Source organism: Pristiophorus japonicus, chromosome 2 (genome assembly GCF_044704955.1).
Source record: "Pristiophorus japonicus isolate sPriJap1 chromosome 2, sPriJap1.hap1, whole genome shotgun sequence".
NCBI classification, from domain to species: Eukaryota; Metazoa; Chordata; class Chondrichthyes; family Pristiophoridae; genus Pristiophorus; species Pristiophorus japonicus.
This window is the reverse complement of record NC_091978.1, coordinates 242,897,996-243,042,174: the sequence shown is the minus strand read 5'-3', so window position 1 is coordinate 243,042,174 and position 144,179 is coordinate 242,897,996. Positions and strand designations below refer to the sequence as shown.

General features: G+C 46.7%; 1 long non-coding RNA gene across 1 annotated transcript; it reads right to left on the bottom strand.

Moving 5' to 3' along the window:
• Positions 1-58,911: 58,911 nt before the first annotated feature.
• On the bottom strand, positions 58,912-143,950 carry LOC139233613 (uncharacterized). Its single transcript, XR_011588186.1, has 4 exons — positions 143,878-143,950; positions 134,172-134,237; positions 69,201-69,299; positions 58,912-59,287 (listed from the first exon to the last, which is right to left on the bottom strand). It is a non-coding gene; the product is annotated as an uncharacterized lncRNA (long non-coding RNA).
• Between the last annotated feature and the right edge of the window lie 229 nt (positions 143,951-144,179).

Genomic DNA, 144,179 nt, shown 5'->3' with positions numbered 1-144,179 from the left:
TTAACAATCAGCCATAAGGTCAATGCTGGATGCTTGGTGACAAAGGATATGGCCTCACCACCTGGCTGATGACCCCCCTGCGTGACACCCACACCGAAGCCGAGAGGCGCTACAACGAGAGCCACAGAGCCACTCGCAATATCGTGGAGAAAACTATTGGAGTGCTGAAGCAGCGCTTTAGATGCCTGGACCACTCAGGAGGTGAGCTCCAATACCACCTTGAGCAGGTAGTTAAATTCGTGGTGGTGTGCTCCATGCTGCACAACTTGGCTATCAGGAGGGGACAAGAATTGCCTGCTGAGTCTGACAGTCCACCTCACCAGAGAGAGGAAGAGGAGGACGAGGAGGCAGATGCTGACATCGGCCCAGACAATCAAGCTGACGTTGAAGCCATGCCCCCGCCCCTCCTGTAGACTGCATGAAAGGGCCCGTGGTGGCATGATAGCTGCAAGAGCCTTACGTCAGGAGCTCATCAATGATCGCCTTGCCTGAAAGAACTTTGGTGTTATTTACAAGGCTGACACACTGCTGGGTGCGCAGGTGATACATCAATGGTGGGCATCACCTTGGTGACAGTTAAAGTTTAAGTTGATTGAAGTTAAGTGTGATTATACCCTTTGATGTTAAGGAATCACCAGCGTGTAATGGTGCAGCTATCTGAGCCAATGCACTACAAGGTTTTGTTAAATAAAAAACATTTAAACCAAACATTAGTCTGAAATCATCAGTATTTCTGTACAAACCAACCCTCCCCTCCTTCCTCCCCCTCCCCCCCGCTACTCCTCCCCACCTCTACTCCTTCCCCTCCTGACTCCAAGCCGCATGGCCGAGGAGCTCCTCAGGTGAAGCTTCATTGGCAGGGGTCGGGGGGGCGAGGTGAGGGGTGAGGGAGGTGGGGGGCGGGGGGTGGGTGGGGGGCTGACGGCTGAAATGCTGTTTGGATGGATACGGGAGAGGACGGTCCTGAGGTGAGAACGTGCTCTGAGCCAGAAGCAAGATGTTGCTGCTGGCTCTCATGTGTGGTTGGCAATGGGGGTGCGGCACCTTGGGGTGCAGTGCCGTGCTCCGGGACCATTGGGAGCCGTCTGCCACCAGTGTTCCTGGCTACCAGATCCAGGGCCTCCTCCATCCCTTCCATGTTATATCTTATTTGTTGGACAAAAACTTGGTGCCAACTATGTTCTTGTTGCTTAGTCGGCTTTTTGCTACTTGTGAGTCTCCCTCGTGCCTCCCATAACAGCCAGACAAGCACACACCACAGCCACACACGCTTTCAGTGCCTCTGAGCATCCTCTCTCTCTGTCTCCTCTTCTGCGCATGTCATGATGCCCCTTGACCTTCTGAATCGCAGGAATCGAGTGTTGTCATGCCATTGCTAAGGACGGCCACACTTTACGGCAGAAGGTCAAAAAAATTTAACACTACCACCCATTTCATATCGTTCGCGGTAATGCCCATTTTCAAAAATGGAAACTAGGTGTTTTGAGAATGGGCGAGAAGCCGGTGACCTGAAAACCCTTTTTTAACACTCACGCCGGAAATAACACCCATTTTTGGATGATAAGCCCAAAAGTGGAGGACCTAGCCCCATGTGGTTAAGAAGGCATATGGAATGCTTGCCTTTATTAGCCGAGGCATGGAATACAAGAGCAGGCGGGGTTATGCTTGAACTGTATAAAACATTGGTTAGGCCACAGCTGGAGTACTGCGTGCAGTTCTGGTCACTGCATTACAGGAAGGACGTCAATGCACTGGAGAGGGTACGAGGAGATTTACGAGAATGTTGCTGGGAGTGGAGAATCTAAGCTATGAGGACAGATTAGATAGGCTGGGTTTGTTTTCATTGGAACAGAGGAGGCTGAGGTGGGGACCTCATTGAGGTGTATAAAATTATGAGAGACTAGATATAATGGATAGAAAGGGCCTATTTCCCTTAACAGAGGGGTCAACAACCAGGGATCATAAATTTAAAGTAATTGGTAGAAGGTTTAAATTTGAGGGGAAATATCTTCACGCAGTGGGTTGTGGGGTTCTGGAACTCATTGCCTGAAAGGGTGATAGAGGGAGAAACCCTCACCACATTTAAAAAGTACTTGTATGTGCATCTGAAATGCCATAACCTGCAGGGTTACGGACCTAGAGCTGGAAAGTGGAATGAGCCTGGATAGCTTCTTGTTGGCCAGCATTGACACGATGGGCCGAAATGGCTTCCTTCCGTGTTGTAAACTTCTATGATTCTATGATTTGATGAAAAGTTATGGTGGGAGATCGGTGCAACCCCAGTGAAAATTCTACGTAAAATACATTACTTAGTCATTATTTTTGTTGTTACGGATAGTTTTTGATTCCACACTAAGTTGTAAAGTTCTTGAAGCTGGCCGTGTATATATGTGTTTTGGTGTTAATGCTTGGTTGTTCTATGTGTCATTTTAAACTGAGGCATTTCCCACTGAATAACAACATTGGGGTTTAAAATAACATTTTGGTGCAAAGCACATCTACTGTGCATTTCCTATGAGCCTCTTGTTAAGTTTGAAAACCAAAATTAAGCAAACTTTTCTATAGTTTGGAAATCAATTGAACATCGTGGTTTTTGAGCTTGTTATCCCTTCAAACCAGCCAACTGCTTTCATCATAACTATCTGCTGAAAAATTATTGATATTATAAAAGATACTGAAGAACAATTTATTGAAATCAATTAGTAATGTAGTATTCCTGCAGCTAAAATGAAAAAAACAAATCAACTGTGACAAAAATGAAGCAGTTCTGCTTGTTGTGGCCCAGTAGCTGCACCTTTAATTCAGTTGCAATACATAACGAGCATCAATATAGGCTGCACTGTGCTCACCTTTATCAATACCAATGTTGCGAGGTATGTGGGGTTGTTTTCAAGCCTGCATGCTTGAGAGAGGAATCAAAGCCATATCTACATATATATGTGTATTAACAATTTTGCAAATGATGTGCACATCCTATCTAAATACATTATTTTCTGAAATGATTTTCATGACAGCATTTGGAATAGAAACTGCATGCCGGGCGATTTTCTGCTGCTGGCCACCCATTATGTGCTGAAAAATGGATGGCTGGCAGCTGAAGATCTGTGGGTGGTGGGAGGGGAGTGCACCTTGATCACTCCATTGATGCCCAATGGTGAGACAACCTTCAGGCAGGCATAAAAGGGTGAGCAGCAGTTTCCGCAGGGAGACTGCTTACGTTTACAATTATCAGGCGCACACTCAAACTATTTGTACCAGACATTGAGCGGCCTAACCAATGCTACTGGATGGGATTGCTGAAGGCTGTTCAAAAAATGAACAAAGAGATTTTTCATTTTTATTTTTGTGCGGCCAGGAAGAGCAGAAGTGGGTTCTGTCCCCATGCTCTCCCACCCAGATTGTATTGTTTCTGTGGAATGTCTAGGCTGCTCCCTTTATGTATAGCTGGCAACCCCATTTGCATGATTGGCAGCCAACCAGCTTGCACGCCTGATTTCCTGGACTAATTTTCCATGGGCTGAGAGCATAGATAAAATAGGAAGCAAAGCCTACATTACAAAATTCAGTGCAGCTTGCCTCTGCACTATGTCCATAGGTGCATCTGCCCCCCAGATGTGCTTAATCCTAATTTTGCCAGGATTGCCATAGTGTATATATTTTATCAATCGACAACAACAACTTGCACTTATATATCCCCTTTAACATAGTAAAATGTCCCAAGGTGCTTCAAAGTAAGGTGATATTAGGGTATTGACCAAAAGCTTGGTCAAAGAGGTAGGTTTTAAGGAGGGTCTTAAAGGAGGAAAGAGAGGTAGAGAGATTTAGGGAAGGAATTCCAAAGCTTAATGCCTTGGCAGTTGAAGGTGTGGCTACCAATGGTTGAGAGATTATAATCAGGGATGCTCAAAAATCCAGAATTATAGGAGCGCAGATATCTTGGGGGGTTGTGGAGCTGGAGGAGGTTACAGAGATAGGAAGGGGTGAGGCCATTGAGGGATTTGAAAACAGGATGAGAATTTTGAAATTGAGGGGTTGCTTAACAGGGAGCCAATGTAGGTCAGCAAGCACATGGTGAGCGGGACTGAGTGCAAGTTAGGACATGGGCAGCAGAGTTTTGGATAGCGTCAAGTTTACAGAAGGTAGAACATGGGGGGCCAGCCTGGAGTGCACTGGAATAGTCCAGCCTGGAGGTAACAAAGGCATGGATGAGGGCTTAAGCAGCAGATGAGCTGAGGCAAGGGCAGAGTCAGGCAATGATCCAGAGCTGTAAACAGGCAGTTTTTGTGATTGTGCGGATATGTGGTCGGAAGCTAACTTCAGCTTCAAATATGACACTAAGGTTGCGAACAATCTGGTTCAGCCTCAGACAGTTGCCAATGAGAAGGATGGAGTTAGTGGCTCGAGAACAGAGTTTGTGGTGGGGACTGAAGACAATGGCTTCAGTCTTCCCAATATTTAATTGGAGGAAATTTCTGGTCATCCAGTACTGGATGTCAGACAAGCAGTCTGACAATTTAGTGAAGGGGTCGAGAGAGGTGGTGGTGAGTTAGAGCTGGATCCCGGCAGCAGACATTTGCAGGATCTCGCAGTCGGCCGCTCACAGATGGATCACCCAGGTGACCAATGCCATGTTTCACAAGTTAGCCAATTATGTCTACTTTGCCACTGGTGAGGCCGGTGTTACTGAGCGGGCGCTCGGCTTTGCAGATCTGGCTGACTTCCCACAGGATCAGGGTGTCATTGACTGTACACATATATCCATGAAGGCACCCCCTCATCACCCAGGAGTGTTTGCGAACTGCAAGGGCTTCCACTCCCTTAATGTGCAGCTTGTCTGTAACCATAAAAGGATTATTATGCATGTGTGCGCCAGATTCCCTGGCTATCATGACTCTTTCGTCCACCCTCACTCAGAACTGTGCACCTCCAAACAAACTTATTGGCTGGCTGCTTGGAGACAAGGGCTATCTGTCGTGTCCTTACACCTTACTATAGAATTACACAAGGCATGTGCTGCAGACAAGGTCACTACGTGACCGGAACCTTTATTTCCAGGACCAAGAAGTGATGATCCTGCGTGGGACCTCCCTTTATATACCTGGATGCACAGGTGAGAAGTGTCTCCCACAAGTTCACCCCCAATGGTCAAGGTGTGCATTTCTTGGGTGTATAAAGTATGTAGTGTTGTTACATGAAGGTTACAGTTACATGAAGGTTACAGTTGCATGAAGGTTACATACATGACATCACCTCCCCCCTCATGTCTTATTGGGTCAAAGATGAAGCCTTTCAGGCAGTTGACGCTCTCTCGTGGAGCGCCGCAGTTGGGGCTCTTGTGGTTGAGCCTTGGCATGCGTCTCTGTCACCTGAGGTGATTCCGGCCTGTCCGGGCTGGCCGCAGGGACATGTGCATGTTGGTGAATGTCCTTGTTGCTCGTTCACTGGCAGTGGTGTGGGTAACATCTCATGATCTTCCTCAGGTTCCTCAGTGTCCATGCTGAACCTTTTCTTTACTTGGTCCAGATGTTTGCGGCATATCTGCCCATTGTTAAGTCTGACCACTATGACCCTATTCCCCTCTTTGCCAATTACCGTCCCAAAGCATGATTGAGAACAAATACAGGGTCATCGATTTCTATGCATCTGCCCACTGAGTTGCGATCATGGCACTCGATTTGGGACTGGCTCTTGCCCTCAACAATGTCTGACAGGGCTGGATGAATGAGGGACAGCCGAGTTTTAAACGTGTGTTTCATGAGTAGTTCCGCAGGCGGGACTCCCGTGAGCAAATGCGGGTGGGACCTATAGGCCAGCAGGAGGCGCGATAGGCGGTACTGAAGGGAGGGTCCTTAAATCCGGACCATGCCCTGTTTTATGATTTGAACCGCACGTTCCACCTGGCCATTGGAAGCCGGCTTGAACGGTGCTGTCTTGACATGTTTGATACCATTACCCGACATAAACTCCTGGAATTCATAGCTAGTGAAACATGGGCCATTGTCACTAACCAGGATGTCCAGCAAGCCGTAGGTCGCAAAGACCGTATGCAGACGGTGGTGGATGTCATGCACGAATTCAATATGATGCACTCGATCCATTTTGTGTATGCATCGACAACAATCAGGAACATTTTTCCCATGAACGGGCCCGGGTAGTCTACGTGAACATGTGACCATGGCCTGGTGGGCCAGGGCCACGGGCTAAGTGGCGCCTCCCTGGGGGCATTGCCCAGCTGGGCACACGTCGTGCACCTGCGAACCCAGTGTTCCAGGTCAGAGTCAATTCCCGGCCACCATGCATGTGACCAGGCAATGGCCTTCATTAGCACGATGCCTGGGTGCTCACTGTGGAGTTCCCTGATGAATGCTTCCCTTCCTTTCTGGGGCATGATTGCCCCATAGCAGGCATGCGGCTTGGATAGAGAGCTCGTCCATCCGTCTGTGAAACGGCCTGACCTCCTCAGGGTATGCTCCGTGTGCGGGCGCCCAATCCCCAGTCAGGACACATTTCTTTATCAGGGATAGGAGGGGATCTCTGCTGGTCCAGATTTTGATCTGGCGAGCTGTGATGGGGAAGCCTGCGGTGTCAAAAGCCCAACGGCCATGACCATCTCCGCGCTTTGCTCCGATGCCCCCTCAGTGGTCACCAGTGGGAGCCTGCTGAGCGCGTCAGCGCAATTTTCGGTGCCTAGCCGGTGCCGTATGGTGTAGTCATACGCAGCTAGCGTGAGGGCCCATCGCTGTATGCGAGCTGACGCATTGGCATTGACAGTCTTGCTGACGGACAACAGGGATGTTAATGGCTTGTGTCCATTTCTAACTCGAACCTTCTGCCGAAAAGGTACTGGTGCATCTTTTTCACCCCGTAGTCACATGCGAGTGCTTCCTTTTCAACCATCCCATATCCCCGTTCTGCTTGGGAGAGCGACCTGGAGGTGTAAGCCACAGGTTGGAGTTGGCCCTCATCATTACTCTGCTGTAACACGTACCCAACCCCATAGGATGATGTATCACACGTTAAAACCAGTCTCTTACAGGGGTTGTACAAGGTCAACAGCTTGTTAGAACAAAGCAGATTCCGCGCCTGATTGAAAGCCCGTTCTTGACAGTCCCCCCAAAACCATTCGCAACCCTTACACAGGAGCACATGTAACGGCTCCAACAATGTGCTTAACTTTGGCAGAAAGTTCCCGAAGTAGTTCAAAAGTCCCAGAAATGACCACAACTCCAATGTGTTGCCGGGCCTGGGCGCACGACGGATCGCCTCCGTTTTAGATTCAGTAGGCCGGATCCCATCTGCGGCAACCCTCCTGCCCAAAAACTCGACCTCTGGGGCCAAAAACACACACTTGGACTTCTTTAGTCTCAGGCCTACCCTGTCCAGTCGGCGTAGCACCTCCTCCAGGTTGTGGAGGTGTTCCTCGGTATCTTGACCCGTGATTAGGATGTCATCTTGGAATACGATTGTTCTTGGAATGGATTTAAGCAAGCTTTCCATGTTCCTCTGGAAGATAGTGGCCGCTGAACGAATGCCAAACGGACACCTGTTGTAAACAAATCGCCCCTTGTGCGTAGTGATGGTGGTCAGAAGCTTGGATTCTTCAGCCAGTTCCTGAGTCATGTCGTCTGAAGTGAAGTCCAACTTGGTGAACAACTTGCCACCTGCCAGCGTGGCATAAAGATCCTCCGCTCTCGGAAGCGGGTATTGGTCCTGTAGTGACACTCGGTTGATGGTGGCCTTGTAGTCGCCACAAATCCTGACCGAGCCATCCACTTTAAGGACAGGAACGATGGGGCCTGAATTCAACAGGCGAAATTATGCCCTCTCTTAGCAGCCTGTCCAACTCGCTCTCAATTCTCTCCCGCATCACATATGGCACCGTTCTGGTTTTGTGGTGCACTGGTCTGGCGTCCGGGGTGATGCGTATCACTACTTTGGTGCCCTTGAAAGTCCAGACACCTGGTTGAAAAAGTGACTCGAGTTTCTGTAGGACCTATTAGCATGAGCTTCGCTTCACAGATGAAATGGCGTGCACATCCCCCCATTTCCAGTTCATCTCGACTAACCAGCTCCTCCCCAAGAGTGCGGGACCACTCCCCGGGACAATCCAGAGTGGCTGTCGGTTCCCCGATCCATTGTGTGTGACCACCAAGTTTGCACTGCCCAGCACTGGGATAATCTCTCTGGTGTACGTCCGTAACTGCATGTCAATGCGTTCCAGTTTGGGCCTGCTAGCTTTGAGTGGCCATAGTTTTTCAAATTGTTGGGCACTCATAAGTGACTGGCTGGCTCCTGTGTCCAGCTCCATGCATACTGGGATGCCATTTAATAGGACTTTCATCATCATAGATGGCGTTTTGGTATATGAGCTGTGGATGTCTGCCACATGAACCTGCTCGACTTCAGCGTCCATAGCTTTGCCCCAAGCATCAACCTGCCTTGCAGACCCCTCGTCTGGTTCCTCTGCCTTGTAAATTAGCCCCGCTACAGGCTTTCTGCACATTCTGGCCAAATGTCCACTGAAGTTACAGTTTCTGCAGATAAATTGTTGAAACCTACAGGTTTTCGCAGCATGTCTGCCACTGCACCTCCAGCATGAGCTGAGATTGTTGTGAACAAAGGAACTGTTACCAGGCATTCCTCTCTGATTGTCTCTTTGATTACTCCTGAGCACTCTGTTGGTGAGTGTCAATGGTCCCATCCCAGGACGCATTGTCCCTTGTGATGGCGTGAATTGCCGATCCCCCTGCCATTGTCTCTGTTGCTGGCCCACCCTAGAGTCTGTTGCTGCCTGGGCGGTGTCAAATTGCCCTTGCCTGCCTGCGGGGTTCTGAGTCGCATTTACAATGTTAACTCCCTGGTCCATCGCCACGTTGGAACCAGGGCTGCGTGTGTAAATGATCTTGGTCTCTCCTACCCTGCCATGAAGGTCTGAGCTATCAACGCTGCCCTTTCCAAAGTCAAGTTCTTGATCTCAATTAGCTTCCTGAAAATTCCGGCATGACCAATGCCCTCAATGAAGAAATTCCTTAACATGCCCTGCAGGCATCTGTGAACTTACAGAGGCTGGCCAAGCGCCGAAGGTCCGCAACGAAGTCCGATATGCTTTGTCCCTCCCGACGCCGGTGTGTATAGAACTGGCGCCGGGCCATGTGTATACTGCTCGCCAGTTTGAGGTGCTCACCGATAAGTGTGCTGAGCTCTTCAAAGGACTTGTCCGCCGACTTCTCGGGTGCGAACAGGTCTTTCATCAGCGCATACGTCTTGGATCCACAGCTGGTCAGTAGATGCGCCCTCCGCTTGTCAGCCGCTTCCTCTCCCAGTCAGTCCTTCGTGACAAAGCTCTGCTGGAGCCTGTCCACAAAATCGTCCCAGTCCTCACCAACACAGTACCATTCCTCTGTGCTACCGGTGGCCACCCTCGTGGGTCGTTGATTCCCGTTTCTCGTCGCCAAATGTAGTGTCCTTACACCTTACTATAGAATCACATGAGGCATGTATTGCAGACACGGTCTCTACATGACCTGAACCTTTATTCCCAGGACCAAGAAGTGATGACTCTGCGTGGGACCTCCCTTTATATACCTGGATGCACAGGTGAGGAGTGTCTCCCACAAGTTCACCCCCTGTGGTCAAGGTGTGCATTTCTTGGGTGTATACAGTATGCAGTGTTGTTACATGAAGGTTACAGTTGCATGAAGGTTACATACATGACACTATCCACTAAAAATGTGGCTCATGACATCCTTAAGGACGCCAAGAACTGAGGCAAGGAGACGTTATAATGAGAGCCACATGACCAGCTGTGTCATAGAGCAAACAATGGTCATGCTGAAGATGCACTTCAGATGCCTTGACAGATTTGGAAGAGCCCTTTAATATGCACAACCAGGTGCACAGTGCAGCAGCGAGGATTGGATGTGCTGGAGGAGCAAGGCACGGAGTGCAGGCCCCTTCAGAGGAGCAAGAGTAGGAGGAGGAGCAGGTGGAAGATAAGGAGGAGATGGAACCTGAGGTGGAAATGGCACCAGCAGCAGCGCACATTGTTGCCCGGGATGGCCTCATCATGGCCAGATTTATGTACCTTGCTCCAGTGCACCCATATGGCTGCCACATGTTGTACTAAGTCCCCCCGCCCCCCCGCCCCCACCTCCCCACAACACCATAAAGCATCCATACAAGTAATAAGCTATTCCTCTCACCCAAACCCCATTTCTCGAGGTTAAGTAATATCTCACCATTCACTCCAAGTGACAAAGCCACTTCCCAGGTAGCAGGCCAAAATGGACAAGACCAGAAATTGGTGCAAAGAAATACATTTATCTGTGTCGTCAAAAGAACTGAAACTTAACACTAACATTTTTTCATATACCAATATGCATACCCATGTGCTTCCACGAGGTGCAACTCATAGTCTTCGATGATATCATCAGACCCACTGCATTTAATTGGGCTGGGAAACGCACATGACTGCTTTAAGTGGGCCATTAAGTTAAAGTCATCCTAAGGAACGCGCTGAGCAAAATATCATGTTCCCAACCTGCTGCACGGTGCGCATGGACCTGACCTGACTCTACAATGTGACGCCAAAGGGCAGCATGAAGATGAAAAATAGGAGGGGGCCAAGGAAACCAGAGGTAATGATGCAGGAGTGGGAAGGGAAGCCAATGCAGGTGATTTTCTGGCTACGATTAGATAGATGAGAATGGAACCAGGTGAGTGCAGACCCACACAGCTGGACGACAGTGGAGAGGCGTTGGAGAAGGATGGAGTACTCAACTGTGTCAAAGACTGCAGACAGGTTGAGAAGGGCGAGGAGGGATACTTTTGTCACAGTCACATAGGATGACATTAGTGACTTTGATGAGATCCGTTTCGGTACTGTGGCGGGGTAGAAACCTGAGTGGAGGGATTCAAACAGTCAGTTGCGGGAAAGATGGGCACGGATTCAGGAGGTGACATCACATTAAGGACTTTGGAGAGGAAAAAGAGGTTGGAGATAGGATAGTAATTTGCAAGGACGGAGGGGTCAGGTGTTGTTTGTTGAGAGGGGTGATGACGGCAGATTTGAGAGAGAGGGGGACAGTGCCTGAGGAGAGAGAACCATTGTGGGAAAGGCTTAAACTCCCCAAACTTTCCTTGTCCTTTAAATATTTTGCCAATGAAGAAACACATACAGCCCAGTAGGGCCGCTTTTGTGAGTGCACACCTTTGGAATTTTATTTCAATTCTTGTTATCTCACCACTATTTTAGTGGGAGCATTCGGGCTGCAGGACTACCATTATGGGGGTAATTTTAATGTTGTGCGATAATGTAAAGAGGGTGATAGGGAATCGGCAGCCCGTTTTACATCTCTCCCAATTTTCATTGACTTCAATGGAAATGAAAATAGGGAGAGATGTAAAACTGGCAGCCGATTCACTGTCACACATTTCACATGAATGCACAAAGTCAAAATTACCCCCATAATGTTAGTACCAACTTTTGAGTCAGTTCACAGATGGCCTATTGCTCGAGCTTCTTCCTTTTGTAAGCTTGGATACATTTTTGGAAACTCAGAAAATGAGGAGCACCGGGAATCAGGCATGCTGACCTCTGCACCCGATTCTCCGACCCGCTCATGTTAGTGAGACTCCACATGAGAGCAAACCCCTGAAGGTTTATCCCAAAGGCAAGCAAATCTTTATAAATAAACATACAGCCAGGAAGGAGAGCAGCTGGAGTTTGAAACAATGCTTGATAAAGGAACTCCATCCCTAAAGGAGAAACTAAACCAGGGCTCTGAGTTTCTGGGGGAAAGTTCTGAATTCCTTGAAGCTCAGGGCACATTCATCAGGAAAGCTAATTTAGCTGCAAAATTGCTAAGGTAACGGAAGCAATTATCAAAAGCCATCAAATTAGAAAGAAAGTAATCTACATTCCAAAAGTGTACAGCACAAAACAAGAAAGAGTCCCTCAAACCTTTAACTGCCTAAATGAACCAAACTCGAGAAGGGACTCAGCATTATAAACTGAGAGTGTTGTAAATAGACTTCTCTTGTGAAGCTTCTTCAGATTTTTCAAGATGTGTAGATTTAAAGTTGTCTTTATATTTTAGAAAGAATCTAGTTACCAGGAGCTGTGGGAAGGAATACCAATGACATTAGAGTCCATGTTTCATTCTTAGACCAAAGCTAGCTACTGAGAAATTAAGAATGAAACAGAATCCCCCTATAGATATAAAATTTGGGTATTATAGCTCGATAATCAACTTATCTTTTGAATCAAATTTATAGGTTACAAAGGCAAATGTTTGATGGGTGATGCCATTCAAGGGTAATAGAGCCCATTGTTGAACTTATCTAATGGACTGGTTTCTGGAGCGAGATCAGCTCACCAGGTAATATTTACTGTCCACCTGGTATTCTTGTAATTCATTGGGAGTAGAGATTATCCACTCAATCCAGTCTATCAGGCCCACAGCAGTTTAATGGCATTAATAGGAGCAAAGAGTAGTTCAACAGCAGCAGTGGAGCAGAAGCAAAACTGCGGATGCTGGAATCTGAAATAAAAACAGAAAATGCTGGAAGTACTCAGCAGGTCATGCAGCATCAGTGGAGTGGGAAACAGAGTTAACGTTTCAGGTCAATGACCCTTGGTCAGAACACAGATTCTGACGAAGGGTCACAGACCTGAAATGTTATCTCTCTTTCTTTCTCCACAGACACTGCCTGACCTGCTGAGTATTTCCAGCATTTTCTGTTTTCATTATAGTAGAGCAGACAGCTTTGCCTTCAGATGTATACTAGCAGGAGCTTGAAGAGCTGGCATGGGTGAGAGTGGAAGGGTGTGTATTGTGAAGGGGCACAATAACAATGTTGAAATGTAATAACATTCATCATCCTTCCTTGCATCATCAACATATCAAAGAAGCTTCCATTCCCATTCAATATAAATACCTACGTGTTAAATCCAAGGAAGAGGCATATAAATTGGCCAGAAAAAGCAGCAAACCTGAGGACTGGGAGAAATTTAGAATTCAGCAGAGGAGGACTAAGGGTTTAATTAGGAGGGGGGAAATAGAGTATGAGAGTAAGCTTGCAGGGAACATAAAAACCGACTGCAAAAACTTTAATAGAGATGTGAAGAGAAAATGATTAGTGAAGACTAATGTAGGTCCCTTACAATCAGAATCAGGTGAATTCATAATGGGGAACAAGGAAATGGCAGCAAATTGAACAAATACTTTGGTTCTGTCTTCACTAAGGAAGACACGAATAACCTCTCAAAAATACCAGGGGACTGAGGGTTTAGCGAGAAGGGGGAACTGAGAGAAATCCTTATCAGTCAGGAAAGGGTGTTAGGGAAATTGAAGGGACTGAAGGCTGATAAATCACCAGGGCCTAATAGTCTGCATCCCAGAGTACTTAAGGGAGTCACCCTAGAAATAGTAGATGCATTGGTGGTCATTTTCCAACATTCCATGGACTCTGGATCAGTTCCTATGGATTGGAGGGTAGCTAATGTAACACCACTTTTTAAAAAAGGAGGGAGAGCGAAAACAGGGAATTATGGACCGGTTAGCCTGACATCGGCAGTGGGGGAAATGCTGGAATCAATTATTAAAGATGTAATAGCAGCGCATCTGGAAAGCAGTGACAGGATCGGTCCAAGTCAGCATGGATTTATGAAAGGGAAATCATGCTTGATAAATCTTCTAGAGTTTTTTGAGGATGTAACTAATAGAGTGGACAAGGGAGAATCAGTGGATGTGGTATATTTGGACTTTCAAAAGGCTTTTGACAAGGTCCCACACAAGAGATTAGTGTGAAAAATTAAGGCACATGGTATTGGGGGTAACACATTGACGTGGATAGAGAACTGGTTGGCAGACAGGAAGCAAAGATGGGAATAAACAAATCATTTTCAGAATAGCAGGCAGTGACTAGTGGGGAGCCGCAGCGTTCAGTGCTGGGACTCCAGCTATTTAAAATATACATTAATGATTTAGACGAAGGAATTGAAGGTAATATCTCCAAGTTTGCAGATGACACTAAGCTGGGTGGCAGTGCGAGCTGTGATGAGGATGCCAAGAGGCTGCAGGGGGACTTGGACAGGTTAGGTGAAAGGGTAAATGCATGGCAGATGCAGTATAATGTAGATAAATGTGAGGTGTAAGGGGTGGTTTTCAGGGGCTCAGCTTTCCCTTCTGACCTTATATGAGCGGTTCCGAATCGCTCCCACATCCTTGATTCTAGACACTGGAATTATGAAGGGACTGTGACAGACTTGGACAGACAATCGGTTTCAAGGTAGGAAGCAGATATGGCTTTATTGTGTTTAAAAAGAAGTAAAAGGCACCTTTAATAACACACAAAGACCAATACACACTGAAGGGTACAACACATTGAATAAAATGTCAAATTACAGCCTGTGGGGAAAAGAATACAGCTTAAACTCTAAATAGGGTAAAGAGGAGAATGGAGATACATTTACACAAGTTATCCCAGCCTCCCCCCTCCCAATTCCCCTAACTAACTAAGTTATAGCTCTGAGGGTCCAGGGGCTATGCTTACCAATCCCTTTAGACAGTTGCCGGTGAATCACGTTTTCGGGGTTCGCTGCACTTGGCCTTCTAGGCGAGCCGCACCCTGGATGGAGGAGAGGACTTTGGACTGCGTAGTCTTCGGTTGGGGTGCGTCCGTTGATGCGCTAAGTTGCGTTTTGGATGTATGGGGTAAGTACCCACTTTCTTTGGTTAGGAATAGTTATAGTTAGTCGCTTTTGATAATTTCTCCCCCGTTGGGTCGTTCAGAAGTAGATTGTAGAGTGGTTGTCAATTTTGTTGCTGACAACCTTCCGTTTCGTGGGCCTCGTGCTCGGTCAGTTCTTGATGAGTTCTGGTAGTTTCCTTCACTATTCCATTTCTTCACTGTAGAGGAAGCAGGCTGCTTGTGTCTATGTCTGTGTTCCCATCTGTGTCCTTGTTCGAGTCTGTGTTCTGCTAGTCTTTCCTTGTAAAATGGGGGATAGATATATCCCAAAAAACGGCTCCATTATCTCCCATCAAATCTCTTGGGCTCTATTTAAACTGTTCTGTCCATTGATTTTCAAATGTCTCCTTTGTCAGCAGTAACTCGATTAGGGTGTGAGAATGTGCTATCACTGGTTTTGCATTGTTTTAGGATTGTCCAGTTTCTTGACCATGATTTCCATTGTGCTTGATTGGGTAATTCGATTATCTCTTAGAGGGTGAATAGCCTGGGATCCTTAATGCACGAATTTGCTTCAGAGGTTGGCCCCACCTCCTGTATTTGGTAACTCTTTTTCGCAGCCAAAATGTTGTAGAATCTTAAAATTGATATGCTCCTTCCCACAGATGTTTAGGGGATCTCAAGCTTCTGTAATTTAGGTCCATTTTGAATTCCCTTTCCTATGAGTCCAAACACTGGGGGTGGGGAGTCTCCATGAATGCATCCCCTTTTATCCCCCGCAGGCTTCGTCTGCCCCTTTAAACTCATTTTAAAAGACCAGAAAGGGATTCTTCTCCTCTGCAGGGGAAAGGTACCTGGAATCTTTGCGAGATATTGGTAAGTTCTACAGAGGTTATCCACTATGGTGGCAAAAACAGGAAGGCAGATTAATATCTGAATGGTGACAGATTAGTAAAAGAGGAGGTGCAAAGAGACCTGGGTGTCATGGTACAGCAGTCATTGAAGGTAGGCATGCAGGTACAGCAGGCAGTAAAGAAAGCAAATAGCATGCTGGCCTTCATAGAGAGGGGATTTGAGTATAAGAACAGGGAGGTCTTATTGCAGTTGTACAGGGCCTTGGTGAGACCACACCTTGAGTATTGCGGCAGTTTTGGTCTCCTAATCTGAGGAAGGACGTGCTTGCTATTGAGGGAGTGCAGCGAAGGTTCACCAGACTGATTCCCGGGATGGCAGGACTGACATATGAGGAAAGAGTGGATTGGCTAGGCTTATACTCACTGGAATTTAGAAGAATGAGAGGGGATCTCATAGAAACATATAAAATTCTGACGGAACTGGACAGGTTAAATGCAGGTAGAATGTTCCCAATGTTGGGGAAGTCCAGAACCAGGGATCACAGTCTAAAGATAAGGGGTAAGCCACATAGGACCGAAATAAGGAGAAACTTTATCACCCAGAGAGTTGTGAACCTGTGGAATTCTCTGCCAGTTCATTGGACATATTCAAAAGGGAGTTAGATATGGCCCTTACAGCTAAAGGGATCAGGGGGTATGGAGAGAAGGCAGGGTTGGGGTACTGAGGTTGCATGATCAGTCATGATCATATTGAATGACGATGCAGGCTCGAAGGGCTGAATGGCCTACTCCTGCACCTATTTTCTATGTTTCTATGCCATACAAGTCTTATTCTACATACACAGCATCCACAATAACTGACTATTATTCACAGTATCTTTTAGGCTATAATAAAGATACAGCCACTATCTGGCCAAGAACACCATTCCCTATGTTCCCCTGGTTGTTCTGAAGCCAATGGAGATTTTGACAGCCTGCTCTCAGACCTGGGGTTTTCAGGAAATGCTTCTGATGGCAAGGTTGAGAATTTGGTATTTAAAAAGAGATTTCAAAGAATTTGAAGGTATTGATCTGACACTAGAGTACTGAAGTATTCAAAGTATAGTTCACTTCTTTTTGTAATACAGTATAGAATCCCGTGCTCTCAATGTGCGGTGAAGAAAGGGGAGCTATCCTGATGTTGGTATTGTGTTTTGACAAAATAATACTTTTTATGTATCAGAGAAAATCCTATGAGGCTACTTATCAGTCTGTCAAGCACACTAACAGAAATCAAATTGATATTTTACTACCATTAGGTCAGCTATTTCCTTAGCAGTAGACTACCATGAATCAGATAGATGACGCTCTTATTAGATTACCAGAAATCACATTCCCCCATTAGACCATCAAATGGAGACATTTCAATTGACTGATATTCTTTAATTTTTACTGTGATTTTAGATGTAGTTAATAGCCATGTGTCCATCACTCACCATGATGACAGGAATACAGCATAATAATTGAAATGTCTGCACAGATGTATGTTTTGTCGCTCCAGAAGTGGGAGCTGCATTTAAGAAGGAAGAAAACAAGCTGGTTCAGAATCTGTTTGATGCTCATCCCTGTTGTTGAGTCAAACATGATTGCATGCACAGACCTACTTATTAAAAACAGATCAGTTCTTACAGCACTGTAGCTTGCTGTTACACATCATTTATCCTATTGCATAATGGGGTCCTTTCTATACTCTGACTTATTTAAAAGTAGAAATGCTACTGTGCAGTGTGTAATGGGTCGCTGGAGAAATACCACCAACGATGTCTCCGCAAAATCCTACAAATCCCTGGGAGGACAGACACACCAACATTAACATCCTCGACCAGGCCAACATCCCCAGCATTGAAGCACTGATCACACTTGATCAGCTCCACTGGGTAGGCTACATTGTGCATGCCAAACACAAGACCCCCAAAGCAAGCGCTCTACTCGGAACTCCTTCACGGCAAACGAGCTAAAGGTGGGCATAGGAAATGTTACAGGGACACCCCCAAAGCCTCCCTGATAAAGTGCAACATCCCCACCGACACCTGGGTGTCCCTAGCCAAAGACCTCCCTAAGCTGAGCACCTCGAGTCTCATCACCGAGAGCATGCAGAAATCAAGCGCAGGCAGCGGAAAGAGCATGCGGCAAATCTGTCCCATCCTCCCTTACCTGTGACAGGGTCTGTGGCTCTCGTATTGGACTGTTCAGCCACCTAAGGACTCATTTTAACAGTCGAAGCAAATCTTCCTCGATTCCATGGGACTGCCTATGGTGATGATGAATGGGTTAACAGCAATATGAATCAGAATGCAGAATTAATGACCAATTCATTGACCAGGCCAACACTAAATTCTATCTAGAGATTGGATTAGATCTACCCTGGACTCTGTTGTTATTAAAATATAATAAAATTGTAGCTAAAAAGTATATTCAAGTATGTGTAGAATATACTTCCACTTGTGGTATTATTTTATATGTAAAGTTCAGTAAATATAAAGATTTTCTTGTCAGCATGCTGTTTTTAAGATTCAGTCTATCATTTTAGATCTCAATAAATCAGAAGTGATAAAAGACATATTTCATCTCTCCATGTCAGTTATTAAATATTGTATGCCCATCTGGTGACAAAAAATGAATCAATCATGTTTATGAAATGACAACCATCACTGCTATAAAACAGACCGCTCACTGCACCACAAACTAAGATTTGGGGCATAAGTGAGAGGCACACTAATGAACATAAGATTTGATATGCTTCAATGTAATTTTTATCAGCATAATTACTTATTGTCTTAAAGAATTGAAAATAATCTACAAACCTGAGGAATATGGCTTTTTAAATGTAATATTTCCAATTAATATGAGATAAATGCAGACTATGTTAGTTATCAAGCCTACACATGAAAAGACAAGTACCATACCTGTCTTTTACTTGCCACCCCAATCCAACACCAGAATGCCGAGAATTCACAATGCTTATTTAGAAGTAGATATGCTACTGACGTGACTACCCTTTAGGCACACAGTGACTGCAGAACGCTACAGTCTGTATTAAATATTACTGTTATCTAAGTATGGTTCTTTTTCTTATCTAGAAGTTCATTCAAAAAATTCAAAATCTCTGGTTCTGGTCAATGTTCTAAACTACTTGTCAATATTTGAATGTGTATGGATGTAAATATGAAAAAAAATTGCAATACACAAACACCATGATGACTTTTCCAGGTCGTTCCAATGATTTTAACTCAGCACTGAGGATAAAGATGGAGACTAGAGCACTGAACAGCTTTCTGAAATGATCCCACAGTGCGTTAATAGCAGGTGACCTTGGCCTTATCTGATGTTGTATCATCCGTGTCTGTCTATCAATCTTAACACGACAACACTTGGCACCCTGTCGTCAGTATGCAGATTCTGACATTAAACAAAACCCAGGGAAAGGAGAATTCATACTACTACATATTAATGAAAATGTATGATGTTCACTGAAGCAGGTCTGAAGTTGGATATGTTTTAGATTGACTAACCTATTTCTGCATCGTCTGTTATTACATATTGCTACTTTAGATCTTTGAAGGAAAATGTTATGTATATAACCCTTGGCAACCTGTATCACACCACCACCAGAGGGCCTACCTGTTGGAGTCCCAAGGGATCCCAGCATCCCTTGGGAGCACTGTATATAAGTAATTAAAGGAACTAAGGTCACACATACTCATTGCATACAGTACTCAGTTTCATCCTTTATTATGAGCATAATAATTGGCGACGAGGTAACGAACAACCACGCGAAAATGCAAAGAACTGTTGGTATTCTAGAGAAGTTCTCAGAAGGGGATGATTGGGAATCCTTCATGGAGAGACTTGACCAATACTTCGTGGCCAACAAGCTGGAAGGGGAAGAGAACACTGCCAAACGAAGGGCGATCCTCCTTATTGTCTATGGGGCAACAACCTATGACCTCATGAAGAATCTCCTAGCTCCGGTAAAACCAACAACCAAATCCTATGAAGAATTGTGTACGCTGGTCCGGGAGCACCTAAATCCGAAGGAAAGCGTTTTGATGGCGAGGTATCGGTTCCATGCGTGTCAACGGTCGGAGGGCCAGGAAGTGGTGAGCTACATCGCCAAACTAAGGCACCTTGCAGGACATTGCGAATTCAATGGAGTCCTTGAACAAATGCTAAGAGACTTTTTTGTGTTTGGCATTGGCCATGAGGTTATCCTTTACAAACTACTGACTGTTGAAACACCAAATCTGAGCAAAGCCATAACGATAGCCCAGGCATTTATGTCCACCAGCGATAACATCAAACAAATTTCGCAGCATAAAGAGGTTTCGGCTAGTACTGTGCACAAAGTAATGTCGTTTTCAAGCAGGAATATACATGGCAGAACGTACACACCGGCTGCTGCACGACCTCAGATGACCCAGAGTCCGACATCAATCGTTAATGTGAGGCAGTTAACAACTTGTTGGTGTTGTGGAGGTGATAAAAGGCTCAGCAGTCCGGGGAGCGTCGAGAGAGGCAGCGGCCTATAAAAGGCTCAGCAGTCCGGGGAGCGTCGAGAGAGGCGGGAGTCGAGAGAGGCAGCGGCCTATAAAAGGCTCAGCAGTCCGGGGAGCGTCGAGAGAGGCAGCGGCCTATAAAAGGCTCAGCAGTCCGGGGAGCGTCGAGAGAGGCGGGAGTCGAGAGAGGCAGCGGCCTATAAAAGGCTCAGCAGTCCGGTGAGCGTCGAGAGAGGCGGGAGTCGAGAGAGGCAGCGGCCTATAAAAGGCTCAGCAGTCCGGGGAGCGTCGAGACAGGCAGCGGCCTATAAAAGGCTCAGCAGTCCGGGGAGCGTCGAGAGAGGCGGGAGTCGAGAGAGGCAGCGGCCTATAAAAGGCTCAGCAGTCCGGGTACCGGTGCAGCTCCAGCTGAGAGAAGTCAAAAAAGAAGTAGAAAGAAATCAAAAGGTGACGTCACAGCCAACGTGGTAAGTGATTGGCTGCTGATTGGTGAGTAGTTTTTCTTTTTCTTTATTAGTCAGTAACTTTTAACATTGTTGTCGGCAATTTAAGTGTATCTTAGGGTTAATTCATGGCAGGACAGCTTGGTCATGTGATATGCTCCTCCTGTACCATGTGGGAACACGGGGACAACACCAGTGTCCCTGACGACTACATGTGCGGGAAGTGTGTCCACCTCCGGCTACTGACGGTCCGCGTTGCGGAGTTGGAGCTGAAGGTGCATTCACTCTGGAGCATCCACGATGCTGAGAATGACGTGAGTATCACGTGTAGCGAGTTGGTCTTACCGCAGGAGAAGGGTCCACAGCCAGCGAGGGAATGGAAGACCAGCAGGAAGAGTAGTGCAAGGAAGGTAGTGCAAGGGTCCCCTGTGGTCATCCCACTGCAAAACAGATACACTGCTTTGAGTGCTGTTGAGGGGGATGACTCATCAGGAGTGGGCAGCAGCAGCCAAGTTCATGGCACCGTGGCTCGCTCTGTTGCACAGGAGGGCAGGAAAAAGAGTGGGCGAGCGATAGTGATAGGGGATTCAATTGTAAGGGGAATAGATAGGCGTTTCTGCGGCCGCAACCGAGACTCCAGGATGGTATGTTGCCTCCCTGGTGCAAGGGTCAAGGATGTCTCGGAGCGGGTGCAGGACATTCTAAAAAGGGAGGGAGAACAGCCAGTTGTTGTGGTGCACGCTGGTACCAATGACATAGGTAAAAAAAGGGATGAGTTCCTACGAAATGAATTTAAGGAGCTAGGAGCTAAATTAAAAAGTAGGACCTCAAAAGTAGTAATCTCGGGATTGCTACCAGCGCCACGTGCTAGTCAGAGTAGGAATCGCAGGATAGCTCAGATGAATACGTGGCTTGAGCAATGGTGCAGCAGGGAGGGATTCAAATTCCTGGGGCATTGGAACCGGTTCTGGGGGAGGTGGGACCAGTACAATCCGGACGGTCTGCACCTGGGCAGAATCAGAACCAATGTCCTCGGGGGAGTGTTTGCTAGTGCTGTTGGGGAGGAGTTAAACTAATATGGCAGGGGGATGGGAACCAATGCAGGGAGACAGAGGGAAACAAAAAGGAGGCAAAAACAAAAGACAGAAAGGAGATGAGGAAAAGTGGAGGGCAGAGAAACCCAAGGCAAAGAACAAAAAGGGCCATTGTACAGCAAAATTCTAAAAGGACAGAGGGTGTTAAAAAAACAAGCCTAAAGGCTTTGTGTCTTAATGCAAGGAGTATCCGCAATAAGGTGGATGAATTAACTGTGCAAATAGATGTTAACAAATATGATGTGATTGGGATTACGGAGACGTGGCTCCAGGATGAGCAGGGCTGGGAACTCAACATCCAGGGGTATTCAACATTCAGGAAGGATAGAATAAAAGGAAAAGGAGGTGGGGTAGCATTGCTGGTTAAGGAGGAGATTAAGGCAATAGTTAGGAAGGACATTAGCTTGGATGATGTGGAATCTATATGGGTAGAGCTGCAGAACACCAAAGGGCAAAAAACGTTAGTGGGAGTTGTGTACAGACCTCCAAACAGTAGGAGTGATGTTGGGGAGGGCATCAAACATGAAATTAGGGGTGCGTGCAATAAAGGTGCAGCAGTTATAATGGGTGACTTTAATATGCACATAGATTGGGCTAACCAAACTGGAAGCAATACGGTGGAGGAGGATTTTCTGGAGTGCATAAGGGATGGTTTTTTAGACCAATATGTCGAGGAACCAACTAGGGTGGAGGCCATCTTAGACTGGGTGTTATGTAATGAGAGAGGATTAATGAGCAATCTCGTTGTGCGAGGCCCCTTGGGGAAGAGTGACCATAATATGGTGGAATTCTGCATTGGGATGGAGAATGAAACAGTTAATTCAGAGACCATGGTCCAGAACTTAAAGAAGGCTAACTTTGAAGGTATGAGGCGTGAATTGGCTGGGATGGATTGGCGAATGATACTTAAGGGGTTGACTGTGGATGGGCAATGGCAGACATTTAGAGACCGCATGGATGAACTACAACAATTGTACATCCCTGTCTGGCATAGAAATAAAAAAGGGAAGGTGGCTCAACCGTGGCTATCAAGGGAAATCAGGGATAGTATTAAAGACAAGGAAGTGGCATACAAATTGGCCAGAAATAGCAGCGAACCTGGGGACTGGGAGAAATTTAGAACTCAGCAGAGGAGGACAAAGGGTTTGATTAGGGCAGGGAAAATGGAGTATGAGAAGAAGCTTGCAGGGAACATTAAGACGTATTGCAAAAGTTTCTATAGATATGTAAAGAGAAAAAGGTTAGTAAAGACAAACGTAGGTCCCCTGCAGTCAGAATCAGGGGAAGTCATAACGGGGAACAAAGAAATGGCGGACCAATTGAACAAGTACTTTGGTTCGGTATTCACGAAGGAGGACACGAACAACCTTCCGGTTATAAAAGGGGTCGGGGGGTCTAGTAAGGAGGAGGAACTGAGGGAAATCCTTATTAGCCGGGAAATTGTGTTGGGGAAATTGATGGGATTGAAGGCCGATAAATCCCCAGGGCCTGATGGACTGCATCCCAGAGTACTTAAGGAGGTGGCCTTGGAAATAGTGGATGCGTTGACAGTCATTTTCCAACATTCCATTGACTCTGGATCAGTTCCTATGGAGTGGAGGGTAGCCAATGTAACCCCACTTTTTAAAAAAGGAGGGAGAGAGAAAACAGGGAATTATAGACCGGTCAGCCTGACATCGGTAGTGGGTAAAATGATGGAATCAATTATTAAGGATGTCATAGCAGTGCATTTGGAAAGAGGTGACATGATAGGTCCAAGTCAGCATGGATTTGTGAAAGGGAAATGATGCTTGACAAATCTTCTGGAATTTTTTGAGGATGTTTCCAGTAGAGTGGATAAGGGAGAACCAGTTGATGTGGTATATTTGGACTTTCAGAAGGCGTTCGACAAAGTCCCACACAAGAGATTGATGTGCAAAGTTAGAGCACATGGGATTGGGGGTAGTGTACTGACATGGATTGAGAACTGGTTGTCAGACAGGAAGCAAAGAGTAGGAGTAAATGGGTACTTTTCAGAATGGCAGGCAGTGACTAGTGGGGTACTGCAAGGTTCTGTGCTGGGGCCCCAGCTGTTTACACTGTACATTAATGATTTAGATGAGGGGATTAAATGTAGTATCCCCAAATTTGCGGATGACACTAAGTTGGGTGGCAGTGTGAGCTGCGAGGAGAATGCTGTGAGGCTGCAGAGCGACTTGGATAGGTTAGGTGAGTGGGCAAATGCATGGCAGATGAAGTATAATGTGGATAAATGTGAGGTTATCCACTTTGGTGGTAAAAACAGAGAGACAGACTATTATCTGAATGGTGACAGATTAGGAAAAGGGGAGGTGCAAAGAGACCTGGGTGTCATGGTACATCAGTCATTGAAGGTTGGCATGCAGGTGCAGCAGGCGGTAAAGAAAGCAAATGGCATGTTGGCCTTCATAGCAAGGGGATTTGAGTACAGGGGCAGGGAGGTATTGCTACAGTTGTACAGGGCATTGGTGAGGCCACACCTGGAGTATTGTGTGCAGTTTTGGTCTCCTAACCTGAGGAAGGACATTCTTGTTATTGAGGGAGTGCAGCGAAGGTTCACCAGACTGATTCCCGGGATGGTGGGACTGACCTATCAAGAAAGACTGGATCAACTGGGCTTGTATTCACTGGAGTTCAGAAGAATGAGAGGGGACCTCATAGAAACATTTAAAATTCTGACGGGGTTAGACAGGTTAGATGCAGGAAGAATGTTCCCAATGTTGGGGAAGTCCAGAACCAGAGGTCACAGTCTAAGGATAAGGGGTAAGCCATTTAGGACCGAGATGCGGAGGAACTTCTTCACCCAGAGAGTGGTGAACCTGTGGAATTCTCTACCACAGAAAGTTGTTGAGGCCAATTCACTAAATATATTCAAAAAGGAGTTAGATGAGGTCCTTACTACTAGGGAGATCAAGGGGTATGGCGAGAAAGCAGGAATGGGGTACTGAAGTTGAATGTTGAGCCATGAACTCATTGAATGGCGGTGCAGGCTCGAAGGGCCGAATGGCCTACTCCTGCACCTATTTTCTATGTTTCTATGTTTCTATGATCGGGCCCATCATTGCTGCTTCAAGCACTATGCATGCAACGGCTGCAGAACAATGGGACACCTCCAGCGAATGTGCAGGCGTGCTGCAAACCCTGCAAACCACAACGTTGCAGAGGAAGATCGATCCATGGTGGATCTGGCTGAACTAGAGACTCGAACCGAGGAGGCAGAAGTGTACGGGGTACACACCTTCACCACGAAATGTCCACCGATTATGTTAAAAGTTGAACTGAACGGAATTCCAGTATCCATGGAACTGGACACTGGTGCGAGTCAGTCCATAATGAGCAAAAAGGCCTTCGACAATCTGTGGTGCAACAAGGCACACAGGCCCAAACTCAGTCCCATTCACACCAAGTTAAGAACTTACACCAAAGAGCTGATCCCTGTAATTGGCAGCGCAGAAGTCAAAGTCTCCTCTGATGGAGCAGTGCATGATCCCCGACACTGTTCAGCAGAAGCAGGTTGGGAATAATCCGCTGGAACTGGGATGACACCCGAGCGCTTTTGTGCGTCGACGACGCCTCATGTGTCCAGTTTCGAAGCAGATTCCCATCGTTGTGCGAGCCAGGCATTGGAAGTTTCTTGGGGGCGAAAGTGCAGATCCATTTGGTTCCCGGTACACGACACATCCATCACAAGGCATGGGTGGTACCGTGTATGATGCGAGAGAAAGTGGAAATTGAGCTGGACAGGCTGCAGCGAGAAGGCATCATCGCGTCGGTGGAATTCAACGAGTGGGCCAATCCGATTGTCCCGGTTCTCAAAGGTGATGGCACGGTCAGAATTTGTGGGGACTATAAAGTAACGATTAACCATTTTTCGCTACAGGACCAGTACCCGCTACCCAAGGCAGACGACCTATTTGCGACCCTGGCTGGAGGAAAGACGTTCACCCAGTTGGAACTGACCTCGGCCTACATAGAAACATAGAAACATAGAAAATAGGTGCAGGAGCAGGCCATTCGGCCCTTCAAGCCTGCACCGCCATTCAACATGATCATGGCTGATCATTCCTTCAGTACTCCTCTCCTGCTTTCTCTCCATACCCCTTGACCCCTTTAACCGTAAGGGTCATATCTAACTCCCTCTTGAATATATCCAGTGAACTGGCATCAACAACTCTCTGCGGCAGGGAATTCCACAGGTTAACAACTCTCTGAGTGCAGAAGTTTCTCCTCATCTCAGTCCTAAATGGCCTACCCCCTATCCTAAGTCTATGTCCCCTGGTTCTGGACTTCCCCAACATCAGGAACATTCTTCCCGCATCTGCCCTATCCAGTCCCGTCAGAATCTTATACGTTTCTATGAGATCCCCTCTCATCCTTGTAAACTCCAAAATATAAAGGCCCAGTTGATCCAGTCTCTCCTCATATGACAGCCCAGCCATCCCTGGAATCAGTCTGGTGAACCTTCGCTGCACTCCCTCAATAGCAAGAACGTCCTTCCTCAGACTAGGAGACCAAAACTGAACACAATATTCCAGGTGAGGCCTCACCAAGGCCCTGTACAGCTGCATTAAGACCTCCCTGCTTCACAATTCAAATCCCATAGCTATGAAGGCCAACATACCATTTGTCTTCTTTACCGCCTGCTGTACCTGCATGGCAACTTTCAATGACTGATGTACCATGACAACCAGGTCTCGTTGCACCTCCCCTTTTCCTAATCTGCCACCATTCAGATAATATTCTGCCTTCGTGTTTTTGCCCCCAAAATGGATAACCTCACATTTATCCACATTATACTGCATCTACCATGTATTTGCCCACTCACCTAACCTGTCCAAGTCACCCTGCAGCCTCTTAGCGTCCTCCTCACAGCTCACACCGCCACCCAGTTTAGTATCATCCGCAAACTTGGAGATATTACACTCTAATCCTTCATCTAAATCGTTAATGTACATTGTAAAGAGCTGGGGTCCCAGCACTGAGCCCTGTGGCACTCCACTAGTCACTACATGATGCAGGAGCTGGAGGATTCTTCGAAAGGCCTAACCTGCATCAACACGCACAAAGGTCTGTTCATCTATAACAGATGCTCGTTCAGGATTCGTTCGGCCGCGGCAATCTTCCAATGGAACATGGAGAGTCTGCTAAAGTCGGTTCCACGCATCGTGGTTTTCCAGGACGACATACTGGTCACAAGTCGGGACACCATATAACACTTGAAGAATCTGGAAGAGGTTCTTCGTTGGCTAGATCGCCTGGGACTCAGGTTGAAATGCTCGAAGTGTGTTTTCCTGGCGCCAGATGTCGAGTTCTTGGGAAGAAGAATCGCAGCAGACGACATCAGACCCACCGACGCTAGGACGGAGGCCATCAAGAACGTGCCAAGACCACAGAACGTGATGGAGCTGTGGTCAACTATTTTGGTAATTTTCTACCCGGGTTAAGCACCATGCTCGAACCCCGACATGTGCTACTGCGCAAGGGAGACGACTGGGTATGGGGGAATTCACAAGAGGCTGCCTTTGAAAAAGCCAGAAATCTGTTATGTTCAAACAAAGTGCTTGTTCTGTATAACCCACGTAATCGATTAGTGCTAGTTTGCGATGCGTCGTCATACGGGGTCGGGTGTGTGTTACAACAGGCTAACGAATCGGGGATTCTAGCCTATGCATCCAGGAATCTGTCCACGGCCGAAAGGGTCTACAGCATGATTCAACAAGAAGCTCTTGCGTGCGTTTATGGGGTGAAAAAAATGCACCAGTATTTGTTTGGTCTCAAGTTTGAGCTAGAAACTGACCATAAGCCAATCATATCGCTATTCTCAGAGAGCAAAGGGATTAACACCAATGCCTCTGCCCGCATCCAAAGATGGGCACTCACGTGGTCGGCATACAACTATGTAATCTGCCACAGACCAGCACAGAGAACTGCGCTGATGCTCTCAGTCGGTTACCATTACCCACCACCAGGGTGGAAATGGCACAGTCTGCAGACTTGCTCTTGGCGATGGATGCATTCGAAAATGAAAAATCACCCGTTACGGCCTGCCAGATCAGGACCTGGACCAGCCAGGATCCTTTACTGTCCCTGGTAAAAAACTGTGTCCTCCATGGGAGCTGGTCCAGCATCCCAGCGGAGATGCAGAAAGAGATTAAGCTGTTCCACAGGTGCAAAGACGAAATGTCCTTACAGGCGGACTGTCTTTTGTGGGATAATCGTGTGGTCTTGCCCAAGAAAGGCAAAGAAACGTTCGTACACAAACTACACAGCGCCCACCCAGGCATTGTAATGATGAAAGCCATAGCCAGATCCCATGTGTGGTGGCCCGTCATCGACTCAGATTTAGAGTCATGCATGCACCAATGCAACACTTGCTCTCAACTGAGCAATGCACCCAGAGAGGCACCGCTAAGTTTATGGTCGTTGCCGTCTAAACCATGGTCTAGGATCCACGTTGACGATGCAGGCCCATTTCTAAGCAAAATGTTCTTGGTTGTTGTGAATGCTTATTAAAAATGGATTGAATATGTAATAATGTCTGTAAGCACGTCCACTGCCACCGTCGAAAGCCTACAAGCCATGTTAGCCACACACGGCCTGCCTGATGTCCTTGTCAGCAACAATGGACCGTGTTTCATCAGTGCTGAATTCAAGGAATTCATGACCCGCAATGGGATCAAGCAAGTCACATCTGCCCCGTTCAAGCCCGCATCCAATGGCCAGGCAGAACGGGCAGTTCAAACCATCAAGCAAAGCTTGAAACGCCTGTCGGAAGGTTCCCTGCAGACCCAGCTGTCCCGAGTCCTGCTCAGCCGCCGCACCAGACCCCACTCACTCACTGGTGTTCTCCCAGCTGAGTTGCTCATGAAAAAGGCGCTCAAAACAAGGCTCTCTCTTGTCCACCCTGACCTCCATGATCACGTCGAGGGCAGGCGGCATCAGCAACACATGTACCATGATCGCGCAAACTTGTCACGCGATATTGAGGTCAATGACCCTGTGTTTGTACTCAATTATGAACATGATCCCAAATGGTTTGCTGGCACACTCATAGACAAAGAAGGGAGTAGCGTGTTTCAGGTCAAATTGGCCAATGAATAACGTGCAGAAAGCATTTGGACCAAACCAAATTGCGGTTCACGAACAGCTACAAGCAACCCGAAGAGGACACCATCAACTTCGACCCTCCTACACACACAAGCGGCAACTGACATCACGGTTGACCACGAAGCTGAACTCACCATCCCCAGCAGCTCGGCAAGGCCAGGAGCCCAGTGAAGAACCAACCAACTCACCCACACCTGCATTTATACCTAGACGATCGACAAGGGAGCGAAAAACCCCAGATCGTCTCACCCTGTTGATAAGTGTACTATTGACTTTACGAAGGAGTGATGTTATGTATGTAACCCTTGGCAACCTGTATCACACCACCACCAGAAGGCCTACTTGTTGGAATCCCAAGGGATCCCAGAATCCCTTGGGAGCACTGTATATATGCAGGTCTCCCACGCTGTACCTGCACTCTGGAGTCTAATTAAAGGAGTTAAGGTCACACTTACTCATTGTATACTGTACTCAGTTTCATCCTTTATTATGGGCATAATAGAAAGTATGTTTATATAGCATATGGCAAAAGCAAAATACTGCAGATGCTGTAAATTTGAAGTAAAAACAGAAAATGCTCAAAATACTCAGGTCAAGCAGGATCTGTGGAGAGAGTGGAGAGGTAAACGGTACAGCCGCCCATTTGTTTTTGCTGGTTTTCCAAGCACTTCAACGTGCACCGCCCGAATACCGCCCAAATTACCGGCGGGAGCTAAATTTGGCAATTCGTCCAAAATACTGCCCAAATTACCACTGGACTAAAGTACCATCTTGAAAAAGCTGCACTCACCTGACCTTATCCCAGGCGTATGGACGCCATGTTTTAAAATGGATGACTTTGAAGAAAAGACTGCTTCAAATTGGTCGAGCATTAGAGTCATTCGAGAATGGATTTTAAGGGTGTTTGAAATCAATGCTCATGATCTGAGGGTATTGCAGTCTATCTGGATTAAGTCTTTGGCTGTTTAAGGAGATTGAATAATTTATATGATAATTTAGTGGACTTTTAAAGGAATGGGGCCTGCAATTTCTCTGCCAATATTGCTGACTAATGACATGCTGCAGATTAGAGCTGGAGGAAGGTTCATTGAAACGAATTATGTGCCCAATCAATGAGGTGGTAGACTGCTGAGGAGGCGGAGACCTTGCCCCTAACGCATTTACAGGGATAAGCGGTCATACCCGGACCTGTCTGATACAGCGTGCATTAGAAGGCTGCACTTCCGAAAGAAGGTCATCAATGAGATATGCCAGCACCATCAGGGCTGCACTGCCCATTGAGATTAAGGTGACTGCGGCACTTTCATTCCATGCATCGGGCTCCTTTCAGGCATCAGCTGGCAACATTTGCTGCATCTCTCAGCATGCCACACATTGCTGCATTTGTCAGGTGACAGAAGTGCTTTACGCCGAAGGTTTGACTTTAAAAACTTCCGAATGACCAGGGAGGCACAGCATGAGAGGGCTTTGGGTTTTTCGAGAATAGCTTCCCTAAGGTCCAGGGTGCAATACATTGTGTGCACATTGCCCTGCGAGCACCTTTAGAGGATGCAGAGATGTTTTGGAACCGAAAGGGATTCCACTCCCTGAATGTGCAGCTCGTTGTTGACCATAAGCAAATAATCATGGCAATTTTCCAGGGAGCATTTATGATGCACACGTCTTGCGTGAGAGCACTGTCTCCGACCTATTTAAGAATTAGCCACAAAGTCAATACTGGATCACTGACAGGTGATATGAGGGGAATACACGGGTCATTTAGTTATGAATAGAATCGCTTATATTTATTTCAGCAGTACCCCTTTACTCCAAAGTCGTCCCAAACAAATGCTAGTAATCAGATTTAACCAGGGCTGTCAACATTGGCAAGGGAGATCGAGAGCCAGCGGCAGTTGGTGAGAGGGGAGCGACCTGTCAAAAGCCCAGCAGGAGATCGAGAGCCAGCAGCAGTTGGTGAGAGGGGAGCGACCTATCAAAAGCCCAGCGGGAGATCGAGAGCCAGCGGCAGTTGGTGAGAGGGGAGCGACCTGTCAAAAGCCCAGCGGGAGATCGAGAGCCAGCGGCAGTTGGTGAGAGGGGAGCGACCTATCAAAAGCCCAGCGGGAGATCGAGAGCCAGCAGCAGTTGGTGAGAGGGGAGCGACCTATCAAAACCCAGTGGGAGATCGAGAGCCAGCGGCAGTTGGTGAGAGGGGAGCGACCTGTCAAAAGCCCAGCGGGAGATCGAGAGCCAGCGGCAGTTGGTGAGAGGGGAGCGACCTGTCAAAAGCCCAGCGGGAGATCGAGAGCCAGCGGCAGTTGGTGAGAGGGGAGCGACCTGTCAAAAGCATACCGGTGCAGCTACAGCGGGAGAGAAAGCAAAATAGAAGTAGAAAGTAATCAAAAAGTGACGTCACAGCCAATGTGGTAAGTGATTGGCTGGTGATTGGTGAGCAGCTTTTCTTTTCTTTTTTATATCAGTAAGTGAACTATAACATTGTTATTACCAATTTAAGGGTATCTAAGGTTAAGACATGGCAGGAGAGCTCGGCCATGTGATATGCTCCTCCTGTACCATGTGGGAACTCGGGGACACTTCTGGTGTCCCTGGGCGCTACGTGTGTGGGAAGTGTATCCGCCTCGAGCTCTTGACGGTCCGCGTTGCGGAATTGGAGCTGAGGGTGGATTCACTCTGGAGCATCCACGATGCTGAGAATGACGTGAGTATCACGTGTAGTGAGTTGGTCTTACCGCAGGAGAAGGGTCCACAGCCAGATAGGGAATGGAAGACCAGCAGGAAGAGCAGTGCAAGAAAGATAGTGCAGGGGTCCCCTGTGGTCATCCCCCTGCAAAACAGATACACTGCTTTGAGTACTGTTGGGGAGGATGACTCATCAGGGGAGGGCAGCAGCAGCCAGGTTCATGGCACCGTAGGTGGCTCTGCTGCAAAGGAGGGCAGGAAAAAGAGTGGGAGCGCGATAGTGATAGGGGATTCGATGGTGAGGGGAATAGATAGGCGTTTCTGTGGACGCAACCGAGACTCCAGGATGGTATGTTGCCTCCCTGGTGCAAGGGTCAAGGATGTCTCGGAGCGGGTGCAGGACATTCTGAAATGGGAGGGAGAACAGCCAGTTGTCGTGGTGCACATTGGTGCCAACGACATAGGTAAAAAAAGGGATGAGGTCCTACGAAAAGAATTTAAGGAGCTAGGAGCTAAATTAAAAAGTAGGACCTCAAAAGTAGTAATCTCGGGATTGCTACCAGTGCCACGTGCTAGTCAGAGTAGGAATCGCAGGATAGCGCAGATGAATACATGGCTTGAGCAGTGGTGCAGCAGGGAGGGATTCAAATTCTTGGGGCATTGGAACCGGTTCTGGGGGAGGTGGGACCAGTACAAACCGGACGGTCTGCACCTGGGCAGATCCGGAACCAATGTCCTAGGGGGAGTGTTTGCTAGTGCTGTTGGGGAGGAGTGAAACTAATATTGCAGGGGGATGGGAACCTATGCAGGGAGACAGAGGGAGACAAAAATGAGGCAAAAGCAAAAGACAGAAAGGAGATGAGGAAAAGTGGAGGGCAGAGAAACCCAAGGCAAAGAACAAAAAGGGCCACTGTACAGCAAAATTCTAGAAGGACAAAGGGTGTTAAAAAAGCAAGCCTGAAGGCTTTGTGTCTTAATGCAAGGAGTATCCGCAATAAAGTGGATGAATTAACTGTGCAAATAGATGTTAACAAATATGATGTGATTGGGATTACGGAGACGTGGCTCCAGGATGATCAGGGCTGGGAACTCAACATCCAGGGGTATTCAACATTCAGGAAGAATAGAATAAAAGGAAAAGGAGGTGGGGTAGCATTGCTGGTTAAAGAGGAGATTAATGCAATAGTTAGGAAAGACATTAGCTTGGATGATGTGGAATCTATATGGGTAGAGCTGCAGAACACTAAAGGGCAAAAATCGTTAGTGGGAGTTGTGTACAGACCTCCAAACAGTAGTAGTGATGTTGGGGAGGGCATCAAACAGGAAATTAGGAGTGCATGCAATAAAGGTGCAGCAGTTATAATGGGTGACTTTAATATGCACATAGATTGGGCTAGCCAAACTGGAAGCAATACGGTGGAGGAGGATTTCCTGGAATGCATAAGGGATGGTTTTCTAGACCAATATGTCGAGGAACCAACTAGGGAGGAGGCCATCTTAGACTGGGTGTTGTGTAATGAGAGAGGATTAATTAGCAATCTCATTGTGCGAGGCCCCTTGGGGAAGAGTGACCATAATATGGTGGAATTCTGCATTAGGATGGAGAATGAAACAGTTAATTCAGAGACCATGGTCCAGAACTTAAAGAAGGGTAACTTTGAAGGTATGAGGCATGAATTGGCTAAGATAGATTGGCTAATGATACTTAAGGGGTTGACTGTGGATGGGCAATGGCAGACATTTAGAGACCGCATGGATGAATTACAACAATTGTACATTCCTGTCTGGCGTAAAAATAAAAAAGGGAAGGTGGCTCAACCGTGGCTATCAAGGGAAATCACGGATAGTATTAAAGCCAAGGAAATGGCATACAAATTGGCCAGAAATAGCAGCGAACCTGGGGACTGGGAGAAATTTAGAACTCAGCAGAGGAGGACAAAGGGCTTGATTAGGGCAGGGAAAATGGAGTACGAGAAGAAGCTTGCAGGGAACATTAAGGCGGATTGCAAAAGTTTCTATAGGTATGTAAAGAGAAAAAGGTTAGTAAAGACAAACGTAGGTCCCCTGCAGTCAGAATCAGGGGAAGTCATAACGGGGAACAAAGAAATGGCAGACCAATTGAACAAGTACTTTGGTTCAGTATTCACTAAGGAGGACACAAACAACCTTCCGGATATAAAAATGGTCAGAGGGTCTATTAAGGAGGAGGAACTGAGGGAAATCTTTATTAGTCGGGAAATTGTGTTGGGGAAATTGATGGGATTGAAGGCCGATAAATCCCCAAGGCCTGATGGACTGCATCCCAGAGTACTTAAGGAGGTGGCCTTGGAAATAGCGGATGCATTGACAGTCATTTTCCAACATTCTATTGACTCTGGATCAGTTCCTATCGAGTGGAGGGTAGCCAATGTAACCCCACTTTTTAAAAAAGGAGGGAGAGAGAAAGCAGGGAATTATAGACCAGTCAGCCTGACCTCAGTAGTGGGTAAAATGATGGAATCAATTATTAAGGATGTCATAGCAGCGCGTTTGGAAAATGGTGACATGATAGGTCCAAGTCAGCATGGATTTGTGAAAGGGAGATCATGCTTGACAAATCTTCTGGAATTTTTTGAGGATGTTTCCAATAAAGTGGACAAAGGAGTACCAGTTGATGTGGTATATTTGGACTTTTAGAAGGCTTTCGACAAGGTCCCACACAGGAGATTAATGTGCAAAGTTAAAGCACATGGGATTGGGGGTAGTGTGCTGACGTGGATTGAGAACTGGTTGTCAGACAGGAAGCAAAGAGTAGGAGTAAATGGGGACTTTTCGGAATGGCAGGCAGTGACTAGTGGGGTACCGCAAGGTTCTGTGCTGGGGCCCCAGCTGTTTACATTGTACATTAATGATTTAGACGAGGGGATTAAATGTAGTATCTCCAAATTTGCAGATGACACTAAGTTGGGTGGCAGTGTGAGCTGCGAGGAGGATGCTATGAGGCTACAGAGTGACTTGGATAGGTTAGGTGAGTGGGCAAATGCGTGGCAGATGAAGTATAATGTGGATAAATGTGAGGTTATCCACTTTGGTGGTAAAAACAGAGAGACAGACTATTATCTGAATGGTGACAGATTAGGAAAAGGGAAGGTGCAACGAGACCTGGGTGTCATGGTACATCAGTCATTGAAGGTTGGCATGCAGGTACAGCAGGCGGTTAAGAAAGCAAATGGCATGTTGGCCTTCATAGTGAGGGGATTTGAGTACAGGGGCAGGGAGGTGTTGCTACAGTTGTACAGGGCCTTGGTGAGGCCACACCTGGAGTATTGTGTACAGTTTTGGTCTCCTAACTTGAGGAAGGACATTCTTGCTATTGAGGGAGTGCAGCGAAGATTCACCAGACTGATTCCCGGGATGGTGGGACTGACCTATCAAGAAAGACTGGATCAACTGGGCTTGTATTCACTGGAGTTCAGAAGAGTGAGAGGGGACCTCATAGAAACGTTTAAAATTCTGACGGGTTTGGACAGGTTGGATGCAGGAAGAATGTTCCCAATGTTGGGGAAGTCCAGAACCAGGGGTCACAGTCTAAGGATAAGGGGTAAGCCATTTAGGACCGAAATAAGGAGAAACTTCTTCACCCAGAGAGTGGTGAACCTGTGGAATTCTCTACCACAGGAAGTAGTTGAGGCCAATTCACTAAATATATTCAAAAGGGAGTTAGATGAAGTCCTTACTACTCGGGGGATCAAGGGGTATGGCGTGAAAGCAGGAAGTGGGTACTGAAGTTTCATGTTCAGCCATGAACTCATTGAATGGCGGTGCAGGCTAGAAGGGCTGAATGGCCTGCTCCTGCACCTATTTTCTATGTTTCTATGTTTCTATGGATGCATGGTGACAAAGGATATGGCCTCGCCACCTGGCTCTTGACCCCCCTCCATCAGCCCCAGACAGATGCCGAGCATCGCTACAATAACAGCCACATAGCCACATGCAATGTAGTTGAAAAGACAATTGGAGTGCTGAAGCAGCGATTCAGATGCCTGGACCACTCTGGAGGCAGCCTACAATACCAGCCTGAGCAGGTGGTAGAGTTCATTGTGGTGTGTTGCATGTTGCAAAATTTGGCAATCAGAAGGGGACAGGAAATGCCATAGGTGACTACAGGACCACCTCAGGATCGAGGGGACGAGGCAGAGTAAAAATTGGAAGAGGAAGTGGAGGAAGAGGAGGTCGAGGAGGATGAGGAGGTGCCTGGTGATGAACCACCCACCCCTACACCGCAGGAGGAGGCCTGTGGTAGTTACGCAGCAGCAAAACTGTCACATCAGCAGCTCATAAATGAATGCTTTGATTGAACGGTAAGAGTTAAGTTTATACCTTGCCTGGTCAATGTTTGCAACCCTTTTATTGATTGTTAACCCATCATTTTGTGAAAGTGAGTGAGACATTGCACAATAATTGTTAAGTTGAACAAAATATTTTATGAATCTTAAAAAATGATTATTTGGAAATAAATTAAAAAATAATAAAGAATTATTTTTAAAGTAAATGTGCAACAAAATGTAAAAAAAGCAACAAGACTGAAAACATTAAACCCACAACACCCACAACACCCACAACGCCCCCCAAACAGTCAACAATTTTTCATTAAAAAGACACTCACAACACCCCCCCATCAACAATTTTTGAATAAATACCCCTCCACCACCCACCCAACCCACCAACAAATCTACCTGCGGCCACCATTCCCATCACCTCCCCACTACACCCCCCTCCATCTTACCCCCAATTGTTTTTTTGCCATTAGCCTTACCCCTGCCCGAGTTGGGACCAGTGCGTTGTGCAGCAGGGTGCCTCGAGCACCGCTGCTGTAGCGGGGGATGACAGTGGCAGCGCCATGCGAGGGAATCTGGAGAAGTGAAAGGATCTGACGACCTGTCTTCGGACTCAGAAGTATTACTATGTTCCTGACTCCCAGGTGCTGTCGGCATTCGTAGTACGATACCTTGGGGTTCAGTGCCAAAGACCGATTCAGCTGAGGAAGAGGTGGTCACAGGTATAATGGACCCTTCAGTCCCCGCTCTCACCCTCTGCAACATCCAACGGGACATCTTGAGGTAGGTCAGAAAGTCGACAGTGTCATCATCAGCATCATCCTCCTCAGTGTCCTCTCCGGTCAAGACCTGCTGTGTAATAATTGGTGCTCCAGGGGGCTGTGCATGTTCATGCACCTGGGCAGCTAGAAAACATACCAGAAGAGGTAAGCAGAAGAAGACGGGAGGGAGGGTCAGGTTGACATTTTAATGCTTACATTGCGCTGACATATGTAGGCATATGTAGAGGAGCAACACAACTGCATTATATAATCACCGAGAGACGCTACATGCAATGAACATGAACAGAATTTACAGAGACAGCATGGCATTATAACAAGATTTCATGGTCCCAGCATTACATTACATCACTTAGCATAATTTACACATTATGTTCATATGACTATATTACATGAAAGTTGCATGGCCTTAGGATTATGCATGACTTACGTGGCGCCAATACCGAATCTGCACCCCCATGTGTGGCCGAGCGATCATGTGCCCCTGTGGGGGCCACGGCCCGCTCCTCACGGTCACTGAGCTCTTCGAGCTCTGCCGGCCCTCCTCCGGTGCGTCAACGCTCACTGCGATTGAAAGCAATTTTTTTCTGAAAAGATGACAATGGCATGGTATAAGATAATTGCCCAGGTATTAGTACGCAGCACACAGATAACATCCACAATTACCCACCCTAATGTCTTTCAACAACGTCCCATTAATGCACCGTTAGCATTCAAGTGATGCATGATGAAGGCATCTTAGTACAGGAAAACGATATAATAACATCGTTGATAGTAAGTAATGCGTGACACCAAGCTTACTAAGATTAACAACATCACAATGTGGCAGATTTACAATTTAAGTAATGAGTCAGTGCATGATTAAAGTTATTAATGTTATTACTTACTCTCGCGGCCGAAACAAGGCCGTTCCAGCGCTTGCGGCACACAAAATGCAGGAAACTCTAGACCAGTTAGCCTAACATCTGTGGTTGGGAAAATGTTGGAGTCCATTATTAAAGAAGCAGTAGCAGGACATTTGGAAAAGCAAAATTCGGTCAGGCAGAGTCAGCATGGATTTATGAAGGGGAAGTCATGTTTGACAAATTTGCTGGAATTCTTTGAGGATGTAACGAACAGGATAAAGGGGAACCAGTGGATGTGATGTATTTGGACTTCCAGAAGACATTTGACAAGGTGCCACATAAAAGGTTACTGCACAAGATAAAAGTTCACAGGGTTGGGGGTAATATATTAGCATGGATAGAGGATTGGCTAACTAATAGAGAACAGAGAGTCAGGATAAATGGTTCATTCTCTGGTTGGCAACCAGTAACTAGTGGGGTGCCGCAGGGTTCAGTGCTGGGACCCCAACTATTTACAATCTATATTAACGACTTGGAAGAAGGGACTGAGTGTAACGTAGCCAAGTTTGCTGACAATACAAAGATGGGAGGAAAAGCAATGTGTGAGTAGGACACAAAAAATCTGCAAAAGGACAGAGACAAGCTAAGTGAGTGGGCGAACATTTGGCAGATGGAGTATAATGTTGGAAAGTGTGAGGTCATGCATTTTGGCAGAAAAAATCAAAGAGCAAGTTATTATTTAAATGGAGAAAGATTGCAAAGTGCTGCAGTACAGCAGGCCCTGGGGGTACTGGTGCATGAAACACAAAAGGATAGTATACAGATACAGCAAGTGATCAGGAAGGCCAATGGTTTCTTGCCTTTATTGCTAAGGGGATGGAGTATAAAAACAGGGAAGTCTTGCTACAGCTATATAAAGCATTCATGAGGCTACACCTGGAATACTGCATGCAATTTTGGTTTCCATATTTTCGAAAGGATATACTTGCTTTGGAGGCAGTTCAGAGAAGGTTCACTAGGTTTATTCCAGGGATGAGGGGGTTGACTTATGAGGAAAGGTTGAGTAGGTTGGGTCTCTACTTATTGGAATATAGAAGAATGAGAGATGATCTTATCGAAACGTATAAGATTATGAGGGGGCTTGACAAGGTGGATGCAGTGAGGATGTTTCCACTGATGGGGGAGGCTAGAACTAGAGGGCATGATCTTAAAATAAGGGGCCGCCCATTTAAAACAGAGATGAGGAGAAATTTCTTCTCTCAGAGGGTTGTAAATCTGTGGAATTCGCTGCCTCAGAGAGCTGTGGAAGTTGGGACATTGAATAAATTTAAGACAGCAATAGACAGTTTCTTAATCGATAAGGGGATAAGGGGTTATGGGGAGCGGGCAGGGAAGTGGAGCTGAGTTCATGATCAGATCAGCCATGATCTTATTGAATGGAGGAGCAGGCTAGAGGGGCCGAATGGCCTACTTCTGTTCCAATTTGTTATGTTTTTATGTTCCTATGGACTGGCCCCCGATGGACCTGGGCAACCGAGGACACCACCTGGGCAATCTTTGTCCATATTCACTGGTACACAGGCGGAGTGGGTTTCCCACGGCTATCCCGGGTCAATTGGTTGCAATGTGCCTCCACTTTGTGGACCAAGGCAGTTTGGCATCCATCATAAAACATTTTGCCCTCTTTCTCCCTCCTACCTTAGCCTCCACCATTAATTGATCCTCACGACTATCCATTATATATAATAATCTCTTTTTATGAATCAGAAAAAACACCAAAAATCAGAAACAGGGATGAGTACAGAACAGGCAGGCAGTCTCTCTTCTCTCTCTCTCTCTCTCTCCCCCCTCCCTTCCACATCTGCGCATGCTTGGGTTAACCCCTGACCCCAAAATCGTGGGAAAAAGAAGGAAAAAAATGCACATGCGTAGTAAGGCTGTTGCCAAGGACATAGAATGATACAGCACAGAAAGAGAACATTCAGCCCATCATGCCTGTGCCAGCTCTTTGAAAGAGTTATCCAATTAGTCCCACTCACCTGCTCTTTCTCCGTAGCCCGGCAAATGTTTCCTTTTTAAGTATAGATCCACTTCCCTTTTGAAAGATACTATTGAATCTGCTTCCATCACCCTTTCAGGCAATGCAGTCCAGAGCATAACAACTCAGTTGAGTTTGGGCAGTCTCCATCCCATAACAAAACACAAAACATTTTCAAAGTTAACTTTAAAATTACATTTAAAATTAACTTCACAAGTAATCGTAAAATGCTTTGAAAATTCTTGAAGATGTGATAAGCTGTTACATAAATGCAACTTTTAACATGCTTTTCCTTTAATCCTATAGTGAGATTAATTATGGGTTGTAACGAGTTGTTTGTTTCCGAGAGGAAAAGTAACTTTTAAGAAGTCAGGTAAAAGGAGACTACAATGCAAAACTTAGACATCTGGCAATATTTTCCTGTTTCTTCAGAAAAGAAGTGTAAAGTGGCTTTATCATATATATTTTAACAGACTTGTTACTGCTTATTGGGGAGCCAGTTGTTCATATTTACAATTAAAATCAACAGATTCAAACTTCTCTCACTCTTGAGAAGCAAATTACTTAACTGTAATGTAGAATGGACAAGCTGGCAAGTTCCAGCAGTAAGCTATTTCAGATCAGAGGTAATTAGCTCAGACTGATGGTGCATTGTACCCCAACATTAACATTAGGATCGCACTTGCTCCACCTACTCTCCACATGTGAAGGGACAGGATCAGGCTCACTCTGATAGCCCACACAGTCAAACAGCCCAGCTGCACTAACTCTCTGAGCTCACAGTGAACAATGGTTGCTTAAGTGAGGTATTGGAGAGCCGCTGTTGCATAAAGAAATGTACCCAAAGAGTCACCAGCTTCAGGAAAGGTGATATATAGCATAAGGAGAGGTCAGTCAAAGAAAAGATTAGAGAAGGAAAAATAATGCACAAAGCATTGAAAATAGCAGTTTTATATATTTTATTAAAATTGCTCAATGCAATTAAAATTGTGCCCGAATAAAGCACAATTTTCAGATCTTGTATGTTTTAAAACAATTTTTTAGGTATTTAGGCCCCAAGTTTCGTCCCGTGGTGAAAACGGCGCACCTCCGAGCTGGGTGCCTGTTTTTCGTGCCGAAAACTGCGCTTAAAAAAAAGTCCGATAATCTCGAGCTCCTTGGAGCTCGATGTCTGCTTAGCGCGGCGCGCTCTTCGCAGCAGGGGGCTGCGCCTAACACTCGCGCCGATTTTCTAAGTAGCAGGGGGCGGGTACAATTTAAATGAGCCTTCGTGGTGCTGGCAATCCTGCGCGTGCGCGTTGGAGCGTGCGCGCATGCGCAGTCTCAAACAAACATTGGCACTCGGCCATTTTTAAAAGGACTGCAGAAAAAGTGAAGATTTGTTTCTTGGACCCACTGACGCTGCCCCATAAGCGTGGCCGAATGGCCTAAAGAATCTTAAATCAGCTGCGTGTGCCCTGTGTTCTTTCTTCGGCTCCCGGCCAGCCACTGACGCCGCTGCTATCTCATGGCCGAATGGCCTCACGTCCGTCCTTCCGCTCCTGATTCTTCGGCTGCCTTCGAGCCACTGACGCCACCCCATAAGCGTGGCCGAATGGCCTAAAGAATCTCAAATCAGCTGTGTGTGTCCTGTGTTCATTCTTCGGCTCCCGGCCAGCCACTGACACCGCTGCAATCCCATGGCCGAATGGCCTCAAGTCCGTCCGGGTGCTGCATCTTCGCGGGGAATGAAGGCCTGCCTCAAGCACCGCAGCTCAGCTCGAAGGCTGCTTTCCGCCTACCGCTGCCGTTGAGACACTGACGCCACACCCCTGCCTGTCTCCAACATGAAAGGCCTGCCTGAAGCACAGCAGCTCGAATGCTGCTACTGTTTCACACAGGTAGAAAGATGGTTTATTTAATATTTTCTTTGCTTATACATTTTTATTCAGGTTTGATTTATTTGTATAATATTTGTATAAGTATAACTAAGGATTGATTCTGGAATTTAATGACTTCCCTTCCCCCCCTCCCCCCGCCCCCCCCCCCCCATTCCCTATGCCTAATTTGTAACCTACGCCTGATTTTCTAAAGTGTAGACAAGGTTTTTTCGAGCGCAAAAATCTTCACTTACTCCATTCTAAGTTAGTTTGGAGTAAGTTTTCACTGACGAAACTTTGAAAACAGGCGTAAGTGGCCGGACACGCCCCCTTTTGAAAAAAGAATTCTGTTCCAAAGTGAAACTGTTCTAACTGACTAGAACTGGAGCAAACTAAATGGCGAGAATTCCGGTTTCTAAGATACTCCGTTCTACACCAGTTGCTCCTAAAAATCAGGAGCAAATCATGGCGAAACTTGGGGCCATGGTTTGCAGACAAATGGTTACTTCATATGCCAAGAGTTCTGATGAAACTTCATTGACCTGAAACGTTAACTCTGTTGCTCTCTCCACAGATGCTGCCTGACCTGCTGAGTATTTCCAGCAGCATTTTCTGTTTTATGACAAGAGGATTATTTGATTATGAAATAGCATTTTCACCTTAAATTAACAAATATAAATATAAATGAAAATGTAAATACAAATAGTCATTTAAAGATCTTTTTGGTGCCCATTGGATAGTTTGTAAATTACTTTATGATGCAAAATTAATATAAAGGTCAATTTAAATTAAACTAGAAACAAAAGCAATGTTCCTTTGTTGACAGAAAAAGTAAAATGCTATAACCTAAAGGCACAGATGTATTCCTTGTATACTACACTGCTGTTTTTACATGAATTCTCATAGAGATGAATGATTTAAATTATAACTCTGAATTATAATAATGAGAAATAGGAATCCCAAAGAAATAAAGAAGGAAATCCATAAAAATAAAGAACAATAATTAAAACATAAAATTGATCAGATCTGGCAATGAGTAGATAGAAGGATTTTGCATTGAAAGTCACTCAGTTTGTTTATCCTTTAGCATTTTGCGTTGAAGAACGTATACCAAACCCAATTTTAATTGAGTAATTTTTAACAGTGGATCATTCTATTTGAAGAAGTACAGCTGTCGTGAGTGAAAAACTTTTGGGGGGCATTAATCTAGTGAAGGCTTTCATTTCAGATCCTATCTTTGTTTACCTTTACTTTCCCTTTAATTTTCCTCATTTAGTTTCAAGTATGGACTTTACCAAAACAGAAGTAGCAATTGGGGTGACTTTAATGTTTTCATCATGTCTTAAACATTTCAGATTTAATAAACACAATTTTTATTGCATACATAGTCCAGAGATATAAACTACAATTACAGTTTTGAATTTTTAATGAAAAAGTAATGAGGGGAAACATGTTTTTGTTAATTTGCGCTTCAGTGTTTTGAAATCCATTTTCTATTTATTATTTGTGAAAGCCTTTATTTATTTTTTCCATATCATTACTCTTTAACTTGAATCATTCCTGCTTTCATTTGTGTTCTATGTTCTGCTTATTTTTCTCTATTTTTCTTTTCCTATTCTTTTAATAAATATTTTATCCTCTTTGTGGTGCACAGTTTGCTAATTATAGTGAGAGTTTCCAGTGTTGGGGGAATGCAACACATTAACATTTTACACTCAGTGTGGGCATCAGGACCCAAGGTAATGGAGTTGACATTCATTGCCTTTGCCTAGCATTAATGGGCAGTAACGTCTCCAAAATAGCTGCCTAGTTAACACTGGCAATGTGGACAGCTCTATTTTGAAAGAAGCTTACCATCAGGTGTCCTAAGCACCAGCCTGCCCCTTTTAATATGGAAATTGATGTCCTATGAAGTAAATAGTAGCCTGATTGCCATTTTTGGTCAGAACTAGTTAGAGCCTATACCGGCTGATGGAAGCGAAGAGGCCCGTGAAAGTTCAATGTCAAATTATGTTTGTGAGCCCCGGAAGAGAATAATCTGGGCAGCTGCCACCCTGCAACTAATTTACCTCATTCTCAAAAGAAAAGCCACAACTCTTAATGATTATTCTCTCAGACCCATTGTTTATTTTTATCCTTGTGTTGTTTTTCAATTTCCAAATCTATCCCTCACTGTTCATTCTTTATCTCCCTCACTATTTAATACCTCCAGAGCAGTACTGCACTACTCTGAAAAATGGTTGTGTTTTTTTGCTACCACTGATAATAGAAGTGACTGAACATTCCTTTCAAGGGTCAATGGGAGTCTGGGGGTTAGAGTCAGCTCATTTATGAAGTATAGATGACAACAAAGGAAGAGGAATGGGTCAAAAGAAAGAGATTCATGTAAATTTATAAAATCTGCAAACATCTTCAAATAAAGAAATACCAATTAACTTAATGATATGACCACACATAATTAGAAAATTATGGCGCTGTAACTTGAATCATACTTTTTCCCTTGATCTTCAAAATGACTGTGTATGTGTATAACTGAGGAAACTTAAAGGAGCAGTAAAAAGTTTATAAATATGAAATCAAACTGCACATAGAGTAAGTAAATGTTTATATTAACAGGATCGTTGGTGAGCAGTTGTTAAGGCTACGTGGAGCAGAACTAAATGATCATTAACCGCAGAAATCTTAATGGATGGGATGTTAAGAAAAATAAGGCACCAGAAATGTGAGGTATACTAAAGGGATTCCGATGTTATATACATTTTATATTTTACGGGTTGAGCTCATTTTAACTTCAATTGTGAGTTATGGTTAGAAGAAAGGGTGGAAATAAAAATCATACAACATGAACATTCATCCATTATTTTGCTTAACTAAGAAACCACAATAAATTAGGTAATGATTTCATGCTTCATCATGACCTCACTATAACAGAAAGATGATTTTTAATTCCCCAAAGTATTTTTATTATAAAGTGAAATTGAAGGCAGGGACGTTCAGAAAGAAGTAACTAACCTATGGAAAATCATCCTTGAAGGCTTGGATAGTTGGGGAATGAATCATTTCACTAATGCCACTGATGTTCAAGGCAGAGGCTTTGGTCCAAATGAGTCACTAAGGACATAGAAGTCTGACTGAAAAGAAATTGGAGACATGAGTCATGGGGCCAAGTAATCAAGGCATCTGAGCAGAGATGTGAGCATCACTATAGATCATGTCATGTATGTGAGGATATCTAACCGATATAGCAGAATTGAAACTAAAGTCAACAGTAATCCTTTCATGAATTATTTTCCGATCAATCCAGGAGTTTCTCAGAGATGTGCCCTCTCTTTCACTCAGTCCCCTCGCCCACCCTGTCTCTTCCTCATATCAGTGATCTTCATTGATCATCCACTGTAACCATTCATTTACGGATGGTTTCACAATAAATATACCAACTTCTTTCAGATGTCAGCTGTAGCTCAGTGGGTAGCAATCTTGCCTCTGAGTCAGAAGGTTGTGGGTTCAAGTCCCACTCCAGGCTTGAACATAAAAATCTAGGCTATCACACCAGTGCAGTGATGAGATATTTAACCGAGGCCCTGTCTGCTCTCTCAGGTGGATGTAAAAAGGTACTATGGCACTATTTCAAAAAAGAGCAGGGGAGTTATTCCTGATGTTCTAGCCAATATTAATCTTTCAATCAACATCTAAAAAAAGTAGATTATTTGATTGTTATCACATTGCTGTTTGTGGGAGTTTGCTGTGCGCAAATTGTCTGCTGTGTTTTATACATTACAACAGCGACTACACTTCAAAGTACTTCATTGGCTGTAAAGCACTTTGGGATGTATGGTGGTCATGAAAGGTGCTATATAAATGCAAGTCTTTGGTCTGTAAACTCATTACCCCCCATTTTGAGGTATTAGTCCTGGTGGGGCATTGCAAGCTGCACAGCCAGGCAGTAAGCAATTCGAGATGCATTACCGCTCCTCCAAGGCGCTAACAGAGGCATTACACAACCGAATTTCCAGCCCAATCTTTTTTCAGATGTACTCTGTGCACAGAACCTCTAATTCTCTTGCTGATTCACTACATCCCCTCCTTGCCTTTCAAAAAGTAAAATGAAAATCTTGTTTATTTCATTCTTCAAAGGTACAGTTTCGTCAAGTACAGCATAACCAATAGACTTGGATTAATTCCACCACCTTCTATAGATATTCTTGTAATTTAAGTGTCAGCCTTGGCTAAGTGGTATCTCTCAGCTCGAAATCAGAAGGTCATGAGTTCAAGCCCTACTCCAGAGAATTGAGTGCATAATCGAGAGAGAACTGTCGGAAATGCCATCTTTCGGATGATACAAGAAACTAAGGGCCAGTCTGCCCTCTCAGGTGGTTGTAAAAGGTCCCATGATACTATTTGAAGAAAAGCAGGGGAGTTCTCCTGGTGTCCTGATCAATGTTCATCCTTCAACCAATTCCACTAAAACAGATTATCTGGTCTTTTTTCACATTGCTGTTTATGGGAACTGTTGTGTATAAATTGGCTGCTGCATTTGCCTAAATTACACCAACTACTTCACCTGAAAAGTTAGTCATTGGAGAGTCCTGAGGAGGTGAAGATGCTGTTTTAGTACAAGTCCTTTCTTTTCTTTCTATCTTCTAACCTAAGTATCCGCCTAGGTTATGTGGCCTCAAGTCCCGAAGCACTGAGCCAAGCTGGCATAATAGATTTTATAATAGTGACATAATCGTTTTATATCTTCACTTCTAGCTGTATTTAGAACCTACTTTTCCCAACTAATATTTTACTTTGTTCTAATCCTTTTCAATGTTCTCACTGCTTCCATTATAGACTGCACCTACGTTAAATAACTGGACACACTAGGGGTGAATTTCCACCGGAAGTTTTCCTGGGAGTCCATCATAACTTTGGCATGAGATCCACCTAAACCCTAGATAAGTAACATAATGGTCTTTTTGGTAAAGTAGGGCATTGCCTTGCTCGCTCCTGCAGTGTATAGATTTATTCAGTGCACAGCTGCATTTTTCCACCATTCATTACTTATGATGCATAAATGCCTATAGTGGTAGGGGATTCTATTGTAAGGGGAATAGATAGACATTTCTGCGGCCGCAATCGAGACTCCAGGATGGTATGTTGCCTCCCTGATGCAAGGGTCAAGGATGTCTCAGAGCGACTGCAGGATATTTTGAAGGGGGAGGGTGAACAGCCAGTTGTTGTGGTGCATATAGGTACCAACAATACAGATAAAAAACAGGATGAGGTGCAACAAGTTGATTTTAGGGAGCTAGGAGTTAAATTAAAAAGTAGGACCTCAAAGGTAGTAATCTCAGAATTGCTACCAGTGCCACATGCTAGTCAGAGTAGGAATTGCAGTATAGCTCAGATGAATACGTGGCTTGAGGAGTGGTGCAGAAGGGAGGGATTCAAATTCCTGGGACATTGGAACCGGTTCTGGGGGAGGTGGGACCAGTACAAACCGAACAGTCTGCACCTGGACAGGACCAGAACTAATGTCCTAGGGGGTTGTTTGCTAGTGCTTTTGGGGAGGAATTAAACTAATATGGCAGGGGGATAAGAACCTATGCAGGGAGACAGAGGGAAGTAAAATAGGGGCAGAAGCAAAAGATAGAAAGAAGAAAAGTAAAAGTGGAGGGCAGAGAAACCCAAGGCAAAAATCAAAAAGTGCCACATTGCAGCAAAATTCTAAAAGGGTAAAGTGTGTTAAAAAGACAAGCCAGAAGGCTCTGTGCCTCAATGCAAGGAGTATTTGTAATAAGGTGGAGGAATTAACTGCGCAGACAGCAGTTAATGAATATGATATAACTGTCATCACGGAGACATTGCTCCAGGGTGACCAAGGTTGGGAACTCAACATCCAGGGGTACTCAACATTCAGGAAGGATAGACAGAAAGGAAAAGGAGGTGGGGTAGCGTTGCTGGTTAAAGAGGAAATTAACGCAATAGTAAGGAAGGACATTAGCTTGGATGTTGTGGAATTTGTATGGGTCGAGCTGCGGAATACCAAAGGGCAGTTGTATACAGACCACCAAACAGTAGTAGTGAGGTTGGGGACAGCATCAAACAAGAAATTAGGGATGCGTGCAATAAAGGTACAGCAGTTATCATGGGCGACTTTAATCTACATATAGATTGAGCTAACCAAACTGGTAGCAATACGATGGAGGAGGATTTCCTGGAGTGTATTAGGGATGGTTTTCTAGACCAATATGTTGAGGAACCAACTAGGCGCGAGGCCATCTTAGACTGGGTGTTGTGAAATGAGAGAGGACTAATTAGCAATCTTGTTGTGTGAGGCCCCTTGGGGAAGAGTGACCATAATATGGTAGAATTCTTTATTATGCTGGAGAGTGATGCAGTTAATTCAGAGACTAGGGTTCTGAACTTAAGGAAAGATAACTTCGATGGTATGAGACGTGAATTGGCTAGAATAGACTGGCAAATGATACTTAAAGGGTTGACGGTGGATAGGTAATGGCAAACATTTAAAGATCACATGGATGAACTTCAACAATTGTACATCCCTGTCTAGAGTAAAAATAAAACGGGGAAGGTGGCTCAACCGTGGCTAACAAGGGAAATTAAGGATAGTGTTAAGTCCAAGGCAGAGTCATATAAATTGGCCAGAAAAAGCAACAAACCTGAGAACTCGGAGAAATTTAGAATTCAGGAGAGGAGGACAAAGGGTTTAATTAGGAGGGGGGAAATAGAGTATGAGAGAAAGCTTACCGGGAACATAAAAACTAATTGCAAAAGCTTCGATAGATATGTGAAGAGAAAAAGATTAGTGAAGACAAATGTAGGTCCCTTGCAGTCAGATTCAGGTGAAATATATAATGGGAAATAAAGAAATGGCAGACCAGTTGAACAAATACTTTGGTTCTGTCTTCACAAAGAAAGACACAAATAACGTTCTGAAAGTACTAGGGGACCGAGGGTCTAGTGAGAAGGAGGAACTGAAGGATATCCTTATTAGGCGGGAAATTGTGTTTGGGAAATTGATGGGATAAATCCCCGGGATAGTTTGCATCCCAGAGTACTTAAAGAAGTGGCCCTAGAAATAGTGCATGCATTGGTGATCATTTTCTAACAGTCTATCAACTCTGGATCAGTTCCTATGGACTGGAGGGTAGCTAATGTAACACCACTTTTTAAAAAGGAGGGAGAGCGAAAATGGGGAATTATAGACCAGTTAGCTTGACATCAGTAGTGGGGAAAATGTTGGAATCAATTATTAAAGATGAAATAACAGCGCATTTGGAAAGCAGTGGCAGGATCGGTCCAAGTCAACATGGATTTATGAAAGGGAAAGCATGCTTGACAAATCTTCTGGAATTTTTTGAGGGTGTAACAAGGGAGAACCAGTGGATGTGCTGTATTTGGACTTTCAAAAGGCTTTTGACAAGGTCCCACACAAGAGTTTGGTGTGCAAAATTAAAGCACATGGTATTGGGGGTAATGTACTGACGTGGATTGAGAACTGGTTGGCAGACAGGAAGCAGAGAGTCGGGATAAACGGGTCCTTTTCAGAATGGCAGGCAATGACTAGTAGGGTGCCGCAGGGCTCAGTGCTGGGACCCCAGCTATTTACAATATACATTAACGATTGGATGAAGGAACTGAGTAATATCTCCAAGTTTTCAGATGACACTAAACTGGGTGTGGTGTGAGCTAAGAGGCTGCAAGGTGACTTGGACAGGTTAGGTGAGTGGGCAAACCAGTGGCAGATGCAGTATAATGTGGATAAATGTGAGGTTATCCACTTTGGTGGCAAAAACACGAAGGCAGAATATTATCTGAATGGCTGCAGATTAGGAAAAGAGGAGGTGCAATGACACCTGAGTGTCATGGTACATCAGTCATTGAAAGTTGGCATGCAGGTACAGCAGGCGGTGAAGAAGGCAAATGATATGTTGGCCTTCATAGCTAGGGGTTTTGAGTATAGGAGCAGGGTGGTCTTACTGCAGTTGTACAGGGCCTTGGTGAGGCCTTACCTGGAATATTGTGTTCAGTTTTGGTCTCCTAATCTTGCTATTGAGGGAGTGCAGCAAAGGTTCACCAGACTGATTCCAGGGATGCTGGACTGACACATGAGGAGAGATTGGATCGACTGAGCCTTTATTCACTGGAGTTTAGAAGGATGAGAGCAGATCTCATTGAAACATATAAAATTCTGACGGGACTGGACAGGTTAGATGCAGGAAGAATGTTCCCGATTTTGGGGAAGTCCAGAACCAGGGGAAAGCGTCTAAGGATAAGGGGTAAGCCATTTAGGACTGAGATGAGGAGAAACTGCTTCACTCAAGGGTTGTTAACCTGTGGAATTCCCTACCACAGAGAGTTATTGATACCAGTTCATTGGATATATTCAAGAGGGAAATAGATCTGGCCCTTGCGGCTAAAGGGATCAAGGAGTATGGAGAGAAAGCATGAAAGGGGTACTGAGGTGAATGATCAGCCATGAGCTTATTGAATGGTGGTGCAGGCTCAAAGGGCTGAATGGTCTACTCCTGCAGCTATTTTCTATCTTTCTATGTTTCTATGTTTAACTTCTTGATGGGTGAGTTAGCAGCATTCTTGAAGCTGTGTACTGATTGGTTCCACACATTTGTGTTCATACGAATGCACCCAGACTCATACAAATTGTACAAAGTACAATTGGTCAGGAAACTCAGAAAATGGAGCTGAATTTAAAACCTATGTGCAAAAAGGGAATATCAAGCCAGAGTCTGTCCAAAATTTTTAAACTGCTCCCGTATCTGGCTCGGCTCTTCTAACATTCCTCCTCTTGGACAGGTAACGAAAAAAATTGTCATCTGATAGATAATCTACCTCTCACCTCTAGCCCCCACCTCATTTTTCAACAAATTTATTCTCTCTCCCTATCTCTCTCTATTTTATTGATACCAGTATGCTCAGTGTTCCTTTGAACTTTCTTCTCTGTTCCTTCTAATCTAAAAATACACCATCCTATGTGCTATTCCTCCTCCCTATATTCTCACTGTGTTGATAACACCCTCTCTATACTCATTCAGTTTTTCAGGAACTTAAAGAACTCTTTGGGCAATTCCTGTCAGCTCACTGCCCCATTTTTAAGTGTGAACAAGGCTGACGAAATTTTTTTTGTAAAAACTTACTGTTCACTTTTTGCCCAAGGCCCGTCCGACTTGATATTTAAATGGATCTCAAAATAGATAGTGAGTGCACCCAAACAAAACAGGCAGAAGCCTCATTAAAGTAATTAGATTGGGGTCCTACGCCATACTTAGGATTCCAATGCAATTCTGGTCTTCCATCAGGTGGAACACATGCTCATTATGCTCCGCTCAGTGGAACTGAGTGTTGAGCAGCTGAACCAGCTGTCCTTACAGGGACCGCTGTAGGCCACTCCAATAACCTCCCTACATAGCTTTTTTGAATGAGTTTTCTTGGTCCAAGAAGAGCATGAATGCCCCACAAAAATCTTCCCACCTCCTGCTGGTCGCTGTGTGGTTTCCCTCAGGGATTACCTCACCCCTTTAAGGGCCCAACTCTGGCTGGGTCCATTGAGGATTCACTGATTTCCCATGCCCCTCAGGTCAGTGAGTTCCCAGTCAGGGTTTGATCAGCACAAGCAGCTCGCAGACCAGGAAAGTGGTTCATGTCACTAGCGAGCATCATCGGACACTTCTGGCTGAGCGTGTTTGCCAACGCTTCAGCCTTGTCTTTTACACTCAGATGCTGGGCTCCACCATCATTGAGGATGAGGATGTTCATGGAGCCTCCTCCTGCCGTTAGTTGCTTAATTGCTCACCGCCATTCATGACTGGCTGTGGCAGGACTGCAGTGATTTGCCCTGCTCTGTTGCTTATGGGATCACTTAGCTCTGTCTATAGCATGCAGTTTTTGCTGTTTAGCATGCATGTCGTCCTGTGTTGAAGCATTACCAGGTTGGCACCTCATTTTCAGGTACACGTGGTGCTGCCTTTCAACACTTCACATTGAACCAGGTTTAGTCATCTGGGTTGAATCTAATGAAAGGGTGAAGGATATGTTGGGCCATGAAGTTATAGATTGTGGCGTAATACAATTATGCTGATGGCTCACAGTGCTTCATGGGTGCCCAGTTTTGAATTGCTAGATCTGTTCTTAATCTATCCCATTTGCACAGTGGTAGAGTCACAGGACACAATGGAGGGTATCCTCAGTGTGAGGAAAAGGTTTAGGGCTAGAAATTCAGTTGGTTAGCACCACCCATTCGTGCCCCAGGGGGACGCTAATGGGGCACTAAGCACCTTCCACCCAAGCGCCGCACTGTCAGTGCCCACCGCGAATTTCAGTGAATGTTTAGCAGCAGTGTTGACGGTTTGTGCTGCACTCGCGAGTGCTGCCCACTTGGTGACATCACCGAGTGTGTAATGTCCCTCCCCTGTAGCGCTGTGTTTGAAAAATTCAGTTTCTCGTCTGCCATAGCGCCTGGCGCTGAGATTGCCAGGGGAAAGCAGTCGGTCCAGCGACGATCCTGGGGCAATATCGTCCAGACGGCAAGGTAAGTGCTGAAATTTCACTTTTTGAACTTTTATTTATTTGTTGCAGTAGTGGGGAAGTGTGGATGAGGTTTATTGAATTTTTCAACAGGAGTTTTTTTTCCACTTATGGCACTAGGATGCCAGCATCCTCGCGGCAAAAATTGAGTAGGCCTCCTGCACTATCACTGCATTAGCGCACGAAGAGGAGAATGGAATGCTTCTCTTAGCACTCCATTCTCCTCTGGGGCGATACAACTGAATATCCCACTTTGAGGCAGTAGACATCGCCCCACACTAAAGGTAACACCCTGGCTCAAAGTAGGCGATACCGAATTTCTAGCCCTCAGTGTCCATGAGGACTGTGCAGCGGACACTCTTACCAATGCTGTTGTAGACAGATGCAGTTGTGACATGTAGATTGTTGAGGATGAGGTCAAGTAGGTTATTCCAGCATGTTGGCTTTCTCACCATTTTGTTCTTCAAGACTCAGCCAGTTCAGAGAGCAGTGGTACCACCGAGCTCGTCTTGGTCATGATGTCCCCCATCCAGAGCACATTCAATGCTTCCTCCAAGTGGTGTCCAACATAGAAGAGTACCGATAAATCAACTGAGGCAGGGCAGTAGATGGTGATCGGCAGGAAGTTTCCTTGAAGATTTGTTACACCTCAAGCCATGAGACTTCATGGGGACTGGAGTCAATGTTCAGAAATCCCAAGGTCACTCCCCCCATGATTGCACACCATTGAGCTGCACTTCTGGTGGGTCTGTCTTGCCAGTGGAACAAAATGTACCCAGGGATGGTGATAGAGGAGTCTGGGACATTGACTGATAGGTATGATTCTGCAGGTATGACTATCAGGCTGTCATTGCTTGACAACTCTGTGGGATAGCTCTGCCAACTTTGGCATTAATGCCAATGTTAGTGAGGAGGACTTTGCAGACTCGACTGGGCTGCAGGATCGACTGGGCTGCAGGATCGACTAGGTTAATGTTATGGACTCACTGGAAGAGTGAGAAGGCAGCTAGATCCTAGACGCCTGCAAAAGTTGCTGTCCAAACAAGTGGTAGTAAATGTATGAGGGTGATCCAAAGTATTTGGCCTCCAATTCTCCTTCGCGCTCTGTGAAAAAATCTCCAACCTCACAAAGTGCTTCTCATGGTCGTGTGGTAACTATAAATCATGGTTACTTCTCATCATTCCACACTGCTTTGTGTTTGAGCAACAAACTATGGTTTGTAGAGTTGGTAATCTGGTTGGACGTATTCATCACATGGCCTCCCACCTCCAATTACTCCTTCCATACACCCACCATTGCTCACGCAACACATCCATCCTCAGCGCATAACCTTTCCATGCCAAATGGGAGAACAAGCATGGTCTTTGTCATCCAAACAGTTGATTCTTGACTGTCAAGTCAGCCTTTTTCCCATCTCAAATATTTTTATAATTATTAAACAAAAGTATTCAAAAAATGTTTTTAAACATTTAATCATTTCTATCAACCCTATGATTTTTCTCTAGGGTTGCTCACACCATTGTCTGAGAGATTAATCTTTCATTGAATTTTTTAAGGAGGAACCAAGAAGGTCGTTGAGGATAGTGCATACGATGTATATATATGGACTTTAGCAAAGCTTTTGATAAGGTCCCACATGGTAGACTAGTCATGAAGCTTAAAGCCCATGGAATACAGAGCAAAGTATCAAGTTGGATCCAAAATTGGCTTGGAGGTAGGAAGCAAAGTGTAATGATTGATGGATGTTTTTGTGACTGGAAGGATGTTTCCAGTGGGGTTCTGCAGGGCTCAGTACTGGGACCCTTGCTTTTTGTGGTTATATATATCAACGATTTCGATTTGAATATGGGGAGTATGCTTAAGAAGTTTGCAGACAATACTAAAACTGGCTGTGTGGTTAATAATGAAGAGTAAAGTCATGGGCTGCAGGAGGATATCAATCTACTGGTCAGGTGGGCAGAGCAGTGGCAAATGCAATTTAATTCAGAGAAGTGTGAGGTGATGCACTTTGGGAGGGCTAATAAGGAAAGGCTACACACATTAAGCGTTAGGCCACTTAATAGTGTAGATGAACAAAGGGACCTTGGAGTACTTGTCCACAGATCCCTGAAAGTAGCAGCCCAGGTGGATAAGGTGTTTAAGAAAGCATACGGAATGCTTGCTTTTATTGGTCGAGGCATAGAATATAAGAGCAGGGAGGTCATGCTTAAATTGTATAATGCTTTGATTAGGCCACAGCTGGAGTATTACGTGCAGTTCTCGTCGCCGTATTATAAGAAGGACATGATTGCATCAAGAGGGTGCAGAGGAGATTTACTAGGATGCTGCCTGGAATGGGGAATCTTAGTTATGAGGACAGATTGGATAGGCTGCGTTTGTTCTCATTGGAACAGAGGAGGTTGAGAGGAGGCCTCATTGAGGTGTACAAAATATTGAGGGGCCTAGACATAGTAGATAGTAAGGGTCTATTTCCATTGGAGAAGGGGTCTGTTACAAGGGGGCATAGTTTTAAGATGGTTGGTGGAAGGTTTAGAGGGGATTTGAGGGGGGACTTCTTTACACCGAGGGCTGTGGGAATCTGGAACTCGCTGCCTGGAAGGGTGGTGGATGCAGAAACCCTCACCACTTTTAAGTGATGGTTGGATGGGCACTTAAAGTGCAGCAGCCTGGAGGGTTACAGACCTAGAACTGGTAATTGGGATTAGACTGGATGACCTATTGTTGGACGGAGCAGATATAATGGTAAGTACTGCAGGGAATAGAATACGAATAGGGTAATGTCCTGGACTAGTTTCGATCGCCTGGATGGGTCGGAGAGGAATTTCCCCAGATTTTTTCTCCCTAAATTGGCCTGGGTTTTTATCTGGTTTTTGCCTCTCCCAGGAGATCACATGGCTCTGGTTGGGGTGAAGTGTAGAATGTTTTAATATAAGAAGTGTCACAGTTGTAGTGAAGCGGATTGGTTGGGCTGAGTGCTCTTTGCCTTTCCGTCATTGTTCATAGGTTTATATATAACCTTTAGGGCTGCTGACCAAGGGCCGTGCGGCTCTTTGTCAGCCGGCATGGACACGATGGGCCGGAATGGCCTCCTTCTGTGCTGTAAATTTCTATGTTTCTATGTTTATATTCCTGGAGACTCCAGGGCAGCCCTGGAAGGTTGCATAATGGTGCTGCCTGCTCACTTTAATATTTCTAATACAGAAGTGAAATGAAGTGTTTATAGGAACAAAACATTTACCCCAAAAATTGTAATGTTTAAAAATCAAATTGTGAATTTTGATGCTTTGACATTCCTTCTAATGGCAGCACATTCCTTTACACAACTTTGCCATTTTCTATGAATGGGTGCTCTTCAGAGTTCACTCAAAGCCACAACTTTCCTAATATGAATGGTCCAGGCACCTCACATGGGCATTCCCAAATAAGGAGACATTCAAGAGAAAATGTTGATTTCTCACAGAATTTAACCAGTTTTGAACTTTTCTTGGTAACGTTTGATTCTAGTCCAACCAATGAAACAAGCCTTTCCACCACCACTTGTATCTTGGAAATATACAGTTACCTTTAATGTTTTTTATACAGAGCCCAATACTTTCATATAATTAAGAAAGAAAGGACTTTCATTCATATAAAGCCTTTTATGGGCTTAGGATGTCCCTAAAAGCTTCACAACCAACCAATTACCTTTGAAGCGTAGTTGCTGTTGTAATGTAGGAAAGCGGGACAGCAAATTTGTGCACTACACGGTCTCACAAACAGCATTGAGATAATAACCAGATAATCTGTTTTACTGATGTTGGTTATTACATCATATTTTCCACAAATAAAAAGACCAATAACAAGAAAAGTTGAATCGTACACTACTATCAGATGACCGAAGGCCTTCATTATGCCTGCTCTAAAAATGTGCCATTGTTTAATTCCCAAAACACTAGACTGGTGCATTCACCCAGTATTTTTTTCAGTGCATGGATAAATGTCATTCGTTTGATTAAAGTCGGAGGGGGAGAGAAAACTGGAAACAGAAAATTGCAAGTTTTAGCATGGAGCAAGAAATAAATATACTATACAATGAGATCACTGAGTTTCCTAGTGGAGCTGAAGATAAATATTTTATACAGAGATTGCCTGAGTTTAGAACAGCATTAAATATAAATAATTCATACAGAAATGGGTTTCAATATGTAGTTGCAGTTATAAATATTATATAGTGAAATATGTTTCAGCACTGAACTGGAGACTAAAGGCAACTGGCATAAATCTTTAGCAGACACCTGGGATGATATGACCACCTGGATGATTGACAGGTGATATTATAAACTGGTGGTGTTGTAGTGAAAATGACAACTTGTTTTGAATATCTTTGAACCCGAATTTAGCTTAATAGTGGTTGTGCAGAAGCAGGTTATTCGGATGAGAGGTTGCAATAAGTGGTGAGCACAGAGCGAAAGTGAATTTACTCAAATGGATGAAGGTGCACATGAAAAAGTTATTGATGTGGAATATTACAAAGATACTCAACACAAGTCTGTTTTGCAGAAAAGAATTGTTTATTAAGTACTCGATCGAGGGAGAGACAACTTCTACACGAGTTCAGTAACTCGGTCACCCAAACTAGCTGTTCTCCCCGAGCAGCTGTGGGGCTGCTATTTTTATACAGTCAGAATACATACAAAATCATGAAGTTCCGCGTGGAAGCTTTCCATTTGTTGTTTCCCTGCTGCGTCACAAAGTTTCACCTAACTATTATGATTACAAATATTAATTGGTTAATACAATTATATTGACAGCAAGCTTCGTTACCTCCCCTGTGCGTCTTTTATCTGATACGTTACGTGCTACAACATTCTCAGGTCTGCGAACTCTTCCCCTCTTGGCTGATCTGCTCTCAACCAGCTGAGACTTTTCTCAATCCTCCTTTATTTCCCGTAATCTCTTACCATCCCATGTGACCCAGCCTTGGCCCATCTGTCTGGTTTATACTGTGCTAAGGTGATTTATCTTCCTGAAAGTTGTGGTTTTAACATTTTCCCTGTGTTTCGTAGCATGTATTTATTTTTTTTCTTACAGCCTTTGCTTTTGGTTTTTAACTTTACTTAATTAGGTCCCCTTTGATTAATTAGGTTCCCTCTACTTAATTTTTTTTCTACAATCCCCCATTTGGTCAGATAGTACCCCAATACCCACCCTGACCAATAATTTTCCTTTCCCTATCTTGATTCATGTGTCTCCCACTCCGGTTTCATTGATCAGGCAATAGGATTGGAACACTCACGACTCATATCAGATATTCATGCCGTTGTTGTGGTTGTTCCCCCTTATGTGGCCCTAGCAAAGGCTTCCTCAGTTCTTTGCTAATGGTCCTAGCTAAGGTATTTATTCTGCGCCTCTTGTATCTGCCTGCAAATTCTGCCCGGAGTGTCAGTACCACTACTAGCTGCACTATGACTAACACATGGGATATAATTCCAATCCAAGGGTGTATAGGCAAATTCAGTCCAAAGTTGTAGAACCGAGCACACCACAGTGGTTCAGCCAGTTCTGTGTCAGTGGCCTTTTGTAGTTTTTCGATTTGTTCCTCTAAGACGATGTTTTTAAATTGTTGTTCAAACACACTCCTTTCCAGTGTCAACTGCTCTTCGCTCAACTTAGGTATCGGTTTTCCTTGTGGCTCCTCAAAACTTTCATACCCCGCTTTTATCGTATCTACCACCGTTCCGTTGATGGTTTCTTCCTCCAGCTCGGGGTATATTGTATATCCTTTTGTGTTGATTTCGTGTTTAGGCTTCAGACAGAAGTTAGGGTGTCTGATGGGCCATGTTATTTCCCCTCCCACAGTCAGGTTAGCGGCTGTAGTGCTGATGCACCACCACCCGTCTCCTTGTGATGCTGCTGAGGTTTCATAGTCCAACGCCCATGGTGTGATGCTTAGGATGCATCCCTTCGCTTGGCCATATCCACAGTCATCCTCGCCCTCCTGAAACGACTCTTGGCATAACACTACCTGGTTATTCTTATAAAGATCCGTTATAGACACACCCTTCGTCTTATTCCCATTTTTAATAACATACTGATGCGGTTTATGGTACCGTACTCATGTTTGGTTTCTTACTCCTCCTATGTTTGTAACCTTACATAGACCTTGTCCTTCAGTAAGGTTATATTGTGGAATGTTTACTACGAACACAAATATGTTATGGTGTTCAGTGATGCATCTATTCTCAGGGAACCTTCCGTGGCTATTCCTCTGAATCCGACAGGCTTGGCTAGGATTTTTATCCAGCGTCCAAATTTTAAAAGCATCGTTAGTTATCCAGTCCGGGACCTCCCCGTTCTGTAACTGTTCTAAATCATGTTCCACTGAGGCCAGCATCCATGCTCCATACCTAGCACATACGACGGCCGCACTTCCCTTAGCGGTTCGGTCGTTCTATAGATTGATGGTCTTTGCATGATCTCTCAAGGTGTGGGCTACCTGTAGTATCTCGTGTTCGGCCCCATCCCCTAGTTGGGCCTGCAGCTCGTTGTTATCATCTCCTCTTTCTCACAGCCCTTTTAGAGTACGGGTTAAAGTACTGACTTGCCCGTCTATGGCCTGAAGATCTATTGTGTTGACTGTTGAGACCCCATAGTCCACACCTACCATTTCTAATATGCCTCTCTTTCTCCTCGTCTTTCGGGTCACCATGAATTTCATGGTGTTGGATTCTGGCCCTTTCAAGATTGTCAGATTCTTATATAGTGCCACCGTGCTGGACCCACAGAAACTGGGGATTGTTATATCTGTCAGGTTTAGAAATATTATTATCATGCGCTGTTGCACCCCGAAGTGGATTCTGTCTTTCATTTGTTTCATCACCAACCCCCCCGGAGCCCCCCCCACCGGTCATATCTGGCCATACCAGGGGTTCCGGTGGGGGGGCAGTAGTAACAGGAGCTGTGGTAGTTGGTGGGGCAGTGGTGGTGGGTCTACCTCAGGGAACAACTTCCCAACACCACTCACCACTGGCCCCATTTGTGCATTGGGGGGGCGGGCATAACTTCTGCTCATCCTGACCTTGCTGAGGTACTCCTGAGAATTGAGTGAACTGTGGCGCACACCTTATCTGCACCCCTCCTTCTGGGTGCATTGATTTGGTCTTTCCCCCCCTCCCCCAGGCTACATGACATACCGCGGTCTCATTTACCCAAATTGTCAACTTTGTATAGGCCCATTCCCATGGGAGTTTTAAGCCCTTTGTATACCGTTTTAGATACATCATTCCGACACTGCACTTTAAGTCTACTGTTGTTTCAACCGTCATCATCAGCTTTCCGGCATCACAACCAACATCACCCGAATCCATGTAATACACGCCTTGCTGTTCCTCAGTCGGTTGTTCCTATGTTTTGGTAGCTTCTCCCAGGCTGGTGAGGATTGAGGCACCTGTCAGGATCTTTACAATGAGCCACATTTTTCCTGTTGAGAGATTACAGCCTGGCATCCCAGGGTTCAGTTAGATTCTTATCATTTCTATTTCAACCGGATTGTTTGCACCGTTTCTCCGGACTAGTGCCCTTTCCCAGATCCGTTTTATTATGACAAGCACCCCTAGTATTGCAAATATTAATCCTAGTCCCCCAAAAAGTCCATCTATCAATGCGTCCCTCCACTCCTTATACTCTAAGGCGTATCTTAAGGAGTGGATGACCGGAAGTACCCTAGGTTCCGCCATCCCCCGTACCCTTATATTCTTTCAGCTGGGACCAGTGTTTCCATCAGCCTCTACCTTTCATATTAACGCACGCACACATATCTCCACTAATTACCACCTCATATGGTCCACTCCACCTAGGTGCGAATCCTGGTTTATCTGCCACTACCTTAGCCCCCACCCTGGGGATTATAGCTGAGGTATTTGTCCCATCGTTTTCGTCCTCCTCTCTCTATCCTTCTCGGACCTCCTGTCGTATACCTTTCAACTGCTCACTCAATTCCATCACATACTTTCTGATTCTAGCTCGTAATGGTCCTAATTCGGCTCCTCCTGTCACTATTCCTTCTGGCAACCTCATTGCGTGTCCGGTCATTAATTCATACAGGGTTAATCCCATGGTCCGATTTGGGGTGGTGCACAACCTCATTAATATTGTCGGTAGGAGTTCAGGTCATGCCTGCCCTATTTCCTGTATTGCCTTGCTCAGGGCGGTTTTAATGGTCCGATTCATTCTTTCTACCATCCCAGAACTTTAGGGGTGATATGGGATGTGAAACTTCTGCTTGATGCCGAATATCTTACAAGTTTCTTTCATTACTTGACCCATGAAATGGGTTCCTTGATCCGAGTCAATTTGGATACGTATTCCCCAGCAGGGGATTACCTCTTCCGCTAGGTTCCGTGCTACTGTGGTGGCTGTGCAATTCCGAGTTGCGAAGGCTTCCACCCATCGGGTAAACAAATCTATGATTACCAAACAGTATTTTTACGGCCCTTCCTGGGTTGTGCTGTGCACATGTAACACATTGTTGAAACTACTTGGCAATGTCACGTCCCATACCAGGCCATCACCAGTCTTGGGAGGTGCTATTTATCATGGTCCCGCACCCGGCATGGTAGATGCCGTGATGCAGTACCATGAGCATTTTCCTTGTACAGGACGGGGCCAGCACCTTTCCGTCCTTCCTCCAGACTGAATCTGTACCTAGTATTCCTCCCTTCCTTTTTCATTCTTTCTTTTCTCAATCACTTACATCTGTATGTAACTTTACTATGCTTATGTCCTCCTCTGTGGTAAAGCTGCAAACTGGTTATTGTGTTCCTAAAACAGATGAGGCTGCACACAGGGAGGTTAAAGTAACAGTGACCTCAGTCTTTAATAAGACACTCCAGGGTGAGGAACAGGCCTTAGGGGCCGGCTACACACAGTGCTCCCAAGGGATGCTGGGATCCCTTGGGACTTCAGGGGATGAGCTCCCTGGTGGCGGAACATGGGAGTGCATGCTTTACAGATACACAACATCACTCCCCCCGCAAAGTCAAAGTGAAAACTATTTACAAGGAGAGGCGGTTGGGAGCCTTTCTTTCCCTGGTGGACCGCCTCGGTACAAATGTCTGTTCTGGTGTGTTGGCTGTGCCCTCGCTGGGCTGACGTGTTGTTGGCCCTGCAGGGCTGCTGGGTGAGCTTGGCCTTGCTGGGCTGTTGGGTGTGATGGGTTTGATTTCCTGGTCCGGCGTGGTGTCGTTGATCATTTGGGTGTGTGTTGTGGGCTCAAAAAAGGTGGTGTCTGCTGTGGGTTGTTCAGGGCAGTCTGTGAACCCCAGCCTCGTTTGGTCCAGGTGATTTCTGCAAATTTGTCCATTGTCTAGTTTGACTACAAACACCCTGTTCCCTTCTTTAGCTATCACCGTGCCCGCGATCCACTTGGGACCATGTCAATAGTTTAGCACATACACAGGGTCATTCAGATCAATTTCCCGTGACACAGTGGCGTGACAATCGTTTACATTTTGTTGCTGCCTCCTGCTCTCTACCTGATCATGCAGGTTGGGGTGAAGCAGCGAGAGTCTGGTTTTAAGTGTCCTTTTCATGAGTAGCTCAGCCGTGGGCACCCCTGTGAGTGAGTGGGGTCTCGTGCAGTAGCTGAGCAGCACTCGGGACAGGCGGGTTTGGAATGAGCCTTCTGTGACTCATTTAAGGCTCTGTGTGATTGTTTGTACTGCCCGCTCTATCTGCCCATTGGAGGCTGGTTTAAACGGGGCCGAGGTGACATTTTTGATCCCATTGCGGGTCATGAATTCTTTAAATTCGGCACTGGTGAAACATGGCCCGTTGTCACTGACCAGTATGTCAGACAGGCCGTGGGTGGCAAACATAGCCCTCAGGCTTTCAATGGTGGTGGTGGAGGTGCTTCACAACATTCAATCATAGAAACAGAAACATAGAAATTTTGTAAAAGCATCCACCACCACCAGGAACATTTTACCGAGAAACGGGTCCGCATAGTCGACATGGATCCTCGACCATGGTCTGGAGGTCCAGGACCACAAACTTAGTGGTGCCTCTCTGAGCGCATTACTCAACTGAGCACATACGGTGCATTGCCGTACACAGGACTCTAAGTCAGAGTCGATACCGGGCCACCACACGTGGGATCTGGCTGTCGCTTTCATCATTACTATACCCGGGTGTGTGCTGTGGAGATCCGAGATGAACGTTTCCCTTCCCTTTTTTGGCAGCATTACGCAGTTACCCCACAATAGGCAGTCTCATCCTTTCGCCGCTGGAACGGCTTGATTGGCTCTTGCATTTCAACCGGATGCTGGCCCAGCTCCCATGCAGTACACAGTTTTTTACTCGGGACAGCAGAGGATCTTGGCTGGTCCAAGCCCTAATCTGGCGGGCCGTGACAGGTGATTTATCATTTTCAAACGCTTCCATGACCATCAACAAGTCTGCGGGCTGCGCCACCATCAACAAGTTTGCAGGCTGCGCCATTTCCATCCACGTGCTGGGCAATGGTAGCCGACTGAGAGCTTCCACACAGTTCTCGGTGCCTGGCCTGTGGCGGATGATATAGTTATACGCTGATAGCGCGAGTGCCCACCTTTGTATGCGGGTTGAGGCATTTGTATTTATCCCCTTGTTTTCAGCGAACAGGGATGTGAGGGGCTTGTGATCGGTTTCCAGTTCAAATTTGAGGCCAAACAGGTACTGATGCATTTCCTTTACCCCGAACACACACGCTAATGCCTCTTTCTTAATCATGCTGTAGGCCCTCTCGGCCTTTGACAAGCTCCTGGAAGCATAGGCGACAGGTTGCAACTTCCCCGCAATGTTAGCTTGTTGTAATACACACCCGACTCTGTACGACGATGTGTCACATGCTAGCACAAGTCTTTTACACGGGTTATACAATACAAGCAGCTTGTTGGTGCACAAAATATTTCTGGCTTTCTCAAAAGCAATCACTTGTTTTTTTCCCCATACCCAGTTCTCACCTTTATGCAATAACACATGTTGGGGCTCTAAGAGGGTGCTTAACCCCGGTAGGAAGTTACCAAAATAGTTGAGGATTCCCAGGAACGACCGCAGCTCCGTGATGTTCTGTAGCCTGGGCACGTTCCTGATAGCCTCTGTCTTGGCGTCTGTGGGCCAAATGCCGTCCGCCGCAATCTTTCTCCCCAAAAACTCCACTTCTGTTGCCATGAAGACTCATTTCGACCTCTTCAGCCGCAGCCCTATGCGATCCAGTCGCTGGAGAAATTCCTCCAGGTTTTGTAGGTGCTCAATGGTGTCCTGAACTGTGACCAATATGTCGTCCTGAAAAACCACTGTGCGTGGTACCAACCTGAGTAGGCTCTCCATGTTTCTCTGGAAGATCGTTGCAGCCAACCAAATTCCAAACAGGCATCTGTTGTAGATGAACAGTCCCTTGTGCAGGTGAGGCCCTTCGAAGACTCCTCCAGCTCCTGCATCATGTAGGCCGAAGTCAGGTCGAGCTTGGTGAACGTCTTGCCTCCTGCCAGCGTCGCAAATAGGTCGTCTGCCTTTGGTAGCGGGTATTGGTCCTGTAGCGAGAAACGATTAATAGTTACTTTATAATCGTTGCAAATCCTGACCGTGCCATCACTTTTGAGTACTGGAACAAATGGGCTGGCCCACTTGCTGAATTCCACTGGGGAGATAATGCCCTCAAGTTGCAGCCTGCCGAGCTTGATTTCCACTCTCTCCCTCATCATGTGAGGTATCATCGCGCCTTGTAGTGAATGGGTCGTGCCTCTGGGACCAAGTGGATCCGCACCTTTGCCCCAGAAATGTTTACGATGCCTGGCTCAAAAAGGGAAGGAAATTTGTTCAGAACCTGGGTACATGAGGCCTCATCAACATGTGATAGTGCTCGGATGTCATCCCAGTTCCAGCGGATTTTGCCCAGCCAGCTCCTATCAAGCAGTGTGGGGCCATTGCCTGGGACAATCCAGAGTGGCAGTTCGTGCACCATGCCCTCGTCGGTGACCTTGACCATGGCGCTGTCCAGGACAGTGATAAGCTCTTTGGTGTACGTTCTCAGTTTCGTGTGGATGGGGCTCAGGGCTGGTCTGAGTGCCTTGTTGCACCACAGTCTCTCAAACATCTTTCTACTCATGATGGATTGGCTAGCGCCAGTGTCCAGTTCCATGGCTATGGGTAAGCCATTCAATTTTACATTTAGCATTATAGGTGGACATTTCATCGAAAATGTGTGCACCCCGTGTACTTCAGCATCTGCCTCCTCTCCCTGAGGCTCGAAATTGCTTTGATCCACCGTGGACCAATCTTTCTCTGCCACATGGTGGTTAGCAGGTTTTGCAGAGCTTGAAGCTGATCTGCAAGCTCGTTGAACGTGCCCCATTGTTCCACAGCTCTTGCAAACATATCCTTTGAAGTGGCATGAATAGGCTGAATGGAAGCCTCCACAACGCCAACAAGGTGTGAATTGCTTTGCATTCATCCTTTGTTGCAGAGTCTGAGTCATCTGCGTCACCTGAGGCCTGCTGGCAGTTGCAGACTCGTGGTTTCTGCCCTGTACATTTCTGCTCACAAACACAGTTCCAGTTAATTTATGAACATTGCTAGCACTTGTGTGCTGAGAGATTTATTTGGTGTTATCACTGGTGGACATAAACGCCTGTGCTATCGCAATGGCCTTACTGAGGGTTGGTGTCTCTACACTCAAAAGTTTTCGTAGGATGGTCTCGTGGCCAATGCCCAGTACAAAAAAGTCTCTGAGCATTTGCTCCAGGTAGCCATCAAACTCATATTGTCCTGCAAGTTGCCTTAGCTTGGCAACGTAGCTCGCCATTTCCTGATCTTCTGATCGCTGGCACGTGTAGAACCGATACCTCGCCATCAGCACGCTCTCCCTCGGGTTAAGATGCTCCCAAACCAGTGTACACAGCTCCTCATATAGCTTATCTGTGGGTTTCACCGGAGCCAGAAGATTCTTCATGAGGCTGTAGGTCGGTGCCCCGCAGACTGTGAGGAGGACCGCTCTCCTTTTTGCAGCGCTTCCTTCTCTGTCCAGCTCGTTGGCTACAAAGTACTGGTCTAGCTGTTCGACATAGGCTTCCCAGTCCTCACCCTCTGAGAACTTCTCCAGGATGCCCACAGTTTGCTGCATCTTTGCGTTGGATTCGTATTCTCGTCGCCAGTTGTTGTTTTCCTGACACAGATGAGACTGCACACAGGGAGGTTAAAGTAACAGTGACCTCAGTCTTTAATAAGACACTCCAGAGTGAGGAACAGGCCTTAGGAGCCGGCTTATATACAGTGCTCCCAAGGGATGCTGGGATCCCTTGGGACTTCAGGTGATGAGCTCCCTGGTGGCAGAACATGGGAGTTCATGCTTTATAGATACACAACAGGTTCTACTTCAGCAGACGTAGCCGCCTCTCGGGCAGCATTGTCTGCAGCTTCATTTCCTCGCTGAATCTCATCTACCATCCGCTGATGGGCCTTTACCTTGATTACGATTGCTTTAGTGGGTTTACTCGCAAATTCCAACAGTCATTTTATTCGGCCATCATGTTTGATGGCCTCACCTCCTGAGGTGACAAATCCTCGTCTTCCCCAGGTGACCATATAGTCATGTACCACCCCAAAGGTATACCTACTGTCTGTGTATATGTTCACTTTCTTTCCTTCACCTAATAACAGGGCTTCTGTTAATGCGGTTAATTCGGCCACCTGAGCTGAGAGACCTCCGTCTAGTGCGTCTTGCATCACTACCTTTAGGTGCCGATCCACCACTGCCCATCCCGTGTGGTGATGGCCATTTACATTGCGTCGAGACCGTCTACATAGAGTGAAAGGTCCGTGTCTTAGAGGGCTACTTCGTTCAGATTCCCCAGAGAGTCTTCCCATTCGAGTGCGTCACACTTGTGGCACCCCTCCCCACCCCTCCCAACAGAATTCCCTCCAAGGGGTTTTCCCCAGTGTCCCTAACTATCTTCACTGACTCATCATGTGGCAATAGGACTGCCTCCCATTTTGCCTGGCGGACGTTGGAGATGGCCCGGAGCTTCCCTGTATTTAACATTTCCACCAGTGTGTGTTTTGTGTGCTGTATTATCTCTCCTGACATAATGATGGGTTTGCTAACTTTTACGGCCCGTGTGGCACAATCCAGTGCGGCCACACAGCTGGACAGGCCGGCAGCCATTGGTGATTTCTGTGTCGAGCAGTAAGCTACAGGTCTCATCCTATCCCCATGCATTTGTGTCACCACAGCTTCTTAGAAGTCTCCCTGGTTCTCACAATATATATGGAACGGGAGATCCATGTTCGGGAATCCCAGCCCTGGAGCTGACATTAAGGCTTCGTTCAGATTACCATATGCCACTTCCTGTTCGGGGCCCCATTCTATGGTTTCTAGGGTTGGCTTTCCCCCCTTCACCAGCCGCTGTACTGGTTCTGCGATTGCCGCGAAGTTAGGTACAAAATTCCTGCAACAGTTAAAGTGCCCCAGTACCTTACGCATCCCTCGTACTGTTTTTGGTCGGTGCATGATTCTAATGGCCTCCTTCCTATCATTGGACATGGTCCTAGTTCCTTGGGATATCGCTTGTCCCAGGTATTGTACCACGGCTTGTCCGATCTGTGCCTTTTTGGGGTTAACTTTAAATCCTGCTTTCTGCAGGACTTCCAGGATCTCTATAAGTGCTCCTGTATGCCCTCTATCGTTCTTGGATGCTATTAGTGGATCATCTATGTATTGTAGTGTCGTACTCCTCTCCGGGGTTAAACCCACCTTTTCTATGGCTCGACTCATAGTCCGGTGGAAAATGGCTGGGCTATTGTAGAACCCTTGTGGGACCCATGTCCAGGTATGCTGATGGTCGCCGACTGTGAAGGCGAATTTATCTTGGGACTCTTTTGCCAGGGGTATAGACCAGAATATGTTGGCTATGTCTAATACGGTAAATACCTTGTGTTCTGGTTTTAGTCCATTAAATATTGTGGCTGGGCTGGCCATGATAGGATGTTGACAGGGAGTCACCTTATTGAGGGCAGTTTAATCAATAGTTACCCGGTACGATCCGTCCGGCTTTCGCACGGACTAAACAGGGGAACTCATTGTTCCTTTTATCTCTCGGAGTATACCGCTTTCCAGTAAATCCCCCACTATCTGTGTTACAGCCTGTGCAGCTTCTGGTTTTATCAGGTATTGCCGGTGGGGTGTGTGCTCGGGTCCTGGGATCACCACAGGCTCGCATTTTATCAGCCCACAGTCCTCTTTTGAGGTAGCCCAACCTCCTTTTATGTTTTCACAGATAGCTCCCCACTTGACGAGTGCCCCCCCAGTCCCTTTCAAGAAGTTGGGCCCTTCCCACATTTTAGCATGCCCATCAAAATTACTCTGCTCCCTGAAGGTATTAGTTTTCTGACCGTTCGTCTTTATCCATACTATTTTCTTTCCCCTGGGGTCTACTAATGCTCCTAGTTGATCCAATAAGTCTATTCCTAATATTGTGCCCTCGTTGTTGGGCATTGCATAAAATTGGGTCGGTAATAGGATCCCGGCTAATTCTAACAAAATGACCTCACTTAATTTGGCTACTGTGACCGAGCCTCTTACTCCCCTCACCAACATAGTGTGTCGTGTGGTGGGTAGGGGGAGGTCGGTAATAGAGACTGATGCCCTCGTATCAACTAACATATCGCACTGCCGGCCCCCTAGCACCATCGTCACATGGAGACGCAAGTCGTCTCTCTCTCTTGCAGGGGGACCACTGGACTTCATTTTGCTGCCAGGTCTTTTAAGGCCTGAAGCAGCTGCTCCTTGGTCCAGTCGTCCGCCTCGGTCTTCCCGGTTCCCTTTCCGGGTCCCTTTCCCTCTTGACCCCCGCCCTTCGCCCAACACCGTTCTCTCGTGTGTCCAGTCTTATGACAATTCTGACACTGCTGTGCGGCTGACTGACACTCTGACTTTCTATGCCCTTTTTCTCACATTTGTAGCACTCCATATCGCCTTGTGATGTTCCCGTTGCGGCTGCTACTTCAGTCTTAATTTGCTTACCCGCGGTTTTGGCCCATCACAGGCCCATCCTACTAGTTCATTATAAGTATTAGCTGCTATGACCCCCATTTTGAGGATCTTCTGATGCTCGGCAGACAACCCCCGTCCTTAAACATCCTGCAAAAGGGAATATCGTTTCGCTGTGGGTTGGGCAGTCCCGATGATTCCTGATATGCTGTCCACAATCTTTCCCCATACTCGCTACTATTCTCACCTTTTCGCTGTTTTACTAACATAATTAATCCTCAATTGGGCTGACTGTCCCCCAAAATGGCCTGGACTGCTGTCTGGAACTGGTCATAGGCTGTTTGTCCAATGGCTCAGCCGGCATTTATCTCCGGTAGCCAGCCTCCGTCCCTAAAGTTAACACGCAGATTGTTCCATTTATCCCGTGGACATTTTGCCCTCACTAGCTGATACACGTCCCACTCGTGCATGTCATGTATGTCATACATCTCCTGCAAACATTTCCAAAACTACATTTTTATTCCGAGGTTTTAAGGCACCAAAAGATCATAATATGTTCTGTTTCTCCATAGTAGTGAAGCCTTTATACTTATACAGGAGGTTATTACCCGTTCTAGTCCTGCTTGCTGACACTGTCAGTGGAGCAACGGGAGCCCTCTCACTGTCGGACCAATCGGTCCAGTCGGGGGCCATGGCGGGCGCTGTGTCATACGGTGACAGGAGTCCGTCCTCATCCGGTGAGTCTTTTTCTTTATAGCATGCCTTTGTTTCCCCATCATCCTGCGATCCAAAGTGCCCCTGTGTTTTTTTTAAACTACTTACTTCTACTTTTAATTTGTGCAGTTCCTCCAATTGTGGCCTGGCTTTGACCTTATACTGTAAATACTGACTAACCACCATCAATTCTGCCTTAGCGGTTTTCGTGTTTTTGTTTGTCCCAACATTCTTTGTTTAGGGGGATCTGCTTTGGGATCCCATCCATCACTTAACCTAGTCACTATCAGTTGCTTATGGTCATCTGAAAAATATCTACTAAGGGAATCTTTCGGTCCCCAGCCCAGCATATCCTTACACGCCATATTCAGTTTGGTATGTTGTACCTCTATATCAGTTTCTGTGAACTGTCTCCAAGCCCTTGGACACCTCTAACGTCTGGCTAGACTAACAACACTGATTGCCTCCCTAATCTGGTTCCTTAAACCTAGAGCCTGCAATCACTACCGGTTTCTCACTTTGACTTATATAGTGACGGATATACAACACATTTAAATTACCCCCAAGTCTTTTGCATCACAACAGACTTTTCACAGATTCAGATACCCCGGGCAACAGACACGTTTTGTAACAGCTTACATCAGATTATGAGTGGTAGTTTAAATATACTCACTCGTGATGCTTCTATAAACGCCCATCTATTGGTTTCCCGTAGGTACCCTGCTCACTGCGCCAATTGATGTGGAGTATTACAAGGATACTCGACACAAGTCTGTTTTGGAAAAAAGAATCATTTATTAAGTGCGCGATCGAGGGAGAGACAGCTGCTACATGAGTTCAGTAACTCGGTAACCCAAACCAGCTGTTCTCTCCGAACAATAGTCGGGTTACTGTTTTTATACAGTCAAAATACATGCAAAATCATGAAGTTCCATGCGGAGGCTTTCCATTTGTTGTTTCCTTGCTGCTTCACAAAATTTTCACCTACCTACTATGATTAATTGGTTAATACAATTATATTGACAGCAAGCTTCGTTACTTCCCCTGTGCGCCTTTTATTTGATAAGTTACATGCCACATCATTCCCAGGACCTGGGTGTGGTCCTTACAGACCTGTGGGAAGAGAGAACAATGAACCTTGTCCTGTCTACCTGCCATTATGAGCTTCTTGCAAAGCTAAAATTTAAGCATGGGAGCAATACTGACAATGCCATGCCTTGTGCAAGCCTTTTGCATGATGGTGCTGTGGAGGAGACAATTGATTCAACGTCATCGCATGAGGAACCTCAGAGCCCATAGGGTGATGGGCAGGAAGCCTTACCCACATCGGGTATATCGAGACAGGCATTCGTACCTGCACCTGAGTGAAGCAGGCTGTGTCAGAAGTCTGCCTTTCTGCAAAGAAGTTGTAACTGAGATCTGTGAGTTCAGAAAAACAGACCTGCAACCTCGAAGCAACTTTGTCAGTTGAAGTGAAGGTTACAGCTGCACTTTCATTCTATGCATCTGGATCATTCTAGGCAACAACTGGGGATGTGTGCGCCATTTCTCAACATGCAACACGTGTTCGGCAGGTGACTGCTGCAATATATGCCCGAAGGAATGAATACATAAAGTTCCCCATGACCACCCAGGCAACGCGTGACAGGGCTGGAGGCTTCTTCAGGATTGCTGGCTTTCCAAAGGTACAGGGCTGCATTGATTGTACCCACGATCACCTTGCGAGCACCTTTGGACGATTCCGAGATGTATAGGAACAGAAACGGCTTCCACTCCATTAATGTGCAGCTCATGTGTGATGATATGCATTGCATCATGTCAGTTGGTGCAAGGTACCCTGGGAGCACCCATGATGCATTCATCCTACGCGACAGCGTTATATCTGCCATGTTTAATTAGCAGCCAGAAGGGCATAGCTGGCTATTGGGAGACAAAGGGTATGGCCTCGCCACCTGGCTCATGATGCCCCTATGCGTAACCCGGATGGAAGCTGACCGGGAATACAACATGTCACACATTGCGACGTGCAGCATAATAGAGAGGACAATTGGCATCTTGAAACAGCGTTTCCGATGCCTGGACCATTCCGGAGGCTACTTGCTGTACTCCGCTGAGATTGTCGGTCAGTTCACTGTTGTGTGCTACATGCTGCATAACTTAGCCATCATGAGGTAGCAGCACCTGGTAGTGAAAGACCCACCTGCGGTGAGAGTGGCTGATGATAATGATGAGGAAGATGCAGATGACAAGGAGGAGGAAGATGAGGATGAGGAAGCTATGCAACTACCTGAACCCGAAGCACGACGGCGGAGGAGGGCGGGCCGTCATGCCCCTTTAACCATTGCTCGAGCCTTGCACCAGCGGCTCATCCGTGAACGCTTTGTTGACTGAAGGCTCAGTGGCAACTATTCCACATGGACCATGTGTACTGTTTGGACCTGTTCCGTAATGTTGTATTCAGTTAATGGAACAAATGATGCAAATAATTCTTGTTTAATTCAAAAGTTGTGTTAATAATCAAACAATAATGGAAATGACTCCATTGTAATTTAAGATATATGTTATTCAAAAGATTAACAAATATTTATTTGTACTTAACTTAACTTTAATAAACATATTCTTGTATCAAACTTTAAAGTTTTCACTTAAGATCACTTACAAATTTTAAGATCAGTTACAAACTCTAAGATCACTTCAAAACTTTAAGATCATTTACTAACTTTTAAACTTGTAAATTTACATAACTTACAAAAAACTTTTAATTTGAGAACAACAGTTACAACAGTAACAACAATAATAACAGCAACAACAACAACAACAACAACAACAACAGCAAAGAAAGGCTGCACCAATCTCTCCTCCATCTGCAACCGCCCGCTGCGTTTGGTCTTGGTGGCTCCATCACCCTTGCCCACAGGCAGTGACGCAGCGTTTCTCATGTTGGTCCCAAGCTTATTCTTTCGAACATCTCGGGTAATGTGCACTTCGTGATGCGGGGTGGGCAGGCAGTAATGTGGAAGGCCCGGCTTGGGCCTCATTAGAGGCTGGTCTGGGGATTGGAGTGGCAGTGGCAGTTGATTTTGTCAATGGGTGTGGGGTCTGGGTGGGTTCTTTTATTGCAGCAGCTAACTCCAAAATTCCCTCTCTCATGTGCCCTGACAGTGTCTCAACTACCTCCAACATTCCCTCCCTCATGATCGCCGCCAGTGTCTCAGCTACCTGTGACATGCCCTCCCTCATGTTGAGCAATAGTGTATCAATGACCTGCAACATTCCCTCCCTCAGGTTCACTGACAGCGCATCAGCTACCTGCGACATTCCCTTCCTCATGTGCATCAACATGGTTTCATCTGACTGAGACACTCCCTTCCTCATGTTCCCGGACAGCGTTCCCATTTCTCGTGAGAGTGTTGTTACTTCTCCCAACAGTCCCGATATCTCATCACCCACCCCACTGATGGTGTCCAGGAGTGATTGCGTAACGTCAATGCTCTCCGCACTCATTGCCATCATGGAAACCATATCTTTTAGATCCTGCACCTCAGGAGAGTGCGGTTGAGCTCTCCTTCCCCTCCTCACCTTGGGTGTGCCTTGCTGCACCCCACCACTGGAACCCACAGCCTCGGACAGTGGGGCCCTGGGTGTGCCTCACTGCATCCCACTGGAATCCCCAGCCTCGGATGGTAGGAAACCATGGAATGTCCCACCAACACTCAAGCCACTACTCAGGGAAGGGGCTGGCACCTGACTGGGCGGCACCTACACCTCCTCCAAAGTGAGCACATCAGTGGGGGATTCATCCATCTCCATCCCCTCCCCCTCATCCCCATGCTCTTGGTCTGGAAGGTGGGATTAGAAGATGTTCTCCTCTTCAGGCTCGTTCTCGTCTGAATCGTCTTCTGCATCGTCAGGGTTGGCCTCAAGTTCTTCAAAATATAACAGAACAGACCAATGGTTAGCAGCAGAGAAGGGGGCAGGGTGGCATGAGTAGGCTCACACAGCGCAGGCAGCAGGCTCATTTGATGGACCATGATGAATAATAGCACATTCCATCAACCGAAGCGTAGCTGAGGGATAACATCCCCATGAACCGAAGCATGGCTAGCCTGCACAGTACTTAACATTTAGCAAAGTCAGACTGTGGAATTTGCAGGACTTACCCTCTCCCTCGAGTGTGGTGGAGGCAGGACCCATCAAAGCAGCGACCCTCTCTTCCAGGGTTGTCAGCGGGTGAAGATTTGCCAGGCATCTTCCTATTAAAGTTCTATCTCATTTGTTGTGTGCCACTTTCCTCTGCAAAGATGAATACATAACTTTTCAGAGCGGGTGACTTTTTGCTGGGTGGGACATATACAGATGGTCACATTTACAATTGCAATTCCATTGAAAACGTAACATATTACTGACACTAACTACTTGACCAAGGTCCTGCCACTTCTTTTTGCACGGGCCTCCAGACCTCAGGGTGGTCACCATTGCACAGTAATCTTCCGCAAATTGGTTCCAGCGTTTCTTCATTTCTTTTGCTGGAACTTTTATGTGACCTCTGCTGGTGTCCAGCTCCTGCCATCTTCCCTCAATCCACAGTGACTAGTGCCTGCACTTCATCCTGTAAGAACTTCTTGGTCCTTGCGCCACGTTGCATCTTGTATTGCAGCTCTGATTTTTCCAATGAGAATTAGCACACAACTGGCTCTTTAAAAATGGCTGATTGCAGACCGGGAGCCATACTGGTCATGCGCACCCATCGCAATCACGTCAAAAACTTCCTTTTTTTTCACGCATGCGCAGACGGGGGGGGCATCGTTTTTTCGGAGCACACGGTTGGCTCCACCCCCAAGGCTGCAGGACAGGCTGCTTGGAGCCAGTTTTGAAAAATAGAATGGGGAAACTTGGCACATTTATTTTTGGAGTAGTTCTGGCCTAGAAAAACGGGGGTAACTTTGGTAATATGCCTAAAAACGGCTTTGGGCAAAATTGAGCCCTGGATTTGGATATGCGGGGCATAATTTCAAAATTTGCAAATGATATGAAACTCACGAATGCAATAAACAATGAGGAGGATCATAACAGACTTCTAGCGGACATAGATAGAATGGTAAAATGGGCAGACACGTGGTGGATGAAATTTAACAGAGAAGTGTGAAATGATACATTTTGATAGGAAGAATAAGGCGAGGTAATATGAACTAAATGGTACAATTTTAAAGGGGCTGCAGGAATAGAGATCCTCAGGGTTTATGTACACAAATCTTTGAAGGTGTTGAGAGGGCTGCTGAAAAAACATATGTGAATCTTGGCTTTATTAATTGAGGCAAAGGCTGGAACTTTCCCCTAAAAATATCCCGTCTCCAGCACAACCACTTCTGGTTTTGCCGGAGGTGGGACGGGGGCGGGCAGGCAATCTGCTGCTAGGGGGCATCACCTTAATTGAAATATAATAATGAGACTAATTACCATATTTGAAGCGAGCGTAAGCAACGGCAGAACTGCCGACCTGCCCAAAATGTCGGCTGCTGCGTGCCACGCCAGAAGTGGGCGGAAGCAAGTCTGCCGCCATTGTTTCACCAAAACCGGCCTTATCAGCTGCTGCTAAGGGATGAATTTCATGGCCTTGGTATCCATTGATACCAGTGTTTCAGCCAATGAGTTGGAAGCAGAGTGGGACTTATGTCAGAACTCACAGGAATCAATAATTGTATGCAAACAAAGTATATTTACTCGGCAAACACCAAACAATGGGATAGACTTTCAGCATAGATCGCTACCGCCCATATATGTGCGATATTTCCAGCGGTAGTGGTTATCCCACCTTTAAGAACCGCTGGAATATCGCTCATTTTAAAAACTGCTAGTTTCGCCTTTTTTATTTGGGTGGTAGTGGTAATGATATCAAGTGGGCGGTAGTGATCTATTCAGTCATGCAAGGCCAGCGTCCCTAGCACGGCCGTTCTGTGCATGCGCAATTTATTTTTCCACCACTTAACTTTTCCTATGATTGGGGAGGTCAGGGGTCACCTGCGCATGTGTAGAACAGAAAGGGAGGGAGAGAGAGCGTGCGAGACACACAGGCTTGCAGCCAGATCAAGTGAAAGGAGAATATTTGAAGTTTTAATAGTTTGACAAAAATTATAATACATTTCGAAGAGAAATTATGGACATTGAAAAAGTTGTAATGAGTGACGTGGGTGAGGTGGCTGAGGTTGGAGGGAGAAAAAGGACCAAGTGATTTTCAGATGAGGCCAACGCAGCCTTGGTCCATGAAGTGGAAAGCAGGTGGAGCCAATTAACCCAGGGTGGGCATGGGAAACCCCTTCCAAATGTGTACCAACGTATATGGGCGGATATTGCGGAGGTAGTGTTATCGGCTTCCCACGATTATCATGAGCTGAGCCAGTGCCGCAAATGCTGGAACGACCTGGTTGTGTCAACGAGAGTAAGTACGAACTTTAATAACTTTAATTATGCACTGACTCATTACTTAAAATGTAAATCTGCCAGATTGTAATTAAGCTTGGTAAGCAGGGTAATCTTGGTGTCACGCATTACTTCCTATGCACGATCTTATCACATTGCTTGTCTGAACGTAGATGTGTTAATCAATTGCAGCCAAACTGTACTAGTATATAACATATGACATATAACATTAATGGGACATTGATGAAAAGCATTGGCGATGTCTAATTGTGGATGTCCATCTGTGTGTTCTGTAATAGTACCTGGGCAGTTAGCTTATACCATGCTCTTGTCATCTTTGCAGAAGAAGATATCTGCCAATCGTGCGATGCGTCGGCACACGGGAGGAGGACCCGCAGAGTTGGCAGAACTCACCTCGAGGAGCGGGCCGCAACCCTTGTTGGGGTCCATAATTGCTCAGCCAACTGTGGTGGTGCAGATCTGGTTGTGGCTCCACGTAAGTAATGTATAACCACCAGGTAAGTTAATGTAATTTAATGCTGTTTGAGTATAATATATGAATTATGTAATGTAATGTAATTAATGCTGGGATCATAAAACCTTATTATAATGCCATGCAGTTTCTGTACTTTCTGTTCATGTTAATTAAATGTAACATCTGTCGGTGATATCTAATGCAGTAGTGTTTCTCCTCCTACATATGCCTGCACAGCATAAGCATTCTCATGTCACCCTGGCCCTCCCCTCCTCTTCTACTAACTTCTCATATTGGCCCAGAAATCCCGGTTTCTCTTTCCCGTGGGTGTGCGACTAGATTTTAGAAAAAAGATGCCCATCTACCTGAAGCTGCTGCGGCCACCCGAGATCCCAGTCCAGAGGCCTCTCTTGACTGCACGTTGCAGCGCATGCACGTGCGCAGACTTGGAGCTGGAGTCACATGGCTCTGGGCAGCCAATCAGGTGCAGTATATTCTCATTCATAGTAATAAGAGTTTCAGACTTACGAAACTCCTATTACTATGAATGAGAAACACTCCCAAAATACTAATAAAAGATAGAAAAAATGTACAACATATTTTTATTAATTTAAATTAAAGTTATTAATGTATTTAAAAAATATATATTCTCCCGATTTTTAAAAAAGTTTTTTTAATTGTGCTTTAAAATAAACTTACCGTAGTGGGGAAGGTTTTTAAGAATAAAATGTGTTTTTATAACTTTATTTTAAAATGTCTTTGTGTATTTTTAAACACTTATGCTTGTAAAAGCAGGCTATGCGCCTGCTTTTATCAAGCGCAAAAATTTTGAGGACATTTGCTGGGCAAGATATGCGTAAATCCCGCAATCTTGCCAAAGCAAATGTCCTCACTCCAGCTTGACAGATTGGAAAAGCCGGTTTTCAGCGCATACACATTGCACACTGAAAACTGGCTTTTCCGATGCCTTCCCGGGTCCGTAGACACTCTGTACTGACCTGGGGCGCAGGAATTTCTGGGCCATTATGTTTTCTAGTTGCCCAAGAGTATCGCAGAAATTTGGAGCTCCCTGGAGCATCGCCCCTTTTGCTTCAAGTGGTGCTCAGCAGCGGAGACGAGACCACAGAGGAGGAGGATCGGATTGATGACCCTCAACCATGCTGCTCAACCCAACATGTGAAGGAGGGGGACTCGGGGAGTCAAGGGTCCAATCTACCTGCGGCCACCTCTTCCTCAACTGAGGAAATAGTGAGACCAAGCGGCTTGCAGCAGGGCACACCAAGTGGTCCAGCACCTACACTGAATCCGCGGAGGTTGATTCGGCGAGGTAGGCATGCTCAGAGACAGACAGACGTCACCTGGACGGTAGTACTGTCTAGGGTGAGCGCCGACATTGGTCAAGAGCTCCTCCAGGCGATAGGTGGGTTAACCGGCACATTGCCACACTTTCAACTTGTCATTCGGAGGACATGGCGCAGCTGATTGCAGTAATGCGGTGAACTGCCGATTCTGTCGTGCCATGCAGCAGATGATGGACTCAGTATATGGCACTGCACCCAAAGGTGCTGTACCACCTATGCCAGCAGATGAGAGTCAGGAGGAAGCAGTGGCTTCTGACCCTGGAGACGGGTCTTCGGATACTTATTCTTCTCCGGGATCCCGAGAAGTGACTCTGCCACTGTCACCCCCACCCCCTCATCCCCCCACAGCAGCAGCGCTCGAGGTGCCCTGCTGCAAGACGGCTTGGAGTAAATGCAGGTAGGACCAGAGGCAGGAGCAATGTTAGGGAGAAAGGGTGTGTTAAGGTCAGGGAGGGTAGAGGCAGAGGCAGAGGAAGCGGTGGCCGCAGGTAGAAATTTTGCCTGGTTGGAGGCACGGGCGTGTTGTTGTTATTGTTGTTATAGTTATTTAAATTGTTATAAAAAAATTGTTGACTGTTGGGGGCGGCGGGGGAGGTGTTCTAGTCTGTAATTTTTGCATCTGTTATTTGTTTCTTCCCATTTAAAATTTTTATATGTACGTCTAAAATTTCTAAAAAAGGTTTTTTCAATTGTTAAATTATTACACTTACAATTGTTGTGCAGTGTCTTTTACAAACAAACGGTTAACCATCAATACAAGGGTTGCAAACAATGGCCAGGCCAGGCAAGGATGAAATATAACTTAATGTAACTGTCACTAACGTAACTTCAAGCAAAGCGTTCATTTATGAGCTGCCTACGCAACAGTCTTGCAGTTGTGTATCTAGCACGGGGCTTCTCCTGTGGTGTCGGGGTTGTACAATGGGTTCATCGCCAGGCTGATTGTCCTCCCCAGGTCCTCGTCCTCCTCCTCCTCCACCTCCTCTTCTGCCTTCCCTCTCGCCTGAGGTGGACCGGCTGTCCCATCTGGCAATTACTGTCCTCTCCTGATAGTTAAGTTATGCAACAAGCAGCACACTATAATGAACTCAGTGACCTGCTCAGGGTGGTATTGCAGGCTGTCTCCACAGTGGTCCAGGCTTCTGAAGTGCTGCTTCAGCACTCCAATTGTCTTTTGGATGATATTGCATGTGGCTATATGACTCTGATTGTAGCGATGCTCGGCATCTGTCTGGGGCTTATAGAGGGGAGTCAAGAGCCAGGTAGCGAGGCCGTGTCCTTTGTCACGTAGCATCCAGTATTGATCTTGTGGCTGACTATTAAAAAGGTCAGAGACAGTGCTCTCATGCAAGATGTGCGCATCATGAATGCTCCCTGGAAAATTGGCATTTACTCTCATGATTATTTGCTTGTGGTCAACAACGAGTTGCACGTTCAGGGAGTGGAATCCCTTTCGGTTATGGTAAACCTCTGCTTCCTCTAAAGGTGCTCACACGGTGATGTGCATGCAGTCTATTGCACCTTGGACCTTGGGGAAGTTTGCTATTCTCGAGAACCCCAATGCCCTCTCACTCTGTACCTCCTTGGTCATAGGGAAGTTTATAAAGTCAATCCTGAATGCGTGAAGGGTTTCAGTCACCTGGCGAATGCAGTAATGTATGGCATGCTAAGAGATGCAGCAAATGTCGCCAACTGTGGTCTGAAAGGAGCCCGATGCATAGAAGGAAAGTGCTGCAATAACCTTAACCTCAACAGGCAGTGCGGTCCTGATGGTGCTGCTAGGCTGCAGATCTCCCTTAATTAGCTGGCATATCTCACTAATGATCTCTTTACGGAAGCGTAGCCTTCTAACGCACATTGTATCAGACAGGTTCAGGTATGAACGCTGCTCGCTGTAAATGCATTGGGTGTAAGGTCTCCTCCTCCTCAGCAGTTTGCCACCTCTTTGATTGGGCACATAATGTTCTTCAATGAACCTTCTCCCATCTCTATTCTGCAGCATGTGAGTAGTCAGCAATACTGGCTGAGAAATTACAGGCCCCATTACTATAAATGCCCGAATCTGTCTTCAAAATTCTTGAATTGTCCTGAAACAACCACAAATTTACTCAAAATTGACCTCAATGTGTTCCGATGATTGTCAAGATTTTAAAACACCCTTAAAATCATTCATAAATGACTTCAATGCTCCCATCAACTTTAAGCAGCCTTTTCTTCAACTTCATCTGATTTACAACATGGTGTCCATATCACGGGGTTAAGGCCTGAGCGTTTTTTGGGCAGGTGGTAATTTGGGTGGTATATGGGCAAAATGCCGAAAGTAGTGCTCGGCAATAATTTGGGCGGTGTTTGGGCATTAGTTTCCATTACAAACAATCTTCTGGGCAGTACAGGAGTGATGACGTCAGATTTTAGAAAAAAAAATGATGCGGGCGGTTTCGCTCATCGCTGGCGATATTTGAATGTCAAATGTACTGCCGCCGATAAATGGGCGGTAAACGGGTGGTAGTTTCCATTTCTATACATATATGGGCGGTAAAGAGCTTCTCAGCGGTAATATGGGCAGTAAATGGGCAGATGGATGCTGAAAGTCTGGTCCAAAGCCTATTTAAACAGTGCACTGCAGCAAACAGTCTACAGAGCTTATTTAAAAAGAGCTTTATGAACTACAGCAAACAGAACATAACAGAAACCACAGCAATGTCTACCGATAAAAGCAGAGTAATTTCTCCAGCAAAATGCAGTGAGTGGAGGATAGTTACATACAAATTATATGCGTAAAGTTAATCCCAGTCACTTAAAACATTGCTGGCTCCAGGGATGTTTGACAGGAGAATTACCCAATCATCTTAATTCTGGCTGGGAATAGTGGTTTTACAATGTGCAGCCGATTAGACCTTCTGCTTGCCCATTTGCCATTGCCTTGACTCTGTCCGAGATCCCAGGGATGAGATTATTTAAATAACTGGGGTTGTCACCTGCATTAGTACTTGTGCTATTGTTCCACTCAGTAGAACTAGCAGAATTTCAGAATGCTATCTTACTGCTTTATCAGGTGGAGAGATGCTGGTCTGGCTGAAGTTTCAACAATCCCAAATTTTGCTTCAATGCTGCTTTCTTGAGTGAGAGAGGGAACAGAGCTGGAGCAGCACTAGAGCAGTCGGAGTAAGTTTGAGTAGGAATCGAGCACAGGCAAAGGCCATACCTGGTAGCATCGCAGAGATTTATAAGTGGGTCTGGAAATCAGTAGAGATTGCGTAGAGTATGCACAATGTCCAGGGTGGAGCAATAATAAAGGGTGAATGTGAAGCTATCACCTGAGTTGAGAATTGGTTGAATTATATCCCAGTGAACTGATTGATCTCTGGTGTCTCTTGATTTGCACAAATCTCTGTCTGGTTCTGATGGTGGAATGTCACAGCTCTTTGATTCTGTTTTCTGATTGGTTAGAGGGACTCTACTGCAGTACAGTATTACATTTACACATTCACAAATACACAAAACTTTAATAATATAGATTATAAATTAATATGGGATGCTATAGAGTGATTTCCAGGAAGTAATCTATTTCAAGGATTCAAATGACTATTATAAATCATTTGAGGTCCACTCATGGGTTCTATCATCTGAACCCTTTGATTAGATTTCTGCTGTGTAAATTACTCTAGGTATTCATTATTTTTTGTATAATGACATTATATAATTTGTAATTACTCCAGGTATCCATTATTTTCTGTATAATGACATTATATAATTCCACTAATTTATTGTCATTAATCTAGTTCCTTTCAAATTGCTGCAGGAAATTAAAATTTGCCAGAAGCATATTTGATTTCAGATCCAAATACAGGTATATTGCAAATAAATGATGTAAAATTATGCACTGGCTGCATTTTTAAAAGAGTTCAATTATTAACTAGAAAACTAATTATGTTTACCCATAAGTCTTTAGATTATTGCCTTGCTCTTTCATTATTCCAGTTAATTATAAGGCACATTCTGGGATTTCTCCACTCTGAAAATAATCAAAGATACTCAGCATCTGCCCTGTCTTGTATCCTGTCCAATTTATGTGATCTACCAAAACAGTTTCAAGTTTGCCAGTCTCTGAAAGTATCATTTTACTGCATGCACACAGTTATTGGATTTTGAAAACATTGCAGATATCAGAAGGTTCAGTAATGACTAGACAATGGAAACTTGGCAAACAGCTTATCCTATTGCTTTTCAGTTTCTGCAGTGGTATCTAACTTTGATCAGCAGAGGGCAAGAAGATTCAATTTTCAAATATTGAAAACACGTCAATAATATTTTAAGAGTGGCTATTAAATTTATACAACCCAGCCTTCCAAGGTGACTTTCTAGATAAGTGATCCATCACTATTAAATAAAGATGATATGCAATATTAGTCTTTTCTATAATTCAGTTACCTTCATCTGTTCATCTGCTATGGGCAGTACACCGTCAGTCAAAGAAAGAGATCAATTAAACTGTGCCTTTAATTCTGGGTTGACTGTCACTGATGATAGAGAATCAGCTTAATCTGCTTTGTAAAACACAAATAGAAAATGCTGGAAATACACAGCACTTTATGTTTTTTTCTGGCTCAATTTGTTTTATGTGGTTTTGTTTCCCAAGTTACAGGTTATGACTAGTTTAAAGCTGCAATCTATTTATCTGTCAATATGTTTCTGTTCCTAAATTCATGTCTTATTTCAGTCAGACTGATTCCTCAACTGGGGACTCTGAGCATCGAGCAACCTTTGGGAAAATGATGGTCAGGAAATCACAGGTCCACAGTATAAATGTATGAATGGAAAATCAAATTCTGTTTGTCCACAATTTATTGATCAGTCTTCCCTGTTCCTCATCAGGATCAGCCAATCAGTCAACCAGATCTATTGTCAGGCAATGACCATCTCCAACAAGGGAGAGCCTAACTACCTCCCCTTTACATTCAATAGCATTACCATCACCTAATCCCTACCATCAACCTCTTGGAGGTTAGCATTGACCGGAAACTCAATTGGACCAGGCACATAAATGTTGTGGTTACTACAGCAGGTCAGAGGCTGCCTATTCCGTGGTGAGTGACTTACCTTCTAACTCCCCAAAGCCTCCCTACCATCTATAAGCCACAAGTAGGAGTGTTGAAGGAAACCTGGAGGTGATGCTATCCACATGCTCCTGCTGTCCTTGTCCTTCTAGGTGAAGATGGTCACAGGTTTGGGAAATGCTGCTGAAGGAACTTCAGCGGGTTACTGCAGTGCATACTGTAGATAGTACATAATGCAGCTATAGTACTCCAATGGTGGACGGTCACACACCATCCCAACTTGGACATATATCGGCATTCCTTCATCATTGCTGGATCAAAATCCTGGAACTCCCTATCCAACATCACTGTGGGAGTACGTTCACCACATGGACTGCAGTGCATTCACGAAGAAGGCTCACCACCACCTTCTCAAAGGCAACTAGGGATGAGAAATAAATGCTGGCCAGTGACATGCACATCCCGAGAATGAATAATTAAAAAAAGCACTTAGAGGAGACTGACAGCATGTTGTTCCAGAGTAAGGAAAGGAGCCTCAGCAGAGTCCCTTCACGACTGAGCATCACACCTATGAGAGTCCAGCTGCTAATAAAAGTGATTCCAGCCTCTGTGTGCTATAGGTGAGAATGTTAATGAGAGCAGCAATTCCTGACCGCTGTATGCAGTAAGAATTGGATAGGAATGGCACTGAGTGGAGAGGGAAGTAGGAAATAGATGTCAATAAAGAGAGAAATAGATGGAGATAAAGTGGAGAGGTAAGAGTGAAATGAAGGGAAGAGCAAAGCAGCAGAAGAGAGCAGTGCTTTGGGGTAAAGAAAGAAGAAAGTGGGAACAGCACTTTTGAATGTGTGGGGTGGGGGCAGGATGTGGAGTACCAGCATGTACTGGTCTGTGCCAACTTGAATGAGTGGGAAGAATAATGAGAGTTTGAATGAGAGGTTGGAAGATGAGTACCTGCTTCAACGGCATTAGAGAGTGAGAAGAGTGCCAAGTTTAATTGAGTGTGGGGGGCGTGGAGAGAAGACTGCCATCATGAATAGGAGATGGAAGCAGAGTGCCAGGTTGAATTGTCAGGGTAGAGGGAGAAGAGCATCACTATAAAGTGGATGAATTGAAGGAGGAGAGTGTGTCCCTGTGGATGATGGGGACTTGGATGGGGGACAGTGGGGGGGGGGGGTGAAATTCAACTTCAGTGGGGACACAAAACAGTAGTGGTAGTGGATCAGCCTCTCATCATACTCCCCACCCAATTTTCCTTTCTACTGACTTGCACTTCACAGGATTGCTAAAGAAAGAATGCTGGAATTACACTGATGCAGTTGAGGGATTCTTTGAGATTGGGGCTAAAACTCATTATTGGAACAGAAATCAGATGTTTAATTCTGCATCTGACCATGTTAAGTCTAATTCTGGTGTGATTTCACATTCTCGTGCTCCCACATGTCTCCATGTTAAAATGTGAACAATCAGTGTCCTGATGAACCATCCCTGAGAGAGAACCAACATTAACTACAAGCACAATAAGTAAGTAGACTTTATAGTGAATGAATTACTCAGTATATCAAAAAGCTGTTTTGAATATAATAATTTAGTTAACAAAGAAGGATAGGATGATATAAGCCACTTTGTGATTCGCTCAGTTTTATTTACCTATTGTGTCAAACAGGTGGGTATAAAAACTGACTTTGAAAATTCAAGATATAAAAATGATTTGTGCCTTAATTAATGAGGGTGGATTTCCTTTGGTTGCTATGTTAGTGACACTATAAGCATAGCAAGAAGATGGTGACTATTTCTAATGAAATGGTGAAAATGTTCACAAATAACAGTTTTGTTGGAGATAATGATCAAATAAAAACTTCAGCTCATGTTATTAAGTTTCACTGAATGACCCTCTAAGCCAATTGGTTATTAGATTATATACTTCTTTATTAAAAAGACTTTATATCACGGAAATCCTGACATCACTTGAGGAATGTTTGTTACCCAGGTAATATTTATTCCATAGTCAGCTGTGTGATGAAATATTTCTTTGGGAGTCTGGCTGAGTAGTTAACTTATGAGTGATAAAGCTGCAAGTGAGTTATCATCTGCCTTACAAGCAAAAATAAAAATCATATGGCTGGCCATTGTGTATTTGCGAGCAGTTCCAAGTGTGCAACGGTTTCGAGGTGAACGACTGGGTGATGTCATCAAAGCCCAGGTCGCCGTTTGGAGCGTGGGCAGGAACATCAAGAGGGCCCAGGTACAGCAGAAGTGCGGGAAGGTTGGGGTGGATGAGTGACGAGAGATCGTGGCAGAGGTGCAGCGAATGGTTGAGGCAGAGGAGCAGCGAGAGATCGTGGCAGAAGTGCAGCAAATGATCGGGGCAGAGGAGCAGTGAGAGATCGTGGCTGAGGTGTGGCGAATATTTTGTGGTGGAGGAGCGGTGCAAGTTCGTGGCGGAGAAGCGGTGAGAGATCGTGGTAGAGGTGCAGAGAATGTTTGTGGCGGAGGAGCAGCGAATGTTTGGTGCGGAGGTGCAGTGAAGGATCGTGGCAGAGGTGTGGAGAATATTTTGTGGTGGAGGAGCGGCGCGAGATCGTGGCGGAGGAGCGGCGAGAGATCATGATGGAGGTGCGGCAAATGAGGGTACGGGGCCCAGAAGAGCCAAGGGCCCAGGGGCAGCATGGGCCAGCCCACACTGCAATATGTGTGCGCTCTAGATCCATGCAGCAGAGCAGGTCTCCAGTCATTCTGGTTAACCCTTGCCCCTGGACCAAGACCTAGCTCTGTCAAGCCCGTGTGGTGGCTAATGTGCAATGGTCAGCACACGTTAAAAAAATCCATGCACAGGCATCTTCCACCCCTGGAGTTCAGGACTGGAATATCGGGTCCTTCATTGAAACATCTGTGAACATCATTCCTTTTGGTGTGGAAGCAAGTCATCCTTGTTCGAGCGACCGCCGATGATGATTTTAATTTTTTATTATTTATTATACATGTTTCATTTATTTTGATTTTTTTTTTACTGATGGAAATGAAGGACCTAATTGTTGGAATCAGACCAACTTCAGAAATCATGTCAGTTTGTCAAGTATCACATTGAAGAAAATGCCAGGGAAGGAGGTGCTGATAACTATGTGGACCTGGCTGTCTGGAAGGACTTAGAGGACTTAGAAGGTATCTGCTACCACTGGGAAGGATCTGGAGAATGTTTACTCTCTTTAATTAAGTGAATTTTGATCTCATAATTTCTCTGTCACTGTTATATGTGCAAAGGTTTTTGTCAGTTAGTTAAAATAGGTTTTCATTTTTACTTTTGAGCATTTAATATAATTTGTTAGATTTTATTAAAGCTAATTATTGTTGATAACAATCTCCAGGCAAAGAACCAACAGTTATCGTAACAAGTTCTGCCTGGGGCTAATGACTAGCTATGCTCTGCAGGGGTCTGTTCCGGGTCATCTGCTGTTCAAACTATTCATAAATGACTTGGAGCAGAATACTGCTTCGAATATTATAACATTTGTTGACAATACCAAGCTATGTGGCCGGGGAACAAATAGAAAGGAGATAAACAGCATTCAAAAAGATCTGGACCAATCAAACAAATGGGTAAAGGAATAGCAGATAAATATTAATGTCAATAAAATGCAAGGTCATGCATATTGGAATAGGAAATGTATACAGGATGAAAGGGTGTCCTTTAGCAAAAACAGAGAAGGAAAATGATCTGTGTTTGATCATTAATCAGTCACAAAATATTTTGAATTAATATGAAGCTATTTTAAAACAAAACTATTCAAATACTAGTATGCAGATTGAGGATAAGAACAAATGTGGGAAGGTGTTATTCTAAACTTCTATAGATTACTAGTAAGGCCTCATTTAGAATATTGGGCCTGGATGACAAACTGCCCACTACCACCTGTTTACCACCCGCTTACCGCCGAAAAATACAAGTTTAGTCAAAAAACAAATACATACCTTCGATACACTGCCTGTGGAAGATTCATGAGTGATATAACGCCAGGCAGTACACACACTGCCCACCCATGTAGAACTGCCCACATACCGCCCCAAAGTGAAAGTTTCATGACATACCGCCGGAACTGCATACCGTCCTGGAGAAGGTGCTTTTAAGTGGATCTTGTGGGCTGTATGGACACAGATCTTTACAGTTCTCCACAGTTTGATGTATTTTTAAATGGATTGTGGTATTTTCTAGTGTTAGCCAATAATATGAATGGTCTAATAAAGCCTTACTTATTCCTTTATTAATGAACTATAATAAAAATGTTATTAGTCTCTCTCAACCCCCAGTCTCTCCCCCCTCCCCCCCGCAGTCTCTCCCCCCACAGTCTCTCTCACCCCCAGTCTCTTCCCCCCCCCCACCCAGTCTCACTCACCCCCCAGTCTCTCCCTCCCTCCAACAGTGATCTCTCTACCCCCCCTCTCCCCACAGCGATCTCTCCCCACTCACAGCAATCCTCCCCCCATCGCACCCCCCCTCCAACCACAGCGATCTCAGGCCAGTAGTCTCTGGCCTCTCGTCGATGCTTCTCGGGGGGGTGGAGCTTGACAGCCATGCGCGTGTGTGCACAACTTGGGAGCCGAAGATTCCCGAGTCAGAAGGCCTGCTCCACCCATCACCACCCGCTGCACTCCGCTCACGCTCCTGCCGAGAAAAGCAGAATGAATCTCCCACCCACTCAACCCCCGCGGTATGGGACGGTAAAAAACACGCACCGCCCAGGGACTGCCGAATAATGGGCGGAATTTAGCTTTGTCAAAATTTGGGCCCATTATAGAAAATAGGTGCAAGAGTAAGCCATTCGGCCCTTCGAGCCTGCACTTATATGCAACTAATGCCCCTAACATCAAAAAGACATTGATATATTGGTGTGTTCAGAGGAGTGTGTCATGGAGGATCCTTGAAATTAATGCTTTAAATTATGAGAAGTGATGCACAGAGTTGAATTTATTTTGAGACTGAGGGCAATGTGATTTAGGTCATTAAAAAAACTGCAAGGGATAAGATATATAGATGCAAGCAGATGTGGACTTTGTACTAAACGACTTAAGCAACACAGGTTTCAAATGTAAAAGATGACACTAGAAATTAGAAGAATCCTTTTTTCACAATGAAAAATAGATATATAGACAGACTCTGAGCAAAACCAATTGCACCTGGTTTGATCAACTCCTTCAAAACGGACTTGGGGCAAAGATTTCCCCTATATTGGTGGAGGGAAATCTTAAACTAATTCTTTACAAATAGGCTTACAATTTGCAACACGTAGCACACAGAGGGAATGTTCCACATGGTTAAGAATGTGATTGGAGATTATAAGGATAGTCTGCTTACATCTATATTAACATGACTACATTGTGGATGTCGATTTAGCTGTGCATATCCTTGCGCTATGCAATCCTTAAAGTTCTGCAACGTGTTAAATATTGTTTTGCTTCACATTCCTGAATCCCAGTATGTTTAGAATTAAACTCTTTTGCCACCTTGAAAGCATCTCACCATTGCAAATGGGTCATTCTGGATCAACTTACGGAAATTTAAATTTAACGCTTTCCAAATAAACTGAACCAAGGCTGATTTGTTAATTCCCCATTGGTCAGCATGCTGGGCTAAAATGCTCTGGCCCACCCCACTGCTGCACTGAAAGCAATGAACAGTAAAGTATGCTAGCAACTGAGATGAAGCAATGCAGTTCTCATGCCAACAAAATAATGACTTTTATTAGGAGTCAATCACACTATGGTAAGTTGTTCAAAATAATTAATATACAAATAAATTATTTTCTTTAAACCCCACTTGAAACTCAAAGGCAAGGCTACTGCAGAATTTCATCATGGAGTATTTATTTAATGGTTTTATTATATTTAAAGACATTTTGTGAACACTAATGGTTAACATTCAAACATGCAAAAACATTAGCGAGGAAAAGACTAGCTGGCCCATATACCCTGTCCCATAGTTCTGATGCCTTGTGCATCACATCAAGAGACCCCTTACCCCCAGGTACCATGTGGTCTCCTGGGAGACCAGATTGAAAATCCAAGGCCAATTAAGGGAGCAAAGTCTGGAAACTTCCTCCCTGCTCTCTCTAGGTCCAAGGCACCACATCCACCATGAATTATATTGTTTGGTACCTACCTTTTGGATGATGCGATCTCTGTCCCAACCAAGAACCAGCCTTCCTCTCTCTTGAAGGTATATAGTGAATCAGTACTCACCGCATAAGCTGGCAATTTGTTCCATGGGTCTATTATTTTATAGGGAAAAATAACACCTAACATCTAACCTATTTCTTCTCTTTCATAATTTATATGCATGATCTCTGGTCCTCCGCAATCCATCTAATTGAAATAATTTGTCAGCGTGTAACACAATCTAATCCTTTCATTATTTTATAGACCTCAATCAAATCACCTCTAAATCTACGCTTCGCTAAAGTGTATAGAACCAGCCCTTTAAGTTGTTTCATAAGAATTAAGCTGCAGAGGAAAATACATTACTATTTCAATAATGGTGTCTTCATTCTCATAAAGTCTGTAGAAAATCCCCAGCAGAGAAGCATTCGAACCTTTATATATCAGCTACTCAAGACTGGTTCAGAGGTACTTCACCCAAGTGCCTCAAACTTAAGTGACTGGGCCCAAACAAATAAAACCTCATTGAACTTGTGGACTGAACTTGCTGAATTCATCCTCATGACTCAAAATAAACCAGGCATGCAATGGACAGCATAATTTGACCCCAACCACTTGACAATAGTGTATCTCGAATTGCTAGCCACTCCAATGTTCAACTCCTCACATAAAAGACTGTCTCTGAACATTTTGCAAGAGGAAGAGAATGGACACTGAGAAAGGAGTGAGGGAATCTGGGAGGAAACTAAAGGCACAACCAAACAGGTAGGCTTTAAAGATGCTTTGAAACAAAGGAAGACAGGGACAGCGTTAGCAAAGCAGAGAAGTTAAAGATTAAAGATCCAGAAGACGGGCGCAGTAACTGAAAGATTGGAAAGGAAGTGGAGTGGAGAGGGTGGGGAACAAGTGGCATTGCAGTGTCAGAGAATACAAGTTGGACGCATGAAGGATAACGTCAATGGGGGCAATATCGGATCAACCGCCTATTACACATCTTGCCTAATTTTCCTGATGAAGTCAATTGGAAAGAAAATCGAGCGAGTGTAAAATGGGCTGCCGATTCATTATCGCCCATTTTGTTCTACTGTCAAAGACCAATTTCATCCACAATTACTTTACTTGGCTACAACACTTGGCTAACAAGAGGTCACATTCACATTTTTAAATTTGCTTCATAAATAATACTTAGAACAAGCCACCCCAGCCCCGACTGTTCATTGGCTAGATAAACCACATGGTGTGTCACTGAGCGTACTGGCCAGGAAGGTTTAAGACATTGATTTTCAGCCAACCATTATTCCACAATTCAGAGTGTGTTGAATTGTTACCCTCACCTCTGTACAGTACAACATGCTGTGACCAAACCAAAATGTTCTTTTGCTGACAAGCCTGCATTTTTTCCCCCTAAGAAAGTCATAACAGTGCTGGTGGTGTTTCGTGCTGGGTCATTACAACGGCTGCAAAAATCAACCTAAAATGTCTGTCGAACCATTTGCATTTCCAACAAATCAGCACTAGCTGTGGGCCTCAAAAATCTCCTGCACATGCGACATTGATTAATCAGGTGTATGTGAACATGTGTCATCTGAAGAATTTCTAATGCACAGTTTTGGCAAATCTTAACGTTGGTTTGAAAATCCCTTCAAAGCAAAGTCCCATGCTGCTTGTTTGCCACCCTCTCCACTCTGCTATCCGAAGCTAATCTTTCAGTTATTATGCCCCTGTCTTTTGGAACTTTATTCTGGAGTCTCACTGGAGTAATTCCCGTTCACATTATACATGTTCTGGTAACATTAAGAGGTTATGTAAAATAGGATTAGTATTACTTGAATCAAATTACATTTTGCCATTCGTCTGCTACTGTGTATTTATCAAAATATGAGGTAGAAATTAGAATTGCGGGGCAGGAAGGTCAAAGGTTAATCGTAACCAACTAATATTCCATTATTTGTTGATTAGTTCTTTCGAAATAAGTAACCAACTTAATTCTGGTCATTTTCCAGATTTTGCTTGATGTCAAATATAATTCTTGTCTTGTGCACATTTGTTTTTTATAGCCAAATGTCATCTTATTTTTCTGGGAACCTACACTGTGTATACAACCATAAAGGCATTTATGTATTCATTGGACAGATTTATATTTTGTACACACCATGCAGACTCATACAAAAGATCAATGTTCCCTTTTCTCACCTTTGGAAAACAGCAAACAGTTAATTATTATACCTTGGAGTGTAGGATTTACTGTTATATAATATGGAGTTGATGCAGTATGGTTTGGGTTATGGATAAATAATTTAAAATTCTGTTACAACTGTATAGTTTATAGATATTTAATAGATGAATTATAAATGTAACTGCATAATATATGAACATTAGAAGAATAAATATTATAAATGACTATTTGATGTGCTATTAGACTGCATATATTTTGCCCGCAAGGAGGCAAAGCAATGTACAAACCTTGGATCTATGATTTATGTGAGTCATTGCATACTAGAGAGTGATGTTGTTGTTGATCCTGCAACCTGTCTTTCCCACTGGGGAACAAAGCCTGCAGGAAGCACACTTCAGAAAATTGCGGGCATGGAGGCCATCATTTTCCAAACATTCAAATAAAGAATCTGAACACACAAAAGAAGAGCCAGGAATAGATCTACCCAGTCACACAATCACCTGAGCAAAACAAGAACAATTGTAAAACACCTGAAGCCAGTTTATGACCCAATCAGTTGCATGAAGTTTTCTGAGAATGAATTTGCCTATGACAGTGAAGCAAAGCATAGGAAATAATAACGTAAAATTAAAACAGAAAATGCTGGAAATATTCAGGCAGCATCTGTGGAAAGAGAAATAGAGTTAACATTTCAGGTTGCTGACCTTTCGAAACGTTAATTCTGTTTCTCTCTCCACAAATGCTGCCTGACCGACTGTGTATTTCCAGCATTTTCTGTTTTTATTTTATAATATTTTTCCTATGCTTTGTTTTAGTATAGGAAATATAATGCAATAGGCAGGATATGGTGCACATGTGACATTATCTAAAAAGTCGATTGCGTAGCCCCTTTTGTTGGGCACTACAGATGCCGTTTTGGGTGAAAATGGCATCTGAACCTCATGCGCACACTTCTGGTACGGGCGGTGCCAGCTGCCATCTTGGTAAGGACGTTAACGTCGGTGCTAGAATCGTGCACCAAAAGTATGTAGAGTAGGCAGATCGTGATGTCAATCAATGTGCGATGCTGATTCGACGTCAGTGCTGCCATTTTTGTCATCAATGCTAGAACTGACATCCTATGTTCACCTCGTGCAGCTGAACATGTGTTCAACAGCTGCAAGGACCCCCCAACCCTACCAGTGATATTTAAGGAGATCATCAACCACTCTCAGGTGAGTTGCTGATTAATTTCTACTGACGCTGTGGAAGTGTTTGGAGATTTCCAGAGTTGCTTAATGTTGGTGAAGTGCCAGGAAGTGGTGCTGCAATATAGAAACATAGAAAATAGGAGCAGAAGAATGGCCATTCATCCCTTCGAGTCTGCACCGCCATTCAATATCATCATGGCTGATCCTCTATCTCAACACCATATTCCCGCTTTTTCCCCATACCCCTTGATGCCTTTTGTTTCTAGAAATCTATCTATCTCCCTCTTAAATATATTCAGTGACTTGGCCTCCACAGCCTTCTGTGTGAAAACATTTCTCCTCATCTCGGTTCTAAATTTCCTACTCTGTATCCTGAGACTGTGACCCCTAGATTACCCAGCCAGGGGAAACATCCTCCCCGCATCCAGTCTATCCAACCCTGTCAGAATTTTATACATTTCATTGAGACCCCCTCTCATTCTTCTAAATTCTAGTGAATACAGGCATAGTCGATGCAATCTCTCCTCATACGACAGTCCTGCCACCCCAGGAATCAGTCTGGTGAACGTTCGCTGCACTCCCTCTATGGCAAGTATATCCTTTCTTAGGAAAGGAGACCAAAACTGCACACAGTACTCCAGGTGTGGTCCCACCAAGGCCCCGTACAACTGTAGTAAGACATCCTTGCTCCTGTACTCAAATCCTCTTGCAATGAAGGTCAACATACCATTTATTTGCCTTCCTAACTGCTTGCTGCACCTGCATGTTTGCTTTCAATGACTGGTGTACAAGGACACCCAGGTCCCTCTATACATCGACACTTCCCAGGCCATCACCATTTAAATAATACTTTGATCTTATGTTTTTCCTACCAAAGTGGATAACTTCACATTTATGCATGTTATACTGCATCTGCCATGTGTTTGCCCACTCATTCAACCTATCTAAATCGCCTTGCAGCATCTCTGTATCCTCCTTACAACTCACAATCCCAGCTACTTCTGTGTCACCAGCAAACTTGGAAATATTACAGTTGGTTCCCTCATCCAAATCATTTATATATATTGTGAATAGCTGGGGCCCAAGCACTCATCCCTGTGGTACCCCAATCGTCACTGCCCGCCACCACACCTACTCTCTGTTTCATGTCAGTTAACCAAATTTCAATCCATGCTAATACATCCACTGGTTCTCCCTTATCTATTCTATCAGTTACATCCTCAAAAAACTCCAGTAGGTTTGTCAAACATGATTTTCATTTCATAAATCCATGTTGACTTTGTTTAATCCTGTTGATATTGTTGTGTATGGAGAAAGAGTCAGACTGAACACTGTGAGCTCAAAGTGAAATGTGACAGTCTTTTATTGCAGGTCTCCAGAGTGCCTCTCCAACCTGTGAAGCCTCCTTAAATACCTGCGCTCCCAAGGGATTATGGGATCCCTTGGGACTCCAGGGGATGAGCCCTCTGGTGGCTGTACAGAGTAAGTACAAGTTTACATATATAACAACACGCCCCCGCCAAAGTCAATAGTGCAACTATTTACAATGTGAGTTGATGTGGGGCCCTTCTTGCCTTGGTTGATTGTCTCGGTGTGAAAGCTGGTGTTGTTGAATCATTTGTTGGGCCCTCGCTGGGCTGCTGTTCAGCTAGCCTTGCTGGGCTGCCTGGTGTGTTGGGCCCTGCTGGGCTGCTGTGGATGATGTGTTCTGCCTCGTGGTTAACCGTGGTGCTGGTTGCCACTGGTGTGTATGTTGGGGGATCAAAAAAGGTAGGGTCCAAGGTGGATTGCTCAGGATAGTCCTTGAATCTGAGTTTGATTTGATCCAAGTGTTACCGGTGAATTAGTCCATTTGAAAGTTTGATCCAAAACACCCTGCTCCCCTCTTTGGCCACGACAGTGCCGGGAAGCCACTTGGGACCTTGTCCATAATTTAATACAAATACATGATCATTGATTTCAATCTCGCGTGACACATTTGCGCTATCATGGTATGCACTTTGTTGAAGCCGCCTGCTCTCTACCTGTTCATGCAGATCAGGATGAACTAACGAGAGCCTTGTCTTAAGTTCTCTTTTCATTTTCAAGGGTGGGATCCCATTGAGTGAGTGGCGTCTTCTGCATTAGCTAAGCAGACTCGGGGTAGGCAAGTCTGCAGTGAGCCCTCAGTTACCCTTTTTAAGCCTTGCTTGATAGTTTGCACTGCTCTCTCTGCCTGACCATTGGACGCTGGTTTAAACGGGGTAGATGTGACATGTTTGATCCCGTTACGGGTCATGAATTCTTTGAACTCAGCACTAGTAAAACATGGCCCGTTGTCACTCACCAGTACATCGGGTAGGCTGTGTGTGGCAAAGATGGCCCGCAGGCTTTCAGTGGTGGCAGCGGAGGCGCTAGCCAACATGATCTCACATTCAATCCACTTGGAGTACGCCTCTACAACCACAAGGAACATTTTACCCAAGAACGGGTCTGCATTGTCGACGTGTACCCTAGACCACAGATTGGAGGGCCAAGACCATAAACTTAATGGCGCCTCCTTGGCTGCATTGCTTAACTGTGAGCATGTATTACATCTGTGAACGCAGTAACTCTAAGACTGCATCGATACCGGGTCACCACACGTGGGATCTGGCTATCGCTTTCATCATTACGATGCCTGGGTGGGTACTGTGGAGGTCATTAATGAAGGTGTCTCTGCCCTTCTTGGGGACCTCTACTCGATTGCCCCACAGAAGGCAGTCGACCTGTATAGACATTTTATCTTTGCGCTGCTGGAACGGCTTTATCTCCTCCTGCATTTCCACTGGGACACTGGACCAGCTCCCGTGAAGCACACAGCTTTTGACGAGAGATAATAAGGGGTCCTGGCTTGTCCAGGTTTTGATCTACCGGGCAGTGACGGGCGATTGCTCACTCCCAAATGCTTCCATAACCATGGCTAGATCTGCGGGCCATGCCATTTCCACCCCCGTGGTGGGCAATGGCAGCCCACTGAGAGCATCGGCGCAGTTTTCTGTGCCTGGCCTGTGGGGGATGACATAGTTTTATACGGACAATGTGAGCGCCCATCTCTGGATGCGGGCCGATGCATTGGTATTTATCCTTTTACTCTCGGACAACAGGGAAAAAAGTGGCTTATGATCAGTTTCCAATTTGAATTTTAGCCCAAACAGGTATTGATGCATTTTGTTTACCCTATAGACACACGCTAATGCTTCTTTCGCAATCATGCTGTAGGCTCTCTCAGCCTTAGACAGACTCCTGGATGCATAAGCAACCGGTTGCAATTTCCTAAAATCATTAGCTTGTTGCAATACACACCCAACCCCGTACGACGACATATCACTTGCTAGTACCAAACGTCTACATGAATCAAAGTACACCAGCAATTTGTTTGAGCATAACAATATTCTCGCTTTTACAAAGGCATTTTCTTGGCTTTTGTCCCAAACCCATTCGTCCCCTTTCGTAGTAAGACATGCAGTGGTTCTAGCAGGGTGCTGAGACCCGATAAGAAGTTACCAAAGTAGTTCAGGAGTCCCAGAACCGACCGCAGCTCCGTCACGTTCTGTGGTCTCAGTGCATTCTTGATTGCCTCCATCTTCGCGTTGGTGCACCTGATGCCGTCCGCTGCAATGCTCCTTCCCAGGAACTCCACTTCAGGCACCAGGAAAACGCACTTCGAGCGTTATAACCTGAGCCCCACATGGTTGAGTTGACTAAGTGCCTCCTCGAAGTTCTGCAGATGCTCAACTGTGTTCCTCCCTGTGACCAAGATGTCATCCTGGAAGACCACGGAGTGCGGGACCGACTTCAGTAAGGTTTCCATGTTTCTCTGGAATATCGCCGCCACCGATCGGATTCCACACGGGTATCTGTTACAAACAAAAAGATCTTTGTGTGTGTTGATGCAGGTGAGGGCCTTTGATGATTCCTCCAGTTCCTGCGTCATGTTGGTTGAAGTCAACATCTTTCCGCCCGTCAGCATTGCAAAGAGGTCGTCGGCCTTTGGTAGTGGGTATTGGTCCTGCAGGGAGAAACGGTTGATAGTTACTTTGTAATCGCCACAGATTCTGATGGTGCCATCTCCTTTGAGGACTGGGACGATAGGACTGGCCCACTCGTTGAACTCGATCGGGGAAATTATGTCCTCTCCTTGTAGCTGGTCTAGCTCGATCTCTACCCTTTCTCTCATCATGTAGGGTACTGCTCGCGCCCCCGGAATTAGGTGGATCTGCACTTTTGCTCCTTGGAATTTCCTGATGCCTGGTTCGAACAGCGAAGGAAATTTGTTTAAGACCTGGGCACACGAAGTGTCATCAGCAGGTGATAGCGCTCGGACGTCATCCCAGTTCCAGCGTATCTTTCCCAGCCAGCTCCTGCCGAGCAGTGTGGGACCATCGCCCGGTACCACCCAGAGTGGTAGCTTGTGCACCGCTCCATCATAGGAAACCTTTACAGTAACACTGCCGATTACAGGAATCAGTTCTTTCATGTAAGTTCTTAGTTTCGTGCGAACTGGAGTTAAGACTGGCCTTGAGGCCTTGTTGCACCACAAGCTTTCAAAGTCTTTTGCCCATGATGGACTAGCTCGTGCCCATGTCCAGCTCCATTGACACTGGGAGTCCATTTAGTTCAACATTCAGCATTATTGGGGGACAATTCATGATGAATGTGTGCACCCCATGTACCTCTGTCTCCTTGATCTGAGGCTCTGGTTCATCGTGATCCTCCATGGATCTGTCCTCCTCTGCAACATGGGGGTTTGCAAGTTTAACAGGCTTTGCAGCTTGCCTGCACACTTGTTGGAGGTGTCCCATTGTTCCACAGCACTTGCAAACATACTCTTTCAAACGGCCTGAATGGAAACGATGATCACCCCCGCAGCGCCAACAAGGTGTTAATGGCCTTGCATTCATCACCCTTGATGATGGACACTGAGACATCTGTGGACATGTAGCTGCACGTTACGATTCGAAAGCATCACTTTGTTCAAAGTACTTGTAGCAGCACTTGTGTGCTGAGAGATTTGCTTCGTATTGTCACTGGTGGCAATGAACGCCTGAGCTATCGCTATGGCCTTACTCAAGGTTGGGGTCTCTACAGTCAAAAGTTTGCGAAGTATGGTTTCATGGCCAATGCCAAGTATGAAAAAGTCTCTGAGCATGTGCTCCAAATGTCCTTCAAATTCGCAATGTCCTGCAAGGCGTCTTAGCTCGCCGACATAACTCGCCACTTCCTGGCCTTCAGACCTTTTGTAGGTGTAGAACTGGTACCTCGTCATCAGGATGCTTTCCTTCGGGTACAAATGCTCTCGGACCAGCGTGCACAAATCATCGTACGATTTCTCCGTGGGTTTCGCTGGAGTGAGCAGATTCTTCATGAGGCCATAAGTTGGTGCCCCACAGATGGTGAGGAGGATCGCCCTTCGTTTGGCAGCACTCTCTTCCCCATCTAGCTCGTTGGCCACGAAGTATTGGTCGAGTCGCTCCACAAAAGTTTCCCAATCATCTCCCTCCGAGAATTTCTCCAGGATGCCCACTGTTCTCTGCATCTTTGGGTTCGCTATCTGTATCTCGTCGCCAGTTGTTGTGTATGGAGAAAGAGTCAGATGGAACACTGTGAGCTCAAAGTGAAGTGTGACCTTAGTCTTTTATTGCAGGTCTCCAGAGTGCCTCTCCAACCTGTGAAGCCTCCTTAAATACCTGTGCTCCCAAGGGATTATGGGATCCCTTGGGACTCCAGCGGATAAGCCCTCTGGTAGCTCGATAGAGTAAATACAAGTTTACATATATAACAGATATTATCTAAGTTTTCCATTATCACATTCTTTATAATAGACTCCAGCATTTTCCCTACTACTGATATCAGGCTAATCGGTCTGTAGTTCCCCGTTTTCTCTCTCCCTCCTTTTATAAATAGTGGGGTTATATTTGCCACCCTCCAATCTGCAGGAACTGTTCCATAATCTATAGAATTTTGAAAGATGACAACCAATGCATCTACTATTTCCATGGCTACCTCTTTTAGTCCACTGGGATGCAGATCATCAAGCCCTGGGGATTTATTAGCCTTCAGTCCCATTGGTTTCTCCAGCACTATTTTCTTACTGATTATCATTTCCTTTAATTCCTCTTGCTCACTAGACCCTTGGGGCCAGAATCTCCACTTTTGTAGATATCGCCCATGTCACGTATTCTACTGTCATTGTAATCTATGTATAAACTGACCTCAGTGAGAGCACTGACCACAAGGTGGTGAACTTGCGGGAGACACTCCTAACCTGGACTTTCAGGTATAAAAGAGGAAGCTCCACCCATCTTCTCCACTTCAGTGCTGGCTAATAAAGGTTATTGATCACAGAGTGACCTTCTCTCTTGTATGGGCCTCATGTGCATTTGTACTGTATAGTAAGGACATATTATTGGCGACGAGAAACTGGGATTTAAACCACGCGAATATGGCCACTAGCAGCACAGACGTGAGGTACTGTGTTGGTGATGGATTGGGATGATTTTATTGAGAGACTACAGCAAAGTTTCATCACTAAGGAATGGCTGGGACAGGATTCGGCCGACAAGTGCAGGGCTCATCTCCTGACGGGTTGTGGATCCAGGACGTACTCCCTGATGAAGGACCTTCTAGTGCCAGAGAAGCCGGTGGACAAGACTTTTGAAGAGCTCAGTAAGTTGATCGGGGAGCACTTTAAACCGGCGAGCAGCATGCACATGGCGAGACACCGGTTTTACACGCACCGGCGGCGAGAAGGGCAAAGCATTCCAGTCTTCGTGGCAGACCTCCGGTGTCTGGCGAGCCTATGTAAGTTCCCAGATGCATGCAGAGCGGAGATGCTGCGAGACTTTTTTATTGAGGGCTTTGGGCACGCTGGGGTTTTCAGGAAACTGATTGAGACCAAAGACTTGACCCTGGAAACGGCGGCTTTGATGGGCCAGACATTTATCTCAGGGGAGGAAGAGGCCAGAATGATGTTTGACAAAAATCTTGGTTTAAATGCAGCAAATGGAGAGGAAATCAACATTGTTAACGCATCACACAGTTCTCCAGGCAGACAGGGGCAATTGGACATGCCCCAGCATGTAGTCGAACCCAAAGGGGAAATTCAACAGAGACAATGGCAAGCTGAACGGCGATTCATGCCATCGCAAGAGACAAATGCGGCCAGTAATGGGGCCATCAACACCTGTCAATGGTGCGTTTAAAGGCAGGTACAGGGACAGTCAGAGACGATCGACTGGTAATGGACCTTTTGTTTCCAACAACGGCTCATGTTGGAGGTGTGGAGGCAAACACACAGCCAGAGCTTGCAGGTATCAGCACTATACCTGCAGAAATTGCAACATCAGCGATCACTTGGCGCATATGTGCAGGAAGCCTGCAGCCAGGTTGATGTACGAGGAGGACGGACCCTATGTAAGCCCTACGACGCCAAATGGACACTTGGGGAAATCGCTGGAAGCTGGAGTTCAGCGAGTTCATGTGGAGCACATATACAGTTCATACACCAGGACGCCACCGATAATGATGAACGTGCTCCTCAATGGCATCCCAGTATCAATGGAGCTAGAGACGGGGGCCATCCAGTCCCTGATGAGTATCAAACAGTTCGACAAGTTGTGGGCATCCAAGGCCAGGAGGCCAAAATTATCGCCGATTGACGCACAGCTACGGACATATACAAAGGAGATCATTCCGGTGCTAGGCAGCGCCACTGTAGTCATGACCCACAAAGATTCGGAGAACAGTTCGCCACTCTGGATTGTCCTGGAGAATGGTCCCGTACTACTGGGGAGGAGTTGGCTTGCTGTCATGAACTGGAAATGGGGTGATGTCAATGCAATTTCTTCTGTGGAGCGAATATCATGCTCACAGCTCCTGGACAAATTTGACTCACTATTTCAACCCGGCATCGGCACTTTCATGGGGACCAAAGTAATGATTCACATAAACCTGGACGCCAGGCCAGTACACCACAAGGCCAGAGCGGTGCCGTATGTGATGCGGGAAAAGGTAGAAGGTGAATTGGACCGCCTGCTGAGGGAAGGCATCATCTCGCCGGTCGAATTCAGTGACTGGGCGAGCTCGATTGTGCCGGTGCTCAAGGCGGATGGGTCGGTCAGGATATGTGGTGATTACAAGGCCACCATCAATCAGGTGTCACTCCAAGACCAGTTCCCACTACCGAGAGCGGAGGACCTCTTTGCGACGCTATCCGGTGGCAAACATTTTTCAAAATTGGACTTGACCTCACTTAAATGACCCAGGAGCTGGCGAGTGAGTCGAAGAAGCTGACCACCATCACGACACACAAGGGTTGTTTGAGTATAACAGATGTCTGTTCGGGATTCGCTCGGCCACCGCGATCTTTCAACGAAACATGGAAAGCCTCCTCAAGTTGATTCCAAGGACGGTGGTTTTTCAAGATGACATCCTCATCACGGGTTGCGCTACTGAAGAACCCCTCCACAACCAGGAGGAAGTGCTACGCAGACTGGACCGGGTAGGTCTGCGACTGAAAAAGGCGAAGTGCATTTTCCTAGCTCCAGAGGTAGAATTCCTGGGGATGAGGGTAGCAGCAGACGGGATCAGACCTACTGCGTCCAAAACGGAAGCAATCCAGAGAGCACCCAGACCCTGTAAAACGATGGAGCTGCGTTCGTTCCTGGGGCTCCTGAACTATTTTGATAACTTTCTTCGCAAATTGAGCACGCTGTTCGAGCCGCTACACATGCTCCTATGCAAATGTCGCGAATGGGTCTGGGGAGACAGCCAGGAAAGGGCTTTTGACAGAGCACGCAATTTGTTGTGCTCCAACAATTTGTTAACGCTATATGACCCATGTAAGAAACTTGTTTTAACGTGCTATACGTCGTCCTATGGGGTCGGGTGTGTGTTGCAGCATGTTAATGCCAAGGGTCAGTTACAGCCGGTAGCTTACGCCTCCAGAAGTCTGTCCCAGGCAGAAAGGGGCTATGGGATGTTAGAAAAGGAAGCGCTTGCATGTGTATATGCAGCAAAAAAAATGCACCAGTACCTGTTTGGCAGGAAATTTGAGCTGGAGACAGATCACAAACCCCTAACATCCCTTTTGGCCGACAACAAGGTCATAAATGCAAATATGTCAGCCCGCATACAGAGGTGGGCACTCACGTTAGCCGCCTATGACTATACAATTCGGCACAGACCGGGCACTGAAAACTGCGCCAATGCACTCAGCAGGCTCCCACCAGCCACCACCAAGGGGGCAACCAAGCATGCTGCTGAGATGGTCATGGCTGTTGAAGCTTTCGAAAGTGAATGCTCACCCATGACAGCCCGTCAGATCAAAATCTGGACTAATAGAGACCCGCTACTGTCTTTAGTCAAGAAATGTGTCCTGAATGGGGACTGGGCAGCCATGTACGGGGCATGCCCTGAGGAATTTAAACCATTTCACAGGCACAAGGATGAACTCTCAATTCAGGCCGATTGCCTACTATGGGGTAACTGAGTAGTCATGCCCCAGATGGGCAGAGAGGTGTTCATCCGAGAACTCCACAATGAGCACCCAGGCATTGTCATGATGAAGGCAATTGCCAGGTCACACGTTTGGTGGCCAGGGATAGATGCAGACCTGGAACTTTGTGTTCGCAGGTGCAACACATGTGCCCAGCTGGGCAATGCGCCCAGGGAAGCCCCCCCTTAGCCCCTGGTCCTGGCCCGCCAAGCCATGGTCACACATCCATGTGGACTACGCAGGTCCTTTCATGGGAAAAATGTTTTTGGTTGTAGTAGACGCCTACTCCAAATGGATCGAGTGTGACATTCTCAATTCAAGCACATCCTCTGCCACGGTAGAAAGTCTACGGGCAATGTTCGGCGCCAATGGTCTACCGGATGTCTTGGTCAGCGACAATGGCCCGTGCTTTACAAGCATTGAATTCTAGGACTTCATGGTAGGAAATGGTATCAACCATGTCAGAACGGCACCGTTCAAGCCGGCCTCAAACGGCCAGCGGAACGAGCAGTGCAGATAATCAAACAGGGGATGCTCAGAATCCAAGGGGGTTCCCTACAAAGCCGCTTATCACACCACCTATTGGCCAATAGATCCCGACCACACTCGCTCACAGGGGTTCCACCCGCAGAGATGCTAATGGAAAGACGCTCAAAACCAGGTTATCCCTTATACACCCCACCATGAAGGAAATTGTTGAGAGCAGGCGCCGGTCACAATGTGACTACCATGACGGGAATGCGAGGGTGTGATGTATTGATGTCAACGACCCTGTCTTTGTCCTCAACTATGCTGCAGGGCCCAAATGGCTCCCAGGCACTGTGATTGCCAAAGAGGGGAATAGGATTCTGGTAGTTCAAATTACCAATGGACAAATCTGCCGCAAACACGTGGATCAAACAAAAAGAAGTTTGAGCAACCCCATAGAAGAAGCAGAGGAAGAACATGATGTAGAGTTCACTCCACCACAGGTGACCGAACACCGGAACCAAGTGGAGGAGAGCCCAGTCACTGTGGGCAGTCCAGACAGGCCTGAGGCACCACAAACAGAAGACACTCAGGCCAGCGCCCAACAACCGGAGCCCCAACCCAGGCGCTCTACAAGAGAGCATAAACCACCAGAGAGACTTAACCTGTGATTCTAATAAGACTTTGGGGGGGAGGTGATGTCATGTATTCAACCAGCATTGTAATCCATGTATAAACTGACCTAAGTTGTACACCATGAGAACACTGACCACTAGGTGGTGAACTTGTGGGAGACACTCCTAACCTGGACTTTCAGGTATAAAAGGGGAAGCTCCACCACCTTCTCCACTTCAGTGCTGGCAAATAAAGGTTATTGGTCACAGAGTGACCTTCTCTCTGGTATGGATCTCGTGTGCATTTGTACTGTATCGTAAGGACATATTAGCCCAAAAATGGGCGTTATTTTCGGCGTGGGCGGTAAAAATGGGTTTTCAGGTCATCGGCTACTCGCCCATTCTCAAACCACCCAGTCTCCACTTTGTGAAAATGGGCAATACCACGAGCCATTTAAAATGGGCGGTAGCGTAAAATTTTTTTGACCATCTGCCATAAAGTGTGGCCGTCCTTAGCAACGGTGTGGCAATGCTTGATTCCCACGAATCTGGAGGTCAAGGGTCAGCATGACATGCACAGAAGAGGAGACAGAGAGAAGGACTGAAGGTGTGGCTGGGCGTGGTGTGGCTGCTTTGGGAAGAAGGAGGGAGAGTTTAGAACTTCACAGCAAGTAGGCAAACAAAAAGTAGGTATTACCAGCCACATATTTGACTGAATTTGGCCTATAATGAAGAGAGAGGAGGAAGCATCACAGCACACTGTGGAGACTGACGCTGGAGAGAGCAGTGAGGTGGGAGAGGAGCACATTGAAGGCTGCAAGAGAGCCAGGAGGTTCTCGGACAAGACAAATGCCTCCCTCCTGCAGGAGGTCGAGTTACACTGGGGTGATTTGACACAGGGAGGGCATGGGAAGCCCACCCCAAAGGCCTACCAGAAGATATGGGCCGAGATAGCAGAGGTGGTCTCGTCGGCGACCAACGAGGTTCGTGAGGGCAACCAATGCCGCAAAAGATGGAGCGATCTTGTGGGCTCTGCAAGAGTAAGTATTACATTGATTTACATGTACTTATATATTTATATAATTTGATTTGTAACAGTCATGAGTGACTATCAGCAGATGTGAGGTCTTTCACTTTTACCGGGAATGTTTTACTCAAAGCCTGCGGTCACGGTGTACGTCTTTAGGTAAAGAATGATAATAATGATAATAATCATGATTACATCTGTCGGTTATGTGTTGTTTCAGTGTCTGGTACAGTACCGAGCAATAATATCATGCAATGATCTCATGCCATGTCGTCCTGTCACCTTTTATAGAAGAAGCTATTGACGATGAGGACCATGCAGAGGCGAACGGGTCGGGGGCCACCAGTACCCAGCGACATCACTGAGATGGAGGAGCGGGTGCTCGCACTCGTCGGGAAGCACCCCCGGACAGCCACGGACGCATCTGCAGACCCTGAAGTGATGCCACGTAAGTAAAGCTTACACTATTGCGTCATGTAAAGTCAATAGATACCACACCCACTCATATCCGAACAATCACATATGATAGTTGATTTCTAAAAGTGTCATAGAAATAATGCTGGCCGAATGAAAATCATTGCATTGCACAATGTGTTGATGGTAATGAAATGTGATGCCTGTGGTGATTTTAATAGCGGTGGTGCTCTTGTCGTGCATATGCTGTGTGTAGCGCTGGACTCACCTTGTGACCCTAGCACCCCCTTCTCCTCTAATAACCTCATTTGTGTTTTGCAGCTCAGCCAGCAGCGCGGCCCCAGGCAAGACCACAGAGGCCAGAAGGTGGGGGCGTGGGGCAGGTGTCGGCGGACAATCCCACTGCATCTGGTGCTGAGGAGCTCCGATTCTTGCCCGTCAATCCGCTGGGTCTGTTCTCCACGGATGAGAGCGCGGACTTCGAAAAAACTGCATCGCCACGCTCCAGAAGCCATTCCACCCCAAGGCCATCTAGTGGTCCTCCGGTAATTCCCGCCTTCACTCTGGAGGTACGGTCCCAAGCACCTCTCCACAGGGCACCCCATTTGTCCCCAGGACAGCGCCGACCCCACGGAGGCCTTGGGGACGCGACAGGTCTGTTCCACGAGCGCGACATGACAGTGGAGAGATGGTACAGTTGTCCAGGAGGACTGTAGACATTGGTGACCAGCTCATCGAGGCATTGGGGGCATATCCCGACAGCTGGCCACCATGACCGAGTACGTTCTGCGCATGGCAGAGTCCCTGGATGCGATAGCCAGGAACACTGCTGCCACAGGCCTCCCAGTGATCCCCAAGAGCGGCACTCCACCCCTAGGTTCCGCACCACCACTGTGAATGACAAATGAGAGCAAGGACCAAGATCCTGCTTCTGCATCAGAGAATGTTGCCCCCTCGGCAACCCCCGCTCCCGTACCCGTGCAACGACCGCATCTGCCTTCATCCCCCCCACCAATGAGGCACTGCCTGAGGAGCTCCTTAACCAGGCACCGTGGAGTGAGGAGGGGAAGGGGTAGAGGTGGGGTGAAGAAGGAGAAGGGGGAAGGGAAGTGAGGTGCATGTGCGCAGGTGATGGCTTTGTTATATCTCCATCTGGGTGTATGCAATTTGTTGTAATGTATGGGGGCTGGGGACCACGCTTCTGCTTTGCCTTTGTATTCTGTGTTGCTGGACATGTTGAACATGTGATTTATGTCAATGGTGGGAAAAGTGTGGTGTAGGCGGGGGTTGGGTGTTATTGGCTGTGATACTTATGATTTCAGACCAATGTTGGTATTCAATTTTTGTTATTGAACATAACCTTGTAGCGCATTGTCTCAGAAAGCTGGACTGTTACACACTGGTGATTCCTTACCATGAAAGACTTAAATACAACTTAACATCAATCAACGTAAACTTTAACTGGCACCAAGTTAATGGGCACCATTGATGTCTGAGCTGCTCACACACAGCAATGTGACAGCGTTGACACTCACATCAACGCTCTTTCAGGCAAATCTTTCAGATATCATCTCCTCACGTAAGTATGGGGTTTAACAAATGCCAGCGGTCGTTCCGGTTAGTTCCACTTTTTGTGGACGTTTTTTTTTGAGCGAGCAATATTGTGGGCGATATGTGTGTGAGGTGATGAAATTGACGATAGGTGATCTCCATGGCGATTAGTTTGGATAAATATGCTCTTTACGACAAAAAACAGTGGGCGGGCGTTAATATTGAATCTCGGTGTTAAGTCCATGAGGAAAGTAACGCTGGGCATTATTATGGGCGTTGATTTCACCCCTTCTGCTGATTACGCCCCAAAAAAGTGGGCGGGCGGTAATATGTTTTCCCGGCATTAAGCACATGGGGAAAGTAATGCTCGGCGATAAGTTTCCTAAAAATGCCCATCAGTTTCTATTTTGTGCCAAAATGGGCGATATCTAGGTGTTATACGTCAGTTCAGTGGTAAAATGGGCGCTAAGTGGGCGTTATGCATGCAAAAAAAGTGGAGGTTCTAACCCCAGGTTCCCTAGCATTTCTAGGACATTATTTGTGTCCTCTTCCGTGAAGACAGAATCAAAGTATTTATTTAATTGTTCTGCCATTTCCTTGTGCCCCATTACAAATTCTCCCGTTTCTGTCTGTACAGGACAGAAGGCCTTGCTTCTGACTTCAGTTTTTCAGGCAGCAAAGAAGTGGATACACTACTAACAAATAGAGGAGGAGGAGAAGGGCTTTCAGCAGGAGGCCTTACCCACCTAGGGTCTTTCGAGAGCAATTCTCTTACTTCAACCTGAGCCAGGAGCAGTGTATGAGGCGTCTGTGCTTTACGAAGGAGGTGCTCACAGAACTCTGTCACCTCTCACAACCAGGTCTACAGCCTCACGCCAGGGCAAGGACTATGCTGTGGCTGTGAAGGTGACCATGATCCTGAATGTCTTTGCATCGGGATCCTTTTAAGTTGGAGTCGGCAATATCTGTAACTTCTTCCAATTCGCCGTCCACTGCTGCATAAGAGAGGTGGCAGAAGCTATTTATGACAGGAGAGGGTTGTTCACTGTTTTCTTTCTGAACAGGGAGAAGTAGTACAGTGGACTTCCCCATGGTGCAGGGCGTTATCGACTGCATGCACGTGGTGCTGCATCTAAATTCTGAGATTTACCACAACCGCAAAAGTTATCACTCGCTGAAAGTGCAGTTGGTGTGTGACCGTGCTCAGCACATCATGATGGTGCATGCCCAATCGCCTGGCAACAGTCATGATGCTTTTATTCTGTGCCTGTTCGCTGTTCTGTCAGTCTTTGAGCCACCATGACAAACCAGAGGGTGGCTACTGGGCGACAAGGGCTATCCGCTGACCACCTGGCACATGACGCCGCTCAGCAGCCTAACCACATGCGGGCATGCTGCCACAAAAAATCTGATAGGGCAGACTATTGGCATCCTTAAATGCTTCTGCTGCTTGGATCCTCTGGAGGAGTTCTGCAATACTCACTGGAACACGTCTCAAGATTTGTTGTGGTCTGCTGCATTCTGCACCACCTCGCCATCATGAGGGCACAGCCTTTGCCACCCGGCAAATGGAGATCAGCTGAAGGAGAGGAGGACGCAGAAGGGAGGAGGCAACCCAGAGAGCCCTTTTCTGCCTGGGCTGTCCATGATCAATTCATCTGACTGTGATACCAATGAACACAACCCCAAATTCCCCTTTCAACATTAGTTCCACACCTTACCTTCCCTCTGTTATTGACCATAACAACGTCCTATTGGTCATTATGCAACAATAAAAACCACCACAAAAGAAACATTCCAATCCAACTTTATCCATCAATCCATCCAATATTACATAACAAAGTCAACTAATCACCCTTCTGCATTCCCTTAGTGACTGTCCTGCATGTTCCTTTGCCTGTCCTAGTGCTCCTATGCAGTGCTACCCCAGTGGCTGTTGCATGGCCGGGGGAAGGCTGCTCACTTTCAGTGGGGGAGACTGCAGATGGCCTTGTCGGATAACCTCGAACACCTCTGGGCCTAGAAGGCCCGCTGCAGACTGCACCACCTCAGCCTGGGCGGCAGCAGTCTGGGCTGACTGGCTGACAGGCAACAGCAAGGGCACTGGCGGAGTGGCAGTGTGGGAAGACCAATGGTGTCTGTGCAACGAATCCACTTGTTGCATGGAGTCACAGCCACTCCCCCGGGGTGGCGCCTCAGCATTCCTAGCCACTTGTTGGAGGGCAAATTGCTGGATTGCTGTGACACTCTGCAAGCCCGTTTCCACACTGGAAAACACAGCCATGATGACAGCAGTCTGAGCTTGCGTGGCAGCAAGCTGAGCCTGCATGAGACAATTCTGAGTTTGCATGACAGAAGTTTGAGCATCCACTGCAGCACTCAGACGTTGGCTGGCTTCTGCTTGTACTGCAATGGAAGCTGAGACATCAGCCATTAGACGCTGCATCATGTTCAGTCCACATGTGAGCTAATGGATCTGCCCACCCCTTCTATTGTGTCTGTAAGCACTCTAGTAATAACTCCATGAGGCAAGGTATTGTACTTGAACTGTGGTGACCTTAGTCCATTTATTACAGCTCCTGAGTGAAGGTACAGTATAGTGAGCTCCCTTTTATACCTGGTTATCTGTCATGTACAGGTGACCCCCTAGGTCTCCACCAGTTGCACCCTCTGGTGGTACAAGCATAGTGTGTACAGTGTGAAGATACATTCAGTAGTCTTATGTAACTGTACATTGAGTGTACAGGGAGTATACTTATATTGTACAGACACAACACCTTCCATGCTGGAAATCATAGGCTCCAAGCTCTGCGCAAAGCCCAGTGCAAGGTTAGTGCTGGACTCCTCCATGCTCCTCGACATTGCCTTCAGGCTTTCTGGCAGGCCTGCCAATGCACCAAGCATTTTGTTGTGCATACCCCTCAGCGTTTTTCTTTAAGTTGCGCCATTGAAGCCCTCATCTTAATCCTCTGCAGCAGATCACTTGTGCGACTTAACCTCCGAGGAGCTGGCACCTGCACTACCCTTTCCCCTGCCTGGCTGCAACCCACTTGTGCCCGGTGACTCACCACGTGCAGATCCAGCCTCTAAGCTACCCACTAAACTCCTCCTTGTGCCAGTATCTAAGCGGTGGCTTTGAGTGTCAGATCGAGTGACAGTGTATCTTCTACTTCATCATTCTCCTATCCCTCTTCTTCTTGAACCACTGGTTGAATTTCTTCGGACTCTGCAATGAAAAAGGCACAAGGGTAGGGTTGGGATGAGGGATGGGGGGAAAGCAAGAGGTGCATGGTTACACCATGTGTAGCTTCTAAATCAGATGAGATTGTGGGCTGAGGGAGGAAGTGAGCTATGAGAAGGAGGATAACATATGAGAATACCAGCATCTTGTAGTCTTTCAGCCCATCTGCTGGCCACGGGCTCAACGATGGCACTGCCAAGAAGGGCCATCACTGTTTCTTCCATGAGGTGAGGTGATTCAAGCAATCCTGTTCCCCGCCGGTTAGGTTCTGTAGGTGCCTCTTATGCGGCACCTTTTCCTGCAAGAGAACAGGAAGTGCGTCAGTGAGTGTGGTGCAATGTGTTTCGGTGATGTGGCTGTCATTGTTGAAAAGCTGCCAGTGTATGCCAGCTGTGAGATGTGGGCGTGAGGCTTGCAGCAGTGGTAAATGTGTGAGAATGAGGTGAAGCTATGAATGTGAGGAATGAGTTGTGTTTGGTTGAGATTGTGATATGTGGGTGTGTTGTGCATTGAGCAGTGTGTGAGGCTAGTAGTGCAGATGGTGGGATATAGCATTTGAAGATGAATTCACTCACCTTCACAACTCATGTGAGGTCATTAAACTTCTTCGTGCACTGCGTCCACATCCTTGGGGCTACACTGCTGGCATGCACGACAGTGGCTATCTGCTCCCACTGCACTTTTCTCCTGGAGGGCTTCGTGATCCACTGTGGAAAGAGTAACCTCTCATCCTATTGACCTTCTGCACTGAGGCCTCCAATGCTGCATTCTGGCCCAATGGGGTGAATTTTAACGCCAAAAATTGGGTGGATTGGGGTTGGGGTTGTATGGGAGGTTAAAGAGCTAAAAAAATTGAATCCCGACCTCAACCCGCCTACTTCTCATTTTAACTGAGTTGGGACGGGGGCAGGATGGGTGTGGGCAGCCAACCTTCTCCCAGGAGACGGGTCGCCATTTAAATATTATAATGAGGCTGGCATGCTTCATGATGATCCACTATTTCAAATTTAACTGTGGACGGGTGGATTTCCCAGGCCTCAGGGAACCTGCCAGCTTAAAGGAGGCGAGGACTGCTGGATCCAGGAGGTAAGTGCCTCTCCACTTACCTGCTGGATCAAGCATCCCTGCTCACCCGCCCTGCGTGATCGGACACACCCTCCAACCCTTCTGATCTGCCCCAACCTCCCTGCTGAGAGCTCCAACCACAGCCACCCCCCCTCCCCCCTCCTCCCCCATCTCCCTAAGGCCTCCGATCCTCCCTCCGGCCCCTAATTGCCTTCCCGGCCTTTGACCTCCTCCTTTAAGAAATCTCCTAGAGGAGATTTAAGAAATAGGGAGAGGCGAGGCCATGGATCGCCTTCTCAGGCTTCCGACCTCCCCGCCGGCCCCCAATCGCCTTCCTGGCCTCCCCACTCCGGCTCTGATCCTCCTCCAGCCCCCGTCCGATCCTCCTCCAGACCCTGTCCGATCCTTCTCCAGCCCAGTCAATCCCCACCTCTGATCCTCCTCTGGCCTCAACAATACTCCCCAATCCCTCTCTCTATCCTCTCTGCAATAGGCCTGTCCACCTTCAGTCAGCCAACCTCTCCATCTGGATGGGAAACAGAGCTTTGAAATGCAAATCAGGCCCTGCTGTTAAATTGTGCAAGGCCTGCAGAAAACCGTTCTCCCCGGTTTCTCAATGATTTTCGAGCTCCCCCGCTCCCTATCCACTGCCAAATTAAAATTTCAGCCAATGTATCTGTATATTAGATCATGCATCGTGTCTGAAGTGCAATGTGAAAGATAGATAAGATAGATATATTTTTAGATAGATCTCGACTTGACTATTCTAACGCATTCCTGGCCAGCCTCCCATTTTCTACCCTTCGTAAACTTGAGATCATCCAACATTCTGCTATCCTAACTTTCACCAAGCCCCGCTAACCCATTACCCCTGTGCTCGCTGACTTACATTGGCTCCCGGTTAAGGAACACCTCAATTTTAATAGACTCATCCTTGTTTTCAAATCCCTCCATGGCCTCACTCCTCCCTATCTCTGTAACCTCCTCCAGTCCCACAACCATCCGAGATATCTGCACTCCTCCAATTCTGGCCTCTTGAGCATCCCCAATTTTAATCACTTCAACATTCACCAGCTGCCTGGGCCCTAAGTTTGGAATTCCCTCCCTGAACTGCTCTGCCTCTTTACGTCTCTTTACTCCTTTAAGATGCTGCTTAAAACCTACCTCTTTCATCTACCCTAATATCTCCTCATGTGGCTCAGTGTCAAATTTTGTTTAGTAACACTCCCGTGAAGCAACTTAGGATATTTTACTACATTAAAACCACAACATAAAAACAGTGTATTTACACAACCTACTATTTCAGATTTCAACAGTTGCAGGTTTTTATGATCATTATATTAAATTAGCCAGTAAATATATATTTGCCGATGGCTTCCTCCATTAAAGCCAACTCTGGCTAGATTTTACACTTTTGTGCATATCGCCCAAAAATGGGTGGTAAAAATGGGTTTTCAGATCGCCGGCTTCTCGCCCATTCTCAAAGCACCTAGTCTGATTTTTGAAATTGGTTGTTACCGCGAGCGATATGAAATGGGCAGTAGCGTTAAATCTCACTGACCTTCTGCCGTAAAGTGTCGCCGTCCTTAGCAACGGCATGGCAATGCTCAATTCCTGCGATTCAGGAGGTCAAGGGTCATCATGACATGTGCAGAAGAGGAGACAGAGAGAGAGGGAGCTGAGAGGGACTGAAGTCATGTGTGGGTGTGGTGTGGCTGCTTTGGGAGGAAGGAGGGAGAGGTTTACAGCAAATAGGGAAACAAAAATTAGCTGTTACCAGACACATATTTGCCTGAATTTGGCCTATAATGGAGGGAGAGGAGGAGGCATCACAGCACACTGTGGAGACTAACGCTAGAGAGAGCAGTGAGGTGGGAGAGGAGCACATTGGAGGGCGCAAAAAAGCAAAGATGTTCTCAGATGAGGCAAATGCCTCCCTCCTGTAGGAGGTCGAGTTACACTGGGGTGATTTGACACAGGGAGGGTGTGGGAAGCCCACCCCAAAAAGCCTACCAGAAGATATGGGCCGAGATAGCAGAGGTGGTCTCGTCAGCAACCAACAAGGTGCGTGAGGGCAAACAATGCCGCAAACGATGGAATGACCTTGTGGGATCCGCAAGAGTAAGTATTACATTTATTTACATGCACTTATGTATTTACATAATTCGATTTTTAACAATCATGAGTGAATATCAGCAGATATGAGGTCTTTCACTTTTACCGGGAATGTTTTACTCAAAATCTGCGGTCACGGTGCACGTCTTTAGGTAAAGAATGATAATTATTATAATAATCATGATTACATCTGTTGGTTATGTGTTGTAACAGTCTCTGTGACAGTACCTAGCAAAGATATCATGAAATGATCTCATGCCATGTAGCCCTGTCATCTTTTACAGAAGAAGATATCGACGATGAGGTCCGTGCAGAGGCGAACGGGTGGGGGGCCACCAGTCCCCAGCGACATCACTGAGATGGAGGAGCGGGTGCTTGCACTCGTCGGGAAGCACCCCCGGACAGCCACGGATGCATCTGCAGACCCTGAAGTGATGCCATGTGAGTAATGCTTACATCATTGCGTGATGTAAAGTCAATAGATGCCAAACCCACGCATATCACGCATATCTGAACAATCATATATGATAGATGATTTCTAAAATTGTCCTAGAAATAATGCTGGCCTAATGAAAATCATTGCCATGCAAATCTGTTGATAGTCATGAAATGTGATGTCTGTGATGATCTTGATAGTGGTGGTGCTTTTGTTATGCATATGCTATGTGTAGCACTGGACTCAAATTGTGACCCTAGCACCCCCTTCTCCTCTCATAACCTCATTTGTGTTTTGCAGTCAGCCAGCAGCACGGCCCCAGGCAAGACCACAGAGATCGGAAGGTGGGGGTGTGGGACTCAACAATCCAGACGATCTTACTGGGTCTCTTCTCTACGGATGAGAGCGTGGACTTCAAGGAACCTGCATCGCCAGGCTCCAGAAGGCATTCTACCCCAAGGCCATCTAGTGTTCCTCCGGCCATTCCCGCCTCCACTCTGGAGTTACCGGCCCCTAGCACCTCACCACAGGGCACCCCATTTGTCCCCAGGATGGGGCCGACCCCGCGGAGGCCTCGTGGACGCGGCAGGTCTGGTCCACGAGCACCACATGAGAGCAGAGAGATGGTACAGTTGTCCAGGAGGACTGTAGACATTGATGACCAGCTCATCGAAGCAATGGGGGGCATATCCCGACAGCTGGCCACCATGACTGAGTACGTTCCATAGATGGCGGAGGCCCTGGAGGCGATAGCCAAGAACACTGCTGGCACAGGCCTCCCAGTGGTCCCAGAGCACGGCACTCCACCCCTAGGTTCTGCACCACCACTGCGACTGACAGATGAGAGCAAGGACCAAGATCCTGCTTTTGCATCAGAAAATGTTGTCCCCTCGGCAACCCCCGCTACTGTACCCGTACAACCACCATCTCTGCCTTCATCCCCCCCAATGAGGCACCGCCTGAGGAGCTCCTCGACCAGGCACCAACGAGCGAGGAGGGGAAGGGGTAGAGGTGAGAAGAAGGGGAGGGGGGAAAGAAATTGAGGTGCATGTCTGCAGGTGGTGGCTGTGTTATATCTCCATCTGGGTGTATGCAATTTGTTGTAATGTATGGGGGGAGGGGACCACCCTCCTGCTTTGCTTTTGTATTCTGTGTTGCTGGACATGTTGCATATTTGATTGATGTTAATGGTGGAAAAAGCAGGGTGTGGGCGGGGTTGGGTGTTTTTGTCCGTGATACTTATGATTTCAAACCAATGTTGGTATAACATTTTTTTTATTGAACATAACCTTGTTGCGCATTGTCTCAAATAGCTGGACTGTTACACACTGGTGATTCCTTAACATGAAAGGGTTAAATAAAATTTAACTTCAATCAACGTAAACTTTAACTAGCACCAAGGTGATGGGCACCATTGATGTCTGAGCTTCACACACACAGCAGTCTGTCAGCGTTGTCACTTACAGCAACGTTCTTTCAAGCAAATTGTTCCAATATCAGCTCCTCGCGTAAGAGTTTTGCAGCTATGTAGCCCCACGGTCCCTTTCCTGCGGTCTGGAGGGGGTCGTGGGCATGGTTGCATAGCCAGCCTGATTGTCTGGACCTAGATCAGCGCCCAGCCCCTCATCGCCCTCTTCCTCTCTCTCCTGAGGTGGACCATCAGTACCTTCTGGCAATTCTTGGCCCCTCCTGATAGCCAGATTGTGCAGCATGGAGCACACATCCATAAATTTACCTACTTGCTCAGGGTTGTATTGTAGCTCCCCTCTGAGTGCTCCAGACATCTGAAGCACTGCTTAAGCACAGTTATTGTTTTCTGGACCACATCTGTGGCTCTGGTTGTATCACTTCTCGTTATCACCAAGCATGCAGCATTGACCTTGTGGCCGACTCTTAAAGATGTCAGAGACAGGGCTCTCACACAGGATGTGAGCCTCATCGCAGGTGCTCGGACATTTGGCATTCACTGATTGTGGTCCACAACTAGTTGGACCTTCAGGGAGTGAAATCCTTTTCTGTTATGAAAATGCTCTGGGTCCTGAGAAGGTGGCCGCATGGCAATGTGAGTGCACTGTATTGCTCCCTGCACCCTGGGCAACTTAGCAATGCGGTAGAATGCTCCAGCCTGGTCAGTCTGAGCCTCCGTGGTCATGGAAAAGCTGATAAAGTCCATCTTTCTTGCGTACAGGGCCTCCGTGACCTGTCTAATGCAGGCATGGTGAGACAGAGGGCAAATCTCGACCGCGGAGGCCTGAAAGGAACCGGACGCATAAAAGACAGTGCCGCGGTGACCTTGACCTCGACCAACACTGATGTCCTGATGGCAGGCTGCATATGTGGCCTGATGAGCTCACATATTTCATTGATCACCACCTTGTGGAAGCGCAGTCTCCGAAGGCAGGTGTGGTCGGTCATGCGAAGTAAGACCTCTTTTCCCTGTACGTGTGGGGTGTGTATGGTCTGGCCTTCCTCCTCATTCTTGCACATCTTAAATTGGGGACATAATGATGTGTATCATACATTGAGCCATCTGCACTCTGCAGCATCTGCGTATTAATCGATGCAGGCTGAAAAATGGCTGGCCCCATTGCAATGAAAGTATAATAGCGATTGATCAGAAGCAATAATTTCCTCACTAAAATACACCTAGAGTGTCATGTATGTAACCAGCATACTACTGTAACCCTTATACAATTGTAACCCTCATGTAACCACTACATACTGTACATACTTACTAGAAATGCACACCTTGACCACAGGGGGTGTACTTGTGGGAGACACTCCTTACCTGGAGATTCAGGTATATAAGGGGAGGTCCCTCGCAGGGTCAGCGCTCCTGGTCCAGGTAATAAAAGGGAAGGTCACAGAGTGACTGTGTCTGCAGTACGTGCCTCGTGTGATTATGTTTAAGAGTTAAGGACTCAACACCTGGCGACGGGAAACGGGAATCACTGAACTCAGAGGATGGCCACCGGTAGCTCAGAGGAACATTAGCATGTGGGTGAAGACTGGGACGAATTTGTGGAGAGACTCCGGCAGACCTTTGTCACGAAGGATTGGCTGAGAAAGGATGCGGCTGACAAGCGGACGTCGCATCTACAAACAAGCTGCGGGACATAAACATATGCGCTAATGAAGGATCTGCTCGCACCCCACAAACCGGCCGACAAGTCTTTTGAAGAGCTCAGCCAGCTGATCAGCGAACACTTAAAACCGGCGAGCAGCATACACATGGCCCGGCATCGGTTCTACACACACCGACGTCGGGAAGGGCAAAACATCTCGGACTTCGTGGCAGACTTGCGGCGCTTGGCCAGCCTCTGTAAGTTCTCAGACGCCTGCAGGGGGGAGATGTTAAGGGATTTTTTCATTGAGGGCATTAGCCATGCCGGGATCTTCAGGAAGCTCATAGAGACCAAGGACTTAACTCTCGAAGGGGCAGCATTGATAGCTCAAACTTTCATAGCGGGGGAAGAAGAGACCAAGCTAATTAACGCGAGTAGTCCTGGGTCCAACGTGGCGACAGACCAAGGAATTAACATGATAAACGCGGCTCAAGATCTCGCAGTCAGGCAAGGGCATTTTGAAACTGCAGCAGTCAGACAAAGGCATTTTGTAACTGCCCAAGCTGAAACTGACACTAAGGTGGGCCCCCAACAGGGACAATGAAGAGGGGAGCAGCAATTCATGCCATCAAGGGGACCATTAACACCCACCATCAGAGTGTTTAGAAACAACCAAGGGAACAATCAGAGAGGAATGCCTGCTAACAGTCCTCTTGTGAACAATGATCTCAACCAATGCTGGAGAGGTGGGGGTAGACATTATGCGAAAAGCTGCAAATTTCAGCAGTTCGTCTGCAGGAATTGTAATGCCAGAGGGCATTTGGCTAGGGTTTGCAAACAGCCAGTAGCGAGGCTAATCTATGACACAGAGGAATCAGGCGAGGGGCTTGCAGTGCAGGACAATCCCTGGGGTAAAGCCATGGATGCTGAAGTTCAGTGGGTTCATGTGGCTGACATCCACAGCTCATACACCAAAATGCCACCCATGATGATGAAAGTTTTATTGAATGGCATCCCGGTGCACATGGAGCTGGACACGGGAGCTAGCCAGTCCCTCATGAGTGCACAACAATTTGAGAAACTCTGGCCACACAGCTAGCAGGCCCAAACTGGAACGAATTAATACGCAGCTATGGACGTACACCCAAGAGATCATTCCAGTGCTAGGCAGTGCAAACGTGGTGGTAACACACAATGGGTCACAGAACCGGCTGCCACTCTCGATTGTTCCAGGAAATGGCCCCGTGCTTTTGGGAAGGAGCTGGCTAGCTGAGATGAACTGGAAATGGGGGGATGTGCACGCCATTTCATCTGTGAAGCGAAGCTCTTGTTCATAGGTACTACAAAAATTCGGATCACTGTTTCAATCTGGTGTCGGTACATTCAAGGGCACAAAAGTGGTTATACGCATCACCCCGGACGCCAGACCAGTGCACCACAAAGCCAGAGTGGTGCCGTATGTGATGCGTGAGAAGATTGAGAGTGAACTGGACAGGCTGCTCAGAGAGGGCATGATTTCGCCCGTTGAATTCAGTGACTGGGCAAGTCCCATCGGTCCTGTCCTTAAAGCGGGCGGCTCGGTTAAGATCTGCGGTGACTACAAAGCCACCATCAACCGGGTGTCCCTGCAGGACCAATACCCGCTCCCGAGGGCGGAGGACCTTTTTGCCACGTTGGCAGATGGCAAGCTGTTTATTAAATTGGACCTCACTTCGGCCTACATGACTCAGGAACTGGCTGAAGAATCCAAGCTTCTGACCACCATCGTGACACACAAGGGTTTATTCATCTACAACAGGTGTCCTTTTGGCATCCGTTCGGCGGCCGCCATCTTTCAGAGAAACATGGAAAGCTTGCTGAAATCCATTCCCAGCATAATCGTATTCCAGGACGACATCCTAATAACGGGTCAAGACACCGAGGAACACCTCCACAACCTGGAGGAGGTGCTACGCCGACTGGACCGGGTAGGCCTGCGGCTGAAGAAGGCCAAGTGTGTGTTTTTGGCCCCAGAGGTCGAGTTTTTGGGCAGGAGGGTTGCCGCAGACGGGATCCAGCCTACCGAATCCAAAACGGAGGCGATCCGTCGTGCGCCCCTGCCCGGCAACACATTGGAGTTGCGATCGTTCCTGGGACTTTTGAACTATTTCGGGAACTTCCTGCCGAACTTAAGCACATTGCTGGAGCCGTTACACATGCTCCTGCGTAAGGGTTGTGAATGGTTTTGGGGGGACTGTCAAGAACGGGCTTTCAACAGGGCGCGGAACCTGCTTTGTTCTACCAAACTGTTAACATTGTATGACCCCTGTAAAAAACTAGTTTTAACATGCGATGCATCATCATACAGGGTTGGGTATATGTTGCAGCAGGGTAATGGAGATGGACAATTCCAACCGGTGACTTATGCCTCCAGGTCGCTCTCCCAGGCAGAGCGTGGGTACGGCATGGTCGAAAAGGAAGCACTCGCTTGCGTTTATGGTGTGAAAAAAATGCACCAATAACTTTTCGGCAGACCGTTCGAGTTAGAGACAGACCACAAGCCATTAACTTCTCTGTTGTCCGACAGCAAGGCGGTCAATGCAAATGCGTCAGCTCGCATACAGCGATGGGCTCTCACGCTGGCTGCGTATGACTACACCATACGGCACCGGCCAGGCACCGGAAATTGCGCTGACGCGCTCAGCAGGCTTCCCCTGGCCACCGCTGAGGGGACGGCGGAGCAAAGCGCTGAAATGGTCATGGCCGTTGAGGCTTTTGACACCGCAGGCTTCCCCATCACAGCCCGCCAGATCAAACTCTGGACCAACAGGGACCCCCTCCTATCCATGGTAAAGAAATGTGTCCTGACGGGGGATTGGGCACCCACGCATGGGGCGTGCCCCGAGGAAGTCAGACCATTTCAGAGACGGATGGATGAGCTTTCTCTCCAAGCCGACTGCCTGCTATGGGGCAGCCGAGTAGTCATGCCCCAGAAGGGGAGGGAATCATTCATCAGGGAACTCCACAGCGAGCACCCTGGAATTGTGCTGATGAAGGCAATTGCCCGGTCACATGTATGGTGGCCGGGGATTGACTCAGACCTGGAACACACGCCCCCAGGGAGTCCCCGCTCAGCCCGTGGCCCTGGCCCACCAAGCCTTGGTCACGCATTCACGTGGACTATGTGGGCCCGTTCATGGGAAAAATGTTCTTGATAATTGTCGATGCATACTCGAAATGGATCGAGTGCATCATATTAAACTCGTGCACGACATCCATCACCGTGGAGAATCTGCGCACGGTTTTCATGACCCACGGCTTACTGGACATTCTGGTCAGCGACAATGGCCCGTGTTTCACCAGCCATGAATTCCAGGAGTTTATGTCGTGTAATGGCATCAAACATGTCCGGATGGCATTGTTCAAGCCGGCTTCCAATTGCCAGGCGGAACGTGCAGTCCAAGTCATAAAGCAAGGCATGCTCCGCATCCAAGGACCCTCTCTGCAGTACCGCCTATCGCGCCTCCTGCTGGCTTATAGGTCCCGGCCGCACTCACTCACGGGAGTTCCACCCGGAACTCCTCATGAAATGTACGCTCAAAACGCGGCTGTCCCTCATCCACCCAACCCTGGCAGACATTGTTGAGGGCAAGCGCCAGTTCCAAACTGAGTGCCACGATCGTAACTCAAGGGAGAGGTGTATAGAAATAGATGATCCGGTATTTGTACATAACCATGCATTGGGACCCAAGTGGCTGGAGGACACTGTAATTGGTAAAGAGGGAAACAGGGTCATAGTGGTCAGACTCAATAATGGGCAGATATGCCGCAAACACTTAGACCAAGTAAAGAAAAGGTTCAGCATAGACACCGATGAACATGAAGAAGAGCATGAGATGTCAACCACCTCATTGCCAGTGGACGAGCAACAAGGACATTCACCAACATGCACAGTCCCTGCGGCCAGCCCGGACAGGCCGGAATCACCTCAGGTGACAGAAACGCATGCCAAGGCTCAGCCACCAGAGCCTCAACTGTGGCGCTCCACGAGAGAGCGTCGACCACCTGATAGACTTAACCTTTGAGTCAAAAAGACGTGAGGGGGGAGATGATGTCATGTATGTAACCAGCATACTACTGTAACCCTTATACAATTGTAACCCTCATGTAACCACTATATACTGTACATACTTACTAGAAATGCACACCTTGACCACAGGGGGTGTACTTGTGGGAGACACTCCTTACCTGGAGATTCAGGTATATAAGGGGAGGTCCCTCGCAGGGTCCTTGGTCCAGGTAATCAAGGGGAAGGTCACAGAATGACTGTGTCTGCAGTATGTGCCTCGTGTGATTATGTTTAAGAGTTCAGGACTCAACATAGAGTAAACCCTCAATAGTCCAGAGTCTGAAAATATGTCTGTTGAGATAGTCATTTCACCTGAGAAGAACTCCAGAGCCAATGCAAACTTCCTCGAAGTTGAAGCAGCCTTTTGAATGAAGCGACCTGCGATTTAAAAAATGGCAGCCACACCGCTGGCTTTTGTTTCAGAACAGTTCCACTTTTTCGGGATTTTTTTTTGGGCGAGCGATATTGTGGGTGATATGTGCGCAAGGTGGTGAAAGTGACAGTGGGCAATCTCCTGTGTGTTAGTTTTACCAAATGTGCTCTTTACGACCCAAAAAAATGGGTGGGCGGTATTATTGAATCTTGGCGTTAATTCCACGTGGAAAGTAACGCTGGGTGATATTATGGCCGTTGATTTCGCCCATTCTGATGAATCCGCCCAAAAAAAGTGGGCGGGCAGTATTATTTTTTCCCGGCGTTACGCACATGGGGAAAGTAACACCCGGTGATAAGTTTCTGAAAAATGCCTGTCAGTTTCCATTTTGTGGCTAAATGGGCGGTTTATGGGCATAATACGGCATTTCAGCGGTAAAATGGATGTTAAGTGGGCATTATGCATGCAAAAAACGAGGAAACTGTGGCGCTAAATCTTTTCAAAACTTAGTCAAATAGAAAATTGTATAGCATTTGCCATGAGTTTTCAAATGAATTTTCAAATCTAAATGTAACTTTATAATAGATTTTAAAAATGCTAGAAATCTGAAATAATGGCAAAAAATGTTTCACTCGGATGCTGGTTATCCTGCTGTGTATTTCCTTGCTTTCTTTCACTATTTTGCAAGCCGAAATATTGCCTGGTGAAGTTCATCAGAAGGAACATCAGCGGGGAGTCCGCAATCCACTGCTCCCAGTGGGGAATGGTGCTTTGACCAATGCATATGTGGAAATTGCAAATGTGCAGCCAGTAATTTTCTGCCAATGATGGATGGAAAATCAGAGGCTGAGCTTCCAGAGTTTCCCAAGTTGTGCTTCTTATCAGGAACTCCTGCCCGCTGGGAGCGACGGATAGTGGAATCATCTGCATCATTACTTCAGTCTTTAAGCTAGACTGGGCATTGGTTAACAATGTACTTTGAAAACCCTTGAATCCGAGCATTAATATGACTTACCTTTTAATTCACTGCTGTCTGAGCATTAAATGTGGTTAGTGCTTTTGAAGATTGGAATACAGCATCAGAAACCATTGGGTTTCCCTGAAAAGTAACAAGCTTATTTCCCATTGCTGATTGGTACTGGGACGTAAACCCACAGAAATGCAGACTGTTGTGCCTTCCAGTGTGAATTAAGAACAGCCTTTAGTAACCCAACTCTCAGTAATCCCACCTGTAAACAATCTAATTGCGGCTGAGTAGATCCATGCAACATGATGAAGGACAGCGAGCTGGTATACATGGGTAGAAATTCGTCAGCGCCAGTTTTGACCAACACGGTGGCAATGCAGCTGCAATGCCGTCCGAACCGGCTGGCTCAAGGCCTGCCTGAAATCGGGCCTCATACCTCCTGTAAATAATCTGTCCTAGCTGCCCGCTCCTGTCACTCCCGAACAGTCAGCTGACCCTTCTGTGCCATCAACTTTCAAGCTCCCTGTCTCGTCAGCAGAAGCCTCAGTTAAGTTCCAGGGCGTGGAGGGGGGGAACGAGGGACTGCGTAAAGGAGGTCGATTGCATCCGATAGCTGCCTTCGGGAGTGCTGTGGAGCCCAGAGGAGCACTCCACCTCTTCCTTCATGGTTCCACGACAAAATGTTTTTATTTACTTGCCTTTTTGGTGGCGGCTGCTTGCTAGGCCGCATCCACGGCAGCAAAACCACAACAGAGCAGAGCAGGCCAGCGACTGCTCTGCCCAGCGCAGCCCAATTTCTCACATGAGCCTTAAAACTGACGTTCAGAGGCAAGCGTAGAGCCACTAAGCTGTTACAGGGTACAGTACACCTCAGCTATGCTTTTCCTTTGTGGTTTCAGCAGGTACTATATGTTATATATGTAAACATGTAAATACAATGTTTAACCACCAGAGGGCTCATCCCCTGGAGTCCCAAGGGATCCCACAATCCCTTGGGAGCACAGGTACATAAGGAGGCCTTACAGGCTGGAGAGGCACTCTGGAGATCTGCAATAAAGGATTACTTTGAACTTACAGTATCTGGTCACACTCTTTATTCAATACATAACAACTGGCGATGAGATACAGATGTCGAACCCCAACGCAACAATGCAGAGAACAGTGGGCATCCTGGAGAAATTTTCGGAGGGAGATGATTGAGAAACCTTCGTGGAGCGACTCGACCAATACTTTGTGGCCAACGAGCTGGAAGGAGAAGCGAACGCTGCCAAACGAAGAGCGATTCTCCTCACTGTTTGCAGGGCATCAACGTATGGCCTCATGAAAAATCTGCATGCTTCAGCAAAACCCACAGGGAAGTCATACGATGATTTGTGCACACTGGTCCAGGAGCATCTAAACCCGAAGGAAAGCGTTCTGATGGCGAGATACCAGTTATACACGTACAAGAGGTCTGAAGGCCAGGAAGTGGTGAGCTACGTCACCGAGCTAAGACGCCTTGCAGGACATTGCGAATTTGAAGGACACTTGGAGCACATGCTCAGGGACTTCTTTGTACTTGGTATTGGCCATGAAGTAATACTTTGCAAACTTTTGACTGTAGAGACATAAACCTTGACTAAAGCCATAACGATAGCCCAGGCAATATCAAACAAATCTCTCAGCACACGAGTGCTGTTGCAAGTACTGTGAACAAAGTAATGTTGCTTTTGAATCATAACGTACAGGGTAGGACTCACATGCCTGCAGCTGCATGTCCGCAGATGTCTCAGAGTCCACCATCAAGGGTGGTGAATGCAAGGCCATTAATACCTTGTTGGCGCTGCGGAGGTGATCATCGCTTTCATTCATGCCGCTTCAAACGATACATTTTCAAGGGCTGTGGAACAATGGGACACCTCCAATGTATGTGCAGGCGAGCTGCAAACCCTACTAATCCTGCAAACCACCATGTTGCAGAGGAGGACAGATCCACGGTGGATCACGACGAACCAGAACCTCAGGCTGAGGAGGCAGAGGTATATGGGGTGCACACATTTACCACAAAGTGTCCCCCGATAATGCTGAAGGTTGAATTAAATGTCAATGGAGCTGGACACGGGCACGAGCCAGTCCATAATGAGCAAAACGACTTTGGATAAACTGTGGTGCAGCAAGGCCTCAAGGTCGGTCCTGACTCCAATTCGTACTAAACTGAGAACGTATACGAAGGAACTGATTCCCGTAATTGGCAGTGCTACTGTAAAGGTCTCCTACGAAGGAACAGTGCACACATTAACACTCTGGGTGATACCCGACGATGGCCCCATGCTGTTCGTCAGGAGCTGGTTGGGAAAGATACGCTGGAACTGGGACGATGTCCAAGCTCTCTCATCTGTCGACGACACTTCATGTGCCCAGGTCTGAAACAAGTTCCCCTTGCTGTTCGAACCGGGCATCGGGAAGTTCCAAGGAGCAAAAGTGCAGATCCATTTGATTCCTTGGGGGGGGCGACCCATCCATCACAAGGCGAGAGCGGTACCGTACATGATGAGAGAGAGGATGGCGATTGAGTTGGACCGGCTGCAACGAGAGGGCATCATTTTGGCGATCGAATTCAATGAATGGGCTAGTCCGATTGTTCCAGTCCTCAAGGGAGACAGCACCATCAGAATCTGTGGTGATTACAAAGTAACTATCAATCGTTTCTCACTGCAGGATCAATACCCGCTACCAAAGGCAAATGACCTATTTGCAACACTGGCGAGAGGATAAACATTCACAAAGCTGGACTTGACCTCGGCCTACATGACGCAGGAGCTGGAGGGATCATCGAAGGGCCTCATCTGCATCAACACGCACAAAGGTCTCTTCATTTACAACCGATGTCCGTTTGGGAATCGATCAGCCGTGGCGATATTCCAGAGGAATATGGAAGGTTTGCTGAAGTCGATCCCGCACACCGTGGCCTTCCAGGACGACATCTTGGTTACAGGTCGGGGCACCATCGAGCATCTGCAGAACCTGAAGGAGGTCCTTAGTCGGCTTAATCATGTGGGGCTCAGGTTAAAACATTTGAAGTGCGTTTTCCTGCCGCCTGAAGTGGAGATCCTGGGGAGAAGAATCGCGGCGAACAGCATCAGGCCCACCGATTCGAAGACGGAGACAATCAAGAATGCACTGAGACCACAGAACGTGACGGAGCTGCGGTTGTTTCTTGGAGTCCTGAACTACTTTGGTAACTTCTTACCGGGTCTTAGCACACTGTTAGAACCACTGCACTCTTTACTGCGTAAAGGAGATGAATGGATATGGGGTAAAAGCCAAGAAAATGCCTTTGAGAAAGCTAGAAAACTGTTATCCTCAAACAAATTGCTTGTGTTGTCTGATCCATGTAAGCATTGGGTACGAGCATGTGATGCATTGTCATACGGTGTCGGGTGTGTATTGCAACAAGCTAATGAATCTGGGAAATTGCAACTGGTTGTTTATCTAAGTCCAGAAGTCTGTCTAAGGCTGAGAGTGCCTACAGCATGATTGAAAAAGAAGCATTAGCTTGTGTTTATGGAGTAAAGAAAATGCATCAATATCTGTTTGGGCTCAAATTTGAATTGGAAACCAACCATAAGCCGCTTATATACCTCTTCTCTGAAACTAAGGGGATAAACACGAATGCATCGGCCCGCATCCAGAGATGGGCGCTCACGTTGTCCGCATAAAGGCCAGGCACAGAAAACTGTGCCGATGCTCTCAGTAGGTTGCCACTGCCCACCACAGGGGTGGAGTTGGCACAGCCCGCAGACTTAGTTATGGTAATGGAAGCATTCGAAAGTGAGCAATCACCTGTTACCGCCTGACAGATTAGAACCTGGACGAGCCAGGACCCCTTATTGTCCTTAGTAAAAAACTGTGTGCTCCACGGGAGTTGATCTAGTGTCCCGTTAAAGGTGCAGGAAGAAATAAAGCTGTACCAGCGGCACAAAGATGGAATGTCCATAAAGGCAGACTGCCTCTTGTGGGGTAATCGCGTAGTGGTGCCTAAAAAGGTCATGGACACTTTCATTAGTGACCTCCACATTACCCACCCAGGAATTGTAATGATGAAAGCGATAGCCAGATCCCACGTGTGGTGGCCTGGTATCGATGCAGACTTAGAGTCCTGCGTGCACAAATGTAACACATGTTCACAGTTAAGCAATGCACTCAGGGAGGCACCACTAAGATTATGGTCCTGGCCCTGAAAACCGTGGTCCAGGGTCCATGTCGACTCCGCAGGCCTATTCTTGGGAAAAATGTTCCTTGTGGTTGTAGATGCGTACTACAAATGGATTGAATGTGAGATAATGTCGGCAAGCACATCTGCTGCCACCATTGAAAGCCTGCGGGCCATGTTTACCACGCACGGCCTGCCTGATGTCCTTGTAAGTGACAATGGGCCATGCTTCACCAGTGCCGAGTTCAAAGAGTTCATGACCCGCAATAGGATCAAACATGTCACTTTGGCCCGTTCAAACCAGCGTCCAATGGTCAGGCAGAGCGAGCAGTTCAAACAATCAAGCAGAGCTTGAAGAGGGTAACTGAAGGCTCACTGCAGACTCGCCTATCCCGAGTCCTGCTTAGTTACCGCACAAGACCCCACTCGCTCACTGGGGTTCCCCCTGCTGAACTGTTCATGAAAAGGGCACTAAAGACAAGACTCTCGTTAGTCCACCCTGATCTACACGAACAGGTAGAGAGCAGACGGCTTCAACAGAATACATATCATGATCGCGCAAATGTGTCACGCGAAATTGAGATTAATGATCCTGTATTTGTGTTAAACTATGGACAAGATCCGAAGTGGCTTCCTGGCACTGTTGTGGCCAAAGAGGGGAGTAGGGCGTTTCAGGTCAAACTTTCAAATGGACTCACCTGCAGGAAACACTTGGACCAAACCAAACTCAAATTCACGGACTATCCAGAACAACCCACAATAGACTCTACCTTTTTCGACCCTCCAACACACACACAATTGGCAACCGACCCAGCGGTTGACCACGAAGCAGAACCTATCACCTGCAGCAGCCCAGCAGGACTCACCACACCCAGCAGCCCTGCGAGGTCAGCTGTGCAGCAGCCCAGTGAGGGCCCAACAAACGATTCACCAAAACCAGCATTTGCACTGAGACAATCAACCAGAGAAAGGAAGGCCCCAGATCGACTCACATTGTAAATAGTTACACTATTGACTTTGGGAGGGAGTGTTGTTTTATATGTAAACCTTTAAATACAATGTTTAACCACCAGGGGGCTCATCCCCTGGAGTCCCAAGGGATCCCACAATCCCTTCGGAGCACAGGTACATAAGGAGGCCTCACAGGCTGGAGAGGCACTCTGGAGACCTGCAATAAAGGACTATGGTCACACACTACTTTGAGCTTACAGTATCTAGTCAGACTTTTTCTACATCTGAGATATCTGAAGGGATACACATGCATTGTCTCTTTTCATAGTTAATGATATGAAATTGTTTCCACCTTAATTGCCGATCATGGTCATGAGCTATCCTTCATGTTGGAAAACATTTTGTTTTTTTCAAGCATCATTATTATGTGACATGAAGTAATTCTCCCTGAATTCCTGGAGTGTGAGCAGATTGACTGTGGATTTGTTAGGCTGCAGGCTGACACAGGATAATAGTTGCATTTTTGTTGTTTAAGTTTCTTGAAACTTAAGTTTCTTGAAATCATCTCAGCCCCAGGAAATCACTGCAGGAGTTCCTCAGGGCAGTGTCCCAGGCCCAACCATCTTCAGCTGCTTCATCAATGACCTACCCTCCATCATAAGGTCAGAAGTGGGGATGTTCACTGATGATTGCACAGGGTTCAGTTCCATTCACAACTCCCCAGATTTTGGGCCTAAATTTGGCCCTTCGGTTTTTTCCGCGCACCTCTGAGCCTCCCGCTGACATTTTACCTCAAAAGCAGCGCCGACAAAACTTCCTGCGATCATGGCCGATTCTCGGGCCATCTGTGGAGCTGGCGTGGTGGACAAAGAAGAGAGGGGGCGGAGCTAGGTCTTGGCGCTGAAAACAGTGCTGGGACCTCTGCACATGCGCGCTAGAGTCTGTGTGGGAGGTGCCGAAGCACAGCACCCCTAGCCCTGGCCAAATGGGCTCCCTTCTTGGGTGAGCATCAAAAAACTTCTGTTGTACAAATAACAAATGGGAAAATAACAAGAGCTTGACATCAGGCGATGAGTCCACAGATACAACACCTATAAGAATATTGTGACAAAAACGCTGATAACCTCCTCTTTCTCTTTATATGGTGTAAGTATCAAAATGGAGAATTCCAAATCCGTGGGAGTAAAATAAACCATGGCACTGGGTGATCCAATGGATTGGCACATTGCCCTTTCACCTCTGGGACCCGAGTCAGAATCCAAATTATAGCGTGAAAATTTTCCCTCTCTGCCAGCTGTCAGGAATTCTATGTGAAATTAATTTTGCCAGCAACAATCTAGTTCCCAGTGCGGAAAATGTTACTGTTATTGGTGATTTTCTGCAGTTGTGGCTAAGGTACAGTATGAGGGAAAAATATTACTTTGGTCTTGGTGTTTTAGGTGCAGGGTTCCTTCTATTTTTTTATTTGTTATTTATTGATTGCTTATTACTTGAGTGAGAGAGATAGAGAACAAAAAGCGGGCCCTGAGCAGCCAGTGGGACAACACACAACGGGCCCTTAGCAGCCAGTGGGACAATACACAGCGGGCCCCAAGTAGCCAGCGGGACAATACACAGTGGGCCCTGAGCAGCCAGTGGGACAATACACAGCGGGCCCTGAGCAGCCAGTGGGACAATACACAGCGGGCCCCAAGTAGCCAGCGGGACAATACACAGTGGGCCCTGAGCAGCCAGTGGGACAATACACAGCGGGCCCTGAGCAGCCAGTGGGACAATACACAGCGGGCCCTGAGCAGCCAGCGGGACAATACACAGCGGGCCCTGAGCAGCCAGCGGGACAATACACAGTGGGCCCTGAGCAGCCAGTGGGACAATACACAGCGGGCCCTGAGCAGCCAGTGAGACAATACACAGTGGGCCCTGAGCAGCCAGTGGGACAATACACAGCGGGCCCTGAGCAGCCAGTGGGACAATACACAGCAGGACCTGAGCAACCAGCGGGACAATACACAGCGGGCCCTGAGCAGCCAGTGGGACAATACACAGCGGGACCTGAGCAACCAGCGGGACAATACACAGCGGGCCCTGAGCAGCCCCAGCGGGACAACACACAACGGGCCCTTAGCAGCCAGTGGGACAATACACAGCGGGCCCTTAGCAGCCAGTGGGACAATACACAGCGGGCCCCAAGTAGCCAGCGGGACAATACACAGTGGGCCCTGAGCAGCCAGTGGGACAATACACAGTGGGCCCTGAGCAGCCAGTGGGACAATACACAGCGGGCCCTGAGCAGCCAGTGGGACAATACACAGCGGGCCCTGAGCAGCCAGCGGGACAATACACAGTGGGCCCTGAGCAGCCAGTGGGACAATACACAGCGGGCCCTGAACAGCCAGTGAGACAATACACAGTGGGCCCTGAGCAGCCAGTGGGACAATACACAGCGGGCCCTGAGCAGCCAGTGGGACAATACACAGCAGGACCTGAGCAACCAGCGGGACAATACACAGCGGGACCTGAGCAGCCCCAGCGGGACAACACACAACGGGCCCTGAGCAGCCAGCGGGACAATACACAGCGGGACCTGAGCAACCAGCGGGACAATACACAGCGGGCCCTGAGCAGCCAGTGGGACAATACACAGCGGGCCCTGAGCAGCCAGTGGGACAATACACAGCGGGCCCTGAGCAGCCAGTGGGACAATACACAGCGGGCCCTGAGCAGCCAGTGGGACAATACACAGCGGGCCCTGAGCAGCCAGTGGGACAATACACAGCGGGCCCTGAGCAGCCAGTGGGACAATACACAGTGGGCCCTGAGCAGTCCAGCGGGACAACATACAGCGGGCACTGAGCAGCCCCAGCGGGACAATACACAGTGGGCCCTGAGCAGCCAGTGGGACAATACACAGCGGGCCCTGAGCAGTTCCAGCGGGACAACATAGAGCGGGCCCTGAGCAGCCCCAGCGGGACAACATACAGCAGGCCCTGAGCAGCCTCAGTGGGACAACACACAGCAGGCCCTGAGCAGCCCCAGCGGGACAACATACAGCAGGCCCTGAGCAGCCTCAGTGGGACAACACACAGCAGGCCCTGAGCAGCCCCAGCGGGACAACATAGAGCGGGCCCTGAGCAGCCTCAGCGGGACAATACACAGCAGGCCCTGAGCAGCCCCAGCGGGACAACATACAGCGGGCCCTGAGTAACCCCAGCGGGACAATACACAGTGGGCCCTGAGCAGCCCAGCGGGACAACATACAGTGGGCCCTGAGCAGTCCAGCGGGACAACATACAGCAGGCCTTGAGCAGCCCACCGGGATGATACACAGTGGGCCCTGAGCAGCCAGCGGGACAACAAACAAACGCTGCCTTGCAGTTGCCGAAGGGACCCCGCGCCGGCCCACTTCTAGCCTGGGCCGAAGGCACCCTGCGTCGGCCCGCTTCCATCCCGGGCCGAAAGAACTCCACACTGGCCCCGGGCCATCCCAGGCCGAAAGGACTCCACACAGGCCCGCTGCAATCCTAGGCCAAGGGACCGGCCCGCACCCATCCTGGGCCGAAAGGACTCCACACCTGCCCATGCCTGTCCCTGTGGTCGCACACTAGCTGTTCATTGTGCTGACAGATTCGGGGGGACGTCGAACCGGCTGAAGGGGCTCCGGGGCCAGCGCTGAACCCAACATCTTAAAATCCTAACCAACTTTTAATCAATTTTTAAACTTTTTAAGCAATTTGGGAGAACTTTTAAAAGTTACATTTTAGACTTTTAATCGAAATACTTTTAAACACCTATTATTGATCTACATCTTTGACTTTTTAACAATCTTTAGAAACTTTTTAAATAATTTGCAAATTTTTATCAACTTTTAGTCAATTCTTAATCTTTTTAAACAATTTGGAAATACTTTTAAACTTCTAAAATACATCTTAGACTTTTTAACAACTCTTAGAAATTTTTTAAACAAATTGGAAATTTTTATCAACTTTTAACTCTTAAAATAACTTTGGAATTGACTTTCCTACTGCCTGCCCCCCAACCAAGCCTCGGGCCATCTACCACCAATGGTGCTACTCGGCGCCGAGCTTGTGGCCAACACTTCGCCGTAGTTAAGTAGGCTTATACAGCTGTGCCTGGTCTCCAGTTGTCTTGGACCCCCTTGCCGCTGGACCAAGACTTTGTTCAGCTAAGCCGTATGGTTGCCGGTGTGCAGCGGCCACCCCACGTTAAAAGAACTCACGCACAGGCATCTTCCACTTTGTCGGTATAAAGTTCAGGACCTGGAACGTCAGGACCCTCATGGACAATCCCAACAGCAACAGGCCGGAATGCCACACTGCCATAGTTGCCCGGGAACTCAGACGTTTTGACATTGACATCGCCGCCCTAAACGAGACCCAGCGGGCATGGGAAGGCCAGTTGAAGGAACATGGTGGAGGTTATACCTTTTTCTGGAAAGGAAAACCAGAGAAAGAATGCCACCTTCATGGAGTCGGCTTTGCCGTCAAGAATGAGCTGGTTGACCGCCTCAAAGACTCACCCTGCAGGTTAACGAATGCCTCATGACCCTTCGCCTTACCCCATCCCGGAACAAATGCGCCACAGACATCAGTGCATTCGCCCCTACACTCGATGCAATGGATGAGGCTAAAGAGGGTTTTTATTTCAACCTCGAGACATCCTTGTCCCGCGTCCCTACAGACGACAAATTGATCCTCCTAGGTGACTTTCATGCCAGGGTCAGCAAAGACACAGCCCCCTGGGGAGGTGTGATTGGCAGAGAGGGGATAGGGAAAGCCAACTCCAGCGGTACCCTACTCCTGACAAAATGACTAGAACACGAACTCCTCATCGCCAACACCCTGTTCTGCCAGAGGGACAAATACAAGGCATCGTGGCAACACCCTCGCTCCAAACACTGGCATGTGCTTGACTATGTCATCATCTGAGCCAGAGATCGCAAGGATATGCGGATGACCTGCGCCACGACAGGAGCTGACAACTGCCGGACAGATGACCAACTAATCCGATCCATCATCAACATTAACATAGGCCCAAAGCAGAGGTGACAGCAGAAGCAGTGCCGCAAAAAAGTTAATGCCGGGGCAGTGAGACCCAGCTAAGAGAGCCCTAAACAGCCAACGCCTCACAGCCAATCTGGCGTGCTTTAATGAGATGCTGAATGCCCACAGTGCTTGGTCTGCCCTCCAGGCCTCTATAACTAGTGTCTGTGATGAGACACTTGGTCACTCAACCAGAAAACAACAGAACTGGTTTGATGAAAATGATCAGGAGATTGAAGAACTAATAGATCGCAAGCACAAAGCAGTTCTGAGCCTCAAGCAACAACCCAACTTGAGAGCTGCAAAACAACATTATAGATGGATCAAGGATCAGGTCCAACAAAAAATCCGGGACCTAAAGAACAGGTGGTGGATGGAGAAAGCATAGGAGATACAACAACTAGCCGACAGCCATGATATGTGAGGATTTTTCATTGCAGTCAAGGCCACCTACGGTCCAAACTCCCAAGGCCCCACCCCACTCCTGGCCAAGAACAGGGAAACACTTATGAAGGACACCGAGGCTGTCAGGGCCCGATGGAAGGCGCACTTTGAAGATCTCCTCAATCGAGACGCTGCTTTGACTTGAGGGTTCTCGACTCCATCCCGCAGCATGCTACCCGCCATCAACTCAGTGAAACTCCAACGTTGCATGAGGTAGGCAAAGTCATAAAACTGCTCAAGAATAACAAGGCTAGGGGTGCGGATGGAATCCCTGCTGAAGCACTAAAGTATGGCGGAGAGGCGCTGTTGGCGCGGATGCATGACCTCATCTCTCTCATCTGGAGGGAGGAGAGCATGTCGGGCGATCTCAGAGTTGCAGTGATTGTGACCATTTTTTAAAAAGGGGACAAGTCCGATTGCAGCAACTGTAGGGGAATCTCCCTGCTACCCTGCTATCAGCCATTGGGAAGGTTGTCGCTAGAGTTCTCCACAACCGTCTTCTCCCTGTGGCTGAGGAGCTCCTCCCGGAGTCACAGTGCAGGTTTCGTCTCCTACGGGGCACAACTGACATGATCTTTGCAACCCGACAGCTGCAGGAAAAATGCAGGGAGCAGCGCCAGCCCTTATACATGGCCTTCTTCGATCTTACAAAGGCCTTTGACACTGTCAACCATGAGGGTCTATGGAATGCCTCCTCCGTTTCGGATGCCCCCAAAAGTTTGTCAACATCCTTCGCCTGCTTCACGACGACATGCAGGCCATGATCCTAATCAACGGATCCATTAGACACCCAATTCACGTCCAGACTGGGATCAAACAGGGCTGCGTCATCACTCCAACCCTCTTCTCAATCTTCTTTGCCGCCGTGCTCCACCTTACAATCAACAAGCGCCCCGCTGGAGTGGAACTAAACTACAGAACTAGTGCGAAGCTGTTTAACCTTCGCCACCTCCAGGCCAGGTCCAAGATCACCCCAACCTCTGTCGTTGAGCTGCAGTACGTGGACAATGCCTGCGTCTGTGCACATTCTGAGGCTGAACTCCAGGGTATAGTCAATTTATTTACTGAGACATATGGAATCATGGGCCTTACGCTTAACATCCATAAGACAAAGGTCCTCCACCAGCCTGTCCCCGCTGCACAGCACTGCCCTCCAATCATCAAGATTCACGGCGCGGCCCTCGATAACGTGGACCATTTCCCATATCTCGGGAGCCTCTTATCAACAAAGACAGACATTGATGTGGAGATTCAACATCGCCTCAAGTGCGCTAGTGCAGCCTTCGGCCATTTGAGGAAAAGGGTGTTTGAAGGCCTGGCCCTCAAATCTACCACCAAGCTCATTGTCTACAGGGCTGTAGTAATACCCACCCTCCTGTATGGATCTGAAGCATGGACGATGTATAGAAGGCACCTCAAGTCGCTGGAGATATATCACCAATGATGTCTCCGCAAGATCCTGCAAATCCCCTGGGAGTACAGGCGCACCAACATCAGTGTCCTTGTCCAGGCTAACATCCCCAGTATTGAAGCACTGACCACACTCGATCAGCTTCGCTGGGCAGGCCACATAGTTCGCATACCAGATACGAGACTCTCTAAACAAATGCTTTATGTGGAGCTCCTTCATGGTAAACGAGCCAAAGGTGGGCAGCGGAAGCGTTACAAGGACACCCTCAAAGCCTCCCTGGTAAAGTGCGACATCACCACTGACACCTGGGAGACCCTGGCCGAAGACCGCCCGAGGTGGAGAAAGTGCATCCGGAAGGGCATTGAGTTCTTCGAGTCTCAACGCAAAGAGCGTGAAGAGGTCAGGCGCAGGCAGCGGAAGGAGCATGCGGCAAACCAGCCCCACCCACTCCTTCCCTCGACAAATATCTGTCCCACCTGTGACAGAGTCTGTGGCTCTCGTATTGGACTGTTCAGCCACCAGAGAACTCACTTTGGGAGTGGAAGCAAGTCTTCTTCGATTCCGAGGGACTGCCTATGATGATGATGACTTTGGTCTTGATATTTTAGGTGCAGGGTTCCTTCTATTTTTTTATTTGTTATTTATTGATTGCTTGTTACTTTGGTCTTGGTACTTTAGATGCAGGGTTCCTTCTATTTTATTTGTTAATTAATTGCTTATTACTTTTTGTGCTTTTTTTGGTGCTTGGTGGTGCTTTAAATGTAGTTACTTGCACCGATTCCTTAACTGTAAGTAAGGTCTTTCTGTGCGGACAAAAGTGGACACATACGCTGCCCTAAGTTAGTTTAGTACAATTTTTTTCTGGCCAAATTGGCATCATTGGTCTAAGTGGCTGGAACGCCCCCTTTTGAAAAAAAAAATGACCTAACAAAAAACGTAACTAACTCACTTACACTGGCGCAAATTAAATGGCCATATTTGCAACTAAAAAGATACACCAGAAAAATCAAGTTGCACCAAAAAAAAATGGTCAAACTCATGGGGAAATTTGTGCCCAATGAAGTATTCTATGCCTGCATCCAGCAAGACCTGGACAACATTCAGCCTTGGGCTGATAAGTGGCAAGTAATATTCATGCCATACAAGTGCCAGGCAATGATCATCGCCAACAAGCGAAAGTCTAACCACCGTCCTTTGACATTCAATGGCATTACCATCTACCATCAACATCCTGGAGGTCACCATTGACCAGAAACTTAACTGGACCAGCCACATAAACACCGTGACAAGAGCAGGTCAGATGCTGTGTATTCTGTGGCAAGGGTCTCACCTCCTGACTGCCCAAAGCCTTTCCACCATCTACAAGGCACAAGTCAGGAGTGTGATAGAATACTCTCCATTTGCCTGGATGAGAGCAACTCCAACAACACTCAAGAAGCTCCTCACCATCCAAACCAAAGCAGCTCGCTTGATTGGTACCCCATCCACCACCTTAAACATTCACTCGCTCCACCACTGGTGCACCGTGGTGGAAATGTTTGCCATCTATAAAATGCAGTGCAGCAACTCGCCAAGGCTTCTTCGACAGCATCTCCCAAACCCACGACCTCACCCACCTAGAAGTACAAGGGCAGCAGATGTATGGAAACACCATCACCTGCAAGTTCCCCTCCAAGTTACACACCATCCTGACTTGGAAATTCATCATTGCTGGGTCAAAATCCTGGACCGCCCTACCTAGCAACACTGTGGGAGTACCTTCACCTCACGGACTGCAGTAGTTCAAGAAGGTAGCTCACCATCACCTTCTCCAGACAATTAGGATTGGGCAATAAATTATGACCTTGTTGCTGGCGCCCACATTCCTGCAATGAATAAAAAAAAATATTATAAATTCACAAGTTGAATTTGTTCTGTAATAATCTGACAAAATTACAATTTTACTAAATTCTTGCAGCAGTTATTAAAACCTCTCCAAAGTTTTGATCACTACTATAATGATTCCACATATTCTGGTGTGTAACCTCACAAGAGAACATCCAAAATATTCACTGCAGTGCTGAAAATAGGCAAGTATGCCTGGGGGTGGGGGGCGGAGTTAAATTTAACTTCCAGAGAAGATGCCTAATTCTATGAATTGGTCACAATTAAATGCCCAATTTGTTCTAAAAGCTTATTAAAATGTTGATTTAATGCCAGAGATGAACATTAACCATCCTCAACTTGATCATCTTGTAAATAAGATACTTCCTCGACTCTAAAGTGTGAAATGTATCAAGTACTCCTTTGCAAAAATTATACGTTTTATAAGACTACAAAGAGAGAGAAGAAAGAACAAGCTGCCAATTGTTACATGTAAAGCAGTCCATGTCCCCATGCAGCAAGACCTGGACAATAATCTATATTAACGATTTGGAAGAAGGGACCGAGTGTAATGTAGCCAAATTTGCTGACGATACAAAGATGGGAGGAAAAGCAATGTGTGAGGAGGACACAAAAATCTGCAAAAGGACATAGACAGGCTAAGTGACTGGGCAAACATTTGGCAGATGGAGTATAATGTTGGAAAGTGTGAGGTCATGCACTTTGGCAAAAATTCAAGTTATTATTTAAATGGAGAAAAATTGCAATGTGCTGCAGTACAGCGGGACCTGGGGGTCATGCTGCATGAAACACAAAAGGATAGTATGCAGGTACAGCAAGTGATCAGGAAGGCCAATGGTATCTTGGCCTTTATTACAAATGGGATGGAGTATAAAAGCAATGAAGTATTGCTACAGCTATATAAGGTATTGGTGAGGCCACACTTGGAATACTGCGTGCAGTTTTGGTTTCCATAATTACAAAAGGATATACTTGCTTTGGAGACAGTTCAGAGAAGGTTCACTCGGTTGATTCCGGGGATGAGAGGTTTGACTTATGAGGAAAGGTTGAGTAGGTTGGGCCTCTACTCATTGGAGTTTAGAAGAATGAAAGGCAATCTTATTGAAACATATAAGATTATGAGGGGGCTTGACAAGGTGGATGCAGAGAGGATGTTTCCACTGATAGGGGAGACTAGAACTAGAGGGTATGATCTTAGAATAAGGGGCCACCCATTTAAAACAGAGATGAGGAGAAATTTCTTCTCTCAGAGGGTTGTCAATCTGTAGAATTTGCTGCCTCAGAGAGCTGTGGAAGCTGGGACATTTGAATAAATTTAAGACAGAAATAGACAGTTTCTGAAACAATAAAGGGATAAGGGGTTATGGGGAGCGGGTGGGGAAGTGGAGCTGAGTCCATGATCAGATCAGCCATAATCTTATTGAATGACGGAGCAGGCTCCAGGGGCCATATGGTCTACTCCTGTTCCTATTTCGATATTCTTATGTTCTTATTACATCCAATCTTCGGCTTATAGGTGGCAAGTAAAATTTGCTCCATACAAGAGCCAGGCAATGACCACCTTCAATAAATGAGAGCACCATCTCCCAATGATATTCTATGGCATTACCATCAACAAGACCCATCATCAATATCCTGGGGGTTACCATTGACCAGAAACGTAACTGGATCAGCCACATAAATGTTGTAGATACTAGAGCAGATCAAAAGCTGAATATTCTGCAGCAAGTGACCAAATTCTTGACTTTCCAAAGCAACTCCCCACCTATAAGGCACAAAGTGGGTGTGTGATGGAATAATCTCCACTTGCCCGGATGGGTACAGCTGCATCAACACGCATAAAGCTCGACAACATCCAAGACAAAGCAGTTTGTTTCATCAGCACTTCATCCACTAGCCTAAACATTTGCCTCCTCCACCACCAGCGTACCATGGCTGCAGCATGTATTCACAACAGGATGCACTGCAGCAACTTGCCAAGGCTTCTTCGGCAGCACCCCCAAAACCTGCGGTCAAGGGCAGCATATTGACATCATCAACTCCAAATTCCCCTCCATGTCACACGGTGCCCCAACTTGGGCATATATTGTCATACCTTCATCATCTCTGGAACAAAATCATGGAACGTCCCACCTAACATTATGGAGGCAACACCTTCACAACATAAATGGTTCAAGAAGGCAGCCCACTACCATCTTTTCAGGACAACCTGGAATGGACAATAAATGCCAGCCCTACCTGCAATTGCAACATCTGAGAATGAATCAAAACAGTGGAAGACAAACAGACTAAAACATACATCAAACTGGGTTTTGTTCAATTATACAAAGAAAAACCTTCTATTGTTTTCAATAAATTACTGAGCATCACATGAGGAAAATTAGACCAATAATGCTTTTCCCCAATATATATCATGACCTTCAATGTAAAGGATATTTTCTGCATGTGCCTCTTAAATAACTACATTAAGAATTATGCACAAATCCTGAATATTACAAAATGAAAATATTGAACACCTACTTAACTCTTAGATAGGAATGTACTAGGGAAGGCTTTTTTCTGTATGAACATACCAGACATACATACACAGCCTGTGGGAATATATGTCAGCAGAAATATCCTCCCTGGAATATCCTCAAAAGCTCAAAGGAAATATTTATCAGCATCCAGAAGCAGCCATATGGCACCTATCTCCACCTCGCAACCTCCCCCCTCCACACCCCCTCCAACCGGATGACCAAAATGTTCCTATACTGGCCTGGGTGCAACACCAAAATTATTTAAAATAGATTATCCTGCTCTGACTCCAGATAGTCTACTGGAGTCAGGAGTGGATGTCAGTGGCCGAGCAGGTCCAAGGATGTGCAGCCTCCTTATTACTCATGACTGAATTAGATTCCACAAATCTAAAATAAGACAGTTGTTGCTGCAGGTGCTGATGTTAGTGGTAGTGTTATTATTATTAGAGGGAGCAGCGTGCGTTGGCCCGGCCCGGAAATCGGCACGGTCCCAGCCTGCAAGACCATCAGCAGGTCAGGGCCATTAGAGGGATCAGCCTGCGGCGGCATACCACTGCAGGGAGCAGTGCGTGCTACTGCAGGAGGGTGACAGCTGACTGCAGTGTGGGCAGGTACAGCAGGAGCGGCGAGGTTGGGGCGAAGGAGCGTCGAGAGATGTGATCGGGGCCCAGGAGAGGTGTGAGTTCGGGGCCCAGAAGAGGCGAGGGCCCAGGGGCAGCATGGGCCAGCCCACACTGTGATATGTGCGCGCACTAGGTCCATGCAGCAGAGCTGGTCTTCAATCGTCTTGGTTAATTATTGCAACTGGATAAAGGCCGAGCTCTGTCAAGCCCATGTGGTGGCTGTGGTGCAACGGCCACCACACATTAAAACGCACAGGCATCTTCCACCCTTCAAGATGTAGTTCGGGATCCGGAATATTAGGTCCTTCATTGAAAAACCTGTGAACTCATCCCTTTTCGGCGTGGAAGCAAGTCATCCTCGTTTCAAGGGACTGCCTATGATGATATTATTATTGGTGTTCGTGACGTTGTTGCTGGTGATGTTACTGCTAATGGTGATGGTGTTGCTGGATTTGACTGGCGAAAGAACTGAACCTTCCAGACTTTTGAAAATGGTGAAATTTGAAACATCTTTTCGACTTTATTCCCTGTGCTAACTACAATAAACACAAGTGAGATACAGCATTGGACTTAGTCTACATCCCCACGATAATCTTCCCAACAGGTTCAGCTGCCTGCTCCACAGTAGATTTCTACCTGCTTGGTCCTTGTAAGTGAAGTGTGGCTCATTATCGTTGTGTGAAAGGCAGTTTGATCTGTTAAGATAGGATACCACCAATCACCTTTACTGTGCACCCATGCATTACATTTCACCCACTTACTGACTACAGATGCTGTTGTGTTCCTAAGACAGATGAGACTGCACACAGGGAGGTTAAAGTAACAGTGACCTCAGTCTTTATTAAGACACTCCAGAGTCAGGAATAAGCCTTAGGGGCCGGCTTATATAAAGTGCTCCCAAGGGATGCTGGGATCTCTTGGGCATTCAGGGGATGCGCTCCCTGGTGGAGGAACACGGGAGTGCATGCTTTACAGATACACAACATCACTCCCCTGCAAAGTCAAAGTGAAAACTATTTACAAGGTGAGGTGGTCGGGAGCCTTACTTTCCCTGGTGGACCGCCTCGGTACAAATGTCTGTTCTGGTGTGTTGGCTGTGCCCTCGCTGGGCTGGTGTGTTGTTGGCCCTGCAGGGCTGCTGGGTGAGCCTGGCCTTGCTGGGCTGTTGGGCATGATGGGTTCGATTTCCTGGTCCGGGATGGTGTCGTTGATCCTTTGGGTGTGTTTTGTGGGCTCGAAAAAGGTGGTGTCTGCTGTGGATTGTTCAGGGCAGTCTGTGAACCGCAACCTCGTTTGGTCCAGGTGATTTCTGCAAATTTGTCCATTGTCCAGTTTGACTACAAACACCCGACTCCCTTCTTTAGCTATCACCGTGCCCGCAATCCACTTGGGACCATGTCCATAGTTTAGCACATACACAGGGTCATTCAGATCAATTTCCCGTGACACAGTGGCGCGACCATCGTTTACATTTTGTTGCTGCCGCCTGCTCTCTACCTGATCATGTAGGTTGGGGTGAACCAGCGAAAGTCTGGTTTTAAGTGTCCTTTTCATGAGTAGCTCAGCCGGGGGCACCCCTGTGAGCGAGTGGGGTCTCGTGCGGTAGCTGAGCAATACTTGGGACAGGCAGGTTTGGAGTGAGCCTTCTGTGACTCGTTTAAGGCTCTGTTTGATTGTTTGTACTGCCCGCTCTGCCTGCCCATTAGAGGCTGGTTTAAACGGGGCCGAGGTGACATGTTTGATCCCATTGCGGGTCATGAATTCTTTAAATTCGGCATTGGTAAAACATGGCCCGTTGTCACTGACCAGTATGTCAGGCAGGCCGTGGGTGGCAAACATGGCCCTCAGGCTTTTAATGGTGGCGGTGGCGGTGCTTCCCAACATTATTTCACATTCAATCCATTTTGAAAAAGCATCCACCACCACCAGAAACATTTTACCGAGAAACGGGCCCACGTAGTCAAAATGGATCCTCAACCATGATCTGGAGGGCCAGGAGCACAACCTTAATGGTGGCTCTCTGGGCACGTCGCTCAACTGAGCACACACACTGCATTGCCGTACACAGGACTCTAAGTCAGAGTCGATACCGGGCCACCACACATGGGATCTGGGTATCGCTTTCATCATTACTATACCCGGGTGTGTGCTGTGGAGATCCGAGATGAACGTCTCCCTGCCTTTTTTGGGTAGCACTACCTGGTTACCCCACAACAGGCAGTCTGCCTGAATGGACAGCTCATCCTTTCGCCACTGGAATGGCTTGATTAGCTCTTGCATTTCAACGGGGATGCTGGCCCAGCTCCCATGCAGTACACAGTTTTTTACTAGGGATAGCAGAGGATCTTGGCTGGTCCAAGTCCTAATCTGGCGGGCTGTGACAGGTGATTTATCATTTTCAAATGCTTCCATGACCATCAACAAGTCTGTGGGCTGCACCACCATCAACAAGTTTGCAGGCTGCGCCATTTCCACCCCCGTGGTGGGCAATGGTAGCCGACTGAGAGCATCCGCACAGTTCTCGGTGCCTGGCATGTGGCGGATGGTATAGTAATACTCTGATAGTGCGAGTGCCCACCTTTGTATGCGGGCTGAGGCAATAGTATTTATCCCCTTGTTTTCTTCAAACAGGGATATGAGGGGCTTGTGATCGGTTTCCAGCTCAAATTTAAGGCCAAACAGGTACTGATGCATTTTCTTTACTCCGAACACACACACTAATGCCTCTTTCTCAATCATGCTTTAGACAAGCTCCTGGAGGCATAGGCGACAGGTTGCAATTTCCCCCCAACGTTAGCTTGTTGTAATACACACCCGAATCCGTACGACGAGGCATCACATGCTAGCAGAAGTTTTTTTACACGGGTTATACAATAGAAGCAGCTTGTTGGAGCATAACATTTTTCTGGCTTTCTCAAAAGCAATTACTTGTTTTTTTCCCCATACCCAGTTCTCACCTTTACGCAATAACACATGTAGGGGCTCTAAGAGGGTGCTTAACCCTGGTAGCAAGTTACCAAAATAGTGGAGAAGTCCCAGGAACGACCGCAGCTCCATGACATTCTGTGGCCTGGGCGCGTTTCTGATAGCCTCTGCCTTGGCGTCTATGGGCCGAATGACATCCGCCGTGATCTTTCTCCCAAAAACTCCACTTCTGTTGCCATGAAGACTCATTTCGACCTCTTCAGCTGCAGCCCTACGAGATCCAGCCGCTGGAGGACCTCCTCCAGGTTTTGTAGGTGCTCGACGGTGTCCTGACCCGTGAACAATATGTTGACCTGAAAAACCACTGTGCGTAGGCTCTCCATGTTTCTCTGGAAGATCGCTGCAGCTGACCGAATTCCAAACGGGCATCTGTTTTAGATGAACAGTCCCTTGTGCGTGTTGATGCAGGTGAGGCCCTTCGAAGACTCCTCCAGTTCCTGCGTCATGTAGGCCGAAGTCAGTTCGAGCTTGGTGAATGTCTTGCCTCCTGCCAGCGTCGCAAATAGGTCGTCTGCCTTTGGTAGCGGGTATTGGTCCTACAGCGAGAAACGATTAACAGCTATTTTATAATTGCCGCAAATCCTGACCGTGCCATCACTTTTGAGTACTGGAACAATCGGGCTGGCCCACTCGCTGAATTCCACTGGCGAGATGATGCCCCCGCGTTGTAGCCTGTCCAGCTCGATTTCCACTCTCTCCCTCATCATGTGAGGTACCGCTCACACCTTGTGGTGAATAGGTCGTGCCTCTGGGACCAAGTGGATCCGCACCTTCGCCCCGGAAATGTTTCCAATGCCTGGCTCAAAAAGGAAGGAAATCTGTTAAGAACCTTGGTACATGAGGCCTCATCGACATGTGATAGTGCACGGATGTCATCCCAGTTCCAGCGGATTTTGCCCAGCCAGCTCCTTCCAAGCAGTGTGGGGCCATCGCCTGGGACAATCCAGGAGGTGCAGTTTGTGCACCGTGCCCTCATCGGCGACCTTGACCATGGCGCTGCCCAGGGCAGTGATAAGCTCTTTGGTGTACGTTCTCAGTTTCCTGTGGATGGGGCTCAGGGCTGGTCTGAGTGCCTTGTTGCATCACAGTCTCTCAAACATCTTTTTACTCATGATGGATTGGCTAGCGCTATGTCCAGTACCATGGCTACGGGTAAGCCATTCAATTTTACATTAGCATTATTGATGGACATTTCGTCGAAAATGTGTGCACCCCGTGTACTTCAGCATCTGCTTCCTCTCTCTGAAGCTCGAAATTGCTTTGATCCATCATGGACCGATCTTCCTCTGCCCCTGGTGGTTAGCAGGTTTTGCAGAGCTTGCAGCTCATCTGCAAGCTCGTTGGAGGTGCCCCATTGTTCCACAGCTCTTGCAAACATACCCTTTGAAGCGGCATGAATAGGCTGAATGAAAGCCTCCACAACGCCAACAAGGTGTGAATTGCCTTGCATTCATCCTTTGTTGTGGACTCTGAGTCATCTGGGTCACCAGTTGCAGACTCGTGGTTTCTGCCCTGTACATTTCTGCTCGCAAACACAGTTCCAGTTAATTTATGAACATTGCTAGCACTTGTGTGCTGAGAGATTTGTTTGGTGTTATCACTGGTGGACATAAACACCTGTGCTATCAGATTGGCCTTACTGAGGATCGGTGTCTCTACAGTCAAAAGTTTTTGTAGGATGGTCTCGTGGCCAATGCCCAGTACAAAAAATTCTCTGAGCATTTGCTCCAGGTAGCCATCAAATTCACATTGTCCTGCAAGTCGCCTTAGCTCGGCGACGTAGCTCGCCACTTCCTGACCTTCAGATCATTGGCACGTGTAGAACCAATACCTCACCATCAGCATGCTCTCCCTAGGGTTAAGATGCTCCTGAACCAGTGTACACAGCTCCTCATACGACTTATCTGTGGGTTTCACCAGAGCCAGAAGATTCTTCATGAGGCTGTAGGTCGGTGCCCCGCAGACCGTGAGGAGGACCGTTCTCCTTTTTGCAGCGCTTCCTTCTCCGTCCAGCCCGTTGGCTACAAAGTACTGGTCTAGTCGTTCGACATAGGCTTCCCAGTCCTCACCCTCCGAGAACTTCTCCAGGATGCCCACAGTTTGCTGCATCTTTGCGTTGGATTCGTATACTCGTCGCCAGTTGTCGTGTTCCTAACACAGATGAGACTGCACAAAGTGAGGTTAAAGTAACAGTGACCTCAGTCTTTATTAAGACACTCCAGAGTCAGGAACAGGCCTTATATACAGTGCTCCCAAGGGATGCTGAGGTCTCTTGGGACTTCAGGGGATGCGCTCCCAGGTGGCGGAACATGGGAGTACATGCTTTACAGATACACAACAGATGCCTTGTTAATTACTTGTGCAAAAAAGCATTATAATAGGTGCCCAGCAGCTTCAAAAGACGTGACATGAATATGTTCTTTCCTTCTGTCTGTGCAGTTTTGCAGGTGGTTATCTTTTCACATTAGATTTATGTTCCATTTCATAGTTTATTTTTGTTTCCCGACATGATGCAGCTTGTTCTTTCCTTAAGTAATCCGATAACAAAGGTTTCAAGTTTCAGCTATATAATGGTTTTATTGATTGGGAATGTTTAGACTGTAAATTTTCTGATGTCATGGAACTACTGCAACAGGGTAGCGTGCACTTCAGCATGAATGTTAAATGTGTTTATTCATTGAGGATAGTTGGATGCTTGAAGTCTGGGAATCGTGTGCAATCTGCTCTTAACTCTTTCTGTTCCAGTTTTCCTCCAAATCAAGCTTTGAGTCCAGACTATCAACCATTTGCACCACATATGTGTCCACAATCACCATCTGACTTTAATATCCAGTCTCTTGCAGACAGTTTTACTTTTAGATTTCAGAAGCAGATCTGAGACATTTGTGGATGCTTTGACTGGTATACTGTCTGCCTCTGTGGCTTCATTAGGAAACATTAAAGCCACTGGCAGACTGCTTACTCAGTGCCATACATGTGAGTCTTTTAAAGAAGTATTGGTCTGTTAGAGTTGGATTAAATACAAGAAAAACATAGCAGAAGCACTTTGTGCGTGACAGCTGAAAATTCTCTTTCGAGGTTTCAGTAAAGATGTTTCCTTACTTCAGCTTTACTTAATAATGGATTCAATTTGTGACTTATATTACACAAGTGTCAAAGAACGAGAAGAAAACTTAGGGCTGAAAATCCATGGCACTGGTTCCCAGCAGAGGTACCAGGAATGTGCCTGCCTAGGACCCCTGTCAAAGTCTGCAGGATCAGGTAGAGGGTCACTGCAAGCACCTGCACTATTAAGGCGCAATGCTCAAATAGCTGCATGTCGCAGAAGGCCACAAATCCCAGCCGAAGTAAACCTGGTTTGGGAGAGATGGGTTATGCTGCTTCTGACCCCACACCGCCCCCACCCCCATTTCCCGGAAAGAAAGTTCAAATCTCCTTTGCAAGATGGCTGGAATAAGATAAAAAACTTTAAGGGCCAAAATTGGAGAACTTACCGTCCACTGCCACCGACTGCCGCTGACTGCTGCCGACATTCCTCTCGTCGAATCGCCCAGTGCCACTTTCGTTGGGGAGGGGAGAGCCACCAGGAAGTGCCCGCCAACGTCAGCGGATGGCCGATGCGTGTATGTACACTCCTGCCCCCCGAGATGCCATATTCATGCGGCCGGGAGTCGGCTGAGTGCAGGCAGCTCTGTCATCAATGTTAAGTGTGAAGATGCTGTAAAAAAGGTTTGTGATTTATTTAAATTATTTCTTTACAGGTATTTACCTGGAGGGGGTCCCCTGAAGTTGTCAG